Source organism: Odocoileus virginianus, chromosome 16 (genome assembly GCF_023699985.2).
Source record: "Odocoileus virginianus isolate 20LAN1187 ecotype Illinois chromosome 16, Ovbor_1.2, whole genome shotgun sequence".
NCBI classification, from domain to species: domain Eukaryota; kingdom Metazoa; phylum Chordata; class Mammalia; order Artiodactyla; family Cervidae; genus Odocoileus; species Odocoileus virginianus.
Window position 1 is genome coordinate 17,034,273 of NC_069689.1, and position 140,574 is coordinate 17,174,846.

Below are 140,574 nucleotides of genomic sequence, written 5' to 3' on the forward strand. Positions count from 1 at the left end.
CCAACACAATATAGTTTAATGATTACAAGCTATTTTACAGTTTCCTGATTTGAGGGTGGAAAAAAACATGGTTTACTCAGGCTTTGGGGACAAACCTGCTTGGAAAAAAATGCATGTATCAGCCTCTAGGGACCCCCCTCACCTGTGACCTTGGATCAGCATAGCTTGGGCTCAGGGAATTGATTTCTGTCAATCCATGAATCTCCTTGAAGGAGATTCAACCAGTCAATCCTAAAGGAAATCAGTCCTAAATATTCACTGGAAGGACTGATGCTGAAGCTGAAACTCCAATGCTTTGGCTATCTGATGCGAATAACAGGCTCATTGGAAAAGACCCTGATGCTGGGAAACATTGAAGGCGGAAGGAGAAGGGGATGATAGAGGATGAGATGGTTGGACGGCATCACCGATGTGATGGACATGAGTTTGAGTAGCCTCCAGAAGTTGGTGATGGACAGGGAAGCCTGGCATGCTGCAGTCCATGGGGTCACAACTGAGTGACTGAACTGAACTGAACTGAACTGAATCCATGAATGGATTTTTCTGTCTGGATGTTAGCCAACCTCAGGGGTGATCTCTAAAGACCTGGGTGTGGGTGAGGAGCTATATCGTGGTGGTGAGGGAACCGGGATTCAAAGGGCAGGACAAGGTCATGGGTCCTGAAGCACAGGAGAGGTGAGTCATAGTGGATGCCTTGAGAATAAGACTGAGTTTCCACGATCAAGGCTTCTCGGCGGAGAGTTCTGAGTCCCAGAACCTCTGGGTCAGGCTGCTTCCCCATTGTGCTCGAGAATTCCATTAACAATCTGAATACCATCAGCACAGGATGTTTTCTCCTTGGCTCTGCAACGTTTTATTTATTGTTCCACTTCCTGTGGAGTTTCTCTGCTGGCTGAATGTCAAGACCCAGCATCAAAGAAGAACTTGAAAATAGACGTTGCGTGCACACCAAGGTACTGCTTCAACAGAGTAGGCAGCTTTCCATAACTGTTTAGGATAAAAATGTCACATCATTTGTTTTTGGAAGTCATTTGACATTTTTACTCTACTTTAGAGGACCAGAAGGAGAGGGTAATAAACTGGGGGTCCTTTCTTGGAAATCACTGAAGTTTATTTGCAGAGGCAGCTCTTGTATGCTAGGTCATGGAGAGTGGCACACACATGAGACAACATTAATAAAAATTGTAGTTATAGCTTATGGCAGCTATTACGTGCCAGGCAGTATGTGAGACACTGTCCTTACGTGGTCTCATTTAGCACTCACTGAAACCCTTTAAGCCATGGTCCAGAAGATGGGAAGAAATTGAGACCATTTAATCCAAACCAGATATGAGCCAAAGAAACCAACAGACTAAGTCATCTCCAGAGTTTAAAAAGAGGCAAGGAAAAGGCGCCTGATAAATTGTATGTGTTGAATGGCATCAACACAATTACAGTACCAACCAGAATTTTAAGACCCAGGAGAGGGAGATGGAGCTTCTGGCAACATTCTACTTGATAGGAACTTGAGTATCTCCAAGTGCAGTTGATGGGAACTTGGTAATAGGGACTCCCGTTGAGATGGCATCTAAGGGCAAAAGGACAAGGATGAGAAAGTCAAGCCACACAGCAGAGAGTGTGCAGTTTAGGGTCCAGAGAAGAGAGAAAAAAGATGCATGTCAGCCATAACAGAGATTGTTCTCTCGCTTTCATGGTTAAAGGTTCTCATTGTTTCCTTGATGCCGAGGAGCTGGAAGCACCATGAGAAACCCTAGACAATATCCACAATGCTTATACTTGTCTTAAATTAGCTTGGTAAACTTCTTATTCCAAGACATGGAATCAACAACCCTCAATGAACTTTTCTTTTTCTTATATACAAAAGTTCTAGGCTGTCCTGGTGGCTCAGCAGTAAAGAATCTGTCTGCAGTGCAGGAGATGCAGGAGACCTGAGTTTGATCCCTGGGTTAGGAAGATCCCCTGGAGGAGGGCACGGCAACCCTCTCCAGTATTCTTGCTGGGAAAATCCTGTTGAGTCTTGCACCAGGCCACAGGTTCAAGGCCTGACATCACAGTCATAGAAGCAGAGCCCAGAACCAAGATCACCTCTGAAGCTAACTGAGACCCTTTGTAACTGTTGCCAAACGCCCCCTGATCATCACTAACAAGTTTCCTGACCCCAAATTAGGCAAAAATGTCCACTCCAGTAAACACCATATAGAGCCCTAACCAATCACCTAACCCCAACCTTCCAGCAGGAATTGTTTTTTGTCTTGTAGCTATAAAAATTGGCTTTTAATTCATGAAAGGCTGTGTGTCTGGAAATTCTTTTCCAACCTTTTGAACTGCCTCAACGAATCCCACAGACAGAGGAGCCTGGAAGGCTACAGTTCACGGGGTCGCAAAGAGTCAGACATGACTGAAGTGTGTGCATGCATGCACACAAAGTTCCAATTAAAGAAGCTTTCAAAATGTACTGAACTCACCTTACGTGATTAATTTAGTTGAGATTTGGGTGTTCAGAGTGGGCAAGTTAGATGATTCCTCTGGACAATCTTGGTCATCTATGGCTGCTAAAACTTCCATATACCAGCGTGGGTGGGACTAACCTAGATGGAGCAGAGTGTGGAGCTAAAGGGACAGTGTCTGGGGGCCAATAGAGGACCCGTAACTGAGCACAGATGTCATTTTGATCCAAAGGATCTGGGCAGAAAACAGAAGGCAGAGTCTGAGCAGTGGAGCCGCAGACAGAGACAGCTGCTCTTGAACAAGTAGGCTCAGGTTGGGGGAGTGAGATGATGCCTGAGAAAGCTCCACCACCCAGGGACACATACTTATGTGAGTCAACAGGTTGAGACACAAGAAAAGCAGCATCTCCTGCAAAATATTAACTTAGTGTATTCAGTCGCACAGTCGTGTCCAACTCTTGGGACCCATGGACTGTAGCTGCCAGCCTCTTCTGTCCATGGGATTCTCCAGGCAAGAATACTGGAGTGGGTTGCCATGCCCTCCTCCAGAGGATTTTTCCAACCCAGGAATCAAACCCAGGTCTCCCACATTGCAGGTGATTCTTTATCATCTGAGCCAAGAGGAAGCCCCCACTAACCTAATAGTGATAACAAAAATAAAAGTAGTAGATAATTATCTTATCCCACCAATTTAGGCATATGAGAAATGTTGTAGACTTTCTTCAAAAAAAAAAAAATGTAGATTCATCTAGCTCTGAGTCTCCACCCAGCTGATTGGAAATTCATTTCTAATCATTATCAGTAAGTAAATGTGGGTGGATATCCCTTCCCCTGCCCCCAGGTAACTGAAGACGAGGCTCCTGCGTGGACTATAGCCCACCAGGCTCCTCTGTCCATGGAATTCTCCAGGCAAGAATACTGGAGTGCATTGCCATTCCCTTCTCCAGGGGATCTTCCCAATCCAGGGATTGAACCCAGGCAATCAATGTGTCCTCCATTACAGGCAGATTCCATACCATCTGAGCCAACAGGCAAGTCCTATTAAATTGTACGCAGCTCTCAGTCCTCCTGCCCTAGTGGTGCTTCTGGGATGCTCATTGTCAGAAAATTTATTGTCACGGTCATGCTGCCTGATTCTCCAACATCCATTCTAACGTGAATCCGTTGTCATCTGAGCCTCTTTCCACATTCAGATGGTTTCCAAATATGAGGGATTCTGCATAAATATCTCAATGAAAGTGAAAGTCACTCAGTCTTGTCCAACTCTTTTCAACTCATGAACTGTATAGTCCATGGAATTCTCCAGGCCAGAATACTGGAGTGGGTAGCCTTTTTCTTCTCCAGGGGATCTTTCCAACCCAGGAATCGAACCAGAGTCTCTCATCTTGCAGGCGTATTCTTTACTGGCTAAGCCACAATGGAAGTCCAAGAATACTGGAGTGGGTAGCCTATCCCTTCTCCAGCAGATCTTCCTGCCCCAGGAATTGAACTGGCGTCTCCTGCATTGCAGGTGGATTCTTTACCAACTGAGCTATGAGGGAAGCTCAAGGAAGCATGGATTCGAATCTAGGTCTTTCTGATGTAACGCTCCTTCTCAGGCTAACTCTATGTACAATGTCCTTAGAGTGGGCAACGTAGAATTGGGGTGAACACTGGGTCGGAGACCCGATTTTGCCCTCCTGCTGACGCATCACAGATCTCTGATGTATCATCACCCCTCTGCCCAGGTGATCCAGGTCGGTATTTCACCTGAAATTAGTGGTTTAGATGGATAGAAAATTCTCTGTTTGGGCGAAGGCCTTTCATGGCCTCTGTTGAGAAGGAAGCTGTGAGTAACAATCTCCATGGGAGCTTTTGTTTAAGATAAGAAGATAAAAATACATTTGGTACTCTGGAGCAATTTGATCGCTTTAGTTAGAGAAGAAAATCTCTCAGCTGAAGCGGAATTAGAGTCGACCTTTTGAAAAATATTTGGCTTTAGCTTTTCTGAAGAAATGGCTTCCAATTCCGAAATATAGAAAGCTCAGTGCAGTGGGAAATTATGGTCAATTGCCTTGAACCTTCCTGGTATGAAATTTCAAACCCATCTAGGGTTACATAATTGTTTCCAATACTTGGAAACATATAAACTCTTAATTTCATTGTTTGATGGGCCCTAGTTGTGGTCTCATGCTGGCCAATTCTAGTTACACTATAACTAGTTACACTCAGAGAACTTTTGTTCTCCACATTATTTAAAGTTGCTTTTTGAAGAGGTAATTTTGACATCATTCAAAATTCAAAATGAATTCAAAATTCAAAATGACTACAGTCAAATCTTCCTCCAAACCTCCCCCAGACACCAATGTCCCCTTCCCAGAGGCAAGTGTGTTTTTAACAACTTGAACATTTTTTTTCCAGAAATGTTTTGCTCATATACAAATGGCAGTGTAATTTACTGTCGTGCACCTTGCTTTTTTAATGTACTTGGCAGTGTATTTTGGTGATCTTTCCCTATCAGTTCACAGAGTCACGATGAGTGTGTTCATTCTTTTTGTCTGTGTTAGATACCATTATATGCATGGACTGTTACTTATGCAAACTGTCGCTTATTGATGGAGTATTTATGTTGTTTCCTTTTCTTTTTTCTTTCCTTTTTGCAATTTCAATAAACCTACAATGAATAACTTTGTTTTACATATCTGTCACCATTGCAAGTATACCTATAGAATAAATTTATACAAATGGATTGCTGGGTTAAAAGATATGTATAAACTCACTCAGTCATGTCTGACTCTTTGTGACCCCATGAACTGTAGCTTGCCAGGTTCCTCTGTTCATGGAATTCTCCAGGCAAGAATACTGGAGTGGGTCGCCATGCCCTCCTCTAGAGGATCTTCCCAGCCCAGGGGTCGAACCTGGGTGTCCCGGATTGCAGGCATATGTACTTATAATTTTGAGAGATATTATCAGATGTCTATCCAGAGAGGCTGTTTTCAATTTAAATTTGCTGTAAGAATATATGAGTCCCTATCACTATTTCACAGTTTCCTACACTGTTATCAATACAGCATCAACTATTTTTCCCCTTTCTTGACTGTGCCAGGTCTTTGTTGCAGGATGCGGGATCTTAGTTCCCTGGCCAGGGATTGAACCCAGGCCCCCTGCATTGGGAGCAAGGCATCTTAGCCACTGGACCACCAGGGCAGTCCCAGCATCAACTTTGATCTTTGCCCAATCTGACAGATGAAGCAGAGCTTCTCATTTGTACTTTGAATTTACATTTCTCTTAATCTGAACAATATTTTTATAAGCTTAAGAGTCAAATTCGTTTGTCTTATTATGAACAATTATTATTTTTGTCAGCTGTTATACTGAGTCATTAGTCGTTTTCATATTGATTTATAAGAGCTCTTTAGATAAAAATGAAATTAGTCTTCTTTTCATGATATAAATTGTGTGTATTTCCCCTAGTTTTTTTCCTTTGTATTTTGACTCTGATTATGGTAGTTTTTGTCATGCAGAGACTTTAAAAATTTATATGTATCTAAAATTATTAATCTTTGAAAAACAGTTTTGAGGTTTTATTGCTTAGTTACAAAGGCATTCCCTTCTCCAAGGTTTTAAGTTCTTTTATGATTTCTTCTAGTACTTTTTGGGTTTCACTTTTTACATTTAAATCTTTCATGTCTATGAAATTCATCCTGGTATATGCTGTGACTGCAACAGTTAGGATAATCTCATGTATGCTGCAGTAACAACCAGAAGCCTCATTACTGAAAACAACAAAGGTTAACTTCCTCCTCCTACTACATGTTCGCTTTGGTTAGCTGGGGTCTCTGGGAACCAGGCTGACAGGGAACTTTGTTGGTCTCTGTGCCAGGAACGTAGAAGGGTGGTGGCTCACACCCTGGCTCTTAAAATTGTCCCTTGGAAGGAACACATTTATGCTCACATTTCATTGATCAAAGCAAATCACATGGTCAGAGAAAGAACTGGAATATTTGTGAACAGACTCAGTGATTACGGCCAGAATTATGATCCAACTTTTTTCCAGTTAACAACTTTTTTGACTCAGTTCTACTGACTAATCCACATTTTTCCCACTGATTTGAAATATCTTCTTCACTGTGATCTAAATTCCATTATGGATTTGGAATTATTCTATTTAGCTCCAATGATCAGTCTATTCATGCAGCATTTGGTTTTATTTATGTTTATAATTAATAAATTACAATTTCATAATTTATTATTGAGTCATATAATATGTTTTAATATGTTAGTCCTCTACCAATATTTTCTTTTTTCTTTATATTTTCAATTGTTTCAGAATCTTACTGGCTGTTCTTGCTTGTTTATTTCTTTCAAATGAATTGTAGAATCAGCTTGTTCAGTTACAATATCCTACTGATGACTGTACTGAGTTCCCATTAAATTTCTAATTTAACATGGAAAGAACTGACATTTTTATGATGCTGAGTCTTCCTCCCCAAGACCATGTTGTACCTTTCCTTTTGTTTGGAACTTCCTTTTGTTCTTCAGCAGCATTTAAAACTTTGCCTCTATTACCATTACATTTCCCAAGTTCGTTCTTGGCTGTTTTGGCATTGGTATTGCTGTTGTATAAAAAGAAGCTCTCCCTCCTTCCCTTCCTTCTTTCCTTTCTCCCATCTTTCCTTCTATCCTTCTTCTTCTCTTTCTTTCTCATTCTTTGTATGTGTGAAAGTTACTGATTGCTTCAAACTTTTTAAAAATTATTAAACTAGAGGTGAAGGCAGAGTGGATAGGCATGACTCAGTGTTGACTCAGGGTATGCTAGAGTTGCTCACAGATATTTCAATCCTGCCTTTAACCTGCAGAGATCATAGTACAATGAACTTGAGCCGTATGGTTGTTATTCATAAAGTTTGTTTATTTGAAAAATTGGCAAGAGGGAAGCAGGTTAATATCAAGGTGGAAAAGAACCTTATCTGAAAACTCCCAGCTTAAGCCACTCAGGCATTTCCTAAGCAGTGAAATAAATGAAACATAACTGGACCAAAGTCCTGACACAGTGCTTGAAACCTATTAGATGATTTATCAGATATTTCTGGAGTAAAGTTGAGTCCAGCGACAGAAGTTTAGAGCTTGAAGGGGGCTTGAGAATAGCTAGAATAATGACTTCTCAACTCTGGTTGTGTGTGAGAATCACTGGGAAAAAAAAAGCACTGATATCTGAACCCACTCCAGACCAGTGACATCAGAAACTGTAGGAGTGAGGCTGGGGGATGGTGGGGAGGAAGACCTTTTATGACTTCCCAGCCGATTTTATTTTACCACCAAAGTGGAAAACCAGGCCTTTAGACCAGTGTTCTTGCTGAGCAGGTGAGGAGAGAGTGGGGAAGTGGGAGGAGGTGTCTGTGGTCGAGTTGAGACCAGAACTGGGTCTCAGGCATCCAGCCCAGATGAGAGCAGCTGTGATCCCCAAGATTGCCCCTGGCAAGCTCCTGAGGGCAGTGGGGTGAACACGTCATTTCCCCATTGCAACGACCCCATGAAGGAGGGACTATACAGTCCCAGTTTTACCAGGGAGGGATGTGAAGCCAGTTCTGCAACTCACCCATGGTGATGCAGCTAAAAAGAATCAGAATTTGGCAGAGCACCCAGGGCTGCGTGACTCAGGGGTCCCTGTGCCCCAGGCTGGCCGCTTGTCCACTCCAGCCATGGGGCCTTGAGACGTTACCAACCACTTTCCCTTCCCTGGGGTAACAATCCATTATATCTTTCAGCGTCATTAGGAATTGCTTAGCCTTTAATAGTTTAAGCAGTGTGATCTCTTTCTCAGTTGAGATTTTACTTCAAGAACAGGGAGCATGGAACTTCCCTGGAGGCCTAGGGGTTAGGATTCCCAGCTGTCACTGCTGTGACCTGGGTTCAATCCCTGCTTGGGAGATCGAGATTCTGCAAGCTGCATAGAGACACCAAAAAAAAAAAAGAAAAAGGAAGAAACAGGGAAAGGAATGGCCAGCTTGGAGCAGAGAGGGGACACTCCCTCGTCCTGTCATCCTCACCTCGGAGGAACAGTGATTGAAAAGCACAGGGCTTAATGCTTGTGGGACATTTTTCTGCTCTGATTTTAGAAGGTAAAGACTGAAGACAGAAAGAAGGAAAGAACGAGAGGAATTTGTTATCCGTTCCGCCAACAATGGACATTTAAGGTGGCCTCCACTTCTGTTCCATTGTCAATAAGGCTGCGGTCAACGTGGGGGTGTGGATATCTCTTGCAGATCTTGATTTCAATTCTTTGGGGGTAAATATCCAGAAGTAGGCTTACCGGGTCACGTGGAAATTCCTTTTGAAATTTGTGGAGTATCCTCTATAGCAACTGTACCATTTACATTCCCACCAACAGTGCACAAGTGTTCAGGTTTCTCAACATCATCACCAACACTTTAACTTTCTGATAACAACCAGTCTAAAAAATGTGGTGATTTTTTGTGATTTTGATTTGCATTTCCCTGATGGTTAGTGACCTTGAACATCTTCTCTCCCTGTTGACCATTTGTATGTCTCCTTTGGAGAAATGTCTATTCAAACCCTATGTCCATTTTTTAGTAGAGTTATTTCTTTTTTTGCTATTGAGTCATAGAAATTCCTTATATATTTTGGATACTAACCTCTGATGAGATAATAGGGCTTACAAATATCCTCTCCCATTTTGTAGATTTTTTTTCACTGTATACCTATGGTGGGATATTATTCAACCTTAAAAATGAAGGGGATTGTGTAATTGGTAACAACACAGATGAAACTGGAGGATGTTGAGCTGAGTGAAATAGGCAGTCGGAGAAGGACAAGGCCTGTAAGATTCCACTAACATGAGGTCTCCAAAACAGCCACACTCATTTAGGAGCCAAGAGTAGGATGGTGGTTACCGGGGGCTGGGGGAAGGGGAGGTGGGAAATTGTTGTCCAGTGGATAAAAAGTTGAAGTTACGCCAGATGAAAATGTCCTAGAGATCTGTTGTACGATCTTGTGCCTGTCGTTAACCATACTGTGTTGCATACTCAAACATTTGTTAGAAGGGAGATCTCATGTGAAGTGTTCTCACTACAACAGAAGGGAAAAAAGAAGAAAAAGGGAGGAATTCAGCTGACCTCCTTCACTTCACACTGCATTTCCTCTCCAGCCGCACGTGAGATTTTTGGACTTTAGTTTTGCCAAGCCCCGATCCTGCTTAGCCCCCTGCTCAGTGAGGGCCTGGTTTTAAGGGCCACACCTTCGGGGCTCTCAGGTTACGCACCCACCGCTCCTAATGAACAGACGGGCATCTGGGCGGCGGGTGGGGACCAGCCATATTGGACCACTTTTCTCCGCCACCCGCCCCCCCCTCCGGCTCGGGGCAATCAGAGGCCTGGATGCCAAGCCTGGTTTGGGGAGATTTTCTCCAGCAGGCTCCCTCCACCCCTGCCCACCCCCTACCTCCTCCCGGCCCTGGCAGCTGCAAGCGGACCTCTAGACCCGCTAAGTGACAGGGCTGCAGGGGCCGGGGCAGGCAACTTCAAGCTACTTCTGGAAACAATTTCTTCTGCTCTGCTTTGGGAGTCTGCAATTTTCTCTCCTGTCTCCCTGCTGCCTTTCTCTGGAGCTATCCCTGGGGTTCTGCTCCCCCTGTTGCCCTATCCTGGCCCACATGTGTGTGTGTGTGTGAGGCAGAGGATGGCTCTGTGTTAACACTTCTCCCCTCACTCCTAGATTCCATCTCTCTTTCTCCTCTGCTCCTCACATGGGAACAGCGCAAATCTGCTGGAATTCCAGCCAGCCAGGGCCCCCTGATTGCCCACTCTGGCGTAGGCACTGCCTCGCAGCCCTGAAAGATCTGGAGATGGGCCAGATGTGGTCCAGTCTGTGGGCCACATCAGAGGTGGACACAAGCTAAATGCCCAGGGTGGGACTCAGGGCTCAGGAGAGATGTAGAGGCCTCTGAGGGAACTGGGGTGACATTGCTTCCATTTGGGGGGCTCAGAAGTGGGGCTTATTCAAGCCTTTCCATCCCTGGGCTTCCGCTGTCAAATGCGAAGGGCTCATCTCTCATGGGATTGGGGTGAGGGTGGATGAGGGGTGTCAAGTGTCACTAGGCCTCCGTGTTACAGATGGACTTGCTCCTGGTCACACAGCCAGTGGCTGGTGTCAAGCTGTCACCTGGGACCCCCGGCTCCCAAGGTCTTTCTAAATGGCCATCCTGCCTCCCTTGCCCAGTTAAACCCATCCTCAGTTTACCCTCTGTTATAACTGTGGCTGACATTTTGCCAGCTCCACTGGGAACTCCTGGAAGGCAGGGCCGGGCTCCCCCATGCGTGGAAGGATGATCTTTGCCAGTGTTACCTATACTGCCCACATGCTTGCCTGTCCCAGAAGGCTGACCAGTGTTTGAGCTTCACTGTTGCAGGATTTTGGGTCCTGGGACTAAGAACCGATAGGAGAGGGTCCCCATGCCTTTGCTATCATGGACGCCTGAACTCATGCAGGGCCTTGGACTAGATCATTCTTCAGGGTGTAGATGAGGGGTGGGCAGATTGGAGGGTTGAACAGGAAGGAGTCCCTTAAACCCAGAAGAGAGAAGACAGGGCACATGAACAGGGGCCCCAGCACTTCTGTCCCTAGCAAAGGCCTGGGGGTGACCAGACCTTGTACAGGGCCCCTCAGGATGAGTAAGAATGGTCGGAAACATGGACATCTGAATGCTGCTGCCACTAAGTCACTTCAGTTGTGTCGGACTCTGTGACCTAATGGACTGTAGCCCATCAGGCTTCTCTGTCCGTGGGATTTGCCAGGCAAGAATACTGGAGGGGGTTGTCATGCCCTCCTCCAGGGGATTGTCACGGCCCAGGAATCGAACCCACATCTCTTACATCTCCTGCATTGACAGGTGGGTTCTTCACCACTAGCACCAACTGGATACTGGCTGGCTTGAAAGGGCCCTTGCAGGCCTGGACGAGGAGTGACTCAGCAGGGCCTCTGAGAGCAGAGTAGCATGCAACAGGACCAGCAATCTCCCAGTCAAAGAAGGGCCTGGAAATGAGCCTCAAATGGCCAGAAAAGACTCTCTGCCAACCCCTAGGATGGAACCCAGAACAAATCTGACTCTTCTGGGAAACTCAAGGGACATGGCATTGTTGACCCAGAGGTAGGGATTAAAGCCACACCTGCCCAAAGTACAGCCCCACATGGTATTCATTCAATAAGCATTTCCACCCCCCTACAATACCGTTGCAGACCATAAGCTGGTACCAGCCAAACTTGATGGGTACCGTGCTCATGTTTCTAGGGCTGCTGGAACCAGTGACCTCAAACTGGGTGACTCAAACAAAAAACCCAGTATCATATGGTATCACTTATATGTAGAATCTAAAAAAAAATAAAGGTACAAATGAACTTATCTACAAAACAAAAATGAGTTGCAGATGTAGAAAATAAACTGATGGTTGCCAGGGTGTAAGAAGTGGAGGGAAAAACTGAGAGATTGGGATTGAAATACACAGACTGTTGTATACAGAATGGACTTGCCGTTGGCTCAGACGGTAAAGAATCTGCTGAAATGCGGGAGACCTGGGTTTGATCCCTGGGTTGGGAAGATCTCCTGGAGAAGGAAATGGCTACCCACTCCAGTATTCTTGCCTGGAGAATGCCCCTGGACAAAGGAGCCTGGCAGACTACAATTCAGGGGTCACAAAGAGTCAGACATGCGGAGCAGCTAACACTTTCACTGTCATATATAAAATAGATAATCAACCAGGTCCTACTGTAGAGCTCAGAGAACTCTACTCAGTACCCTGTGATGACCTATATGAGCAAAAATAAAAAAAAAATGAAGAGTGGACACCTGTGTGTGTATAACTGAATCATTTTGCTGTGCATCTGAATCTGACGCAACATTGTAAATCAGCTGTAGTCCAATAAAAACTTTGACAAAGAAGCATAGCCTCTCAAGGTTCTGGAGTCTGGAAGTCCCAAGTCGAAGTGTCAGCAGGGCTGTGCTTCCTCAGGAAACTCTAGGGGAGGGCCGTAACTTTTCCCACTCCCGTGGTTGTCAGACTTCCCTGTGGCTCCATCACTCCTTCAGTCTCTCTGCTTGTGTCTTCTCTTCTCCCGTCTCTCATAAAGACACTTGTCGTTGGATTTAATTCAGGATGTGATCATCTCCACATCCTTAACTTGATGACATCTGCCAAGACAGATACGCATGGGGCTTAGGACATAGGCATGGCTTCCAGGGGCCAGCACTCAGCTCACTCCAGGGATGATGACATAGACACGCTTTCTAGGGGGCACCACTCAGCTCACTCCAGGGATGATGACATAGACACGCTTTCTAGGGGGCACCACTCAGCTCACTCCGCGGATGATGACATAGACTCGCCTTCTAGGGGCCAGCACTCAGCTCACTCCAGGAGTGATGACAGCGGACACTTTCGTGGCAACTTCCTGGCCTGGTGACTCTGCCACGCATGTTCCACAGATTAACTCATTTCACCTTCACAACCCTGCAGGGTAGGGACTAGCAGAACCATATTTGCAGGTGAGAGAACTTCCAGCTTATAGAAGCAAGCCAAGGGACAAACACTACATAAACACTACTTGCCACAAAGTGTAAGTTTTAATCAGGCGGAATGTGAATCCAACTCCTAACCACTGGCATACCCTACCCTGGGACTCAAGTGGGTCACTGGGGAGACATCCAGATGGCCCTTCACTGTAGGCTCCCAGTACTCCTGTGTCTTTAGGGACTGTTGGGTGTAGCCCAACCGAGTCCACGCAGCAGAGGGACTCAGGTGGGGCTCTTGAATAGAGGCTGTATTCTCCCTGGTCACTGTCCACTGTCCCTCAATCCCTGTCCAGTGGGTTGAGATCAATATTGGTAGCCTCAGGCTTTGGTCATCCCTCCCAACACTCCATGTTGGTAATTCCCTTCCTCCTGAATCAGAAAAGCAGGCCTATCCCATGACATTCCTTATTGTAAGCCCAGAATCTCTGCCCAAGGAACTCTGGCCACCCTCAAAGGCCATCCAAGCAGGGAATGCTTATTCCCCTTCCTACTAAGACTTCCGTTGTCAAGGACCCTGTCCTCTCCGTGGGGTGTCCTGCAGGATGGGTTCCTGCTCCCTCTGCTCACCAACCATGTACATGTGAGTCATGCCCAGTGTTTGGTATGCAGTGGGTGCTCAATAGATGCTTGTGGAGTGAATGAAGGATAAACCATTCAGCTGGGCAGACCCATCCCTGCTCTATGACCTCCCCTTCCTCCAGGCCAACCCCTCTTTCTGGCCTTAGGAGCCCCGGCTTTGTCCACTCCCCATTCCTGCTGCCACACCTCCAGTGTTGTACCCCTTCCCAGAGGGAACAATAGGAGACCCCAATTACCCCCTAGCCAGGCCCTCCCAGCGCAAAGTACAAAAGAAAGCTAATTTCCATGAATCCAGAGATGGACAAGCTCTCAATCAAGCTAAAACAAACTGTTGAATAAAATGCATCCCTTGAAAACTCAAACCTTAAAACCATAGAATAAATTCTGCATTCAGAATAAAATTCTGCATCCAGCTGCCATTTTACAAGACTTCAAAAATCCACAATGACTGATTTGATTACTTGTTGTATATTTCTTAGGTGTCTGTTGATGGGCTCATAACATTTGAATGATAAATAAAATTACAGATAATTCACAAATCTTCATATCATTTTCATAACATTTATTAGCTTTGCCCTCATTTCAGCAAAATCACCAATCATGTTCTTATAATAATGATCTCCATATAAACTGGATATACTGACAGAAATAGTCTAAAAATGAATGTGGGTCATCTTTTGTAAAGTGTGGTCAATCATTTCTGAAACGTTGTTCTGTGATTTAAGCTGCTTTATAACTGCTACCTTCTCTCCCTGGAGAAAGTCTCATGTGTGCCTGGGCAATTCAAGGCAGGTCACACCCCAGGACTGGGTTCTAACTGAGCTCCTAACAGCAGGGCCTTGTAGTCCAGCCTTCGGCATCCTGCTGACTGCCTTCTAGCCTGCGTAGCTCCCTTTCAGACCCACTCTGTGCTTCAGTTACCTGACATACTGTTGGCTGGCTCAGAAGTCTTTAAATTGAATTAGTGGTCAGCATCAAAAATGGAAACGTTCTCACATAAAAACCTGGCTTTCTAGTTTCCCTTAAAATATTGAAAGACCAGCAACCCTGAGACAGCTTTCTGCAAGGTAATATACTAATTAGTCTGGCTAGAACTTAGGCAGAGGCTGTGTATATGTGGATGAAAGAGTAGCTCTGTCATGTCTGATTCTTTGCAACCCCTGCGGACTGTAGCCCACCAGAGTCCCCTGTCCATGGAATTCTCTAGGCAAGAATACTGGAGTGGGTAGCCATTCCCTTCTCTAGTGGATCTTCCCTACCCAGGGAACGAACCTGTGTCTCCTACATTGCAGGCAGATTCTTTACTGTCTGAGGCACCAGGGAAGCCCCATATGTGTGTGTGGGTCTCCAACAGCCAATCATCTCTTCTAAAATGAGACCCCTCAGTCTGTGGCTAGACACATGGTCACCCAAGACAGAAATGATACAGCTCTGCTTCTATTGCAGCTAGGTACACCATGTGACTAGGTTCTGGCTAATTGGAGATGAGCTAACTATACATGTGTAACTCATGCGTTGTAACTTTTCCCTTGTTCCTTTCCAGTGGGCTGGAAGGTGGAGGCACCAGTTTGTGGTCTTTAAGCTTGCAGGTGAGGACAATACCCTAGGCATGGCAGACCCACAATTTATAAGAAGCCTGGATAAAGCAGAACTACCATGCCAGCTCACTTTTATGTAAGGTCAAAATTGAAACTTGTCTTGTCTAAGCCACTATCATAGGCAGGCCAACTTCGAATGCCCCATTTAGATGAGATGCATTTTACCACAGTCCCACTCAAACTTATGCATTCCCAACATCACCTCAGTTGACACCCAACAATGAACTTGTGCTTTTATTTTTTTCCCCTAATCCCCCTTCGGCCCATCTAGCCCCATAGCCATTTGAGATTGTTGTCCCCGCTGTCAAAAAGCAGAAGAGGGAACACTCTTTTCCCCATACTTTTTGACTCCAGGGCGCCTTCTTCTGGTAGGCTTACAATATTGATTCATTGATGCTTGCTGGGCACATTCTCACTGCAGATAAGAAAAAAAAATCATACATCGGATCATGTCGATGTATGACAAAAACACTGCAATATTGTAAAGTAATTAGCTGCCAACTAATAAAAATAAATGAAAAAAAATAAAGTTATGCAAGAAATAGTATAAAAAAAAGAAAAAAATCAGTAATTTTTTTTTTTTTTTAAGCATTTGACAATTTCTTGATTGCAAAGAACAAAAGCCAAAGGCTAAATTCCTCTCTAATAAATTGCAAAAATACTTGGGGAAGTAACAATGCCACGAATTACCCACGTAGTGGCTCAGACAGTAAAGAATCTGCCAACAATGCAGGAGAACTGGGTTCTATCCCTGGGTCTGGAGGATCCCTTGGAGAAGGGAATGGAAACCCACTCCAGTATTCTTGCCTGGAGAATCTCATGGACAGAGGAGCCTGGCGGGCTACAGTCCATGGGGTCACAGAGTCAGATATGACTATCACTTTCATTTTCACTTTCATCACACCTCACAGGAAATCAACTAGGTGATTGAAATACATTTCTGGAACTGGAACAAGTACTAGGGGGGAATAAATCACAGTCCTGCCCACAAGGATTTTTTATTTCACATTTTTATAATGGAACAATTCAGGCATATACTAAGTCTCAGCAAGAATCAACAAAGTTACCTTGTGCTACTCTAAGCTATTAGTTCCTACACTGTGGCCATGGTGTGTTTTAAGAAAATAAAAATCAATTAATCTCTGATAGTAAATGTAAAATGTTAAGTGAGAGTGGGGCGGGATCGCATGTCACAGCCCCTTGACCAGCACTAAGCCTGGTCTTAGGGTTGTCTGACCGTCTCATCACTGCTCCAGGAGGGCATCTGGTGAGGCAAGGGGGGGGTTTGATCCCAGCTGTGTCTGTTCCCAGATCCTGTGTGATGCCCTTGTGTGCAGTTAGAGAACAGGGACGTGAGCCAGCTGACAGCCAAAGTCGCAGATTCTGTAACTGACATGAAATAGAGGCTACAGACAGTGACAAGCACCCACAGAAAGCTTAGAATGGGCAAAAAGCCTTTATTTAAGACACTATTTTCCCACAAAACTCTCATTACTACAACAATCTTTGTCTGCAGGCTTCAATGGAGAAGGCAATGGTAATCCACTCCAGTTTTCTTGCCTGGAGAATCCTGTGGACAGAGGAGCCTGGTGGGCTGCTGTCCATGGGGTCGCACAGAGTTAGACACAACTGAAGCGACTTAGCATGCATGCATGCATTGGAGAAGGAAATGGCAACCCACTCCAGTATTCTTGCCTGGAGAATCCCAGGGACAGAGGAGCCTGGCGGGCTGCCATCTATGGGGTCGCAGAGTCGGACGCGACTGAAGCAATTTAGCAGCAGCAGCAGCAGCAGCAGGCTTCAAAAAGGTATTGCTTCAATTTTGTTCATCCTCACACAAGCACTGAAGGGTCAGTGCCACACTAGGGCCCTGGTGACCACACCCACGTGACCCCTCCTGGGGTCACAGGGGCGGGAGCTTTTAGCACCTGCTACTTGGAGTGGGGTCACCTGGCCAGAAGCCAGACATCCTTGACCTCATGAGGAATGCCCGACCTCAGTTCCCAGCTCACACTTACTGAATCAAAATCAGCTTTTTAACAAGACCCTCAGAAAGGCTGTGCACACAAAGTTTGAAAATCACGCATCTAGAAAATGAGTGAGAATGGAAAGTCTAGCTTTGAAATAAAACACACCTGAATCCCTTCTCAGCTATTTTCTAGCTGAGTAAGCTAGGGCTTGTGTCTTTCAAGCTCTGAACCTCAGCTCAGAAAAGAGAGAAATCATGGAACCATATGCAATTGCCTTTTCTTCAGGTTAAAAAAAAGGCCAAATATAATCAATTTCATATGGTTCAACTTAAGAGTTGCTTGGATGTTGTGGGAATTAATTTTAATTAATTAATTACTCTTTGGCTGTGCTGGTTCTTTGTTGCTGCACATGGGCTTTGTCTAGCTGTGGCGAATGGGGGCTATTTTTCATTTGCGGTGCATGCTTCTCATTGCAGTGGTTTCTCTTGTTGCGGAGCACGGGCTCCATACCTGCACCAGGCAGGCCTAGTTGCTCTGGAGCATGTGGAACTTCCCGGACCAGGGATCGAACCTGTGTCCCCTGCAGTGGCAGGCAGAGATCCACCCACAGTGCCACCAGGGAAGTCCTGGGAATTAATTTTAAAACAAGATGAAATGTATAATGCACCTGGCACACAGGTGTGTTCTTAGAGGCACAGCCTTGACCTCCCTTGTTACCCTCACCCTGCAGGTTCCCATAGAAACCAGGCAAGGGAGCCAGGGTACATGGGATATCTCATTAAACCCAATTCTGCAACAGAATCTCCAGGCACATGGGCCAGCAATAATTTTCATGGTTGCATCAAGCTTGTACAAGAGTACCTGCCTTCATCCCTGCTTCAGAATATTTCCCGTTTCACATCTAGATGAAGAGGTGGAACCCCAGATGCTGGGTGATGTATCCAGGGCCACATGGAGACATGGAAGCTGACTGGGTCCCCAGAGTGGTCTCCTACTTTCTTCCTTCAGAGTCATCCAGTGCACCCACTGGGGCATGATGCCAGTGGGTTGACAATCTTCCTCGCTAAAAGCAGGGAAAATTTCTGTGTGCAAGGTCATCACCAGGAAAGGTTGGCTGAACTCAGCACCTGGGGGGGGGGGGTCTGGGGTCAACAAGAGGGTGAGGCCTGAGTGTGAGCTGGGGGCAGCAGGGGCTGCTAAGCTCTGCTTATCCAGAGTCATCACAGCCTGGTGAGTGGCCAGTAAGGAAAGTTCTGGAATCACTTGACCCCACAGGAGGAATTCACCAGGGTTCATTTCTAGGGAGTCCCTGAAAGGCATCTTGAGGAAGTGAGGACTGGAAGATGGAGCAGCAGAGAATCAGGAAAGGGATTTCCAGGCAAGAGAAGAGGGTGGTCGAGGTCACGAGGAGGGCACGCTGGCACCACACAGGCTGAGCCCACATGTGCTGCTCCTGGGGAATGACGGGGGCATGGAGCACATGTATGTCACGTGAGGAGGTGACCTGTGGCTGGCTCACCAAGCTGGCTGGGGCTGGGATTCCGGCCCCACCCATGGCCCCACACTCACCTGAAATAGAAATCTTCGCCTGAACCTTAGAGGAGCTGGGGACAGACAGCAGGTCTGCAGGTCCCTTGAGGCAGAAGCTCATCCCTGCAGGAGAATAGTGAGAGGCTGGCCTCCTGGGATAACATGGACTGTTCTGAGGCTCCCTCTCATTACCCTCCTTCCAGCATCACCCACAGTGAAGAGAACAACCCTCAGTGTGGGATGGGTGGGAATCCATGCATGGAGGAGACAGAGCTGTGAGCGTGGGAGGTGTTGGGACCTGGGCTGAGACTCAGGTGTTTGCAGCCGGACTCTCTGAGTCTCAGTGTCCTCCTTTGCCCCCATGACCGCTCAGGGTTGCCATGGAGCTGAAGCCAGAGATGCAGATGGCCATTCTTTATCCCTGGTGGCTCAGATGGTGAAGAATCTGCCTGCGCTGCTGGAGACCTGGGTATGATCCCCGGGAAGGGAAGATCCCCTGGAGAAGGAAATGGCAACCCACTCTAGTACTCTTGCCTGGGAAATCCCATGGACAGAAGAGGCTGGTGGGCTACAGTCCATGGGGTCGCAGAGAGTCGGATGTGACTCAGTGATTGACACTTAAGCCAAGGAAGGCTGAGCTCATGGAGCCAGGTTCTGGCCTCTCCTGGGACATTTTCTCCTGCCCCTCCTGCTGTGATGCTCTGTCCGTCACCGTAGTGTGGGCCAGCTTGTCAACCTTGCCTCCTAGGAGCCTCTTTTGTGACTCTTTCAAACGTCAAGGTGGCTTATTCATTTGGCTGGAGTGGTTTTTAAATGGTAAACATGAATCAATAGGACTGTCTACTTTACTGCAGCATTAACAGAAAAGTTAATATGTACTCAGCTGAAAGAGTGTTTGCAAAACTTTTGCAACTCCGAAGCCTTGTCCTTCCTGAGCTGGCTTGGTAGCAGGGGGAGCACACAGGTGGCCTCCAGTCTGAGTGCAGAAGCAGGGTGAACATGGGTTAATGGGTGTCAGCCAGACTTCATTTTCCTCCACATTTGTTTATTATGACTTTATTTTTAATCAGCTCATCCACTTTCTGGACGTAAACACACACAGGCTCACTTTTTCCCTTGACTTCTTGAGATCTTCAATTTTTTCTCTTGATGTTTACTAAAGGGAGGGCACAGCAGGTGGCTATTCATGGTTTCATTCATTTATTCTTTTATGGAGTGCCTCCTTCATACTGAGGATGCATTAAGTAGTGGGGAATAAGGCACAATCCTGATTTCAAGGACTTTTTTTTTGGTTTCATATTATTATTATGGAAAAATTCAAACATAGACAAAAATAGGATGGCATTGTGAACACCATATAGATACAATCTACTTCAATCACTGTTAACATGCAGGTGCTGCTGCTAAGTCACTTCAGTCGTGTCCGACTCTGTGTGACCCCGTAGACAGCAGCCCACCAGGCTCCCCCGTCCCTGGGATTCTCCAGGCAAGAACACTGGAGTGGGTTGCCATTTCCTTCTCCAATGCATGAAAGTGAAAAGTGAAAGTGAAGTCACTCAGTTGTGTCCGACTCTTCACGACCCTGTGGACTGCAGCCTACCAGGCTCCTCCATCCATGGGATTTTCCAGGCAAGAGTACTGGAGTGGGGTGCCGTTGCTGTCTCTGCTATCAACATGCGGCCAATGTAATTTTCCCCTACCTCTAATCCCTTTACCGTTTGGGTTGTTTGAAGGAAAACCTGCACAGAATTTTATTTTTTATTTATTTTATTTTGGCTGCATTGGCTCTTTGATATGGTGGATGGACTTTCCTAGTTGTGGTATGCACACTCTAGAGCGCAAGGGTTCAGGAGTTATGGTGTGTGGTCTTAGCTGCCCCGTGGCATGTGGGATCTTAGCTTCCTGACCAGGGATGGAACCCATGTCCCCTGCATTAGAGGGTGGATTCTTAACCACTGGACCATCAGGGAAGTCCCTTTGATAGTGTCTTTGGACTTGAAAAGCTCTAATTTTGATGAAGTCCAATTTGCCTCCTTTTATTGTCATTGCTCATGCTTTTGGTGTCAAATCTAAGAATCCATTGTCAAATCTAAGGTTGTGAAGATTTATCCTTTGTTCTAGGAGTTTTTATATGTTACAATTAGCTCTTTGATCCATTTTGAGTTAATTTTTTTTTGAGTTAATTTTTATACATGGTATGAGGTAGGAGTTCAACCTGACCCACTCTGTTATCAAAGAATATATCTCAACATATTTTCATTCAAGGTATTTATCTGTGTACGTTGCTAAACTTAAAGCTCCTTGAGAGCTGGAACTCTGACACTTCTGTACACCATTGTATTCCAATAAGACTGTAGTGATTAACAGATAGTAGGTACTCAATAAATATTCAGTGAATAAATGAATGAATGAGTGAATAAATTGCTATACTTTTTTTTGCTACAGAATGTGCATACTGATATGCTTAGGGCAGACTTCTAACTTTCTGTTTGTTTTCTATTTGATTCATCTATATTTTGTACTTTTTCTCTTGCCATGGTTTTGGGTTATTTGAAGAGTTTTTATGTTTCTGTTTTACCCAACTGTTGGCTTATCAGCTATATTTCTTTGTCTTACATTTTTTTCAGTAGATTAAAAATTGACAATAAATCTTTAACTTATCAATGTGTACCTTCAAATAACATTATACTTCTTTGAGTAAAATGTAAGAAATTTACATCAATATTTTTTATTTTTTCCTTTTGTACTTGGTGCTATTGTTATCTTTAATTTATATACATTATAAACTCCACAACATATTGCAACTTTTTGTTGTTGCTGCTATAAACAATCAACATCCATCAAAGAGTTCCAAAATGAGGAAAAAAACTCTACTTTTTCTATTTCTGGTATTCTTCATTCCTGGGTTTAGGTACCAATTTCTGACTGTGTATTTTCCTTCTGTTCCAAGAACTTTCTTTTCCATTTTTTGTAACGCAGGTCTGCTGACAATAAATTGTCCGATCTCTTGTTTGTCTAAAAAAAAATATCTGTACTTTACCTTCAATTTTGAAGATTATTTTTTTGTGTGTACAGAATGTTGGTAATAAGACAACAACCATTTCCTGTTACTAATTCTCACAGTTCTGGCATTCAAGTCTGACTAGGCAGTTAGAATCTTTCACTCTGGGTGTCTCCTGTGGTTACTTGCGGACAATGGCTGACTGAAACCATCAAAGGCTTCCTCACTCATGTACCTGGTGGCTGATGCTGACTGTGAGCAAAGACCTTAGCCAAGCTGTGGTCAGGACACCTACATGAGTCCCTTCCATGTGGCATGACCTTCCTCTCAGCACTGTGCTAGATCACAGGTCACACAGTCACTTGCATACCACCCACCATATTGGTCAAGTCATTATAAACTACCACCCAGGGAGTGCCAAGGTCACCCTGTGGGACAGAAAATATGGTTTTGGTTCTCTTTAGAAAATTTATTCTTCCATGTGTTATGGCTGTTCAGTCACTCAGTCATGTCTGACCCTTTGTGATCCCATGAACTGCAGCACACCAGGCTTCCCTGTCCTTCACTATCTCCCAGAGTTTGCTCAAACTCATGCCCATTGAATCAGTGATGCCATCCAACCATCTCATTCTCTGTCATCCCCTTCTTCTCCCTGTTTCAATCTTTCCCAGCATCAGGGTCTTTTCCAGTGAGTCGGCTCTTCACATGAGGTGGCCAAAGTGTTGGAGCTTTAGCATCAGTCCTTCCAATGAATACTCAGGATTGATTTCCTTTAGGATTGACTGGTTTGGTCTCCTTGCAGTCCAAGGGACTCTCAAGATCTTCTCCAGCACCAGAGTTTGAAATCATAATTTAGATTTATGAAAGTGAAGTCGCTTAGTCATGTCTGACTCTTTGTGACCCCGTGATCTGTAGCCCACCAGGCTCCTCCATCCATGGGATTTTCTAGGCAAGAGTACTGGAGTGGGTTGCCGTTTCCTTCTCCATTAGATTTAGAATGTAGTCCTTTTTCTTTTCTATATATTTCCTGCTTTGAATAAAATTCTATTCTTTTCTCTTTTTTTGCCTGTATCCATTTGTAGAATCAAATATACTTATATATATTTTTTATCTTCTTTTTCTCAATGATCATAATTGGATGTATGTCTCAATTATCTTTGGAAATTAGATACTAACTCTTTATTCTAATCAAAATGTACTGTTTTTTTCCCACCAATTGAAATTAACCTCCACCTGCCCCAAATTCCAAGGCTATTTCTCACCCCAATCAGATGAGACCATCAACAACACTTAACCCTATTTTTCTTTTTAAATCTCTCTCTCTCTGTGTCTCTCACTCTTCTTGCTCCTCCCTTTATGAAACATTTGAGAGTTCCTTATTTCAGTTGTTTTTCTTTGCGATCCCTGTGGTAGACTGAAAACTGGCTCATCAAAATATATCCAGATTTGAATCCTTTGAAATTTGTGAATGTTACCTCTAGGGCAGAAGAAAATAAAAGGTCTAAGGGTGGCAGGGTTATTGCAGATTTGATTAACTGAAGCATCTTGAGACGGAAGATAGGGAGTTTATCCTGGATTGTCCATGTGAAACTTAGGGGTTATCACAAGAGTCCTTGTAAGAGATTGGTCAGAAGGGAATAAACACGGAGAGAAGGAAAATCGATGTGACTATGGAGGAAGAGACGGGAGGGTAGCACCCACAAGTCAAGGGGTGTTGGCAGCCAGCAGCACATGAAAGAAGCAAGGAGCGGAGACGGCCCTTGGGGCTGTATTTCAAGTCACCCAATATGTGGCAGCTTGTATAAGCAGCCAAAGGAGCTTACACACCACTCAGGCCCTGGGTTTTCTGAGGTATAAAGATGAAAGGAGAAGCATTCTGTCTCTCTACACTGTTCTGCTGAGTGCCACCTCTCGGAGATTCTTGGGCAGTTCTTTGTTCTCTGGCTTCCTTGTTCTTGCTCAGCCCCAGGGACAACAGACTCAACCTAACTGTGTGCGTTCATCTGCTCAGTTGGGTCCAACTCTTTGCAATCCCATGCAAAGAGGCTTTCCGGTCCTTCATTATCTCCCAGAGTCTGCTCAAACTCATGTCCACTGAGTCAGTGATACTATCTAGCCATCTTGTCCTCTGCCTAGCTAGTCAGAGTCAAATCAACCCTCCCTCCAGGGATCTCCATGGACCAAGCTCTTCCCAGGATCCTCTATATCCTGGCATCTCCTAGGGCACTCAGACTCTGGTTTCCAGGTATTTACCCACCTGTGAGACAGAAAAACCTCACTCTGGTTGTCCTTGTAGTTACCCTGCAGCTCAAGGTCACGTTAATGCCCAACAGAAACATGGATTCATATCTTCCTTCCCTGAATTATCATTTTTTTTATCTCTAAGCTTCTAATCATCAACATTTAAACATGATCAAGTTTCATCTGTCATTAACTTTTTAAAATATATGTATGTGTGTGCATGCGTGTGTGTGTATGTATATCTTACTTGGTGATGACTGATGGAATTAGAGCTCCCATTTAGCAGAGACTCCCCCAGAATACTGGAGGGGGTTGCCATGCCCTCCTCCAGGGATCTTCTAGACCCTGGAAACCCACATCTCCTGCATCTCCTGCATTGGCAGGCAGACTCTTTACCATGGCACCACCTGGGAAGGATTGAAATTTTTCCCTCCTCCCAAATCCCTTCCCTGGAGATTGACACAGACAAAGATGTAATAATCAACATCACCAACATAAATAGGAACCATACCTAAACAAAGAGGCAGTCATTCGTGGCCCATAGGGGATTATCTAGTAGATATTCTGCCTGTGGAATAAGCAGCAGCCACGTGGCCCCACCCAGGAAGTCCCATCTGAAGCCTGGTGGGACCAAATGGATGATTGACAATCTGACTATCTGCTCAGGAGCTAGGAGAAGGGGGCTGGGAAAAAAGAAGGAAGCAGAGGATTTTTCAGGACCAAGAGGCATAGCAGAAGAGCGAGAAGGAGAGGAGAAAGCAGAGAATGAGAAAATTCCACTGGGGAAGGGTTCCCTGCAGTTGCAATGAGGGTGGGATGGAATGGGGAGCTGGGAGAGGGGCAAAGAAATATACCAAAACCCCAGACCACGTGTGGCTGAAAGCCCTGATGTGAGCCTGAACTACTGCAGGGAAAAGCTTCTTCATGTCTGTGGACTCTTTGGGCCTCTGACCACCTTCCAGGAAAAGCAGGTCCCTGGCCAAACCTCCCCACAGATTGTTCCTGTGTATCTCACAAGCTAAGAATTATATTTGCTATATTATAAATTATATTATGAAAATATTTAAAAGTTACATTTAACTTTCATTTGAAAATTTTGCTAAAACAAAAGGAGAAGGAAGAGGAAGCAGGGGAAGAGAGAAGGTGACTGAGTGTGGCCTTAAAATATAAAATAGTTGCTATCTGGTCTTTGACAGAACACATCTGGATTATGGACCCCAACTCCATTAAGCGTGATATTCCAGAACTAAAGAGATGACTCACCTTGAGAGCAGGATCTTCACCTGTTTTTGTCCATCCTGGATGCCCAGTTTCTAGGTGAAAGCCTGGCTCATGAAATCACCTTGTAAATATTTGTCAGATAAAAGAAGTGAGGTAGGAGATAGATGAGTCCTGGGCTACACAGCTGGGGTTTGTCAAGTGGAGTAAAATTTAAACTTTGTTCTAACCCAGACACTCCAAGGACAGAGCTGCTGGCAGAAGCTGAGCTCTGCCGAAGTAAAGAGATAAGGTGCCTACTCGGAGGTCCAGGAAGACTTCCCTGTCTGTATATAGAAAGACTTCTTGGAGGTCAAGAAGGGAGGGGCCCCACCCCATAATAAGTGTGGACATGCACCCAGAGGCCTTTTCAGTGGGATCCATCTAAGCAAAATGTCGAGCGCGAATCTTGGGGAGGGCCAAAGGACCCAGTTGGGTGTGAAAAAAGAAACAAAATAGCTGGCTAAATGTAAACAAAGACCCAAAAGGACTGTCCTTATAAGTGATTTAAATCACCTTTGTGAAGACTTGTACACCCATGGCTGATTCATGTCAATGTATGGCAAAACCACTACAATATTGTAAAGTAAGTAGCCTCCAATCAAAATAAATAAATTAAAAAAAATAATAATAAAGAAGGAAAAAAAATCACCGTTTTACTTCTCTTCTCATTCAGGATGCTGGCACTCCTTTCCGGGTGTATATTTCTGTCCTGCTTCTGACTTACAGAAACTGCTTGTCTGTGTCCTCCCCCATACACTGCACTATGACTTTAATAATAAACTTTGTACCTGTTGGGCAGTTTTTGCCTCCTTGAAACAGTTTTGCTTTCAAACAGGGTAAAAAAATCAGAGAATTTTGCTTCTAGCCTCTAACCCTTAATGGACTGGCAGTTAGGTTGAATGCCTGGACAGGGAAATAAGATCTGTCCCTCCCAGAACAGATGGAATAAAGGAATGAGTGATGTTACCAAAGTGTTTGTAACCTATACAGTCCGTGGGTAATGAGGACAAAAATGAGTATTTAAAAAAAAAAATCTGTGGAGCCTTCTTTCTATGGAGGGGAAGTTGGTCTCTGTCTCTCCCAGAGCATTCTGGGAGAGCAATGTTTCCATTCACTTTACACAGACGAAGAACCAATCTCAAATCTCTTCTGTATTGTAATTTCCTTATATTCTCATCAGGACCTAGAAAACATGATTCCATGACCATCCTTGCAAAAACAGTGCATGTGGAATTGAAGAAAAAGCCCAGTATAAAAAACCCTGCAAGTGGCAACTAAGACCCAGTGCAGCAAAGTAAATAAATATATATTTTTAAATATAAATTTTTTTTTTCTGAAACAAAGCAGATGAATAAGCTTGAATCAAGATTGCCAGGAGAAACATCAAAAACCTCAGATATGCAAATGACATCACCCTTATGGGAGAAAGTGAAGAACTAAAGAGCCTCTTGATGAAAATGAAAGAGGAGAGTGAAAATGTTGGCTTAAAACTCAACAATCAGAAAACTAATGTCATGGCATCCGGTCCCATCACTTCATGGCAAATAGATGGGGAAACAGTGACAGACTTAAATTTTTTGCGCTCGTAAATCACTGCAGATGGTGACTGCAGCCATGAAATTAAAAGATGCTTGCTCCTTACAAGAGAAACTATGACAAACTTAGACAGAATATTAAAAAGCAGAAACATTACTTTGCTAACAAAGGTCCATCTAGTCAAGGCTATGGTTTTACCAGTAGTCATGTATGGATGTAAGAGTTGGTCTATAAAGAAAGCAGGGTGCCAAAGAATTAATGCTTTTGAACTGGGGTGTTGGAGAAGACTCTTGAAAGTCCCTTGGATTGCCACTCAATCCTAAAGGAAATCAGTCCTGAATATTCATTCATTGGAAGGACTGATGATGAAGCTGAAACTCCAATACTTTGGCCAACTGATGCAAAGAACTGACTCATTGGAAAAGACCCTGATGCTGGGAAAGATTGAGGGCAAGAGGAGAAGGGGACGACAGAGGATGAGATGGTTGGATGGCATCACCAACTTGAGTTGGTGAAGGACAGGGAAGCCTGGCGTGCTGCAGTCCATGGGGTCGCAAAGTCAGACACAACTGAGTGACTGAACTGAATTGAGACCAATGAGGACTATAGGAGCTCAAGGAGAGGCTGAGACGTGGCCAGAGGAGCACAGAGCATGTGGCCACTAGTCTGGAGCATCAGTCTGGAACTCCAGGGGACAGAGGGCACCCAGGACAAGTCAGCCCCACACAAGCATTCTCAGCGGTACTCAGAAAAACGGTAAATTCTTTAGCTTTACATCAACTGGAGTTCAGACTAAGTCAGTTCAGTCTTAATGAAAATAATGGCTCTCCTGAGGCCAGAGAATTTGGGAACACGCGGGGAAAATAATGGGGCAATATTAGCACTGAGGCGCAATGTCCATTCTCATGATGTGCTCAGCGTATAGATTAAACGAACAGAGCAGACAGCCCTGTCATACTCCTTCATGAGGAGTGCCAGGCTGGATGAGTTACAAGCTGGAATCAAGACAGATGGGAGAAACATCAACAACCTCAGATATGTGGATGATACCGCCTTACTGGCTGAAAGAGAAGAGAAACTACAGAGCCTCTTGATGAGGGTGAAGGAGGAGAGTGAAAGAGCTGGCTTAAAGCTAAATATTAAAAAACCAAAGATCATGGCATCTAGCCTGATTACTTCATGGCAGATAGAGAGGGAAAAGGTGAAAGTAGTGTCAGATTTCCTCTTCTTGGGCTCGAAAATCACTGTGGACCGTGACCGCAGCCTTGCAATCAGAAGATATTTGCTTCTTGGCAGGAAAGCTGAGACAAACCTAGGTAGTGTGCTGAAAAGCAGAGACATACTCTACTGCTAAAGGTTCATACAGTCAAAGCAATGGTCTTCCCAGTGGTCATGTAGGGTTGTAAGAGCCAGACAGTTAAGAAAGCAGAATGCTGAAGAATTGATGCCTTCAAACTGGTGCTGGAGAAGACTCCCGAGTCCCTTGAACAGCAAGGAGATCAAACCAGTCAATCTTAAGGGAAATCAACCCTGAATACTCATTGGAAGGACTGATACTGAGGCTGGAACTCCAGTATTTTGGTCATCTGATACAAACAGTTGACTCACTGGAAAAGTCCCTGATGCTGGGAAAAATTGAGGGCAGAGGGAGAAGAGGGTATCAGAGAATGAGATGCCTGGATAGCATCATCAGTGCAATGGACATGAACTTGGGTAAACTTCAGGAGATGACACTGAACAGGGAGGCCTGGCGTGCTGCAGTCCATGGGGTCACAGAGTCAGACAGGTCTGGCCAAGTGAACAGCAACAACAAAAATGTCCATTCTCATTTTCTCTCAAAGTAGTGCAATCCTGCATGTTTAGCTGGGACATGGCTACACAATGTAGAATGTTGGCTGCACTGAACAGCCTCCCCTGCAGTTAGCTGTGGCCCTGTGACCAAGCAGTGGCCAATGGAACAGAAGTGGAAATAGCATAGGCAACATTTAGGACATTTCTTTCAAAGGAAAGGCTGAGCTTTTCCCTTCCCTGCTTCCCATTAACTGGAAGGTTGACACAGCGATAGGCCCCCTGGCAACAAACCTGAGTAATAGAGAGCAACAGGCTGGGAGGAGCCTGGGTCCCTGACAAGGTGAAACCACCATGTCCACATGCAGACACTGCCTGCGTCTGGACCTACATGAGAGGGAAGTACACTGTAGCCTCGTTTCAGCCACTGTTTCTTAGGGATTGTGTGTAACTTATGTTATCAACTCTGGAAATATGGAGCCTGAAAGGACGCATCATTTCAGACAGATGAGATCAAACTCTCCTGGGTCACCTCAGTGTCTCCATGAATGTTTATTAAGTTCTCTAAGGATGCAGCACAGCACAAAACAAGTGAAAAATCCTGTCTTAACAGAGTTTACATTTAGAATTATTTCACTTAACCTTTTCAGACACCCCTCCTTTCTCAGGGAAATGCATCTGCCTTTAGAGACAAGAAGATGAAGGTGGAAGGGTTTCCATAAAGGTTTTGAGGTCACAGAGCTGGTGAGTAGACTTTCAGGATTCAGGTTTATCTTCTGTCAAAGCCACATTCTTACCACTAACACAGTGATCTCCAAACTGAGTTCTGTGGAGTTCCTAGGAGTAACAGAGGTCTGTTTTGGTCTGTCATGGATGGATGGTTGTGAGTGTAGGAGATGAAGGGGCAGGTTTTTCCCCATGAGCACAAGGCCTGAGGTTAGTTTAGAGAGTATCTAAGGAGACCCCGAGGACAAGGATAAAGGACAGCCGGCTCTTGAAGTGAACCAATGGTGAAGGGCAACTTGACAAACGAAAGCACAGCAGGCCCCCAAAGACAGATGGTACCAGTCATCAGAGGTCCCAGACACTTGTACTTTTGAGACTCTAAGGGGACTCTTGGGCGGGACAGCCCTGTCTGGGAATGGGGGAGCGCCTCAATGTGCAAATCGAGCTATATGCACATAAAGGGTCCTGCGTTTCAATTTTGTCTGAGTTTGTGTTTGCCGGTCCTGATCACATACCCACACTTGCACACATACACGTCAAGACCAGTGATTCATAGAAGAAACACAGTGCTAGCTAGAGGTGTCCCAGAGTGACACAGCTCTGGGGGATATTTTCAAATATTCTCCTTTCTATTTACTGGGTTTTTACATGGTCTTTAATGAGGATATGACAAACAGTGGGGGCAAAATACTAAGAAGAGTCAATATATACATTTTTAAAAAGAACAAGAGTCAGAGATATTTTTCAACGTGAGCTTTCACACACTCCTCAATGAATTTTCTTAAATGGGAGAAATCACTCTCAAGGGAAATTTCTGTTTATTTTTAGTTTAGGTTTTCTGGTGGGGAGGGACAAAAAGTGAGTGGTTTCTATAACTAGGTTGTTCAAATAGATCTAATAAACCCTGTTACCGGAAATGGTAGGCTGTGAATTTCCAGTCAGAGGACAGAACACTGTGCTGTCCCCGCCTACATTTCACAAGCCTGGGAGGAGGGCTTTGCAGGATAAATACACAGCAGCACCCGGGAAACTCCAGCATCCGGGCAGGCGGTGGCCCTGGATCCACTGCCCACATCCCACACTCCCAGGCAGGTAATCCGTGATGCTCCCACACTGGGAGCCAAGGCACCCCTTTCCCAGGGTGGTTCTGGCCTCGGTCAGGGGTCGGTAGAACCTGAGGCAGGAGGGAGGCGGAGGGATGTGTGTCTGATCCTGGAGGGTTCTGAGCCCTCTGAAGGCCAGTCCTCCCTCTGGGTCTCAGTGTTCATCCTGCAAAGGGAGGGATGTGCCACCAGGGCTTCTGGGGGCATTTCTGCTTTTGAGTCTTCAGGGTTGTGATTCGAGCCAGCTGTGCACCCCATCCAGTTGTGCATCCAGCATCAGGTCAGAGCTCCTCCGAGGGTCCTGAGGTGCGTCTCCTTGCCTGGCACAGGGCACTGCTCTCAGAGAGCCTTGGGGACAGAATTAGTGCAGTGGATCCCTCTGGGCAGAGGCTGCAGGGTCTTCAGGGGGGTTTCCTGGGCTCCACTATCTCTCCACTGACCCCAGCAAGCAGACAGGAGCTGCATCTGCCCAGCACTGAATACAGACGACTCAGGAACAGAGCCAGCCCTCCAGCCCAGCCCAAAGCTGCTTTTGTTGCTTAGTCGCTAAGTCGTGACGGGCACTTTTGCGGCCCCATGGACTGTAGCATGTCAGGCTCCTTGGTCCATGAGATTCTCCAGGCAAGAATATTGGAGTGGGTTGACATTTCCTCCTCCAGGGTATCTTCCTGACCCAGGAATCAAACCCGCATTTGCATTCCTTGTGTTTCCCGCATTGGCAGGCAGGCTCTTTACCATCCGAGCCACCACCATCTGGCTAGCTATTTCTCCAGGAAGAATTTTGGAGGGAAATGTTTAATTCTTTGTGAAAGAAACCATTGCATCAGCTCTGCATAAACAAACTTTTGGGACAACTGGTCGCCTCTGTCCTCAGGCTTGTCCCAAGGCCTTTCCCCTGGGCTCCAAATGAGACTGAGCTCAGGCTCCTCCCTTCCGCCTCCTCCTCTCCTTCCCTCCACCCTTACCACCCCAGCAGCCCTCTCTCCTCTGAACCCTGAAATGAGGGGTCAGAGGCTACAGATAAACAGCCCTCTTTGCTGAGGTCACCAGCTTTGACTTCAGTCTCTCCTGAGGCTTCCAAGCTGTATCTCTGTCCCCAGGGATCACAGTCTGGCTTGTTGAGTCCTAGAAAGTGTCACTAGTGGACTGGGTGACACCTCTGGAACTCCTCTTAGGAGCTCAGAACCTTCATCCTGTATGTCACCTGAGCCGTTCCACATGTTGGATGGAGGTGGGAACTGAGGATCAGAGAGGTTCAGTCACTGCTCGTCACCATACAGCACTCACAAGTGGTCCAAATGAAATCCTCGACCAGGTCTGAGACTCTGAGCTCACCTGCTTCTCCTCACTGGGAGGCCTTTCCAGGTTCTTGATGGAAACACCCTCCATGTGTCCACCTGGCAGGGCTGAGCAGAACGCTCTGCCCTCCTCGTTCTTTGCACCAGCCCTGCTCAGGGCAGCCAGGCTCCAGCACAGCACCCGCTGCCTGCGCGGCCTCTCTCCTGAACCCTCACTGTGAGCAGGCACCTCGACGGGAGAGCCTCCCTGAGGTCACACCCTTGTCCTCAGAGGCGGGGAGAGGTGCCGTGTCCTCTGATGAGTGCAGGGCTCCTTCCTGGGGGGACAGAGAGGGGCACGGTGGGAAAGGAACCCGGCTTCCCAGGCCCCTCTGACAGTGTCAGCTCCCGGGAGGGAGATGGGTTCTCACTGGCCAGCACCTCACACCCATCAGCAGCTTCCCCACCCTGGAGCCAGGCACCCCAGGCTCCTCCCCCTCACTCCTCCACGGCTTGCCGTGAGACCTTGGAAAAGCCCCTTCCCCGCTCTGCCCAGTCTCTCCACTGGGGAAATTGGTACCAATCACAGTGCTTGGTCAAAGGGTGAGCGGGAGCCCAGAGCCCCCTCATGTGTGTGGGGAGCCCAGGAGGGTGCCTACCCCCGGGAGGTCACAGAGCAGCAGGTCCAAGAGAGCAGAGACCATGGGAGATAGCGGGTGGGGGATGGGGCGTCATCTAACACGCAGAGGCTTAAAGGAGCTTTGCTTTTCAGACCTGAGGGCAGAGAGAATGTCTACCCTCCTGGCTCTCGGGCTCTTCTTGGCTGGACTCTGCTCCAGTGTCCACTGCCTCCCAGAGAATGTGACCCCTGAAAAACAGCACAAAGGGGCATCTGTGGATGACCACTCATTAGCCTCCAGCAACACCGACTTTGCCTTCAGCCTCTATAAGAAGTTGGCTTTGGAGAACCCCAGTAAGAATGTCATCTTCTCCCCTCTGAGTGTCTCCATAGCCTTGGGCTTCCTGTCCTTGGGGGCCCGTGGCTCTACCCTGACGGAGATCCTGGAAGGTCTCAAGTTCAACCTCACAGAGACCCCGGAGACAGAAATCCACCAGGGCTTCCAGCACCTCCTGCAGACGCTCAATCGACCCAGCAATGAGCTGCAGCTGAGCGTGGGCAATGCCATGTTTGTGCAGGAGGAGCTGAAGCTGCTGGACAAGTTCAGGGAAGATGCCCAGGCGCTGTACACCTCCCAGGCCTTCTCGACCAACTTCGGGGATCCTGAAGCTGCCAAGAGTCTAATAAACGACTATGTGAAGAATAAAACCCAGGGGAAAATTGAGGAGCTGTTCAAGGACCTTGACCCACTCACGAAGATCATCCTGGTGAATTACATCTACTTTAAAGGTGGGTGGCCAGATTGCGGTGGGGGAAGATGCATATATAGTTCTCAGGCTTCATTTCTATCCTGGCTCAGCCAACTGTGTTGCCAGCAAACCCCTATAGAGAAGTCTCCTCGTGGCTTGGGGGGGGTCTTAAACACCAAGGCCCACCCCGACCATAGTCTTTGTCTATTTTCGCTTTTTCCAGATTGCTTTTCTCATTGTAGGGCAGTGAGTACATTATGTGAGGCAGAGGGATGCTTTTTTTAAAATTTATTTGTTTGACCACCTTAGTTCTTAGCTGCAGCACATGTGATCTTTCGTGGTAGTAGGCAGATTCTACAGTTGTGGCAGGCAGGTTCAGTACTTGTGGCATGCTGACTTTGCCTGGAGGCATGTGTCATCTTATTTCCTGACCAGGGGTTAAACCCATGTCCTCCACATTGTAAGATGGATTCTTATGCACTGGACTGCCAGGTAATTCCTAGAGGGAGGCTTTTTTATTCTGAGTTAAACTTGCCTGCCTGCCAAAAGAAGGAGAGCTTTCCTTTCAGATCTATCTGTGGGAGATGGGGACTCCAGTTTCCTCCCTGATGAGACAGTTTAGGACATGCTTAGGAAGGCCTCTGCTCTGGACACTGTGGGCTGTGTCAGACGAGGGCGCCCTCTAAACGGGCTGGTCTCTGGGGCTTGAAGTGGGGCTGGTGGCCAACTTCACAGTGTGACAGTCTCTGAGCAGCCTGGCCATCTCAAGATTCTTCAGTGGTGTGCTTCTGCTAGCCTGAGGCAAGACCACATATGGGGAAAGTCTCGGGGTTGGGCAATATCTGGGCCATGATATCTTCATTTTTTAAAAATTCATTTATTTTTTAATTGAAGGATAATTGCTTTACAGAGTTGGGTTGGTTTCTGCCAAACATCAGTATGAATCAGCCATAGGTATACACATGCTCCCTCCCTCTTGAAACTCCCTCTGGAGCACAATGTCTTCCCAGATTCTAGCTGGTCCAGTGCCCAGTCCCATTGATAGCAAGTTGCTATGATAAACCTCAGCCAGGAAATTCATAAGAGGCAGAGTGAAGGCAGAAAGATTTCACCTAGGGAGCCAACAGTGCAAAAGGGACTGAAAATAGATAAGGCACAAAAAATTACCTATGAATCATGAAATGGTCAGGTATCTAAGAGACCCTAGCTGTGGCGGACAAGTTAACCCAGAGTTGGGGGCTCCTGGCCAAGTCCAGGGCTACCCTTCCTTCATCTGTATTTTCATCTGTAAATAAAGGCACAGGATGGCATTTCCTTGGAGAAGGAATCCAGGCGTGACCTGCCATGTTTGGTATTTGTGTCCCTGGTGGCTCAGGCGGTAAAGTGTCTGCCTGCAATGCAGGAGACCTGGGTTCAATCCCTGGTTTGGGAAGATCCCCTGGAGAAGGAAATGGCAACCCATTCCAGTGCTCTTGCCTGGAAAATTTCATGGACAGAGGAGCCTTGTAAGCTACAGTCCATGGGGTCGCAAAGAGTTGGTCACGACTGAGTGACTTCATTTCACTTCACTTCGTGCTTTCTTCTCCTGCCAACCCACTCCATCTTGGGAATTTCTCCTCTAAAATCGCCTCCTCAGGGGCACCTGGCCAGCCCCACTCTCTGTCTGCTCCTGCCTCTCCCCGTGGGGACAGAGGCAGGGATGGAATCAAAGTAGGAGGTGGGGATGGATACACACTCCATGAAGCCCCAGGGCCCTATCTCCCCTAGAAGTCCGTGCCTCTGAGAGGGACCCATTCTCCTGGGTGGAGACTCGAGTTCTCGTGTCTGCTGACCCCGCCCTGCCCTCCAGGTCCCCGTGTGGCTCCTGCTCCAGCCGGGCTCAGGAGGCTGTGGGGACGTGTGTCCTCCCTACAAAGCCAACGACCAACCCCTGGTCACTAACATGCTCCCTTAAAGGACCAGGAGGTCCCATATCCCCCCAGGCCCAGTCTCATCCCCATCTCTCCCTTGTCCTCCACATTCCTGTTGACTTAGCCTTTAGCACAACTAACCCGCTTTGTTTCATATCCCGCTTCCCAATCCTGACCTGCAGGGCTCACCCCCGTCCCCTTGGACTTACCCACCTGCCCAGGTGTATGTGTACACCTAGCAGGCCCACATAGAGGTCCAGGATATGGGGGCTGCTGGCGTGGGGAGGGTCTTCCCTGCTTGAGAACAGGGCCAAGGATGGAGGGACCATAGCCCTTATACTCACAGACTCTTGACCTGCCCCCCGCCTCCAGCCCAATGGAAGACCCGCTTTGACCCCAAACACACTCAGCAGGCAAAGTTCCACGTGAGCGAGAACAAGACGGTGGAGGTGCCCATGATGAGCACTGGGGGCCTAGAGACCCCTTACCTCCGGGACGAGGAGCTGGGCTGCACGCTGGTGGAGCTCAGGTATACCAGCAACGACAGCGCCCTCTTCATCCTCCCTGACGAGGGCAAAATGCAGGACCTGGAAGCCAAGCTGAACCCGGAGACGCTGACGAGGTGGCGAGAATCACTGCAGCCCAGGTAACAGGACCCGGAGCTGTGGGTTCACCTGCCTTCTCGGTCCTTCCCCCTCTTCCTGGACTCCTGACCCCCAGCAACTGGGCCTTAGGAATGCGCAGGCCCGGGGGCAGAGGTGAGGGAGCCTGTACTGAGATACCCTTGCCCTGTGCTGCCTGTGTGGCTCTGAGCCTGATTCTTTCCTTCTGCAAGATGATGGCATCAGAGGGGACAGGGCCTTCCTCTCACACTAACACGTGCTGTGTCGTAAGGATCCACAACATGTGGGCTGTTGTCTCCCTCTTGGGTGGGGGAGCAGATGGAATTGTATCAGCTGAGGACTCAGGTGAGATAGACTCCAAGAATCAGCTTTGCACGGGCTACATATTACGTTCACTCATATTTTAGCCAAACTTTCAGCATTGGTTTCACAGGTTGATTGAGAAGCTGTTGTGTGCCAGGGACTAATTATGCTCTGAGGGTAGGTCAGCAGATAGAACAGTAAATTCTCTGCCCTTGTGAGCTTACTCCATGATTGAGAGAGACCTATGAGAAATAAATGTAATGAATAACTTGGTGTGTTGAATGGTTAGGAAGGGGGAGACAGGGATAGTAAAGCAAAAACAAATAAAGAAAATTGAACCCAGAGGTATTTTGTGATTGTAAGAAGGAGGGCCCTTAGGTGGTGTTTGAGATGAGGGACTGAGCCATGTGGATGTGCTGGGAAAAGCATTCCTGGCTGAGGGAACAGCCAGTGCAAAGCCTCTGAGGCAGGAGCGAGCCTGGCGTGGTTGAGGATTAGTGAGGCCAGAGCAGGAGAGCAGAGGGAGTGAGAGGGAAGCTGGGTGAGGTCGGGGTTCTCAGGGAGGACTAGGGTCACTAGGGCCTTGCAGACCCCTTGACTCCCCCACCGTCTAAGGGAAATGGAAACTCATCACCAGGTTTTGGGTCAAAGGGTGAAAGATCTGAGTGATGCTTTAGAAGAATCACCCAGGGCGCCTAGTGGAGATCAGACAGCACAGGACAAGCAGGGCGGCAGGGAGGCCAGCCAGGAGCCCAGTGGGGTCACCCGGGGGAGGGCGCTGGAGGCTGGACCAGGAGGAGCAGGAAGTGTGGGGATGGGTCGGGCTCTGGGTAAACCGAGGGTAGACACACAGGCCAGGAGGTGGGCTTCAGGAGACCGATCTCAGGGGGACAGGAGAGGGAGAGGCAGGGCTGCACCCAGGGTCTGCAGTGGGGGGGCTAGGAGGGGGTGTGGGCAGCATGGGGGGGCGGGGTGCCCCCCACCCAGAGTCCTGCTCCCAGGCTCACATTCCCCTGGCCACCCCCTGTGCTTCTCTGGGGCTCAGCTCCCTGCTGAGAGGGGAGGGGTGTCCTTGACCCTCTGTTCTGAGTGGAGGATCTGCAGACCCATGAGGGATGGGTGTGGGAGGCACTTTATAAACCACAGGGACTGGAGACCTGCCTGCACGTGACCTAGAGGCTGCAGCCCCTTCTCGACTCCTGTTCAGGGCACCTGAGGCCTTGGGGCTCCTGACTCCCAGCCCCTCCTTCCTGCAGATCCCAGGAGACCCCAGGACATGGGACCCCCTCCCCCTGGTTGTGCTCCTTCTCAACCCCTCCCCCTCCAACCCCAACAGCTACCACAGGGCAGGGGTGCAGTGAATAGTGGTAAACGGAAGGGATATCCACCAGACACCTTGATTTACAAGCCCTGAGGGGACATGGACCTACACACTCCTGGCCCATAAAGGATGCTCAGTAGGAATTTGTTGACTAATGCATAAGGAAGGGAGGAAGGATGAATGTGAGCAAGAAAGAAGGTAGGTCAGTGAAGAGGAACAACTACCTCCCTGCTACAAGGGAGCCAGAGTTTAAGGGGAGCCTCAGTCTCCTCACATTTGGCATCTGTCAGACCAGTCGCTATGGTCAGAGTCTTAACGGAAGAACAGACAGAGAGAAAGGGAGGGAGGGAACCTGGGGGTGGGGGACAGCTTCTCTTACTCCAAGAAACTGCTGGCGGCTCTGCTCAGAAGCAGCAACCCTGCCCGCAAGAAACTCACCGGGAAGGCAAGACAGAGACTCTGAATATTGGATGATTCAGGTCCCCCTAACCCTTGAGTGCAGCCCCCAGCTCTCCATGTCCCACTGCTGTCCCTGCCAAGCCCCTCCCCACCTTGCAGCAGCCCCTCTTTCCTGCAAGTGGCTCCACCTGCCTTGCGGCCTCCTCTTCACCCAGCCCACTCCTTCCCCTCCCCAGGGACTCAAACTGGAGGTCACCTCCTGCAAGAAGCCTTCCTGGTGACCCTGGTACATCCTTCCCGGTGCTCCCCCTCCCCCTACCCACAGCACAGTCTCCCAGCAGCTGTGGAATCTGTGTTGGAGAAGGGTGATTCCTGAGCCCTGCAGGATTGCAGGGGAGAAGCAGGGCCAGGTGGGGCAAGCCCACAGCCCCTGCCTTGGCACGCTGCCCTGAAGGTGAGACTGCTGCAGACAGGAATGCATAATTAAGGACTTAGAGAGAGTTAGCCCGAGGAATCTAGAAACTGAGGAAAGGAGTACTTCTTCCAGGGAGAATGGGGTGGATGGAGATGAAACCAAGGAAGACCTCGCTGAGACGTGGGAGAAAGGTGAGCACTGCGTTGAGTGAGCCATCACGTTTATTTTCTCACTTCCTAGTTTGATAGACACCCTCTACCTGCCCAAGTTCTCCATCTCCAGTGACTATAATCTGCCACACATCTTTTCTAAGCTGGGCATCCAGAAAGTCTTCACTGCTGAGGCTGACCTGTCAGGAATCACAGATGTCATGGACTTAGGAGTTTCCCAGGTGAGTTTTTAAACTTTGGACATTTCATCTTCCACGTAGGAGCTTGAAAGGTGACAGCTAGGCAGACCTTTGGGTAATCTTGAATTTGCAAAACAACTACCTTGCTCATTAGTCAGATGAGTTCAGTTCAGCTCAGTCACTCAGTCGTGTCCGACTCTTTGAGACCTCCATGGACTGCAGCACGCTAGGCCTCCCTGTCCATCACCAACTCCCAGAGTTTACTTGAACTCATGTCCATTGAGTCGGTGATGCCATCCAAACATCTCATCCTGTGTCATCCACTTCTCCTCCTGCCTTCAATCTTTCCCAATATCAGGATCTTTTCCAATGAGTCAGTTCTTCTCATCAGCTGGACAAAATATAAGAGCTTCAGCTTCAGCATCAGCATCAGTCCTTCCAATGATATTCAGGAGTGATTACATTTAGGATAGACCAGTTTGATCTCCCTGAAGTCCAAGGGACTCTCAAGAGTCTTCTCCAACACCACAGTTCAAAAGCATCAATTTGTCAAGCGAATGTATGCTCCTCGGTTCTTTGTCTTGTCACAACAAAAATTTGGAGTGACGGACATTAAAGCCCCCCTAGGTGGGTCACAGCTCTCGGGTCTTGGACAGACCGTGTTATAGCTCTTGGGTCTTGAACGGACCACGTTATAGCTCTTAAATAAATCAGTGTTACAGCTTAGTGTCACATCTCTATTTTATTCAGATAATAGCAGGAAAATCCATCTTCTAGGTGTGAGGGCACGTCGATCCATAGATGCGAGAAGAAGAGCGCCCCATCGCGTGGGAGAGAGAAGAGGGCTTCGGCTCCTCTTTTTATATGTTTCTCTGTCCCTGGGCCTGTCCTATATAAAATGGGCCAGCCAGGAGTGTTGTTTGTTTTACCCGAGATTCTCACTCTGGTCTCGGACCTTCCTTTGTTCTATTTTCTCGGGCTTTTCCCTTCCAGGTCTTTTAGCCACCGCCATTCTGGACTCCTTTTCCCTATTCTAACTACCTAACAAATTCTTCGGCGCTCAGCCTTCTTTAAGGTCCAATTCTCACACCCATACATGACTACTGGAAAAACCATAGCTTTGGCTACACAGACCTTTGTTGGTAAAGTGATGTCTTTGCTTTTTAATGTGAAGGGCATTCCTCAGTTACCCTGCCTGCAATCCTCTGGCCCAGGGGAGCCGGGTTATAACCATCTTGGGGGCTGGTTCTACCTTCTTTGTAATATATTTTGGGATGGACATCAGTCTTGGGAATGTGCCTGAGGTGGAATCAGCTGTAAACCCCCATCCCCTGATGTACCTTTTACTGCCTATGGGATGAATTATTAAAGCCCTTAGTCCCGAACCCTGTCATTTTTAAAAGACATGTGATAGTTCTTGGCTCCTGTGCAGTGCTTAGCAGAGCAGGTAAGAGGTAGTGGGTACTAACAGTGGCCCAGGGCCATCATAATCAATATACACGAGAGCAGGAGAGAAGAACACCAGGGGTCGTGGTACTGTGATCTGAGAAGCAGAGAGCTCAAGAGTGACTAGGGGTGGAGCTGGGCAGCCCTGCAGTCCCCCCTGCACCCCACCGGCCAGAGGACCTGGTGAAGGGGGCACAGGTGCTCTGGGGCCTCCTGGTCCAGGGACGGGAAGCCAATCCTCGGCAAGGTGGCTGAGGGCTCAGGGACACGTCAGCTGGGGCAGGAGAGGAGCAGAAAGCAGTGCTCGCCATCTGCTGCTTTGACGTGGAGGTACTGTGGACGGTTCCCTGCAAGAAAAATGCCTCTATCTGGCCCCTCCCCCTGCACTAGGGGGTGTTTGGGGGGGGACAGCACAGTCTCTGGACTCAGACAGAGGGGATTCATATCAGGGAGACTCTGCTCTATGCTTCTCTGACAGTGGGCCCAGGACTTACAGCCTTTGACTGCTTTGCATAGGGGGTCACGTCTATGTTGGGAAAAACAGGTTTGTTGGGAAAAACAAAGTTGAACAGGTAGATAAGCATAGTGACAGGCCAGCAGCAGAAGGTGGATGAATATCAGGCCCCCTTAGAGGCGCTCAGGCAGCTTCTCACCTCCTGCCCACCCCGTCTCCCGTCGGTAATACTCTGCTGTCTCCACAGGTGGTCCACAGCGCTGTGCTGGACGTGGATGAGGAGGGCACGGAAGGAGCTGCTGCTACGGGAGTGGAACTTTCTTCCAGGTCCACATTTATGACTATTGTGCGTTTCGACAGACCCTTCCTGGTTGCCATAGTTCTCAAAGACACCCAGAGCATCATCTTTTTGGGGAAGGTCACCAACCCCAGTCAAGCCTAGAGCTCCGCTCTGAGCTGTGGGTCCCCTCCCTAAGGAGTGGGTCTCTGGGTGCAGCCTGGCCTCTGGGCACTGAGGATCCACCCTGCCTGTCCCCACCTGCTCACCTCTGGGAAGGTGACAGTGAGTTTTCTGGGGGCTCTACATGCACAGGGAGTCTGTGTCCTGGTCTCCAGGAGGCCCCGAGACCTTTGACAGCAATAAACCACCTTACTTGGACAGCACTCTTTCCTGTGTGTCTCTGCCCTGATCCACCTGACTCCATGCCCTGCTGCTGCCTGGGCCTCGAGGCCAAGCGCCCAGACCTCCGCACCTCTGGGCCCCTCTTCTTCAGACTCATCAAATGGCCCAGGAGCTGGTTTTGTGCCTGTGACCAAGCCCACTGGAGCGCAGGCCCAGGACAGGAAGGGGCCTTTGCTGCCTGCTGCCCACTTGCAGGGGTTCTGGTTCCAGGTCAAGGCTCACTCCTTCCTCCCCAGGTCCTGGGATGTGTCCTTGTGCTCACCTGCAGGGGCTCCAGCCCTGATCTGGCACAGTCCCTGGACCCTGCCATCCTGCAGGTGAGCTGGACCTTTCTCCTTCCAGGATCTCTCCTTCTGACCCCCCAGCACCCCAACCTGGGAGACCAACTACTTGCAGGTTTCCAGCTGGGCTCCTCCACCCCCTGATGCGTTCCATGTCCTCCCCTGACAGGACCCCGGGGTTGGGGGTCCTGGTGACTAGAGTGGATGATATCAACGTGCATTGGTTAATCAGAGTCAGACAGAGAGCCACAGCTGTGAGCACAGTGGCCAGCCCCATTCCCGAGGGGTCTCCATCCTCTGGGGTCCTTGGTATGGAAGCAGGGGCAGGAAAGGACGGTGACAATGACAAAAGTCACTGTGATCAGTGAGCCAAGCCACAGAGCATGTCCTCTGTGCCAATCACTGTGCAAATGCCTGAAGATCCCGCCCCCCTTTCAGCATCACACAGTCCCATCCCGGGGGAGGGGCAGTTTACAGATTCCCACCTGACCAAGATGGAAACGGAGGCTCAGGAAGGTGAGGGAGCTGCCTGAGGCCCAGCAGCTGATAGGTGCTGGAATCAGGACTGAGCCCAGAGTCTGGTGGGGAGCGATTCCTGATCAGATGAGAGGATCATGGAGCAGACAGCCTGTCTGACAGAAGGCCAGGTGCCTTGTGCACCTGCTGGAGTGCCCTGACCTCCCCCCTATGCACATGGGGCTCTCTTTGCACCCTCCACCCCTGGGGTGGGGATCTGGCTTCCTGCACACCAGTCCCTGGAATCCAGAGGCATCATAGGTCTCAAATTAGCTGGGTCTTCTCCAGCTGCATCCCCTCTGCCCTCTCTAAGTGGCACCCAAGTTCCATCCTCCTCTTCCCTCTCCCCTCCCTACCCCGTTACTTCCTAGGCTCACAACAGAGGGTCAGTCTCATCAGACACCCTCATAGCCGCTCCCCCACCTCCAGCTGACCCCTCCTCAAATCCTCTTATCTCAGAGCCTGACCTTGGGTGATTGACTTAGCCCATCTGAGCCCCGTTTCTCATCCCTGGTCTTGCACTTGCAGGGAGCTCCCAAGGGGGTGCAGGTGTGGGAAGACCTCCTGTGCAGGGGGTCCTGGAGATCTGGGCTCAGCTCCAGGCTCCGCCGCTGCACAGGGGCCCCGCCCCCTTCCTCAGGTCTCCCGACCTCTCTGGGCCGCTCCCTCCTCTCCGTGGGGTTGTGTGAGAATCCCTCGTCCCAGCGCATGTGTGCTAAGTCGCTTCAGTCATGTCCAGCTCTGCGAGGCTCCTCCCTCCATGGGATTCTCCAGGCAAGAATACTGGAGTGGGTTGCCATGCCCTTCTCCAGGGGATCTTCCTGACCCAGGGATTGAAACAGCGTCTCTAATGTCTCCTGCCTTGGCAGGTGGGTTCTTTACCTCATCCCAGGGTTGTAGGAAATCACAGTGATCATGGGCCAGGGGGACCCTGCCCAGGACCTGGCTCAGGGCAGACCCCCAGGAGGCAGCCAGTTTTATTCCCCTGGTGGACCTGAGGCTGTGTCCTGCCTAGCAATTCTGACTCAGAAAGTCTCAGAGGGACCCAGAATCTATGTTAGTAAGGGTCTGAGCTGACCCTTGGATCCACAAAGCCAGCCACTGTTACCCTTTTAAAGGGAAATTCACATTCTTTCTCTTCCTGCTAGAGACCCTTGATGGCTCCCAGCCACAACCTCCTCCTCTCCTCCCCACAACCTCAGTGCCCCATTTGATCTGTTCTTGCCAACTTCCTGACCTCTCCTGTGACCATCCTTGCCCACACTCTGCTGCAGTGACCCTGGCTTTCCTGCTGTTCTAGAATCTAGAAAGCTGTTTCCTGCCTCAGGACAGTTGGACTTGCTGTTAGCTGCTTGAGCAGCCACCCTTCCGTGGCACACTCCCTCACTTCACTCATTCTCGCTAGAAGGTCACCGCCTCAGAGAGGCCCCACTTCCATCCTCACCACTCTCTACCCTGCGTTGGTTTTCTTCTGCCCATCTGAAAGGACATAATACATTGGCTTAGTTTCTTCTCCAGAATGTAAGCTCCAATTTTCCAGGTGACCTTGGGTAGTCCTGGACTTTTCTGTACTTGAAGTCTCTTGTCAATGAATGGAAGAATCACCTGAAATTCAGCCTCCAAGAAATCTTCATCTGTAATGTTTGCTCCTTATCAGTCACAGGCAAAGAACAGACAGCTCTCTGTCTGTCTATTTGCTTAGTAATCTGCTTTTTGAACATCTCAAGTTGGTTAAAATATTTATCAATTTCCAGCATTTTAACATTCATTCATTTGTTCATTCACTCATTCACCAAACATCAGCCACAAGTCTTCCATCTCCTGGGACTTGAGCTACCTGCTGGGGATGCAGGAGAGAGGAGACGCAGCTGTTTCCTGGGGGAACTTGGGGCCAGTGGGGACCGACACGGAGAATTCACACAGAGCAGTGTGTCCTGGACAGCCAGGGCCCTAAAACCACACACTTCTGAGTTGACAGGACATTGAAGACTCTTGAGAGTCCATTGGACAGCAAGGAAATCAGACCAGTCAGTCATAAAGGAAATCAGTCCTGAATATTCATTGGAAGGACTGATGCTGAAGCTGAAGCTCTAATACTTGATGCGAAGTATTGACTTCGCACCTGATGCAAAGAACTGACTGCAAAGACTGCCACCTGATGAGAAGAACTGACTCACTGGAAAAGACCCTGATGCTGGGAAAGATTGAGGGCAGGAGGAGAAGCAGGCAACTGAGGATGAGATGGCTGGGTGGCATCACTGACTCAATGGACATGAATTTGAGCACAGTCTGGGAGATAGTGAAGAACAGGGAAGCCTGGCATGTTGCAGTCCGAAGAACAGGGAAGCCTGGCATGTTGCAGTCCATGGGGTAGCAAAGAGTTGACATGACTGAGCGACTGAACAACATGATGCAATGTGAAGGTGGTTCAATGAGTAAATCAGTCCCAGAGATAAGCTCCTTTATTCTCTGTTGACTTCATCCTTGAACAAATATTCAGTCTTCAGCATATGAAGGACGGGCAGCCTGGGCCCTGTTTGGGAGGAAGTGGCCCTGTTTTTCAAGAGATGGAACTGTAGAGCCCTGATTACAGTCAGGAGCAATGGCAGCCAGATGAGGCCTAGACAGGGGAGCCTGAAAGAGGCAGGGAGGGCAGTTAGTTCCTGGAAGGCTTCCTGGAAGAGGTGGCCCCTGTGCTGAGATGGGGTGATGGATCAGGAGAGAGCCAAAAAGGGATTTCAGCAGAAAGAGGAACACGGTCAAGCTCATGGAGGTAGGATGAGCTGGCACCCCACGGCTTGTTGCCCACGTGTGCAGCTCTTGGAACTTGAGGGGCAGAAGTGTGTTTTGGGAGGAGGTGACCTGTGGCCGGCTCACCAAGCTGGCTGGGGCCTGAGACTCCAGCCCCACCCATGGCCCCACATTCACCTGAAATTGAAATCTTCACCTGAACCTTAGAGGAGCTGGGGACAGACAGCAGGTCTGCAGGGTGCTTGACACAGAAGCTCATCCCTGGAGGAGGAGTTGTGACAGGCTGGTCTCCTGGGATGACCAGGACTGTTCTGAGGCTCCCCTGGCCCATCACCCACCCTCAGCACCAGCAGCAGTGAGGAGCACAACTACCCCCTCGGTGCAGGGTGTGTGGGAATCCATGGGTGGAGGAGACAGAGCTGTGAGCATGGGAGGTGCTGGGACTGGGGCTGGGGTCCTGGGCTGAGGCTCAGGGGTTTGCAGCCCGACTCCCTGAGTCTCAGTTCCCTCCTTTGCTCCCTTGACCACTCAAGGTGGCCATGGAGCTGAAACCAGAGATGCACATGGACCTTCTTTGCACCAGGGAAGGCTGAGCTCATGGGAGCCATGCTCCAGCCTCTCCTGGGTCATTCTCTCCTCTGGGACACTGCCTGCTGTGACGTTGTAGCCCAGGTCATCAAACTGGCCTCCTAGGAGCTTCTCTTACGACTCTTTCAAATATCATCTTGGCCTGATTACTTTCTTGGAGTGGTTTTCAAATGGCAAGTACGAATCAATAGAACTTTCCACTTTTATGTAGCACGAACAGAAAAGTTAATATGTACTCAGAAAAGTTAATATGTACTCAACAGAAAGAGTGTTTGCAAAGCTTTTGCAACTCAAAAACCTTGTCCTTTGTGAGCCGGCTTGGTGGCAGACATGGCACAGAGTGATCTGCAGACTAAGAACAGAGACAGGGTGTACATTCGTTAATAGGTTTATGCCAGACTTCATTATCTCTGAGTTTAATGTCCGGGCATTTTACATAAATGGAACCACACAGCATGAAATCCTGTGGGTCTGCCTTCTTTCACTTAGCATGATGTCTTCAAGGTTCATCCACATTGTTTACGTGTCAGCAGATGTGTATACATGTCACTTCATTCTTTTATATGGCTGAACAGTATTCCATTGTCTGAGAATACCACACTTTGTTTATTCATTCATTAGCTGATGGACAGTTGCCTGTTTCATTTTGGGGGATATTATGAATATGCTAATATAGCCATTCTTGTTCAGGTATTTTTGTGGACATTATGTTTTCATTTTGCTGGGGTGTACACCTAGGAATGGAATTGCTGGGTCATGTGGTAACTCTACCTTTAGCCCTTTGAGGAAACACCAAGCTGATTTCCACAGCAGCTGCACCATTTTTACATTCCATCAACAATTTATAAGGGTTTAAATATCTCCATATTCTTGACAACACTGGTTATTTCTATTATTGCTAGTTATTTTTACCATTATGGTAGATGCAAGGTGGTATCTCATTGTGGTTTTGATTTACATTTCCATGAGGATGAATGATGGTTTAGTGCTTAGTGGACTTTTGTGTATCTTTCTTGGAAAAATGTTTATTCAAGTCCAGTTTTTTATTGGATTATTTGTCTTTTTATTATTGAGTTGTAAATAATCTTTAAATTTTCTAGATATACTTCCCTCATCAGATATGTGATTTGCAAATATTTTCTCTCATTCTGTAGGTTGTCTTTTCACTCTCTTGAAAGTGTCTTTTGATGCACAAAAGTTTCTAACTTGGGTGGCATCCAGCTTATGTTTTTTTGTTGGTAGTGATCATGATTTTGGTGTCAGATCTAAGAATCCACTGCCAAATCCAATCATGAATATTTTATTCTATGTTTTCTCCTATGAATTTTATAGGTTTAGCTGTTATTCTTAGGTTTTTGATCCATTTGGAGATCATTTTTATACATGGTTTGAGGAGAAGGTCTAAAATGACCCACTCTATTTTCAAAGAATATATTGCAATGTCTTTTAATTGAAATTGAATTGAATTTTTTTGCTATACTCAAAGTTTCTTGAGGACAAGGGGACTTTGACACTTTTTATTGTGTTCTCAATAAGACTATAGTGATTAACAGATAGTAGGTACTCAATAAATATTTGGTGAATAAATGAATGAATAACTTACTATAATATTTGTTACTGACTATGATCATTGATATAGTTAGGGTAAATCTTCTAACTTTCTATTTGTTTTCTCTTTGATCTAGCTGTATTTTGTGTTTTTCCTCTTGCTATATTTTTGGGGTTATTTGAGGAATTTTTATGTGTTTTTGTTTTACACAACTGTTGGCCTATAAGCTATACTTCTTTGTTGTACTTTTTTTTCCAGTTGATTGAGAATCTGTGATAAACCTCCTGGGGCAGACCTTAGCTCTCTAATTTTTCTGTTCTTGCTCTGCCTTGTTAGTTACTCAGTCGTGTCTGACTCTTTGCGACCCCATGGACTGTAGCCCCCCAGGCTCCTCTGTCCATGGGATTCTCCAGGCAAGAATACTGGAGTGGCTTGTCATTTCCTTCCCCAGGGGATCTTCCCAACCCAGGGATCAAACCCAGGTCTCCCTCATTGCAGACATGTTTTTTATCATCTGAGCCTCCTGGGAAGCCCAGGGACAGGCAGACTCAGCTTGGCTAGCCGAGTCAGTGTCAACCCTCCCTGCACGATCTCTGTAGGCCTGGATCTTCCCAGGATTCTCTATTTCCCAGCATCTCCCAGGACACTGGGACCAGGGTCTCCAGGTGATTGTCTACCCACGAGACAGGAAACCTCACACTCGTTGTCTCTGCAGGTCCCCTGCAGCTCAAGACCTCATTAATGCCTAAATCAACTTGACTGATATCTATGGATTAATATCTTCCTTCTGTGACTTGTCAACCATTTTTTCTTTCTAGGCTTCTTATCATCAGCATTTAAATGTGCTCACTTTTCACTTAACTTTTAATTTTTAAAAATATGTCTTCCATTGCTTTCCCCCCCCCCCCCCTGCCCCCGCCCCTGCTTCCCTTTTGGCTGAGACAGTAAAGAATCTGTTGGCAATGTGGGAGAGCTGGGTTCGATCCCTGGGTTGGGAAGATGCGCTGGAGAAGGAAATGGAAACTCACTCCAGTATTCTTGCCTGGAAAATCCTAGGGACAGAGGAGCCTGGTTGGCTATACTTCTTTGGGTGGCAAACAGTCGGACACAACTGAGTGACTAACACTTTACCTACAGCTTTTTTAAGGAAAAAATATTTCTTCTATGTAGATTTTTAACACTGAAGTATATCTGATGTATGTACATAGTTTTTATACCATCATTTTGAGGGAATAAAGGTCAGAGAGGAGTAAATATACACTGTATTTTATTTTATTTAAATAACTTTATTTTGGCTGTGCTGTGAGCCTTGTGGATCTTGGTTCCCTGACCAAGGATTGAACTTGGGCCCCAGAAGTGAAACCTCTGAGTCCTAACCACTGGACGACCAGGGAATTCCCCTCACCTTATTTTAAAGACGTTCATTTTCCTGAATGTTTATAACCCAAATGATTTGATTTTAGAGTAGAAAGTCCTCAAGGAGAAAAATAATCATTTAAAAACCTTTGAATCTCAAAACAATGTCTTCCTTTATACTTCTTCTAGCTCCCCCTTCACTGTCACTTTCTTTGATGCAAAATTGCTGGAGAGAAATGTCTCCCCTTGCTGTACCCCTTGCGCACTGCTCATCCTCTCTAAACTCTACAATCTGCTTTCTCCTCCCACATCTCAACTGTCACTGCTCCTGCAAGTCACAAAGACCCCCACGTGGTAGGTCCAGCCTGTCCTGCGAGCCCTCTGTCCTTTTCCTCTCTCCCAAAGTGTCCCTGTGACCCTCCTCATCTTTTTCTGTCTCTTTGGGTGCCCTCTTTTCCTTTTTCTTGTCCCTGAAGTGTGGTCATTCCTGATCAGGGGTCCCAGGCTCCCTTCTGTTCACGCTGTCACCAGGAGGGCATCCTCACCAGGACGTCTCATCTCTCCCACGCGCTAGCAGGTTTCCAGACCCCGCTCAGATTTCCTTACTCAAAGAAGCAAATGCTGACTGTTCTTGCCGTCATGGATGCAGGCCGCGCTGCCAGGCATCTCATGTCTATTTATAGGAGCTCATCCTCTTCCCCCCATATCCTCCTCCGCCTGTGTTACCATTTCTCCAAGTGGCTCCCTCCAGTTTCCTAAGCTCCCAAGCTGACAACGCGAGGGTCACCTTTACTGAAGACTGTTCTTACTTCTTCACGAAGAATTGATGCCAACAATCTATGCTATCTCCTAACTGTGTCTCAAAAGGTCCCTTTCCCTCTATTTTCAGATCTATATCCCCTGATCTATACCCCTTGACCAACTGCCCTCTTCACCTTAATTCCTCCTGTTGTCTTCTAACTGTGTGCCATTGCATTTAGGCAGAGCAGTGTTGAACTGTGTGAAGACAGCCCTGGGTTTGAGGAAGTGGGAACATTGCATCCAAGGAGACTCAACGTTAACCATTTTACTGGTGATCATGATTTTACAGAGCTTCACACACAGATCATGGAGGTTCAAGGAGCGCAAGGAAGCTCCCCAGGATCAGCTGGGTTTAGAGTCCAAACATCCTGAATCTCCTCTTTATTACACCTTTGCTGGGGACCACCAGCCTCAGCCTGGACGTCGACCTTCTTGACGTTGCAGTACCTCACTTAGACCACCAGAGGACCCCCTGGATCACACAAATCTGGTCTTAAAACTTGCTGAGTGGGAGGGACCATCGCTTCGACAGCATCTCAGTAATGTTTCAAACGGGGAAGTTAGGAGAAATACGGGGTTTCATTGGTTGGAGTTAGTTCATAGTGCCTTTAGGGTGATAGAAAGCGTGATCAGAGTTTATAAACTGCATGAGAGGTCTGTGGTCTTAGCTTTGCAGCCCACGAGTCTCTGCTGTTAGTCTTAAAACAGTTTGCTGTGGCCTTATCTGGGAACACAGGGGGCTTAACAAGCTGCAGTTAATCCATTCTGGACTTAGAGAGTACCTGTCGGGTATGGCATATCTTTTTGGCAAGTCCTAGTACAGTTTTCTTTGCAAATGGTGATTTTATTTCTATTGCTTATTGGGATTGACAACTTTGCCCAGAAAGAGGATGCTCTGGTTGTCCTGGAAGTTGGTGACCATCAGGAAGGGACTGTTGAAATGCAAAATGGTGGATTAGGTGCTCCTGGCAGAGAAATGAATCTTGATGCCCATGGTGGCAGCTGCTTCAGTGCACTCCTCAGTCATCTAAACCACAGCCCTTATGCAGCACCATGGGGCCAATAGGACTTCATACACTTAGATACAAGAGCAAGTGTCTGGTTTGGCTGCAAGGGTAGGCAGTGGGGTGGGTCTGTGGAATCCATCCTTTGAGATGTGTGGCCTGTGAGTTACAGTCCATAGGGTCGAAAAGGGTCGAACATGACTTACCAACAGAACAACTATAACAACAAAAGCAGCAGTAGTAACAGTAATCGTTAACCGTTGGTCTTTCAGAGAAGATGCTCTCTGCCATTTAAGGGCAGTGGTAGTTCACAATGTCAGGTCATTTGGCCAAGGCTGTGTTACTATTACATGTCAAACCAAGATTTCAGCTGAAACCTGCTGATCCCAAAGTCACCATGGATAACTGCAGGCAGGGGGAAATACAGCCATATACAAGTCATCCTATGTATTCAAGCTCAAGGTACCATTGCCTATTCAAACTCAAAGTGCCATCTTGTTTCCAGATTACTCTTTCTTTCCCCATTAGACTCTCCTATCATCCCTCCTGATTTCCCCAGTCTGAAACATAAAATCCCCTCATTTGAAAAACTCTCTGGTCATTAGTTTCAACTGAATTATTTCTCCTTTGTGCCAGCCACTCATACTTCCTCCATCCCTGTAACCAGGGGGAACTGTGACTTCCAGAGCATCCTCTGCCCTCTTTATGTCCGTGTCTGCACTGCTGAGATACTGGAAATCACATCCCTACACAGGTCAGTGACCTGACCTGTGAGAGTTGGACATAAAGAAGGAGAAATACTGAAGAATTTATTATTTTGAACTGTGGAGCTGGAGAAAACTCCCACTCCTGCCTGCTAGAACTTTGAGGTTTCCTGATGTCTCCTTGTCTCCTTGTCCCAGACTTCTGGTCCATTTGCATCTCCAGGAAGGATTCAGTAAGTAGATAACATCTCTCTGCAGCACAGGGGAAGCAGGAGTCATTTGAGGGGGGCTCCTTCACCTTCTGGCCACGTGATTAGAGCCACATGCTCACCCTCTTGTCCTCTCTCTAGGATGGAAGGTGTGCCATGCCTCTGGGCAAAGAGCTCCTCTCTAATGCTTGGCATCCCATCCATCCCCACCTCATCACCTCTGATTAACTTCTTCCATCTTCTGTGGGATCACTCGTCTAGAGCCGAATATCCTGGAGTGTGAAGTCAAGTGGGCCTGAGGAAGCATTACTATGAACAAAGTTAGAGGGGGTGACAGAATTCTAGTTGAGCTATTTGAAATCCTAAAAGTCGATGCTGTTAAAGTGCTGCACTCACACTGTTTATAATAGCCAGGACATGGAAGCAACCCAGATGCCCATCAGCGGATGAATGGATGAGGAAGCTGTGGTACATATACACCATGGAATACTACTCAGCCATTAAAAAGAATTCATTTGAATCAGTTCTAATGAGATGGATGAAACTGGAGCCCATTATACAGAGCGAAGTAAGCCAGAAAGATAAAGACCATTACAGTATACTAACACATATATATGGACTTTAGAAAGATGGTAACGATAACCCTATATGCAAAACAGAAAAAGAGACTCAGATGTATGGAACAGACTTGTGGACTCTGGGAGAAGGAGAGGGTGGGATGTTTCAGGAGAACAGCATTGAAACATGTATATTATCTAGGGTGAAACGGATAACCAGCTCAGGTTGGGGACATGAGACAAGTGCTCGGGCCTGGTGCACTGGGAAGACCCAGAGGGATCGGGTGGAGAGGGAGGTGGGGGGGGGACTGGGATGGGGAATACATGTAAATCCATGGCTAATTCATATCAATGTATAACAAAAACTACTGTAATGATGTAAAGTAATTAGCCTCCAACTAATAAAAATTTAAAAAAAAAAAAAAAAGAAAAAAAAAAGTGCTGCACTCAATATGTCAGCAAATTTGGAAAACTCAGCAGTGGCCACAAGACTGGAAAAAGTCAGTTTTCATTCCAACCCCAAAGAAGGGCCATGCCAAAGAAGGTTCAAACTGCTGTACAGTTTCGGTCATTTCACATGTCAGTAAGGTTATGCTCAAAAACCTTCAAGCTAGGCTTCAGCTGTAAGTGAACTGAGACCTTCCAGATATACAGGCTGGTTTTAGTAAGAACAGAGGAACAGAGATCCAACTGCCAATACTCGTTGGATCATGGAGAAAGCAGGGGAATTCCAGAAAAGCCTCTAATTCTGCTTCACTGACTATGCGAAAGCCTTTGACTGTATTGTTGCTATTGTTGTTCAGTTGCTCAGTCATGTTTGCCTCTTTGCGACCCCATGGACTGCAGCACGTGAGGCTTCCCTGTCCTTCACTGTTTCCCGAAGTTTTCTCAAACTCACGTCCATTGAGTCGGTGATGCCATTTAACCATTGCATCCTCTGTCGTCCCCTTCTCCTCCCGCCTTCAATCTTTCCCAGCATCAGGGTCTTTTCCAATGAGTCAGTTCTTCACATCAAGTGGCCAAAGTATTGGAGCTTCAGAATCAGCCCTTCCAATGAATAGTCAGGGTTGATTTCCTTTAGGATTGACTGGTTTGATCTCCTTGCAGTCCAGAGGACTCTTAAGAGTTTTCTCCAGCCCCACAGTTTGAAATAGTCAATTCTTCAGTATTTCTCCTTCTTTATGTCTAACTCTCACATACACACACGACTCCTGGAGAAACCACAGCTTTGCCTACACAGACCTTTCTGGGTAAAGTGATGTCTCTTTCCTGACCTGATACTGTCCCACTCATTTTTTTTTTTTTTTTTCTCGCTTGCTGGGAACACTCTCCACTCCATTTACCCTCAACCTTCTACTTTTTCTCTACTGGCAGAATCGAGATCCCTTCCTCCAGGAAGCCTTCCCTGACTTCCCCCTGAGTTTGGTTCTCCCCTTTCAGCCTTCTTTGTTCATCACCCACCTTCCTCATTATATCCTAAGTTCCATGAGGACCATAGCTGAAAAATCTTTATGGGAAAAATGGCTTTGTGGTTTAGAGTGTTCCTCTGACATCCATCTGGTTAGCATAACATCCTACCTGCAATAATCTCTAGCAGTATGTCCTTTAGGGAATTACAGAGGCTCTCTGCTCCTCTATTTCCTTATTGGTAAAACAGGACGAGGAACAGCAAGTATCTCGTGTGAAGAGCTCAAGGACTAAATAGGTGATTTCAGGTAGAGGTCTGAGCAGGCTGCCTGGCAGGAGACCTCAACCGGTCATTTGCGGGTGATGTCATTACTGCCCGGAGCTCTTCTCCCTGGAGATCACAGAGCCCCTGATCACAGCAAGGGGAGGCAGGGCTGGGTGTTGCTCTTACTACACGCGTGTGTTTACTGCTATTTCACTCCCAGGACATCTCTTCTGCCTGCTGATGGGGATCCTCTGTCAGGGGAAGAGGTGGAACTGGTCAGGAGGTGGAGGAGCTCAGCTGGGAACCTGGAAGTAGCTGGTCTCCCAGGCTGGGGTGCTGGGGGGCAGAGCGGTGATCCTGGGCCGAGGAAGGCCCAGCTCAGCTGCAGGAAGGAGGGGTGCTCCAGGGGCTGTGCCAGAAGAGGTCAGGGTAGGAGCCCCCTGCAAGCGAGCATGAGGGGACAGCCCAGGTCCTGGGGAGGGAGGCGTGAACCTGGACCTGGAATCAGAGCCCCTGGAAGTGGGCTTTGGGCAGCCAGGTCTCTCCCAGTCCTGGGCCTGCGGTCCAGTAGGCTTGGTCACAGGCCCTAAACTGGCTCTTGGGCCGGCTGGTGAGGCTGAAGCAGAGGGTCTCAGAAGTAGGGTGGGCCTAGTGAGTGTAGGATGTCAGAGGGGCTTGTCCCTGGGGCCCAGCAGCAGCAGCACGTGGAGTCAGGCAGATCAGGGCGGAGACACACAGGAAAGAGTCCAGTCCGAGGAAGGGGCTTTACTGCTGGTGTCGGGCTCAGCGCCTCCTCCTGAGTAGGGCACAGGGTCCTGGGCACAGGGCCCCCGGCTTTGTCACTGTCACCTTCCCAAGGGTGAGCGGGTGGAGTTAGATAAGGGGCTGCTCCTTGGTGCACCGAGGTCAGGCTGCTCCGAGGGACCACGGCACCCTGCTCCTTCTTCATTGGACCCACCATTCCGAGGGGAGCTCTAGGCTTGACTGGGGTTGGTGACTTTCCCCAGAAAGATGATGCTCTGGGTGTCTTTGAGAACTATGGCGATCAGGAAGGGCCTGTTGAAGCTCAAGGGGATCTCGTTTATGGACGTGATTCCCACCTTGATTCCCGTGGCGGCAGCTCCTTCCGTGCCCTCCTCGCCCACGTCGAGCACGGCCTTGTGGACCACCTGTGGGGACGCGGGAACATTACCCACTGGAGACGGGGAGGCAGGGTGTGAGCAGGGGCCCGAGCGCCTGTGAGGCTGACACGCATCCACCTGCTCCTGGTCTGTCACTGCGCTGTCAACCTGTTCAGTTTGTCTTCCCATCAGCCTGTCAGCTGGTTTGCCGTCGTGATGCCCAGGTGTGCAAAGTGAGGTTATCAGTGATGGGTTAGAGAGGCACAGAGCCGGGACTCCCTGATTCTGGAGCCCTCTCTGAGTCCCGAGACTCCCAAATTCCCCCTCGTGTAGTGGCGGGGGCCAAGTCAAGGCATTATTTTTTTTTTTCCTTGCAGGGAACTGTCACAGTCCTCCAGGCCCAAGCAGCAGATTTGGGTGGAAACAACTCTCCTCCTCTCCTGTCCCAGCTGACATGTCCCTGAGGCCTTGGCTACTTTGCCTAGGGCGTGATTCCCCATCCCTGAACCCCTCTGGTCTCTCAGCACCTGTGTCTCCTTCACCAGGTCCTCGGGCAGGTGGGGTGCTGGGGATGCTGCAGGACTGTCTAGCACCGCCCCCCCTCATTCACTCTGACTTCTGTGCTTCTCAGATCGCAGTACCAGGACCCCCGGAGTTCTCCTCTCCTGCTCCTAGTGTATATTCATCACGATGGCCCTGAGCCACTGTTAGTACCTATTACTTCTTACCTGTTCTGCTAGACTCTGCATGCTGGATAAGAACTATCACCTCCTTTTACAGATAAAAAAAAAAACAACACAAAACAAAACTGAGGACTATAGGATTTGTCTCTATGAGTGAAAAGTAGAGCTTGGGATGGGGTCCACTGCTGACATCACCCCAGGTCTTTCCCAGGAATGGAATCCTGGTCACTTATTTCAGGGAATGTGGGGACAACCCCCAATATGATGGTAACTCAGCTCTCCTAGGCTTGGGGAGTCCTGGGAAGGGCTACTGAATTATAGAAATTTAAGGAATTTCTAAATTTGAAATTAGCCAAGCATCTGCCTGTCTGTCCCTATTCAAGCTCGTAGAAGAAGGATGAATTGTCCAAAATTCGGACTCACCTGGGAAACCTCTAGCTTGTGGTCATCTGTGATTCCTGACAGGTCTGCCTCCTGGGTGAAGACTTTCTTAATTTCCAGCTGGGAAAGTATGTCTTCCAGCTTATCGTAGTCACTGGAGATGGAAAACCTTGGCAGGTTGAGTTCATGTATCCGTCTAGGAAATATGAAAAATGAGCTCATGCTTGACTCAGTGTCCACCTTCTTCCCAACTCACAGCTTGATCTTCTGTGGTTTACTCTCCAACCACCACCTTACCCCTGGGGGTGGAAAAGTACTCCTTTCCTCAAGTTTCTAGACCCATCTGGCTAACTCTTTCTAATTCTTTAATGATCCTTTCCTTTCTGCAGGAGTCTAACCTAGAGACAGTACACAGAGGTTGGGACCTGGCCCTGCTCCTCCCCTGCAGGCCTGCAAGGCACAAGAAACACCCTCCTCCAGCATGGATTCCACAGCTGCTGGGAGATTGTGCCAGGGAGGCTGCTCCACAGGCACCAGGAAGGCTTCCTGCAGGAGGTGGCATGGAGCCTGAGTCCCAGGGGAGGGGATGGAGCTGACTGGTGAAGAAGAGCCTAGGAGGAGGTGGATCCACTTGCAGGAATGTGGGAAGCCAGAGGGGCTGCTCCACAGCACAAGGGCGGCCTGAGTGTGGGCGGCAGGGAAGGAAGGAGCTGAAAGGGGCTTGGAGGGGACATGGAGGGCTGGGGGCTGCAATCAAGGGACTTGGGGGGCTGAATCATCCTATTCAGAGTCTCTGTCTTGCCTTCCCTGTGAGTTCCATTGGGGTAGGGCTTTAGCTTCTGAGCAGAGCCACCAGCATGTTCTTGGAGCAAGAGATGCTGTCTCCCACCCCGAAGCCGCCCTCCCTCTCTCTGTTTGTATTTCCCTTAAGACTCTTGTCAGAGTGTCTGGTCTTAAAAATGCCAAATACGAGGAGGCTGAGACTCCCCTCAAACTCTGGGTCATTTTGGAATACAGGGGTAATGATTCTCCTCATTGTCATCCCTCATTTATTCATTCATCCTTTATCCATTTATTCAATAAGATATTACTGAACATCCTCCATGGGCCAGGAGTGTGTAGGTCCATGTCCCCTCAGGGCTTGTAAATCAAGGTGTCTGGTGGATATCCCCTCCGTTTACCACTATTCACTGGGCCCCTGACCTGTGGTAGCTGTTGGGGTTGGAGGGGGAGGGGTTGGGAAGGAGCACAACCAGGGGGAGGGGGTCCCGTGTCCTGGGGTCTCCTGGGATCTGCAGGGAGGAGGGGCTGGGAGTCAGGAGCCCCAAGGCCTCAGGTCCCCTGGACAGGAGTCGGGAAGGGGCTGCAGCCTCTAGGTCACGTGCAGGCAGGTCTCCAGTCCCTGTGGTTTATAAAGTGCCTCCCACACCCATCCCTCCTGGGTCTGCAGATCCTCCACTCAGAACAGAGGGTCAAGGACATCCCTCCCCTCTCAGCAGGGAGCTGAGCCCCAGAGAAGCACAGGGGGTGGCCGGGGGAATATGAGCCTGGGAGCGGGACTCTGGGTGGGGGGCACCCCGCCCCCCCATGCTGCCCACACCCCCTCCTAGCCTCCCCACTGCAGACCCTGGGTGCAGCCCTGCCTCTCCCTCTCCTGTCCCCCTGAGATCGGTCTCCTGAAGCCCACCTCCTGGCCTGTGTGTCTACCCTCGGTTTACCCAGAGCCCGACCCATCCCCACACTTCCCGGCTCCTCCTGGTCCAGCCCCCAGTGACTCCTCTGGGTGACCCCACTGGGCTCCGGATTGGCCTCCCTGCCTCCCTGCTTGTCCTGTGCTGTCTGATCTCCACTAGGCGCCCTGGACGATCCTTTTAAAACACAGACTCAGCTGCTCAGGGTGGCGCCATGGAGAGAATGTGCATGAGTGTTGGGGGCTGTGTTGAGGGTCCTCATGACTCAGCACATGTTAGAGGCAGAGGAAACCTCAGCCACTGGCCCCTCTGAGGTCATCATCTTGTAGAAGGAGAAATTAATTCAAACCCAGAGTCACACAGGCAGCAAAGAGCAAGGTCATCCTTGGATGGGTTCTCCCAGCAGTTCCCACACTCCTGGACATTCCTGAGGCCCTGTTGCTGGGGGTCAGGAGTCTAGGAAGAGGGGGAAGGACTGAGAAGGCAGGTGGGCTCACAGCCCTGGGTCCTGGGGACAGTCACCTGGGGTACAGTGATTCTCGCCACCTCGTCAGCGTCTCCGGGATCAGCTTGGCTTCCAGGTCCTGCATTTTGCCCTCGTCGGGGAGGATGAAGAGGGCGCTGTCGTTGCTGGTGTATGTGAGCGCCACCAGCGTGCAGCCCAGCTCCTCGTCCCGGAGGTAAGGGGTCACTAGGCCCCCAGTGCTCATCATGGGCACCTCCACCGTCTTGTTCTCGCTCACGTGGAAATATGACTTGTAAGTCTGTTTGGGATCAAAGGGCGTCCTCCACTGGGCTGGAGGCGGAGGGATAGGTGAGGCATCTGTGGGTGCAAAGACTGTGCCCTCTCCCTCCCCCGCCCCCTGGTCCTTGAGAGGGAAGACCCTCCCCAGAGCAGCAGCCCCCATTCCACACGCCTCTAGGGATGGCTCTGCTGGGTGTGCACACACACCTGGGAAGGAAGGTAAGCACTGGGGATGGAAGTGAACACAGATCAGGATGGAAAGAGGAACACAAAGCAAAGCTGGTTAATTGCTCTCCATGAGCAATCAACGGGAATGTGGAGGGCATGGGAGAGACAGAGGTGAGGCTGGGCCTGGGGAGAAATGGGACCTCCTGGTCCTTCAAGGGAACAAGTGACCAGGGCTTAGTCGTTCGCTTTTCAGGGTGGACACACCTCCCTGCAACCTTGTGAGCTCGGCTAGAGCAGGAGCCACACGGGGACCCGGAGGGCAGGGCAGGGTCAGCAGAGGAGAGGACTCGGGTCTCCACCCAGGAGGATGGATCCTCGAGGAGGCTGGGGCATCTAGGGGAGCTCAGGGCTCTGGGCTTCATGGGGTGAGTATCCACCCCACCTCCTGCTTTGTCTCCACCTCTGCTTCCATCCTCATGGTGAGAGGCAGGGGCAGAGGGAAATTAGGGCTGCCTGGGGTGCCCCTGGGAAGGACATTTTGGAGGAAAAAGTCTCAGGATGGGATGCTAGGAGAAGAAAGCACAGGAGATACAAAGAACAATCCAGGGAAAGTCAGCCCTGAATTCATACTTCAGAGCAATTCAGTTCTCAGCCTTCATTTACAGATGAAAACAGTGGCCCCAGAGGGCCATTCTGGGCTCTGCCAGGAACTCCTAGCTCAGGGCAATTTTGTGCTCCACATCTGGTGGGTCTTAGACACCTGACCACTTCTGACTCAGTGATCCTCTCTGGGTCCCTATTTGCACAGTTGGCTCCCTGTGCAAAATCCATCTGCCTCTACTCCGCCCCTTGTGAATATCCAGCTGAGGTTTGCCATGCTGACCTCCTGACACTGGGACCGGGCGTCAGACTGGCTCGAAGCTGGGAGAGGAGCCTGTCTAGGGGGCTCCCTTCTGCAGAGGCTGCTCCCGGATGGTGGCCTGGCCTGTTCCACCCTCAGCTGATAGAGGAGCACGGATGAAGACCCTGGGGATGCGCAGGCTCCTCAGAGTCTGTCTCACCGTGAAGACCACTGGCCTCACCGGGAGCCTCCAGAGACCAAGTCCCCCAGCAGGTCAGAACCAGCCCATGGTGGGCACAGCTGAGGGTTCCCGCGCGCTCCACCACCACCTCATCAGGAAGGAAACACGCACGAGTGATGGGAATGGGAAGATCCTTCCTCTAGCAGCCGGGTAAGAGTAAGTCAAAACAAAACTCTCCCTCTGCCTCAGACAAAGGGTTAGCAGCTTCCCTGCACTAACTTCCTGTAATGAGCGTTGGAGTTTGGGAAATCCCTAGACAGTCAAATCCAGTGGCTGGGGCAGGGTCTTGGTGCCCCAGCATCCTGAACTGAGGGTTCATGTGCAATCACTAAGTCCTGTCTGACTCTGTGACCCCATGGACTCTAGCCCACCATGCTCTTCTGGTCACGGGATTTTCCAGGCGAGAATACTGGAGTGGGTTGCCATTTCCTTCTCCTGGGAATTTCCCAACCTGGGAATCGATCTCATGTCTCCTGCATTGTCAGGCAGGTTCTTTACCACTGAGCCACCAGGAAGTCCACCCCTATATAGTATTTTGCCTAACAACATAGTTGGCTGACCCAGAACAGAAATAGTCTGAAGTCACCAAAAAAAAAAAAAAAAGTTAATTTCCTTCTGAATACCAATCCGGGCACCCACCTTTAAAGTAGATGTAATTCACCAGAATCACCTTTGTGAGTGGGTCAAGGTCGTTGAACAAGTCCTCAATTTTCCCCTGGGTTTTATTCTTCACATAGTCGTTTATTAGACTCTTGGCAGCTTCAGGATCCCCGAAGTTGGTCGAGAAGGCCGAGGAGGAGTACAGAACCCGGGCATCTTCCCTGAACTTGTCCAGCAGCTCCAGCTCCTCCTGCACAAACATGGCGTTGCCCACGCTCAGCTGCAGCTCATTGCTGGGTTGATTGAATGTCTGCAGGAGGTGCTGGAAACCCTGGTGGATTTCTTTCTCTGGGGTCTCTGTGAGGTTGAACTTGAGACCTTCCAGGATCTCTGTCAGGGTGGAGCCACGAGCCCCCAGGGACAGGAAGGCCAAGGCTATGGAGATGCTCAGAGGGGAGAAGATGATGTTCTTATTGGGGTTCTTCAAAGCCAACTGCTTATAGAGGCTGAAGGCAAAGTCGGTGTTGCTGGAGGCTAATGTGTGGTCATCCACATATGCCACTTTGTGCAGTTCTTCCGGGGTCACATTCTCTGGGAAGCAGTGGACACTGGAGCAGAGTCCAGCCACCAGGAGTCCCAGAGCCAGGAGTGGGGACATTCTCTCTGCCCTCATGTCTGAAAAACAAAGCTCCTTTAAGTCTCCACATGTCAGATGACGTCCCAACCCCCACCCCATCTCCCATGGTCTCTGCTCTCTTGGACCTGCTGCTCTGTGACCTCCCAGGGGTAGGCACCCTCCTGGGCTCCCAACACACACGAGGAGGCTCTGGGCTCCCGCTCACCCTTTGACCAAGTGCTGTGATTGGTACCAATTTCCCCAGTGGAGAGACTGGGCACAGAGGGGAAGGGGCTTTTCCAAGGTCTCACAGCAAGCCGTGGAGGAGTGAGGGGGAGGAGCCTGGGGTGCCTGGCTCCAGGGTGGGGAAGCAGGTGATGGGTGTGAGGTGCTGGCCAGTGAGAAACCATCTCCCTCCCGGGAGCAGACACCGTCAGAGAGGCCTGGGAAGCCGGGCTCCTTTCCCACCGTGTCCCCTCTCTGTCCCCCCAGGAAGGAGCCCTGCACTCATCAGAGGACACTGCGCCTCTCCCTGCCTCTGAGGACAAGGGTGTGACCTCAGGGAGGCTCTCCCGTCGAGGTGCCTGCTCACAGTGAGGGTTCAGGAGAGAGGCCGCGCAGGCAGCGGGCGCCGTGCTGGAGCCTGGCTGCCCTGAGCAGGGCTGGTGCAAAGAACGAGGAAGCTAGAGTGTTCTTCTCAGCCTGTGCTATGTGGCCACATTGAAGGTGTTTCCATCAAGAACCTGGAAAGGCCTCCTAGTGGGGAGAAGCAGGTGAGCTCAGAGTCTCAGACCTGGTCGAGGATTTCGTTTGGACCACTTGTGAGTGCTGTGTGGTGACAAGCAGTGACTGAACCTCTCTGATCCTCAGTTCCCACCTCCGTCCAACATGTGGAACGGCTCAGGTGATGGACAGGATGAAGGTGCTGGGCTCCTAAGAGGAGTTCCAGACGTGTCACCCCCTCCACTTTTCTAGGACTTGTTCTAGGCTTGTTCTAGGACTCAACAAGTCAGACTGTGATTCCCAGGGGACAGAGGACCAAGCTACTGCCCAGAAGCCTCAGGAGAGACTGAGGTCAAAGCTGGTGACCTAAGCCAAGAGGGCTGTTTCCCTTCAGCCTCTGCCCCTCGTCTCAGAAGAGAGAGAGCTGCTGGGGTGGGAGGGGGGACGGGGAGAGACACAAGAGGCAGAGGAGGGGAGGAGACTGGAGGGGAGAGGAGGAGGGGGTGTAGGGGGGGAAGTCTTGTCCAGGGACGGGGGGAAAAGGCCTTCACAGAAGCCTGGGGAGAGAGGTGGTCAATTGCCTAAACTCTCAGCTTACTCAGGAGTGATACAAGGGTTTTTTCCAAATGAGTTAACCGTTTTCTTCCAAAACTATCCCTGGAGTATTCATTTGTTCTGGTTGCAGGGTTGTCTCTGCTTCTGAGCGGTTTGTCTTTTCAGTGCTGGACAGACTCAGCTCCTGTCTGCTTGCCAGGGTCCCTGGAGGGACCCTGGAGCCCAGGAAACCCCCCGGAGACTCCGCAGCCTCTGCCCAGAGGGACCCACTTCTCCGATTCCGTCCGCAGGGCTCTCTGATTGCAGCGCCCTGTGCCAGACAAGGAGACGCACCTCAGGGCCTTGGCGCAGCTCTGACCTGACGCTGCATGCACAGCTGGCTCGAATCACAACCCCAAAAACTCAAAAGCAGAAATGCCCCCAGAAGCCCTGGTGGCACGTCCCTCCCTTTGCAGGATGAGCACTGAGACCCTGAGAGAGGACTGACCTTCAGAGGGCTCAGAACCCTCCAGGATCGGACACACATCCTCCCGCCTCCCTCCTGCCTCACGTTCTACCAACCCCTGACCAAGGCCAGAACCACCCTGGGAAAGGGGTCCCTTGGCTCCCAGTGTGGGAGCATCACGGATTACCTGCCTGTGAGAGCGGGATGTGGACAGTGAATCCAGAGCCTGCCCAGATAATGGAGTTTCATGACTTTGTTTGTCTATTTATCCTGCAAAGACCTCTTCTCTGGCTTGCGAAATGTAGCAGGGAACAAGACCTCAGACTGGAAATGGACAGATGAACATTTCTGGTAACAGGATTTACTAGGTCAACACAAACAATCTAGTTACCGAAATAGGTTGTTTTTTCCCTTAAAAATTAGCCAGTAAATAAACCCACAAAAAAAATCTTTCCCATGTTAGAATTTTCTTCTGTTTATGAAATACTCACTGAGGAACATGTGACAACTCAGCAAACATCAAATAGATCACTGATAACTACTCCAAATTATTGTTCTTTTTAAAGAGTTATTGACTCTTATTAGTGCTTTATTCTCAGTCTGATATCCTCTTTAAGGACCATGGAGAAACCCCGAAAATGTAGAGAAGTGCCTGTAAAATATTTCCCAGAATGCTATCACCCAGGGAAATCCAAGTTAATATTGTGTTGTGTTTACTAGTCACTTTTCTTTGAAGTGTGTGTGTGTGTGTGTGTGCCCACGCATGCACGCGCATTTGCTTATGTGATAGGACATGATTTTAAAATGTGATACACTATTTGTTTAGAGCTTGAATTGCAAGTTCACGCACTCCTCCCCCATTCCCACAGAAGCAGTGTGAGCCTGAGGTCCCCAGAGAGTGTCAGGAGTACAAGTGTCTGGGGCCTCTGGTCTCCAGCACCATCTGTTTGGGGGACCTGCAGTGACTTGGACATCGCCCTGCTGTCCTTCACTGTTGGTTCACCCTAGGAGCTAATTGTCCTCCCTTCTTGCCCTTGAGGTCTGCTTAGCTGTCTCAATGAGAAAATTTCAGGTATTTCCTGGGATCAGGGGAAAAACTTGTCACTTCATCCATCATAGTCACATCCCTCCAGCCATGACAATCCCTGGCAATCCCTGCCAGACTTCTGGGGACCGCTGGGGTTCTACCAAGCAGTTTGCACACCACTGACTTAGTGATGTTGGGCTTCCCCGATGGTTCAGCAGGAATAGAATTTGCCTTTGATGCAGGACACCAGGGTTCGACCCCTAGGTCGGGAAGGATCCCTGGAGCAGGAAATGGCACCCCATTCCAGTATTCTTGCCTGGAAAATCCCATGAACAAAAGAACACAGCAGGCAAAGGTCCAGTGAGATTGCAAAGAGTTGGACATGACTGAGCATGACGATGGCTTTGAGGTGAAGGTATGGCTTTGGCATGAGGTAAGCTTCGATCCAGAAAGTACTGCTTACCAGCTGTGTGATCCCATGATATTTATTGAAAATCTGTGGACTTTAATCTCTTTATCTCTAAAATGCAGATAAGAAAGTTTCCCTGACTGGAAAGAGGAGGGGGAGGTGTGTCTATGAAGAGTTAGTCAAATAACACTAGGTGTAAGCTCTCAGTTCAGTTCAGTTCAGTTGCTCAGTTGTGTCCGACTCTTTGAGACCCCATGGACTGCAGCATGCCAGGCCTTCCTGTCCATCACCAACTCCCAGAATTTACTCAAACTCGTGTGCCTTGAGTTGATGATGCCATCCAACCATTTCATCCTCTGTCGTCCCCTTCTCCTCTCGCCATTAATCTTTCCCAGCATCAGGGGTTTTTCAAATGAGTCAGCTCTTTGCATCAGGTGGACAAAGTATTGGAGTTTCAGCTTCAACATCAGTCCTTCCCATGAACATTCAGGACTGATCTCCTCTAGGATGGACTGCTTGGATCTCTTTGCAGTCCAAGGGACTCTCAAGAGTCTTCTCCAACACCACAGTTCAGAAGCATCAAATCTTCAGCACTCGGCTTTCTTTATAGTCCAACTCTCACATCCATACATGACTACTGGAAAAACCATAGCCTTGACTAGACGGACCTTTGCTGGCAAGTAATGTCTCTGCTTTTTAATATGCTGTCTAGGTTGGTCATAACTTTTCTTTTCAGTCTTTTCAGTCCTTTTCCTTCCATGTCCTTTCAGTCTCCACTGATTTCCAGAATTGACTGTATATTTTGAAGTTACAGAGAATACCAAAGGAAAGAGTGGCAAAAACAAGACTGCAGCTTATTTTTCTCTTGAAAGTCCTGATATTTGAAGCAGTGGGTTGAAATGTTGATTGCAATTTGTCAGGGACTCAGGCTGCTTGTATTCTTCATGATTTTTGCCAGGTTCTGGAGGGCTCATTGGCACATCCACCTTCCATTTAATGGGAGTCAAGAGGGGAAGCTGACTTGAAACTCAACATTCAAAAAACTTAGATCACAGCATCCAGTCTCATCACTTCATGGAAAATAGAAGGAGAAATAGTCACAGAAGCAATGACAGATATGATTTTCTTGGCCTCCAAATCACTGTGGACAGTGACTGGTGGTGGTTTATTCAGAAGTTGTGTCCGACTCTTGTGAGCCCAAAGATTGTAGCCTGCCAGGCTCCTCTGCCCATGGGGTTGTCCTGGAAGAATACTGGAGTGGATTGCTATTTCCATCATCAGGGTGTCAACTAAAAAAGATGTATAACTTGAGAGTTGTGAGCTAAGTTTTATTTGGGACAAAATGAGGCCTGCACCCCTGGAGGCAGCATCTCAGACAGTTCTGAAAAGTCAATATATAAGGTTTTGGTGAAGGGGGAGTTCAACACCATGAAGCATTCAATTTACAAAAGGTTTTTGTTAGTCATGAGGGTGTGATGTCAACTTGAAGGGATTTAGTGCTTCTCTAGATATGAGGAGATTCAAGGATTGAGATAGTAAAATCTATTCCTAAAAACAGTTCAGTTCAGTTCATTCGCTCAGTCATGTCCGACTCTTTGTGACCCCATGAATTGCAGCACGCCAGGCCTCCCTGTCCATCACCAACTCCCAGAGTTTACTCAAACTCAAGACCATCGAGTTGATGGTGCAACCCAGTCATTACATCCTCTGTCGTCCCCTTCTCCTCCTATCCCCAATCCTTCCCAGCATCAGGGTCTTTTCCAATGAGTCAACTCTTCGCATGAGGTGGCCAAAGTATTGGAGTTTCAGCTTCAGCATCAGTCCTTCCAATAAACACCCAGGACTGATCTCCTTTAGGATGGACTGGTTGGATCTCCTTGCAGTCAAAGGGACTCTCAAGAGTCTTTTCCAACATCACAGTTCAAAAGCATCAATTTTTCGGCGCTCAGCTTTCTTCCAGTCCAACTCTCACATCCATATATGACCACTGGAAAAACCATAGCCTTGACCAGATGGACCTTTGTTGGCAGAGTAATGGCTCTGCTTTTTAATATGCTATCTAGGTTGGTCATAACTTTCCTTCCAAGAAGTAATCGTCTTTTAATTTCATGGCTGCAATCACCATCTGCAGTGATTTTGGAGCCAAAAAAAAAAAAAAAATAATAAAGTCAGACACTGTTTCCACTGTTTCCCCATCTATTTCTCATGAAGTGATGGGACCAGATGCCATGATCTTAGTTTTCTGAATGTTAGACTTTAAGCCAACTTTTTCACTCTCCTCTTTCACTTTCATCAAGAGGCTCTTTAGTTCCTCTTCACTTTCTGCCATAAGGGTGGTGTCATCTGCATATCTGAGGCTATTGATATTTCTCCAGGCAATCTTGATTCCAGCTTGTGCTTCTTCCAGCCCAGCATTTCTCATGATGCACTCTGCATATAAGTTAAATAAGCAGAGTGACAATATACAGCCTTGACATACTCCTTTTCCTATTTGGAACCAGTCGGTTGTTCCATCTCCAGTTCTAACTGTTGCTTCCTGACCTGCATATAGATTTTTCAAGAGGCAGGTCAGGTGGTCTGGTATGCCCATCTCTTGAAGAATTTTCCACAGTTTATTGTGATGCATACAGTCAAAGGCTTTGGCATAATCAATAAAGCAGAAATAGATGTTTTTCTGGAACTCTCTTGCTTTTTCGATGATTCAGCGGATGTTGGCAATTTGATCTCTGGTTCCTCTGCTTTTTCTAAAGCCAGCTTGAACATCTGGAAGTTCACAGTTCATGTATTGCTGAAGCCTAGCTTGGAGAATTTTGAGCATTACTTAACTGGAGTGTGAGATGAGTACAATCGTGTGGTAGTTTGAGCATTCTTTGGGATTGGAATGAAAACTGACCTTTTCCAGTCCTGTGGCCACTGCTGAGTTTTCAAAATTTGCTGGCATATTGAGTGAAGCACTTTCATAGCATCATCTTTCAGGATTCGAAATAGCTCAACTGGAATTCAATCACCTCCACTAGCTTTGTTCGTAGTGATGCTTTCTAAGGCCCACTTGACTTCACATTCCAGGATGTCTGGCTCTAGGTGAGTGGTCACACCATCATGATTATCTGGGTCATGAAGAACTTTTTTGTACAGTTCTTCTGTGTATTCTTGCCACCTCTTCTTAATATCTCTGCTTCTGTTAGGTCCATACCATTTCTGTCCTTTATCTAACCCATCTTTGCACGAAATGTTCCCTTGGTATCTCTAATTTTCTTGAAGATATCTCTAGTCTTTCCCATTCTGTTGTTTTCCTCCATTTCTTTGCACTGATCACTGAAGAAGGCTTTCTCATCTCTCCTGGCTATTCTTTGGAACGCTGCATTCAAATGGGAATATCTTTCCATTTCTCCTTTGCTTTTCACAAAACAAATGTTTTTATCCTAAAAACATCCAACTATCTAAAGACCGGTCCCACCAGAGTCCCTGGAGCACAGAGTGCCTCACTCCACCCTGAACTCCCTCTGGGGTTGTTGAAGGTCAACAGCTACAGCAGCGTGGAGTTCAATCCCCCAAGGGGCGGATGGCAAATGTCCTTGTTGTTCAGTCATTGGCAATGATTTTGTTAATGCCAATTTGTAGTTGACAAGGGGAATCTTCCCAACCCAGGAATCAAACCCGTGTCTCCTGCCTTGCAGGCAGATTCTTTTCCAACTGAACTATGAGTGCACCCATGAAGTTAAAAGATGCTTGCTCCTTGAAAGGAAAGCTTTGACAAAACAAGAGAGCATACTAAAAAGCAGAGACATCACTTTGTTCACAAAGCTCTGCATGGTCAAAGATTGGTATTTCCAGTAGTCATGTACACATGTGAGAATTGAACCATAAAGAAGGCTGAACTGTGAAGAATTGATGCTTTTGAATTGTGGAACTAGAGAAGACTCTTGAGAGTTCCTTGGACTGCAAGGACATCAAAACAGTCAATCCTAAAGGAAATCAACCTTGAATGTTCATTGGAAGGACTGACGCTGAAATTCCAAATACTTTGGCCACCTGATTCAAAGAGCCAGCTTATTGGAAAAGGCCCTGATGCTGGGAAAGAATGAGGGCAGGAGGAGAAGTGAACAGCAGAGGATGAGATGGTGGGATGGCATCATTGACTCAAGGCACACGAGTTTGAGCAAATTCAAGGAAATAGTGCAGGACAGAGGAGGCTGGCAAGCTGCAGCCCATGGGGTTGCAATGAGTTGGACATGACCATAAAACAATTTTTGATAGTCTCATCTTATTAGGTTGGGAAACAAACCCTATATATAAGGCAGGGAGAAGATAATATTCTATCTTGGTGGAGGGAAAAAAAAAGTACACTTTGATTGGATAAAAGACTTGGTATCTAATTTCCAAGAATATTTGTACCCAACACCCAATTTAAACCATAGAGAAAAAGAAGGATATACTAAGCAAATAAATTAGACTACATATATATATATATATACACGTATGGCAAAAACATAAATTAATACAATTTTAGTCACAGTAGGGATCCTAGGGAGAAGAAAAAGGAGTAAAAGGAAAACAAAACATCATAAATCTAAATGACAATATAGGGAATACTTGGGAGGAAATATTTTGCAAAATGAGCCAAAGCAATATTTCCCACCCACGTGTGTGATCTTGGCAGTTCTGCCTGGGCCTTTATGACTGTCAACCATTATGCTGGAGGACAAGTGATGCCTGTGATTTCTGAGTTTAGAACAGCACTGTGTGGAAAGCCAAGCCACACGGAAGCAACCCATGTAGGTGTCCTGACCACAGGTCAGCTGGGATCTTTGCTCACAGCCAGCTCAACCACCAGACATGTGTGTGAGGAAGTGTTCAGTCGCTTCAGTGAGCCGTGGTCTGCGAGTAGGCACTGAAGACACCCAGAGTGTCTTACTAAGCCTACTGAGCCCCGTCAGAATGGAATTCCAAAATTGTGAGAGACAATAACAAGAAATGATTGTTGTTTTATAAGATGACATCTGTATACCCTGCAAATTTTTTAATTGAAGGAAAAATATTGATTTTTTTGACAAACAAAATCTTAGACAATTCATTACGAGTAGACCAGCATTACAGAATGTGTTAAAGCAACGCTTAGGACAGAAAGTAAATAGACAAATAAAAATTGGTACAGAGGAATAAAGAGTTCCAAAAATAATAAAAAGTGTTTTTTTTTCCTTTTTGTGAAACTCTTTGATGGGCAATTAACTGTGTGTAGCAAATTATGTTGCAATATATTATGGAATTATAGGAAAAAAACAAGGGCGCATGGGACAGAAGGATGAAAAAAGCAAGAATATTGAGGTCAGGTTTTATACTTTACTTGAAGTGATACAGTATTGTCAGAAGATACATATTGAGGAGTTAAAGATTTATTGTACACTATCAATACACTGAAAAAATACACAAATAAGAAGTATAGGTTTTAATTCAATAGTTGAGTAAAATGAAAACATGAAAACTCCTCAAATAATCCAAAAATACAGCAAGAGAAAATTAAAAAAACAAAATACAGATTGATCAAATATAAGACCAATAGAAAGTTAGAAGATCTATGCCAGTCATATCAATAATACCTTTCTGTGACTAATATTATAGTGATTTCCTCACTCACTCATTCTCTCATTTATTTACCAAATATTCATTGAGTCCGCACTATGTGTGTAATCCCTGTAGTCCTGCTGAGAATTCAGTGGTGTACAAATATCAGGATACCAGCTTTCAAGAAGCTTTAAATACTGTAATGGACACTGATATTAAAGTGTCAATTAAAATACAGTGTAATATATTTCTTTAAAAATAGAGTGGGTCACGGTGATGGTTCACACCATATATAAAACCAATCAAAATGGATCAAAGATCTAAGTGAAGTGATAAACATATAACACTCTTAGAACATCATAGGAGTAAATTTTTGTGGTCTTGGATTTGCGATAAATTCTTAGATCTGATGCCAAAAGCATGGGCAGTAACAACAAAAATAGGCAAATTGGACTGCATCAAACTTAAAATATTTTGTGCATCTCAAGTCAACTATCAAGAGAGTGAAAAGAAAACCTATGGAATGAGAGAAAATATTTGCAAATCATACATCTGATGTAGAAATTGTATTTAGAATATTTAAGGAATATTTACAGCTCAATAATAAAAGACAACCAATCCAATGAAAAAGTGGAAAAAAGACTTTAATAGACATTTTTTCAAAGAAGATACACAAGTGACTACTAAGCACTGAACACATGCTCACTATCATTCATCCTCCGGGAATCAAAACCGCAGTAAGACATTAACTCAAATCTAAGAAGGCTATATTCATAATACTAATAGAAAATCAACAGCATATGTTTCAAGAATAAGGAGAAATTGGACCCCTTGTACATTGCTGGTGAAGAAGTAAAATGGTACAGTTGCTCTGGAATTAGGTTTGGAGGTTCTTCAAAAAGGTAAATGTGGAATGACCTTGCATGCATGCCTGCTAAACTGCTTCACTGTTTCCGACTCTTTGCAACCCCATGGACTGAAACCCACCAGTCTCCCTCTGTCCGTGGGATTCTCCAGGCAAGAATACTGCAGTGGGTTGCCATGCCCTCCTCCTCCAGGAGACTGTCCCAACCCAGGGATCAAACCCAGGTGTCCCACACTGCAGGCAGATTATTTGCCATCTGAGCCACCAGATGAAAAAGGAATGAAATACCGAAACACAGGCAGTGTGGACGAATCTTGAAAGTATCATGCTAAGGGAAAGAAGCCAGTCACCAAAGGTCGCACATTGTATCATTCCCTTTATATAGAATACTGAGATGTTAAATCCAGAGATACAAAAATTTCTATTAGGAGTTACCAGGTCCTGGGGAAAGGTTGTAATGGGCAGTGAGAGCTTAATGGATATGGGGTTTCCTTTGGGGGTGATTAAAACAGTCAGAAACTAAAAGGAAGTGATAGTTGTACAGCATGTAAATGTGCTAATCACCGCTGAGTTTTACATGTTAAAGTGGCTACTTTTGTTCTATAAATTTCCCTTCAATACAGAGAGAGAGAGACTTAGAGGTAAAGTAATTAAATGCCACGCATAGATATTGTCTCTACAATGCATCCTAATTCAGAAGAAAAAAAAATTAAGTTTAGTCACCACATAGAGGAGTAATAACTTGGTATTGGATAATATTAAAGAATTATGTTTATTTTTAAGTGTGATATGCCATTTTAAGTATTTTTAAAAATTCTTACAGTTTGAATAACAGGATGTGTAAGATTTGCTGCAAAACAAACCCAAAAGAGGAAAGGGGCTAGGAGGTAAGGAATAATTATATTGGCGCCATGTTGATAATGACTGAAGCTGCTGATATGTACGTGAGGTTATATCATCCTCTCTGTTTTTCTAATGTCTGAATTTTGCCATGAAAACAAAAAAGTCTTTGAGGGAGAGACTGTGCTTTGTTACCCAATTCATAATGCATCCTCAGCGTGAAGTGGATGCTCCACAGTGAACATTTTGCAAATATTCTATCTGCTGAGCACATATTAACTTTTCTGTTCATGCTGCATTAAAGTGGAGAGTTAAGTTAATTTATATTATTAAACAGATTTATCATTTAAAACTACTCTAGCCATAGTGAAGCAGCCATCATGACATCTGAAATGTCATAAGCCAAGTTCCCATGATGGGTATAGCTTCACAGCAGAGGTGACCCAGAGGACACAGACTCCCTGTGCATGTAGAGCCCCCAGAAGACTCACTGTCACCTCCCCAGAGATGAGCAGGTGGGGACAGGTAGGGTGGATCCTCAGTGCCCAGGGCCCAGGCTGCACCCAGGGACCTGGGCACCTCACTCCTTAGGGAGGGTGCCCAGAGCTCATAGCGGAGCTCTAGGCTTGACTGGGGTTGGTGACTTTTCCCAAAAAGATGATGCTCTGGGTGTCTTTGAGAACTATGGCAATCAGGAAGGGCCTGTCGAAACGCACAACGGTTTTCTGAAAGGCGAAATATACCATGCCGATTCCCGTGGCAGCAGCTCCTTCCGTGCCCTCCTCGTCCACGTCCAGCGCAGCGCTGTGGACCACCTGTGGGGACACCAGAACATTACCCACCAGAGACAGAGTGGGCGGAGGTGAGCAGCCACCTAGGGCCTCGAAGGGGGCTGACATTCACCCCCCTGCCGCTGGCCTGCACTCTGCTGTCCTCCCAACAAACTGCCCACTGTTCGCATAGTTGTGATATGCAGACATGCAAACTGAAGGCAAGGTCTGTGAGTGATGTGCCCAACATCAGAGGCAAAGAACAGGACTCACTCTCCTAACCCAGAGACTGTGCTGCCTTCGAAGACCCCCTAGTGCAGGGGGAGGGGCCAGGTTAAGGCATTTTTCTTACAGGCAACTGTCCACAGTCCCTCCAAGTCGAAGCAACTGATGGGCGAGCACTGCTTTCTGCTTCTGTCTGCCCCAGCTGACGTGTCCCTGAGCCCTCAGCCACCTTGCCGAGGACTGGCTTCTCATCCCTGGACCACCAGGCCCCAGAGCCCCTGTGTCTCCTTCACCAGGTCCTCTGACAGGTGGGGTGCAGGGGAGACTGTGGGGGTGCCCGCCACCCCCCCCAACCATTCACTCTAACTTCTCTGCCTCTAGGACCACAGGACCAGGACACTGGGTGTTCCACTCATGGACTCTTAGTGTATTTTCACCATGATTCTTCATAGACTTTGTTAGTACCTATAACCTCTTACCTGCTCCGCTAGGCACCAAACAGGAACCAAGAACTATATGCTCCCTTTAAAGATGAAAAGATGGGGCATGGAGAAATGTGATCATTCCCCTCTATACGCAGTGAAAGATGGAGCCTGACATGGGCTCCACTGCTGTTTCTACTCTGGGTCCTTCCCAATGACGGGCTTCTGTGTCATTTTATAATTCAGGGAAGGTGGGACCTGATGTCACCATGATTGCATCCCAGCTCTCCTGGGCTTGGGGAGTCCCAGGGAAGGAGACTGAGTCACAGGGAAAGCATTTATTTTACAAATTCCAGATGACCTGCCATCTGCCTGGGCTCCACGTTTTGCGCTCTGATAGGAGGATGAATTGTCCACACTTTACAGACTCACCTGGGAGACTACCAGGTCACTAGTCCCTGTGATTCCCGACAAGTCAGCATCGGTGAATATTTTCTTAATACCCAGCTGGGAGAGGATGTCATTTAGCTCATAGTCACTCTTGATGGAAAATTTTGGCAGGTAGAGTTCATCTATTTTTCTAGGAAATGAGGAAAATAAATTTGAACACCCACTTGAAAAGATGTCTGCCTTTTCCCACCTCACAGCATGGTCTTCCAAGGATTCCTCTTACCATCCCCCTTCTCCCTGGAATAAGGACTCTTTTTCTCAGTTTCTAGACCCCTCGGGCTGAATCTGCTTATTTTGTTACTTATCCATTTCAATCTGCAGGAGTCTAACATGCCAGCAGGCACCAGGGCAGGGGGAGCTTAAGGAGTCTGCAAGGCCCCATGTGGCCTGAGTCCACCGTCGGGGGACCCTGCCCTCGGCCAGCATCCCCTCTCGCCCCTCTGCCCTCCTGCTCTGGCCTCACTCATCCTCAGCCACACCAGGCTTGCTCCTGCCTCAGGCTTTGCCCTGCTTACTCCCTTGGCCAGAAACAACTTTTCCCAACACACCCAGAAGGCTTGGTCTCTGACTGCAACATCACCTAAGGGCCACCCTATTTCTGATCACAAACTACCTCTGGATACAGTTTTCTTCACCCTTTTACTGTGCTTTACTCTCCCCACCTCCCCATTTCTCCCCTCTCAATGTACTGAAGAATTTACATTTCTTTCCAGTCTGTCTCCCACAATTATGGAATGCCATGAGGGCAGAGAATTTAGTGTTTTATTTGCTGACCTACCACAGGGTCTAAGTCCCTGAGGTATAGTATGTCCTCAATTAACCTATTCAACCACTGCTGACTGGATGAATGAATAAATGAGTGAATATAAAGGAAAGAGTGCAAATATTGTCCTCAGAAGCCATCACTCCTGAGCCCTCACCTAATTCTATCTGATCCTTCTGAAGAGGGAAAATTAAAATTTTTCATGATTTCCTGCTCATTCTGCCTCTGTAACTCAGCTTGCTTCTTGCAAAACCTGGATCATGTAGGTCTCGTAGTCTCAGAAAGTGGAGACTATCATTACTAGGAACTGGAGCTTATCTCACTCTTCGTTGTTCAGCTCTTTGCAATTGCCCAGCCCCTGCAAACCTGCTTAATCATGCCTGTCCACGTAAAGGCCAGGCATCCTCCTCCCCGTCTTGACTGCTCTTCCACGGCCATGAAACCCCTTGGATTAAACCAGCCTATTAACAGCTAGTGTTATCCACTGTATTCTGCTATAGTCTGTCTATAAAAACTCTGTAACCCCTTTGCTCAGGGCTCAGAGCTTAGAGGGTTAACTCCTTGGGCCGTCCGGTGTAATAAACCTGAGTTCTCCAACTCTCTGGGTATGGTGCTCGGTTTCTTGAATATTGGTTTCTGCAACACTTCCTCCTTCAAAACGAGGAGTCGTGGGGAGAACATGAGTGCTGGGGTCATGTTGAGTCCTCGTGACTCAGCCCTTCTTAGTGTGAGGCACACTTTCAGCTCCCACCCCCTCAGATGTTATAATTTTACAGAAGGATTCAAGCACTGAGCCAGGCAGGCAGCAAAGGGCAAGGTCATCGGGGACGGACTCTCCCGCCTCTGCCCCCGGACCTGCACATTCCTGAGGCCCTGATGCTGGGGGTCAGGAGTCCAGGAAGAGGGGGAAGGACCGAGAAGGCAGGTGAACCCACAGCTCCGGGTCCAGGGGAGTCACCTGGGGTGCAGTGATTCTCGCCACCTCATCAGCGTCTCCGGGTTCAGCTTGGCTTCCAGGTCCTGCATTTTGCCCTCGTCGGGGAGGATGAGGAGGGCGCTGTCGTTGCTGGTGTATGTGAGCTCCACCAGCGTGCAGCCCAGCTCCTTGTCCCGGAAGTAAGGGGTTTCCAGGCCAAGGGTCATCATGGGCACCTCCACCGTCTTGTTCTCGCTCACGTGGAACTCTGCCTGCTGAGTGTGTTTGGGGTCAAAGCGGGTCTTCCAGTGGGCTGGAGGCGGGGGGACAGGTCAAGAGTCTGTGAGTGCAAGAGCTGAAGTCACTCCCTCCTTGGCCCTGGTCCCTGAGCGGGGAAGACCCTCCCCATGCCAGCAGCCCCCATATCCTGGACCTCTATGTGTGCCTGCTAGGTGTGCACATACACCTGGGCAGGTGGGTAAGTCCAAGGGGACGGGGGTGAGCCCTGCAGGTCAGGATTGGGAAGCAGAATATGAAACAAAGCGGGTTAGTTGTGCTAAAGGCGAAGTCAACAGGAATGTGGAGGACAAGGGAGAGATGGGGATGAGACTGGGCCTGGGGGGATATGGGACCTCCTGGTCCTTCATGGGGACATGTTAGTGACCAGGGGTTGGTCGTTGGCTTTGTAGGGAGGACACACGTCCCCACAGCCTCCTGAGCCTGGCTGGAGCAGGAGCCACACGGGGACCTGGAGGGCAGGGCGGGGTCAGCAGAGGAGGGGGTGGGTGTCCCCCAAGGAAGATGGAGACCTTAGTGCCAGAGGGTCGGCTTCTTGGGGAGAATGGAGCCCTGGGGCTTCATGGAGGATTTATCCACCCTGCTGCCTGTTTGTTTCCAGCCCTGCCTGTGTCCCCGTGGTTAGAGACAGGAGCAGAGGGAAAGCTGGGCTGGTGGGGGTGCCCCTCGGAGGACAGAGCCCTGGGACAGGTCAGGGTGGTAGGAAATGAGAGCACCGAGAAGGAAGGAACAATCACAGTAGATCTGGCCTGGATTATTAACAATTTTCCAGAGAACTGGGAATCTACGCCTTCATTTACAGAGAAAAACACAGATCCAGGAGGGCTCCCCAGGGCTCTGCCAGGAGTCCCCAGTTCAGGGCGCACATGTCCCCTCCAGCTGGTGTCCCTTAGGCACCTGGCCACCCCCTCGCTCAGTGACCATGCTTTGTGTCTTTATTCCGTGTCCCTCTCGCACCGCGGGCTCCGCGTGTGAAATCTTTCTGCCTTCACTCTGCCCCTTACGAGTTTCCAGGATCAGGTTTGCAGTGCTGGGTTTCTACCAGTGGGGCTGGGCCCTGGACCAGCTAGAATCTGGAAGAGTCTGTCCCGGGTATTGTCCTTCCCTGAGGCTTCCCTCTGGGGTTGGCATTGCCAATGCTACCCTCATAGCTATAATGGAGCACAACTGAAGTCCCTTGAGTTGGCCAGGCTGCTCAGAGGCTGTCACAGCATGAAGGCGGCCAACAGCGCCGCCTCCACCCGCTGAGACCAGGTCCCCTTAGAGGGAGCTCAGGTCAGACACAGCCCACAGAGTGCGGAGCAGTGGCCTTCCCCGCATGTGTTAAAAGAAGCTGGGGTTCCCGGCCACTCCAGAGTGACCTGAGAGGAAAGCCCCTTCCTACGGGCAGCCTGGCAAGTTTGAAAATATAAAGACTCCCTGTTGCTCAGATGGTAAAGAATCTGCCTGCAATGCATGAGACCTGAGTTCGATCCCTGGGTTGGGAAGATCGCCTGGAGAAGGGAACAGCTATCCACTCCAGTATTCTGACCTAGGGAATTCCCATGGACAGAGGAGCCTGACAGACTACAGTCCACAGGGTTGCAAAGAGTCGACTGAACGACTGTTTCACTGCTGCTCAGACAAAGGGCAGACGGCTGCCCCGCCCTTGTGTGCTGCAGTGGCAGCTGTGATGTAGAAAAACCCCCAAATAGACAAAGACTATGATGGGGACAGGGTCTTAGTGCCCAAGCTGTCCTCACTGATGACAGCTCCCTCTGTAATGCCCAGCAACAGTTGGCTGAGCTGAAATAGAAATAGCCCTGAAGACACAAAACTAAAGGTGCATTTCCTTCCGACTCAACAGGGCACCCACCTTTAAAGTAGATGTAGTTCACTAGGACCAACACTGTGTTTGGAGAAAGGAACTTGAACAGCTCCTCAATTTTCCCCTGGGTTTTATTCTTCACATAGCCGTTTATTAGACTCTTGGCAGCTTCAGGATCCCTGAAATTGGTCGAGAAGGCCTGGGAGGCATACAGCACCTGGGCATCTTCCCTGAACTTGTCCAGCAGCTCCAGCTCCTCCTGCACAAACATGGCATTGCCCACGCTCAGCTGCAGCTGGTTGCTGGGTTTATTGAGTGTCTGCAGGAGGTGCTGGAAGCCCTGGTGGATCTCTTTCTCCTGGATCTCCGTGAGGTTGAACTTGAGTCCTTCCAGGATCTCTGTCAGGGTGGAACCACGGGCCCCCAGAGACAGGAAGGCCAAGGCTATGGAGATGCTCAGTGGGGAGAAGATGACATTCTTACTGGGGTTCTCCAAAGCCAACTTCTTGTAGAGGCTGAAGGCAAAGTCGGTGTTGCTGGAGGCTAATGTGTGGTCATCCACTCTTCTGCGTTGGTCCTTCACCATCACATTCTCCGGGAGGCAGTGGACACTGCAGATCCCAGCCAGCAGGAGCCCCAGAGCCAGAAAGGGAGACATTCTCTCTGCCCTCATGTCTGAAAAGCAAAGCTCCTTTAAGTCTCTGCGTGTTAGATGATGCCCCAACCCCCACCTACTGTCCCTCGTGGTCTCTCTCTCTCGGACCTGCTGCTCTGTGACCTCCCAGGGGTAGGCACCTTCCTGGGCTCCCAACACCCTTGAGGAGGCTCTGGGCTCCCGCTCACCTTTGACCAAGTGCTGTGATTGGTACCAATTTCCCCAGTAGAGAGACTGGGCACAGAGGGAAAGAGCCATTTCCAAGGTCTCACGGCAAGCCGTGGAGGAGTGAGGGGGAGGAGCCTGGGGTGCCTGGCTCCAGGGTGGGGAAGCTGGTGATGGGTGTGAGGTGCTGGCCAGTGAGAACCCATCTCCCTCCTGGGAGCAGACACCGTCAGAGGGGCCTAGGAAGCCGGGCTCCTTTCCCACCGTGCCCCTCTCTGTTCCCCCAGGAAGGAGCCCTGCACTCATCAGAGGACACAGCACCTCTCCCTGCCTCTGAGGACAAGGGTGTGACCTCAGGGAGGCTCTCCCGTCGAGGTGCCTGCTCACAGTGAGGGTTCAGGAGAGAGGCCGCGCAGGCAGCGGGCGCTGTGCCAGAGCCTGGCTACCCTGAGCAGGGCTGGTGCAAAGAAGAAGGAGGGCAGAGCGTTCTGCCCACTGCTGCCAGGTGGACACGTGGAGGGTGTTTCCAAGAAGAGCCTGGAAAGGCCTCCCAGTGGGGAGAAGCAGGTGAGCTCAGAGTCTCAGACCTGGTCGAGGATTTCGTTTGGACCACTTGTGAGTGCTGTGTGGTGACGAGCAGTGACTGAACCTCTCTGATCCTCAGTTCCCACCTCCGTCCAACATGTGGAACGGCTCAGGTGACATACAGGATGAAGGTGCTGGGCTCCTAAGAGGAGTTCCAGACGTGTCACCCCCTCCACTTTTCTAGGACTTGTTCTAGGCTTGTTCTAGGACTCAACAAGTCAGACTGTGATTCCCAGGGGACAGAGGACCAAGCTACTGCCCAGAAGCCTCAAGAGAAACTGAGGTCAAAGCTGGAGACCTCAGCAAAGAGGGCTGTTTTCCTGCAGCCTCTGTCCCTCATCTCAGAAGAGAGAGGGCTACTGGTGTGGTGAGTGGGGAAGGGGAGAGAGACAAGAGGCAGAGAAGGGCTGGAGACGGGAGGGGAGAGGAGGAGGGCATGTAGGGCAAGAAGCTGAGCTGAGTCTTGTCCAGAGACAGGGAAAAGACCTCACCCAAGCCTCTGGAGAGAGGCGATCAATTGCCTAAATAGTTTACTCAGGAGTGATAAAATGGTTTTTTTCCAAACAAGTTAACCGTTTACTCCCAAAACTTATTCCTGGAGGAATAGTGCTTTTTCATCTGTTCTGGTTGGAGGGTTGCCTCTACCTCTGAGAAGCCTGTCTTTCCAATGCCAAACAGATGCAGCTGACAGTTGGCTTGGCCGAGGGTCCTGGCAGGACAGTGAAGTGCAGGAAATGCCCCTGGAGACCCCTCTGCCCAGAGGGACCCGGTGCACTAATTCCGTCCCCAGGGCTCTCTGAGAGCAGCGCCCTGTGCCAGGCAAGAAGACACACCCCAGGGCCCTCGGGGAACCTCTGACCTGATGGTGGATGAACAGCTGGATGGAACACAGCTGGCTTGAATCACAACCCCAGATGCAAAAGCAGAAATGCCCCCAAAAGCCCTGGTGGCACATCCCTCCTTTTGCAGGATGAACACTGAGACCAGAGGGAGGAGTGGTCTTCAGAGGGCTCAGAACCCTCCCAGGATCAGACACACATCCCTCCGCCTCCCTCCTGCCTCAGGTTCTACCAACCCCTGACCAAGGCCAGAACCACCCTGCGAAAGGGGTCCTTTGGCTCCCAGTGTGGGAGCATCACGGATTACCTGCCTGTGAGAGCGGGATGTGGACAGTGGATCCAGAGCCTGCCCAGATAATGGAGTTTCGTGACTTTGTTTGTCTATTTATCCTGCAAAGACCTCTTCTCTGGCTTGCGAAATGTAGGAGGGAACAAAACCTCAGACTGGAAATGAGCAGGTGAACATTTCTGGTAAGAGGATTCATTACACTATGCAAACAATCTAGTTAGGTAAATAGGTTTTTTTTTTTCCCCTTAAAAAATAGCCAGTAAATAAACCCACACAAAAATCTTTCCCATGTTAGACTTTTGTTCTGTTTATGAAATACTCACTGGGGAGCATGTGACAACTCAGAAAACATCAAATAGATCTTTGAAAACCACTTGAAATTATTGTTCTCTTTAAAGAGTATTGACTCTGTCTTATTAGTGTTTTATTCCCGGTCTGATATCCTCTTTAAGGATCATGGAGAAACCCCGAAAATGTAGAGAAGGGCTTGTAAAATATTTTCCAGAACACTATTGGCCAGGGAAATCCCGAGTTAACATTGTGTTGTGATTCTTCATTAGTCACTTTTCTTTGAAGTGTGTGTGTGAGTGTGCAATACACTATTTGTTTACAGCTTGATTTGTAAGTTGAAGCACTCCTCCCCCATTCCCACAGAAGTGGTGTGAGCCTGAGGTTACCGAAGAGTGTCAGGAATACAAGTGTCTGGGGCCTGCGGTCTCCAGCACCATCTGTTTGGGGGACCTGTTGTGACTTGGACATCGCCCTGGGGGACCTGTTGTGACTTGGACATCGCCCTGCTGTCCTTCACTGTTGGTTCACTCTAAGAGCTGATTGTCCTCCCTTCTTGCCCTTGAGGTCTCCTTAGCTGTCTCAGTGAGATAATTTCAGGTATTTTCTGTGCTCCTGGGAAAAACCTGTCCCTTTATCCATCATAGTCACATCTCTCCAGCCATGACAATCCCTGCTAGACTTCTGGGGACCGCTGGGGTTCTACCAAGCATAGTTTGCAAACAACTGACTTAATGATGTCAGGCTTCCCCGATGGCTTAGCAGAAAAAAATCTGCCAGTAATACAGGACACCCGGGTTTAACCCCTGGGTCAGGAAGGATCCCTGGAGTAGGAAATGGCAACCCGTTCTGGCATTCTTGCCTGGAAAATCTCATGAATGAAGGAGCACAGCAAGCTAAGGTCCGAAGAGGTTGCAAAGAGTTGGACATGACTGCAGATGAAGCACCACAGTGATGGCTTAGAGGTGAGGGTATGGCTTTAGAATGAGGTAAGCGTCAATACAAATAGTACTGCTTACCAACTGTGTGATCCCACAATATTGATTGAAAATCATGGACTTTAATCTCTTTCTCTCTAAAATGCAGATAAGAACACGTCCCTTACTGGAAAGAGGTGGGGGAGGCATATCTATGAAGAGTTAATCAAATAACACTAGGTGTAAACAACAGTAGGACAGAATTTTGTTTCTTTTTCATAGTACTGAATGCTTACTGAATTTCATAGATATTCATTGGCAGTAAGACACTGAGAGGGTAAAGAAGAGTCTGGCCTCATCCGTCCTGAATTCATGATCTGTGTCCTTTGAGTCTCCAGTAATTTCCAGAATTGACTGTATATTTTGAAGTTGCAGGGAACCCCAGAGAAAATAGTAGCTAAAACAAGACTACAGTTTATTCTCTCTTGTCCTGATTTAAGCAGTGGCGGGTTGAAATGGTGATTCCAATTTGTCAGGGACCCAGTCTGCTTGTATTCTTCATGTTTTTTGCCAGGTCCCAGAGGTCTCATTGCCACATTCACCTTCCATTTAATGGGAGTAAAGAGGGGAAGCTGGCTTGAAACTCAACATTCAAAAAGATCGTAGCATCCAGTCTCATCATGTTATAGCCATGCTCTCTGGGAAACAAACTCACTCAGAAGGACAATGCAGATAGTGGAGTGCAGTTTATTACAATGGCGGGCCCAAGGCAGTCTCCTCTTAGCCAAGGACCCGGACCAGCATTTGTGAAAATCTTTTATACCCAATGTGTACGTGTCCAAACCCACCAGCCCAAATCCCTTGAGGCTTACAAAGGAAGGGTAAATACAATCACAATAACCCCGTCATTCACGTGTTATGTGTTCAAACAGTTAGTAATCAATAAGCCGATAGACACTGTCCGGAGGCAGGGGTGATTAGTGTCTGTTTTCTCTTAGGCAATGAGTAACCTGGATGTGATCTTCAAGATTCCCCTGCCCAGAGGGGGTCTTATCCTTCCGTTGTCTTTCCCATGGTGCTAAGCACAGAGTTCAGAGTCCACTGGAGAAGTGGCCGAGCCCGATCAGCATGGACAGGCCTCAGATGGAGTCCAGGCCCTATGAGTTCCTTCTTCAATCACTTCATGGCAAATAGAAGGAGAAATAGTGGAAACAACAACATATTATTTTCTTGGGCTCCAAATCACTGTGAACAGTGACTGCATCCATGAAATTAAAAGATACTTGTTCCTTGGAAGGAAAGCTATGATGAACCTAGACAGCATATTAAAAACAGACATCACTTTGTTCACAAAGGTGTGTATAGTCAATGCCATGGTTTTTCCAGTAGTCATGTACAGATGTGAGAGTTGGACCATAAAGAAGCTGAATGCTGAAGAATTAATACTTTTGAATTGTGGTGCTAAAGAAGACTCTTGAGAGTTCCTTGGACTGCAAGGAGATCAAAACAGTCAATCCTAAAGGAAATCAAGCCTGAATATTCATTTGAAGGAATGATGCTGAAGTTGAAGCTCCAAATACTTTGGTCACCTGATACAAAGAGCCAACTCACTTGAAAAGACCCCAATCCTGGGAAAGATTGAGGACAGAAGGAGAAGTGAGAGGCAGAGGATGAGATGATTAGATGGCATCACCGACTCAATGGACATGAGTTTAAGCAAACTTGGGGAGATGGTGAAGGACAGGGAAGCCTGGCGATCTGCAGTCCATGGGGTCACAAAGAGTCAGACTTTACTTAGAGACTGACAACAATTTTTGATGGTTTCATCTTATTAGGCTGGAAACAAACCTTAGATGTAAAGCAGGGGGAAGATAATATTCTATCTTGGTGGGGGGAAAAAAAGTACACTTTGGAGGGCAGTCCCGAGATGGCAGAGGAATAGGACAGGGAGACCACTTTCTCCCCCACAAATTCATCTAAAGATCATTTGAACGCTGAGCGACTTCCACAAAACAACTTCTGAATGCTGGCAGAGAACACCAGGCACCCAGAAAGACAGCCCATTCTCTTCCAAAGGAGGTAGGACAATTTTTAAAAGACATAAAGAGAGTAAAAGAGTTAGGGATGATGGAGACCCATCCTGGGGAGGGAATCTTGAAGGAGGAGAAGTTTCCACACAGCAGGAAACTCTTTCACCGGCAGATCTGTGGGGAGTTTTGGAATCTCAGAGGGCAACATAACCGGGAGGAAAAAACAAAACAAAACACAGAGTATGCTCCTAACCACAACTGCAAGCAGAGAAGTAGCCCAGATGTTCGCCTCTGCCACCAGCAAGTGGGGGCTAGACAGGGAGGTGCGGGCTGCATGCTTAGGATAAGGACTGGGCCTGAATGCCCTGAGGACAACCTGAGGGAGCTTAGGTGAGATAGCAACCCAAACTGTGAGATAGCCAGAGAGAAAAAAAAAAGACAGAACTTTCCAGCAAAAGGCTCTAACCTGATGTGCAACCTGGCCCTCTCACAGAACAAAGGATTGAGGGAACACCAAAGGAAAGCTAGCCACCAGCATACAGGTCCCTCCCCCACCACTGGAGGCAGAGGCGCAGACGAGCCACAGCCAGAGTTGGAAGGCAAGGGGCAATCTTGGCCCCAGCGATGGCACCTTCCACCAAACTGTGAGCAGGCTCCCAGCTGCTAACCATGTCTTCCTGGGATCCTGGATGGTTGACATCCACCAGGAGGGCCGTAGCCTGAGATCAGCTCTCCAGAGCAGACACAGGGCACATCTGAGACAGTGTTCCCCGGGGGGTGGGGAGCCGGCAGAGTGTCTGGGACCGGGGAGGTGATTAAGATGCCCGGCCCACCTAGGACAGTGCACTCACCAAGCACCTGGTTCGCTGAGCTGCTTGGACCTGGGAAGGGCACAAAACGCATGCTCAGCTGAATCTGTGCCCTTGTGGAGTACCCAAGAAACTAAACCTGAGCAGCTTAGACCCGGAAAGTGCACGAAATGCAGGCCTGCTTTGGACAGCTCCCCTGCAGAGCAACCTGGAACCTGGGCAGTGGTGTAGACCCAGAAAACACATGCCGCTGTGAGCTGGGGCACACTCATGTGTGGTCCATACACTGCAGGCACTCCCAACACATGCCAGCTCTATTTGTTTGTAGTGTTCATCCCTCCCCACAACACAACTGAAAAAGTAAGCCTAAACAAAGTGACCACCTTCGTCCCCTTGTGTCCGGGCAGAAATTAGGCACTGAAGGGACTTGCAAAGAGAGGAAGCCAAAATAAACTGTCACGCGAGTGTATGCTCCTCGGGTCTTTGTCTTGTCACAACAAAAATTTGGAGTGACAGACATTGAAGCTCTTTGGTGGGTCACAGCTCTCGGAGGACAGACCGTGTTATAGCTCTTAAATAAATCAGTGTTACACCTCTATTTATTTAGATAATAGCAGGAAAATCCATCTTTGAGGCATGAGGGCACGTCGATCCAAAGACGCAAAGAAAAGAGTGCCCCATCGCACGGGGGTGGGGGGAGAGAGAGAGAGAGAGAGAGAAGAGAGAGAAGAGAGAGAGAGAGAGCGAGAGAAGAGGGCTTTGACTTCTCTTTTTATGTTTTTTTGTTCCCCCTGGGCCTGTCCTATGCAAATTGGGCTTAGGCAGAAGCGTTGTTTGTTTTACCTGAAGTTCTCACTCCGGTCCTTGGGCCTTTCTTTGTTCTATTTTCGAGGTCTTTTAGCCACCGCCATTTTGGATTCCTTATCCCTATTCTAACTACCTAACATTGCCCCCTCAAGAGATGGGAGGCCCAATCCTTTGGGGATAGGGGCATCAAGGTCTCTCTGGCTACTTCCTGCTGAACTGGGACGGCGAGGGGCATTGGGCCTCCCCCTCTTGCTAATCTCAGGCCTCAGAGTCCTTACAGTGGTGTCCGTCTAAGGGTGACTGATGTTTTCCGTGGTTGGCTGTAGTTTTATATCTTTGTTGAACTGGCACTGCATGTCGTAGCTTGGCCTGGGCAGAGACAAGACAAGTTAGACAACTGACAGTATATGGAACAGTCATTAGCAGCATCAGTATGGCATAACAAGGACTAGTAGGGGCATTAGCCAATTTTAAATTTACATCACCAGGATGGCTCAAGTCCCTCCTTGTCCGGAGATCAGAAGATCTACTCCCTGTCTGTTTTGGAGTATTATCCCTGCCAAGCTGTGTTGGCTCTTTAGAGCTGTCTTGAGAAATATTATCCCCAGAGACCAGATTTTGGGGTTGTTTATTAGAAGGGCACTCATTTGTAGTTCTGAATAGGTATCTGAGGTCTCCCAGGGGCTCACAGGTGTATTGAGTGTCCTTTTCTGTTTTCTTCCATGGCTTGACTCGTGAGTAGTGAACCCAGGAGTCATGTCCTGGCACATTGACCGCTGTGGGAATAGAAAGTATTACAGGGTAGGGGCCCTTCTGTGTGGGCTGGAGTTGAGCCTTTGGGGACCCATCTTTCCAGACTTTAATTAGGACTTCAGTCCCTGGAGCATATAGTGGTGACTCCTTGGAGTCTTTTGGGTCCTGGCTCATACCCCACAAATATATATCCTGTTGGAATTGTCCAATGGCCATGGTATAAGACTGGAGAGTCTGAGCCTCTGGATCTAGGAAGAGGTCATTGACATAAACAAAAGGTATCCCATATAGCATCTCATAGGGACTAAAACCAACCTGTTCCTTAGGGGCAGTACGGGTATGGAGGAGAGCTATTGGTAAAGCCTCCTTCCATCCCAGGGAGGTCTCTTGGGTTATCTTTTTTATCGCTGATTTTAAGAATTGGTTGGCTCTTTCTACTTTTCCTGAAGACTGAGGCCTCCAGGCACAATGGAGATATTAAGTAATGCCCAATTCTTTACAGACTCCTTGAACCATCTTAGAGGTAAATGATGTCCCATTGTCACTTTGTAATGACCTGGGCAGACCAAACCTTGGAATGATTTCATGGAGCAGTTTTTTTTACTACCTCCTCAGTCTTCTCAGTTTGGGTGGGAAAGCCTTCAATCCACCCTGTGAATGTATCTATCATGACTAATAGGTATTTACACCCTTGAGAAACTGGCATCTGGGTGAAGTCCATCTGCCAGTCCTCTCCTGGATAGGCCCCATGTTGTTGGACGGGCTGGGCCAGCTGGGGTCTTTGAGCTCCTTGGGGGTTGTTTAATTGGCAAGTGGGACAAGAGGAGACCACTTGTCTTATAGTTGTTTGGAAGCCTGTTCCTCTGAAAGACCTTTCTAGTAATCTTTGGAGGGCATTTTCTCCTAAATGAGTGGTGGCGTGTAAGGAGTTAACCAACTTCCATTGGAGGTTCCCAGGCAGAAAAAGGAGCCCCTTCTTTTGGAACCACCCCATATGATCTTCTTGAAAGCCCTCACTCTTAGCTTTAAGAGTTTCACCTTCAGTATATGAAGGAGTTTCTGGCAAGTTAGTCTGTGGAACTAGGGTGGCAACCCCTATTAGGTCATGGTTCTGTAACGCTGCTCTCTTAGCTGCCTGATTGGCTGCTTGGTTCCCTCGTGCCACTTCAGTGCTCCCTTTTTGGTGTCCTTTACAGTGGGAGACTGAAACCTCAGTGGGCAGATGGACTGCCTCTAAGAGTCTAAGGATTTGATCACCATATTTGATTGGGGACCCTTGGGTGGTCAAGTGGCCCCTTTCTTTCCAAATAGCTGCATGTGCATGTAGCACCAGAAAGGCATACTTGGAGTCAGTGTAAATGGCTATTCTTTTTCCTTTTCCCAGCTCTAGAGCTCGAGTCAGGGCTATGAGCTCAGCTAATTGGGCTGAAGTACCTGGTGGCAGAGGCTTAGCCTCTATGATCTCAAAATTGGAGACTACTGCTTATCTGGCTCTTCTTTTTCCATCTAAGACAAAGATGCTTCCATCAGTGTACCAGATTTCTTCAGGACTGATCAGAGGATCTTCTGACAATCCCTCTCGGGGTTTTGTCCAGTGGTCCAAGGTTTCTAGACAGGAGTGAAAGGGGAGAGAGCCCTCAGGGGTAGGCAGGAGGGTGGCTGGGTTAAGAATCTCACAAGAGGATATAGTGAGGCCTGGATTTTCCATCAGTATTACTTGATATCTGAGGATTCTTTGATCAGACATCCATAAATGGACTCTCCCATTTAGGAGTTGTTTTACTTGGTGGCTGGTAAAAATAGTTAGTTTGCCTCCAACGGAGAGTTTTAAAGCATCTTCTATCATGATTGCAATAGCTGCAAGATTTTGAAGGCGGCGGGGGGGGGGGGGGGCAGCCTTGGGCGGTTGGATCAAGTCTCTTGGATAAGTAAGCTACAGGCTGGGGCTCAGATCCCAACCTTTGAGTTAACACTCCCAAGGCTATTCCCTCTCTTTCATGGACATAAAGTTGGAATGCTTTTTTGGGATCTGGCAACCTCAAAGCAGGTGCCTGAGTTAAGGCCTGTTTTAGTGTAGCCTCTGCCTTCTTTTGAGGAGTTCCCCACATTAGTGGGATTGAATCATCTCGTCCTTTTAAGCTTTTATATAAGGCTGGGCAATTAGACCATACTTGGGTATCCAGATTCTACAGTACCCAGTCAGCCCCAGGAAAGCTCGCAATTGTTTTTGAGTTGTGGGGGAGGGCAACTGGAGGATTCCTTGTACCCGGTCAGAGGACAGCCTCCTGGACCCATGTGAAATCTGAACTCCCAGGTAAGTGACATATGTCTCGACGATCTGTGCCTTAGCACGGGAGACTTTATATCCCCTTTCTGCCAAAAAGTTTAGAATCTGAATTGCATGTTGTTGGGCACTTTTCTCACCTGGAGAGCAGATTAGTAGGTCATCTACATATTGTAATATTTTCCCATTAGATCCCAGGTCCAGATCTAGGAGATCCCAGCTAAGGGCCTGTCCAAACAAGTGGGGACTATCTCTGAACCCCTGAGGTAATACTGTCCAAGTCATCTGTTGGTGCTTTTCTCCTGGGGCTTCCCACTCAAAAGCAAAAAGATATTGGGATTCTTTAGCCAGTGGTATGCAAAAAAATTCATCTTTGAGATCCAAGACTGTAAACCACTTGGCACTGGGTGGGATTTCTCCCAAGATTACATAGGGATTGGGTACTGTGGGATGAAGGGGGACTACAGTTTCATTTATGATCTGGAGATCTTGAACCATTTACCAGGTTCCATCCTCTTTCTTTACTGAGAGGATTGGTGTGTTACATGGCGAACTGGTGGGGACCAATAGCCCACAAGCAAGGAACTTACTTATTAAAGGCTGTAGTCCCTCCCGAGCCTCTCTTTTGAGGGGATATTGTTTCCGGTTAGGAAACCGAGTGGGGTCTCGGAGGACAGTGATGACCAGTTCAGCTTGGTGGGCTCGTCCAGGAGTCCCCTGGTCCCATACCTGGGGGTTAATTTTGTCCTCCCATAGTCTTTGTTCTCTCTCTATTGGAGGTGTAATGGGTTCCTCAGTAGTAACCAGGAGCTGTAGGGCCCTAGGGGCTGAAAAGCTTCCCATCACAAGGGTGGTCCCCAGTTTAGTGAGTATGTCTCTTCCCATTAAGGGAGTAGGACACTCAGGGACCACCAGAAACTGGTGGGAGATTATCTGTCCATCCCAGCAACAAAGAAGTGCTTGGGTGAATCTTCTAGTAGTTGCTTTTCCTATAGCATCCAAAATGGTACAGGTTTGGGAGGAGAAGGCTCTGGAGTAGGAGATCAGGACAGAGTAGGTAGCCCCTGTGTCAACCAAGAAATTCTTGGACCTACCTGCCACATCCAGTTGCACCCTTGGCTCCAGCCCCGTGATGGTTATCTGTGACAGGCGGGCTGGCTGGAGCAGGCCGCTTCAGTCTTCTTGAACCATCGTGAAGGAAGGTTTGGCACTTGACCTTGAGGCTCTTGGGTCCCGAGGGCAGAGTGCCGCCCAGTGTCCCAGTTGATGGCATTTGTGGCAAGCTGTTCTAGGAGGTTGTCACGGTTAGGACACTCTTTGGCCCAATGCCCCGCCTATCTACAGATTAGGCATTTGCCTCATGCCTTGTCATTCAAGGACTCGGGAGTGTGCCATAGGGCTTCCCTGGAGGGCGGCCAGCATCTGGGCATGCCTTGTCTCTTTCCTTCTCTCCCTCTCCTGGGCCTTGGCCTCCTTCTCCTGTTCTCTGTTATAAAAGGTATTGGTGGCTGTCTGGATCATCTCATCTAGCGAGGCAGAAGCAGAGTCCTGCTGCTGTAGCTGTTGTAACTTAATTCTGGTATCTGATGCACATCGGGACAGGAATTTGTCCTTTAAAATCACCTGTCCTTCGTAAGAGTCTAAGTCCAAATTGGTAAACTTTTGGAGGGCCTCTTTCAGCCTTTCCAGAAAGGCAATGGGGTTCTCATTGGACTCCTGAGTTATTGCTGAGACCTGGGCATAGCAGATTACTTTTTGCTGGGCTGCTTTCAGTCCTGCCTTTATACAGATTAGAAAATGATCTCTTTCCCAGATGTGCTCAGGGTCATTATAATTCCAGTTAGGATCGGAGGAGGGGACTGCAGTTTCCCCTACTGGGTATCTATCGCTTGACATGTGAAGCCCTGTTGCATACCTCCGGGCTTCCTTTAAGACCCTAGTATGTTCAGGGTCAGATAAAGTTTGACTAAATATGACCATGGTGTCCTTCCATGTCAAGTCAAAGGCCAAGGTAATATGTTGGAACATATCTATGTATTTGCCTGGGTCATCTGTATAGCTTCCCAGGTCTTGTTTGATCTGTCTTAGTTCTAAGAGGGAGAAGGGTTTATGGACTCGGGTTGGTCCGAATTCTCCTCCAGTTTCAACTAAGGGACATACTCGAGCTGGCTTTTGTGGAGGGGGTGCTCCCGGATATGGGGGCACGCTTGGATACAAGGAAGAAGCACCAGGCAACTCGGGAGCTGTGGGAGGTGAGCCTTCATGGGGGGCTTCCTTCTCTTGGTTGCCTGTGCCTAACACCATTGCCTAGTGGGCTCCCTGTTAGGGCGTACAACAATCCCATACTTAAGACAGAGATCCTTCATATCTCTCAGTCTGAAGAAAATTTGGACATAGGGGATCTCTGTCCATTTCCCTTGTCTTTTGCAGAATAATTCTAATTGCAGGATGGTATTGTAATATAAAGTCCCATCCTCGGGCCAGTGTTCCTCGTCCCCCAGTGAATACCGTGGCCACACAGTGGCACAAAAGAATTTTAAACAACTCCTCCTCAGAGTTAGAGGATCGAACAGCTTCCAGTTATCAAGGATGCATCTCAAGGGCATCTGCCAGGAAGTGGATTGGTTATTTCCCATCTGAAAGACAGTCATGACAGGGACGAAAAGGAAAAGGAAAAAGATGAATAGGCTTTTTGAAGCTTATCCTACCCAGTACTGTCGCAACCTGAGAGCCAGGCGTCCCCGGGTCCGGATGCAGATCTCCAGGCAGGCCGAGGCGTGACATAGATCCCCGGGCAGGTCAAGGCATGACGGCCTCCCAAGGATTGGGCCCCGGGCAGGTCGAGGAGTGATGACCTCCTGGGACCCTTGAGACTAGTGGATCCCCAAGCAGGTTGAGGTGTGACAACCTTTCGAGGACCAGATCCCTAGGCAGGTCAAGGCGTGATGAACTCCTGGGACCCCCGGGCTGGAGTTTGGGCATCCCCAAGGTCTCCAGCGTGACCAGTGCTAGGTAGGACTAAGGGGTTGGATATTATACAGTACTTCCCTCCCAAGGCCAGCTATTTTTTGGTTATCCCTCTAGAAGATTGTAGAGGCAACATTGTGGGCCTGGATGGGGCTGAGGAAAGGAGCATGAAACAGGAAGGAAGGAGGGCAGAGCACAACCTTTGGAAGAATGACATAGCACATGGGCATAACGTAAACCGATTAAAGCCAATTGGGTCCATCAGGACAAGTCAAATTCGGGCAAACTTTAATCCCCAATCTGTAAACCAAAAGACACACCCAGAGGTGGCAGAACAGCCCTAAGTCACTGTCAACAGAGGGAGGAGTGGGTGGTTCCCCAATGGCTGGGATGATCTTCCCACTCATTAGCATATGAATTCGCCCCACTCGCAAAACTTAGTTAGGTCACATTCCCTGGCCGGTACCCTTTAGAATGGGCGCTTTTCTCTGAATCCTAGCAAATCCACCTCCCACTTATGGCTTTGTCCATCACTGAATTTTTGTAATAAGACCTCAGAGCCTGAGCCGGTCATCCTGGGTTTTGGTCGGGCTCAAGTCCCGGGAGAAAGAGCTGAAGGAAAAGAGGGAAAAGCAGTGGGAAAGATGTGCCAAGGAATCCCCTTCATAGCCTACTAGAAAATTTGCTAGATATCTGACCGGTGCTCACAGTTTTTATTGGCCTGATTCTTGGAACAGAGAGTAGGGACAGAAGAACCCCCACCGGCTTGGGTAACCGCTCCTGGGGCTAAGCAGATAGTGCCTTTGGGACATACTGAAGAATAGCCTCTCTAGAGTCCCTCAATTGCGCCCACTGCCGCCTGCCTGTTCGCGGGGAGTTCAAGGAAACGAGAAACGAGAGATTGTAATCGTTAGGCATGTCCTTCCAGCCGTAGGAGCGAGGACCTCCTACCTTAACCGGAGGTCTTCTGGAATCTGAGGCTGAGCCGCATAGGCTTTCTGCTGAGTTCATTTTTCGCTGAGCCGGTTTCCAGCACGACGGGCCTTCCCCTGCACTGGGTTTTCTTCGTGTTCCGCTTCTACCGCAGGAGCTTCGGAGCTGGGCTCCTGCTGCGGTTGGCCTCTTCCGCGTGGAGGTTGTTTCAGCCAGGTTAAATCTGAGTCACGGCACCATAGATGTCCTATGTATGCTCCTCGGTTCTTTGGCTCGTCACAACAAAAATTTGGCGTGACGGACATTGACGCCCCTTGGTGGGTCACAGCTCTCGGAGGACAGACCGTGTTATAGCTCTTAAATAAATCAGTGTTACACCTCTATTTATTTAGATAATAGCAGGAAAATCCATCTTTGAGGCGTGAGGGCACGTCGACCCAAAGACGCAAAGAGAAGAGCGCCCCATCGTGCAGGAGAGAGAGAGGGGAGAGAGAGAGAGAGAGAGAGAAGAGCGCTTTGGCTCCTCTTTTTATATGTTTCTTTTGTTCCCCCTGGGCCTGTCCTATGCAAATTGGGCTTAGGCAGGAGCATTGTTTTTTTACCTGAAGTTCTCACTCTGGTCCTCGGACCTTCCTTTGTTCTATTTTCTCGGGCTTTTCCCTTCCAGGTCTTTTAGCCACCGCCATTTTGGACTCCTTATCCCTATTCTAACTACCTAACAAAAAAAGAGGAGGGAACTGCTCTGGAAGTGACAGAGCAACAGATGAAAACACCCTAGTTAACATTGACTAACCATTGGAAGGGGCCTACACACGTTGAGAAGGACAAGCTGGAACAAGGAACTATCTGAAACTGAACTGACTGCACACTGCCCACAAAAGCTCCAGAGGAATTCCTAGACATATTTTTACTATTATGACTTTTTAATTTTTAAGTTATTACTCCTTTAATTTTCATTTTTATAACCTACTGAAGTGAAGTGAAGTCACTCAGTCGTGTCTAACTCTTTGTGACCCCATGGACTATAGCCTACCAGGCTCCTTCCTCTATGGGATTCTCCAGGCAAGAATACTGGAGTGGGTTGCCATTTCCTTCTCCAGGAGATCTTCCTGGCTCAGGGATTGAACCCAGGCCTCCTGCATTGCAGGCAGATGCTTTAACCTCTGAGGCACCAGGGAAGCCCTATAACCTACTATTACCTTCCTGGTCACCTCTATCTCCTCCTCCCTCTTCTGTTCTCCATGTAACTCTGTGAACCTCTCTCAATGTCCCTCACTGTGGAGAATTGTTTCACCATTAACCTAGATGTTTTATCATTAGTGCTGTATGGATGGAGAAGTCTTAAGGCTACTGTAAGAATAAGATTGAAAGCCAGAGGCAGGAGGCTTAACTCCAAAACTTGATAACACCAGAGAGCTCCTGATTCCAGGGAACATTAATAAACAAGAGCTCATCCAAAAGCCTCCATACCTACACTGACACTAAGCTCCACCCAAGAGCCAATAAGTTCCAGAGCAAGACATACCATGCTAATTCTCCAGCAAAGCAGGAACACAGCCCTGAGCACTAAAAGAGGGTGCCCAAAGCCATGCCAAACCCACAGTTAACTCAAAACTCACTGCTGGACTCTTCATTGCACTCCAGAGAGAAGACATCCAGCTCCACCCACCAGAACATAGATGCACACTCCCCTAGCCAGGAAACCTTGACAAGCCACTAGTCCAACCCCACTGACAGGGAGCTAGCTCCACAATAAAGAGGAACCACAAACTTCCAGCCTACAGAAAAGCCACCTCAAATACAGCAATCTAAACAAAATAAAAAGGCAGAGAAATATTCAGCAGGTAAAGGAACATGATAAATGCCCACCAAACCAAACAAAAGAGGAGGAGATAGGGAGTCTACTTGGAAAAGAATTCAGAATAATGATAGTAAAGATGACCCAAAATCTTGAAAACAAAATGGAGTTACAGATAAATAGACTAGAGACAAGGATTGAGGAGATGCAAGGAATGTTTAACAAGGACCTAGAAGAAATAAAAAAGAGTCATCAGTAATGAATAATGCAATAACTGGGATCAAAAGAACTCTGGAGGGAAGCAACAGTAGAATAACTGAGTCAGAAGAGAGGGTAAGTGAGGTGGAAGATAGAACGGTGACAATAAATGAAGCAGAGAGAGAAAAAAAATTAAAAGAAATGAGGACAGCCTCAGAGACATCTGAGATAATGTTAAATGCCCCAACATTTTAATCATAAGAGCCCCAAAGAAGACGAGAAGAAAGGGCATGAGAAAATACTTCAGGAGATAATAGTTGAAAACTTCCCCAAAATGGGTAAGAAAATAGCCACCCAAGTCCAAAAAACTCAGAGTCCAAAACAGGATAAACCCAAGATGAAACACCCCAAGACACATATTAATCAAATTAATGAAGATCAAACACAAAGAGCAAATATTAAAAGCAACAAGGGGAAAGCAACAAATAATACACAAGGGGATTCCCATAAGGATAACAGCTGATCTTGCAATAGAAACTCTTCTATTGCAGAAGAGAATAGCAGGACATAATTATAGTGATTAAAGAGAAAAACTGACAACCCAGATTACTAAACTCAGCAAGGATCTTGTTCAAATATGAAAGAGAAAGCAAAAACTTTACAGACAAGCAAAAGCTGAGCGAATTCAGCACCACCAAACCAGCTCTTCAACAAATGCTAAAGGATCTTCTCTAGACAGGAAACTCAGAAAAGGTTTATAAACTTGAACCCCAAACAACAAAGTAAATGGCAGTGGGATCATACTTATCAGTAATTACCTTAAATGTAAATGGGTTGAATGTCCTAACCAAAAGACAAAGACTGGCTGCATGGGTACAAAAACGAGACCCCTATACATGCTGTCTACAAGAGACCCACCTCAAACCAAGGGACACATACAGACTGAAAGTGAAGGGCCCGAAAAAGATATTTCATGCAAATGGATACCAAAAGAAGGCAGGAGTAGCAATACTCATATCAGATAAAATAGACTTTGAAATAAAGGCCATGAAAAGAGACAAAGAAGGACACTACATAATGTTCGAAGAATCAATCCAAGATGTTCAGTTCAGTTCAGTTCAGTTCAGTCGTTCAGTCGTGTCCAACTCTTCGTGACCCCATGAACCGCAATACACCAGGCCTCTCTCCATCACTAACTCCCAGAGTCCACTCAAACCCATGTGCATTGAGTCAATGATGTCATCCAATCATCTCATCCTCTGTTGTCCCCTTCTCCTGCCCACGATCTTTCCCAGCATCAGGGTCTTTTCCAATGAGTCAGCTCTTCACATCAGGTGGCCAAAGTACTGGAGTTTCAGCTTCAACATCAGTCCTTTCAGTGAACACCCAGGACTGATCTCCTTTAGGATGGATGGGTTGGATCTCCCTGCAGTCCAGGGGACTCTCAAGAGTCTTCTCCAACACCATAGTTCAAAAACATCAATTCTTCGGTGCTCAGATTTCTTTACAGTCCAGCTCTCACATCCATACATGACCACTGGAAAAACCATAGCCTTGATTAGATGGACCTTTGTTGGCAAATAATGTCTCTTCTTTTAAAAATACTGTCTAGGTTGATCATAACTTTCCTTCCAAGGAGTAAGGGTTTTTTAAATTTCATGGCTGCAATCACCATCTGCAGTGATTTTGGAGCCCCCCAAAATAAAGTCAGCCACTATTTCCACTGTTTCCCCATCTATCTGCCATGAAATGATGGGACTGGATGCCACAATCTTAGTTTTCTGAATGTTGGGCTATAAGCCAACATTTTCACTCTCCTCTTTCACTTTCATCAAGAGGCTCTTTAGTTGTACTTCATTTTCTGCCTTAAGGGTGGTGTCATCTGCATATCTGAGGTTATTGATATTTCTCCCGGCAATCTCGATTGCAGCTTGTGCTTCTTCTAGCCCAGCGTTTCTCATGATGTACTCTGCACATAAGTTAAATAAGCAGGGTGACAATATACAGCCTTGACGTACTCCTTTTCCTACTTGGAACCAGTCTGTTGTTCCATGTCCAGTTCTAACTGTTGCTTCCTGACCTGCGTATAGGTTTCTCAAGAGGCAGGTCAGATGGTCTGTTATGCCCAGCTCTTTCAGAATTTTCCACAGTTTTTCCACAGTTTATTGGACCATTCAATTTTATAGGCCATTTATAGTCACATTCTTATAGACCATTCTGGTATGACCTAAAACAAATCCCTTATGACTATACAGTGGAAGTGAGAAATAGATTTAAGGGACTAGATCTGATAGACAGAGTGCCTGATGAACTATGAAGGGAGGTTTGTGATATTGTACAGGAGACAGGAATCAAGACCATCCCCAAGAAAAAGAAATGCAAAAAAGCAAAATGGCTGTCTGAGGAGGCCTTACAAATAGCTGTGAAAAGACGGGAAGCAGAAAGCAAAAAAGAAAAGGAAAGATATACCCATTTGAATGCAGAATTCCAAAGAATAGCAAGGAGAGATAAGAAAACCTTCCTCAGTGATCAATAAAAAGAAATAGAGAAAAATAATAGAATGGGAAAGACTAGAGATGTCTTCAAGAAAATTAGAGATACTAAGGGAACGTTTTGTGCAAAGATGGGCTCAATAAAGGACAGAAATTGTAGGGACCTAACAGAAGCAGAAGATATTAAGAAGAGGTGGCAAGAATACACAGAACTGTACAAAAAAGATCTTCATGACCCAGATAATCACAATGGTGTGATTACTCACCTAGAGCCAGACATCCTGGAATGTGAAGTCAAGTGGGCCTTAGGAAGCATCACTACGAACAAAGCTAGTGGAGATGATGGAATTCCAGTTGAGCTATTTCAAATCCTGAAAGATGATGCTGTGAAAGTGCTTCACTCAATATGCCAGCAAATTTGGAAAACTCAGCAGTGGCCACAGGACTGGAAAAGGTCAGTTTTCATTCCAATCCCAAAGAAAGGCAATGCCAAAGAATGCTCAAACTACTGCACAGTTGCACTCATCTCACTAGTAAAGTAAAGTAAAGTAAAGTAAACTAGCTAGTAAAGTAATGCTTAAAATTCTCCAAGCCAGGCTTCAGCAATACGTGAACTGTGAACTTCCAGATGTACAAGCTGGTTTTAGAAAAGGCAGAGGAACCAGAGATCAAATTGCCAACATCTGCTGGATCATCAAAAAAGCAAGAGAGTTCCAAAAGAATATCTATTTCTGCTTTGTTGACTATGCCAAACCCTTTGACTGTGTGGGTCACAATCCAAGAAGAAGATATAACAATTTTAAATATATATGCTCCCAACATAGGAGCACCGCAATTTGTAAGGCAAATACTAACAAATATGAAGGGGGAAATTATCAGTAACACAATAATAGTGGGAGACTTTAATACCCCACTCACACTTATGGATAGATCAACCAAACAGAAAAATTAGCAAGGAAACACAAATTTTAAATGATAAAATGAACCAGTTAGACCTAATTGATATCTCTAGATATCAAATGAATTTGATAAATTCATTTGAATTTATGAATTTCACCCTTTTCTCAAGTGCCCACAGAACATTCTCCAGGATAGATCACATCCTGCACCATAAATCTAGCCTTGGTAAATTCAAAAAAATTTGAAATCATTTCAAGCATCTTTTCTGATCACAATGAGGTAAGATTAGATGTCAACAATAGGAAGAAAACTATTAAAAATACAAACATATGGAGGCTAAACAACACGCTTCTGAATAACCAACAAATCAGGGGAGAAATCAAAAAAGAAATCAGAATATGCATAGAAACAAATCAAGATGGAAACACAACAACCCAGACTATGGGATTCAGTAAAAGCAGTGCAAAGGCAAAGGTTCATAGCAATACAAGCTTACTTCAAGAAACAAGAGAAAAATCAAATAAATAATCCAACTTTACACCTAAAACAACTAGAAAAAGAAGAAATAAACAATTCCAGGGTTAGTAGAAGGAAAGAAATCATAAAAATTATGGCAGAAATAAATGAAAGGAAACAAAAGAGATTATAGCAAAAAATCTACAAAACTAAAAGCTGGTTCTTTGAAAAGATAAATAAAATAGAGAGACCATCAGCCAAACTCATCAAGAAAAAAAAGGGAGAAGAATCAAATCAACAAAATTGGAAATGGAAATGGAGAAATCACAACAGATAACAGAAATACAAAGGATCATGAGACTACTATCAGCAACTATATGACAATAAAATGGACAACTTGGAAGAAATGGACGAATTCTTAGAAAAGTATAACCTTCCAAAACTGAACCAGGAAGAAAGAGACAACCTTAAGAGACCCATCACAAGCATGGAAATTGAAACTGTAATAAAAAATCTTCCAACAAACAAAAACCCAGGACCAGATGGCTTCACAGGTGAATTCTACCAAAAATTTAGAGAAGAGCTAATACCTAACCTACTCAAACTGTCCCAGAAAATTGCAGAGGAAGGTAAACTGCCAAACTCATTCTATGAGGCCACCATCACCCTAATACCAAAACCAGACAAAGATGCCACAAAAAAAGAAAACTACAGGCTAATATCACTGATGAACATTGTTGCAAAAATTCTCAACAAAATTCTAGCAAACAGAATCCAACAATATATTAAAAAGATCATACATCATGACCAAGTGGGCTTTATCCCAGGGATGCAAGGATTCTTCAATATTCACAAATCAACCAATGTGATACACCACATTAACAAACTGAAAGGTAAAACCCATATGATTATCTCAATAGATGCAGAGAAAGCCTTTGAAATTCAACATCCATTTATGATAAAAACCCTCCAGAAAGCAGGCATAGAAGTAGCATACCTCAACATAAGAAAAGCCATATACAATAAACCCACAGCAAACATTATCCTCAAAGGTGAAAAATTGAAAACATTTTCCCTAAAGTCAGGAACAAGACAAGGGTGCCCTCTCTTACCATTACTATTCAAAATAATTTTGGAAGTTTTAGCCACAGTAGTCAGAGAAGAAAAATGAAATAAAAGGAATCCAGATTGGAAAAGAAGAATTAAAATTCTCACTGTTTGCAGATGCCATGATCCTCTACATAGAAAACCCTAAAGACACTACCAGAAAATTACTAGAGCTAATCAATGAATATAGTAAATTTGCAGGATATAAAATTAACACACAGAAATCCCTTGCATTCCTATAAACTAACAATGAGAAAGCAGAAAGAGAAATTAAGGAAACAATTCCATTCACCATTGTGATGAAAAGAATAAAATACTTAGGAAATCTACCTAAAGAAACAAAAGACCTGTATATAGAAAACTGTAAAATACTGATGAAAGAAATCAATGATGACACAAATAGATGAAGAAATATACCATGTTCGTGGATCAGAAGAAATCAATATAGTGAAAATGAGTATGCAACCCAAAGCAATCTATAGATTCAGTACAATCCCTATCAAGCTACTAGTGGTATTTTTCACAGAACTAAAACAAATAATTTCACAATTTGTATGGAAATACAAAAAGCCTTGAATAGCCAAAACAATCTTGAGAAAAAAGAATGGAACTGGAGGAATCAACCTTCCTGACTTCAGACTATACTACAAAGCTACAGTCATCTAGATAGTATGGTACTGGCACAAAAATAGAAATATAGATCAATGGAACAAAATAGAAAGCCCAGAGAAAAATCCATACACCTATGGACTCCTTATCTTTGACAAAGGAGGCAAGAATATACAATGGAGAAAAGAATCTCTTTAACAAGTGGTGCTGGGAAAACTGGTCAACCACTTATAAAAGAATGAAACTAGAACACTTTCTAATGCCATACACAAAAATTAACTCAAAATGGATTAAAGATCTAAATGTAAGACCAGAAACTATAAAACTAGAGGAAAACATAGGCAAAACCCTATCTGACATAAATCACAGCAGGATCCTCTATGACCCACCTCCCAGAGTAATGGAAATAAAAGCAAAAATAAACAAATGGGACCTAATGAAACTTAAAAGCTTTGCAAAATGAAGGAAACTATAAACAAGGTGAAAAGACAGCCTTCAGAATGGGAGAAAATAATAGCAAATGAAGCAACTGACAAAGAATTAATCTCAAAAATATACAAGCAGCTCATACAGCACAATACCAGAAAAATAAATGACCCAATCAAAAAAGAACTGAACAGACATTTCTCCAAAGAAGACATACAGATGGCTAACAAACACATGAAAAGATGCTCAACATCACTCATTATCAGAGAAATGCAAATCAAAACCACAATGAGGTACTATCTCATGCCAGTCAGAATGGCTGCTATCAAAAAGTCTACAAACAAGAAAGGGTAGAGAGGTTAGAGAGGGTGTGGAGAAAAGGGAACCCTCCCACACTGTTGGTGGGATTGCAAACTAGTACAGCCGCTATGGAGAACAGTGTGGAGATTCCCGAAAAAACTGGAAATAGAATTGCCATATGTCCCAGCAATCCCACTGCTCGGCAGACACACTGAGGAAACCAGAATTGAAAGCAACACATGTAACCCAATGTTCATTGCAGCACTGTTTACAGTAGCTAGAAAATGGAAGCAACTTAGATGTCTATCAGCAGGTGAAAGGATAAGAAAGCTGTGGTACATATACACAATGTAATATTACTCAGCTATTAAAAAGAATGCATTTTAATCTGTTCTAATGAGGTGGATGAAACTGGAGCCTATAATACGGAGGGAAGTAAGTCAGAAATAAAAATACAAATCCACCATATTAACACATACATATGGAATTTAGAAAGATGGTAATGATGACCCTATATGTGAGACAGCAAAAGAGACACAGATATAAAGAACAGACTTTTGGACTCTGTGGGAGAAGGCAAGGGTCGGATGATTTGAGAGAATAGCATTGAAACATGTGTATTACCATATGTGACATAGATCACCAGTCCAAGTTTGATGCATGAAGCAGGGCACTCAAAGCTTAGGACAACCCAGAGGGATGGGATGAGGAGGGAGGTGAGGGTGTGGTTCAGGATGGGGGGATGCTTGTACACCTATGGCTGATTCATGCCAATGTATGGTAAAACCACCACAGTATTGTAAAGAAATTAACCTCCCATTAAAATAAATAAATTAACTTTTGAAAAAGTACACTTTGATTGGATAAAAGACTTAGTATGTAATTTCCAAGAACATTTGTACCCAACACCCAATTTAGACCATAGAGAAAGGAAAGCCCATAGAGAAAAGAAGGACATACTAAACAAATAAATTAACTATATATACATATATATGTATATACATATATATATATGGCAAAAAAGAAGTTAATATTATTTTAGTCACAGTAGGAAACATAAGGAGAAAAAGGAGTAAAAAGAAAACAAAACATGAATCTAAATGATACTATAGGGAATACTTGAGAAGAAATATTTTGCAAGGAGAACCAAAGCAATATTTCCCACCCACGTACATGATCTTGGCAGTTCCTGGCTGGGCCTTTATGATCGTCAACGTTATGGTGGAGGACAAGCGATGCCTGTGATTTCTGAGTTTAGAACAGCACTGTGAGGAAGGCCAAACCACACAGAAGCAACCCATGTAGGTGTCCTGACCACAGCTCAGCTCAGATCTTTGACTCATAGCCAGTATTAACCACCAGACATGTGAGTGAGGAAGCATTCGATGGCTTCAGTTAGCCATGGTCTGCGAGTAAGCACAGGAGACACCCAGAGTGAAAACAGCCTTACTGAGCCCAATCAGAACTGAATGTCAAAATTGGCAGATTTATTGAGACAATTTATTATTGAGAGACAATAACAAGAAATGATTGTTGTTTTATAAGATGACATTTGTATAACCAGAGAAAATATTTTTTTAATTGAAGGCAAAGTATTGATTTTTTTTGACAAACAAAATATAAGACAATTCATTACCAGTATACCTGCATTATAAAAAGTGTTAAAGCAAGTTCTTGGGACAGAATGTAAATAAGCAGATAAAAGTTTGTACAGAGGAATGAAGAGTGCCAAAAATAATAAAAGTTTTTTTTTTTCCTGACTGTGAATCTCTATGACAGGCAATTAACTGTGTGTAGCAAATAAAAGTTGCAATGTATTATGGAATTTAACACAAGTAAATTATAGAAAAGAGAACAAGAGCACATCGGACAAAAGGGAGAAAAAAACAAGAATACTGAGATAAGGTTTTATACTTTACTTGAAGTGATATAGTATTATCAGATACATATTGATGAGTTAAAGATTTATTGTACATTCTCAATACACTGAAAAAATACACAAACTAAGAAGTATAGGTTTTAATCCAACAGTTTAGCAAAACGAAAAGATGAAAACTCCTCAAAGAATCTAAAAATATGGCGAGAGGAAAAACAAAACAAAATACAGGTGGATCAAATATAAAACAAATAGAAAGTTAGAAGATCTACCCCAGTCATATCACTAATCCCTTTTTGTGACTAAAACTATAGCTAACCTATAACCTACCAAGCTCCTGCGTCCATGGGATTCTCCAGGCAAGAATACTGGAGTGGGTTGCCACGCCCTCCTCCAGTGGATCTTCCCGACCCAGGGATCAAACTCACTTCTTTTAGGTCTCCTGCATTGACCATTCACCACTAGCACTACCTGAGAAGCCCATCACTCACCTTTACAGAAATTCAAATCAAAACCACAATAGATACTACCTCAAATATAAGAGGGATATATTAATAATAATAATAGATACTAAACAACACATGTTGTCAAGGATATGGAGAAATGAACCCATCGTACATTGCTGGTGAAAAAGTAAAATGGTGCAGTTGCTCTAGAAATGGGTTTGCTGGTTCTTCAAAGAGCTAAATGTAGAATGAGCACATGAGCCGGCAATTCCATGCCTATGTACACACCCAGGGAAAATGAAAACATGTGTCCACACAACAATGTGCACATGAATGTCTAGAGCAGCATATTTATAATACCCCAGAAACCTAAAACAGCAAAACGATCAGCAAAGTGACAAATGGATAAACACAGTACTGCATACTCAGACAATGGAACACTATTCAGCCACAGAAAGGAATGAAATACTGATACACATGCAGTGTGGATGAAAACATTATGATACATGAAAGAAGCTGGTCACCAAAGGTCACATATTGTATTATTCCCTTTATATAAAATATCCAGATGTTAAATCCAGAGATATCAAAATCATATTAGTAGTTACCAGGCCCTGGGGAAAGGATGTAATGGGGAGTGAGAGCTTAAAAGGTATGGGGTTTCCTTAGGGGGTGATTAAAATTGTTAGAAACTAAAAAGAAATGATAGTTGTACAGCATTGTGAATGTGATAATCATCATTAAATTTTATACTTTAAAATGGTTAATTTTATGTTATGCAAATTTCACTTCAGGACAGAGAGACTTAGAGTAATTAAATGCCTTGGGTAGACATTGCTTAGATCCTAATTTAAAAAGAATTTGTTTTTTAAGTTTAGGCACCCATCAGGGGAGTGATAACTTGGTATTTGACAATATTAAGGATTTATGCTTATTTTTAAGCATGATATGCCATTTTAAGTAATTTTTAAATTCTTATGATTAAAATAACAAGATGTGTAAGATTTGCTACAAAACAAATCCCAAAGAGGAAAGGGTTAGGAGGTAGGGAATAATTATATTAGCCCCATGTTAATGACTGAAGCTGCTGATATGTATGTGAGTTTATGTCATCCTCTCTATTTTTGCAATGCCTGAATTTTTCCATGAAAACCAAAAAGCCCTTGAGGGAGACACTGTGCTTTGTTTCCCAGTACTTAATGCAACCTCAGCGTGAAATGGGTGCTCAAGAGTGAATGAAGGAAAGAGGGAAGGAGTGGATACCGTGCATATCATCATAACCCTTGTGTTCCTTCCCTTTACAACATCAAGTGACCATCAAGAGAAAGAATTGAAGATCCTGACAAGTCAAGGAAAACTGAGACTGTGTGTGTGTGTATGTCCAGGCAGTAGATGAGCAGAATAAAAATAAGTCATAGTAAACAAGACTCTTAAGAGTCCCTTGAACTGCAAGGAGATCAAACCAGTCAATCCTAAAGGAAATCAGTCCTGAATGGTCATTGGAAGCACTGATGCTGAAGCTGAAACTGCAATACTTTAGCCAACTGATGCAAAGAACTGACTCCTTGAAAAAGACCCTGGTGCTGGGAAAGATTGAAGGCCAGAGGAGAAGGGGACAACAGAGGATGAGTTGGTCGGATGGCATCACTGACTCGATGGACCTGAGTTTGAGCAAAGTCCGGGAGTTGGTAATGGACAGGGAAACCTGACATGCTGCAGTCCATGGGGTCTCAAAGCACAAAACATGACTGAGCGACTGAACTGAACTGATAGTAAACAAAACTGGGAGCAAATGAAGTCTGGCTCACGCCCATTAACCCATGTTCACCCTGCTTCTGCACTCAGTCTGGAGGCCACCTGTGTGCCACCCCTGCCACCAGGCCAGCTCAGGAAGCACAAGCCTTTCAAGCTGTAAAAGTTTTGCAAACATCTCTCTGTTGAGTACATACTAACTTTTCTGCTGCATTAAAAAAAAAAAAAGCTGCTCACCTCCCTCTAGCAACACCCAGACCTGGATGCAGATGCACCCTGGGCTGTGTACCAGGTCCTTGCACACCTGGACCCAGGACAGGAGGGTCGCATCCTCTTGGGGCAGCTCACAGTCTTCTCCAGGGCAATGCCAGGTGCATCAGCATTCAGGCAGGAGAGGAGTTAATTCTCAAGAGAAAGACTCTTGGGATATTAGTATTGCCTCTGGAGCCATCCGACTTGGGGAGAACCATTTCAGTGACCTGTGTGGTGAGCAGAAGTAATGCCATGGCAGGCAGCTTAGATTAGGAGTAGGCCTTCCTACTTCTGGGTGGTAAGATTATCAGGCCACCTGGATCAGCTTTTGCTTAACACTGACCACTGTTTGCCAATTAGGAACGGGGCGGAAACCCCCAGGAAAGTCCCGCGTGTGTGAAAGTTTTGACCAATGAAATTGTTTTGCAATCCGCTTAAACCAACTACCAATGGCGTGTGCTCACCCTATAAATTTGTGTAACAGCTTGGGCTCGGAGCTCTCTGACCTCGCACCACTGCGTTGGATGCAGCAGGAGCCCTGACTCGAGTCAGCAATAAACTTCCCTTTTTGCGAGTTGCATTGTCTTGTAGGCCTTCTCTCTTCCCGCTCGGGGATTCGGACATCAGGCATAATATTTGGGGGCTCATCCGGGATCCCTTGACCAGGGGAAGAGAACACTTCCAGGACAGAGGGGAAGGATAGATAATAGCACCGGTGCTCAGGCAGAACAGGAAAAGTCCAGTGTAAATCCAAGGCCCTGCTGTGAAGCAGGAAGGTATCTGGCACAGGAGAAAGCTTTCTATAGAGGGCTGGAACAGACTGGACGTTCCAGCCGGTGCAAGACCGAGGCCAGTGAGCGCGCTGGAAGGCAGCCGGCTCTGCAGGAAGGAGAGTTCCTCTCCTGATCCCGAGTCTGGTGAGCAGTGGATGCCATTCGGTAAGGTGAACCTAGTACCGGGAGGCAAGAAAACTCAGGGGGCCTGAAAACCCAGCGCTGTGTTGTCAGCCGACGTTTGTCTGTCCGTGTGTTTGTCTTCGGCTCTCCGTGTTTGTGTATATGCTGGCATTGTCTACCATTTTTCGGATGTCAGGGCCAGGGCCCATAACTTGTCTTTGCTAGTCAAGAAAAGTAAATTAATAACCTTTTGCTCTGCAGAGTGGCCCACCTTCCAGGTTGGATGGCCTCCGGAAGGCACCTTTCAACCGTCCATCATACAGGCTGTGAAGGAGAAGATTATGGCTCCGGATCCCTGGGGCCATCCGGATCAGGTCCCCTATGTCGTGGTTTGGCAGAATCTAGTGGAAGATCTGCCTAAGTGGTTAAAACCTTTCGTTCACAAACCTCCCAGCTCTTCTAATTAACAGGTCCTGGTGATGAAGACCCCCACAGAGAAAACCAAAAAGAAAGAGGACCCAAAACTAGTCTCTCAGGAATCATCTTATCCAAACCTGATAGACCTAGAAATGGAGATGAGGCCTCCGCCATATGTGTCCCCCTTGCAATCCCCTCCGAGGAGAGAAGCTCCCACGGGTGAACCGAGAGGATTAAGAGGGCCAACGGGAACCTACCATGAGGGGGGACCGGCATTGGGGACCCGGGGGAGAACTATGGGAGATAGGGGTGGGCAAGACCCTGGGGACCCAGAGTTACCTTCATCCACTGTTCAGGCGCTCCCTGTCTGAGTGGGACCAGCTAACCTGGGCGGAGAGCGAACATATCAGTACTGGCCCTTTTCCACGAGTGACCTGTACAATTGGAAAACCCAGAACCCTCCTTTCTCAGAGAAGCCCCAAGGCCTCATTGACCTCTTAGATTCCATTTTGTTCACTCACAACCCCACCTGGGACGATTGTCAGCAGCTGTTGCAGGTGCTCTTCACCACAGAAGAACGGGAGCGAATTCTGGCAGAGGCACGGAAACGGGTCCCGGGGGCCGACGGGAGACCAACTGCCCAGCCTCATCTTGTGGACGAGGGGTTTCCTCTGTTGCGGCCTAACTGGGATTTTGAGCGAACGGAAGGTAGGGAGCGTCTCCGAGTGTACCGCCAGACTCTGATGGCAGGCCTGCGGGCCGCAGCTAGGAAGCCAACAAATCTGGCAAAGGTAAATTTAGTAAGGCAAGAGCCCACTGAGAGCCTGGCAGCCTTCCTAGAGAGGCTGATGGAAGCCTTTAGACAATATACACCTATGGACCCCCAGGCTGAAGAATCACGCGCTGCAGTTCTACCAGTGTTTGTGAATCAGGCAGCCCCAGATATTAGGAGGAAATTACAAAAGATAGAGGGATTGGGAGAACAGACAAGACAGGATTTACTGAAAGCAGCTGAAACCGTATTTAATAATAGGGAGACCCCAGAAGAAAGGGAAGAACGAATTTGACGGGAGGAAAGGGAATTAGCTGAGAAGATCAGGAAGGAAGATAGAGGATATAGAGCGAGGGAAAACCAGAAGAACCAGACGGAGCTAGCCCAGATTCTTTTCGCAGGGATAAAGGCCAGAACAGAATTGAGGGAACCTCGAGACCCCCGGATGAGAGAAAAAGAGAAACCAAAAAGGCAGGCCCTAAAGAAAGATCAGTGCACCTACCACAAAGAACAGGGGCACTGGAAAAACAAGTGCCCTAAGAGGGACCCGAGGAGAGGAACGACCCAGAGAGAGAGAATCTCCCCTGGAACTCGAGTTCTATATGTGGGGGAAGACAGTGACTAGAGGTGTCAAGACTCGGCACCCCTCCCCGAGTCCTGGGTAGCCGTACAAGTGGAGGGGAAACCCATTGGCTTTATGGTGGATACTGGCGCCCAACACTCTGTTTTAAATAAAAAACTGGGATCAATGTCTAAGAAAACCAGCGTGGTGCAAGGAGCCACGGGGACAAAAAGATATTGTTGGACCACAGAACGAAAAGTAAATCTGGGGACCCACCAGGTGTCCCATTCGTTTTTGGTGATACCAGAATGCCCAGCCCCTCTACTTGGAAGAGACTTGTTGACTAAAGTTAATGCTCAGATCCATTCTGACCCTGGGGGAATGTCAGTCACGGATGGACTTGGACAGCCGATACATGTCTTATCCCTAGCCTTAAGAGATGAATACAGACTTTTTGCGCCTAAGCCCGCAGAGACCATAGCACCAGATGTACAACCGTGGGTCCGTAAATGCCCGTTGGCCTGGGCTGAAACAGCAGGGATGGGGCTGGCCAAACAGAGACATCCGGTCGTCGTCGAGCTAAAGGCCAGGGCAACTCCTGTGAGGGTGAGACAGTACCCCATGAGCCAGGAGGCTAGGCGGGGGATCATTCCCCACTTTCGATGTCTCATGGCTCCAACAGGGTGGGGTCTGCGCGGCTCTGGGAAAAGAATGTTGTTTACAGATACCGGAGCCCAAGACCCCCCGCCAGGTGAGAGAGTTTCTGGGGACTGTTGGATATTGCAGACTGTAGATCATGGGGTCTGCTGAGAAGGCCCGGCCCTTGTATGAGGGAAGTAAAGAGACCCCAAACTGGCACCTGGATCAACGAGGATACCACCGTCCAGAAGGATGACAAAGATGGATGGTACTGAGATCAAAACAACAACCTGATATTGCCTGCCACCCTGGGTCGTCACCTGTGTGAACACCTGCACACAACTACACACTTGAGAGAAAGAAAGACCCTAACACTTCTCCAGACGGCCTGCCTGAGGTTCCCTCGACAAAATGCAACTGGACGAGAGATAATCCAGGCTTGCAAAGCATGCCAGCTGATGAGGACAGGGAAAAAGCAGCACACGGGAATGAGGTACCGAGGGGGAAGAGCCAGGGCAACACTGGGAGATAGATTTCACTGAGGTAAGGCCAGGCAACGGGTATGTGTTGGTTCTGGTAGATACCTTCTCGGGGTGAGTGGAGGCCTTCCCCACTAAAGGAGAGACAGCAATAGTGGTTGCTAAAAAGATCTTAGAGGAGATAGTGCCTAGGTACGGGCTGCCAGTGACTATGGGCTCTGATAACGGACCTGCCTTTGTGAGCCAGATTGTACAAGGGCTGGCCCAAGCCCTGGGGACGAAATGGAAGTTAAATTGTGAATGTAATCCCCAGAGCTCAGGACAGGTTGAGAGAATGAATCGGACCCTAAAAGAAACTTCGACAAAGTTGGCAATAGAGACTTGCGGGGACTGGGTGACCCTCCTTCCCTTCACACTCTTTCAGGCACGCAACATCCGTTATAAGCTGAATCTTACCCCTTTTGAGATTCTGTATGGAAGACCCCCTCCTGTGTGTCCTATTTTCGAAGGAAAATGCCTGCCACCCCCTCTGTGTCTTGATTGCTGTAATGCCAAAAATCTTAAACCACTCTGAAGAGATTATGTACTCACATTGGGACCGGGAAATGCTAAGACAAAAGAGAGAGCCAATCAGTGCAATCACCATAGCAACCTTGTTCAGTCTAGGGCTGGCAGGAGCAGGACTTTGGGACAATTCCAGCAAACTCTGATGGCATTAAGTAAGGTGCATAACCATGTTTGGAAATTGATTCGAGAGATACACGAGGGTCAAAATAAGGGGGCCATCCCCTCACATAATATTGGCCCAGGTGATTGGGTTTGGGTAAAACGGCACCAATCTAAAGTATTAGAACCTAGATGGAAAGGCCCTTATGTTGTTCTCCTTACCACTCCTACCGCTGTCAAGGTCGACGGGATTGGACCCTGGGTTCACTGCAATCACGTGCGGATCTGAGGGGAGTCTTCCCCGGGGAAGGACCCCTGGGGAAATACCCACAATTCGGGCCATGGGGGGGCCATAGGGACCGGGAGAAAACTCGGCGAAGAAGGGTTCCTCGCTTGCCCAGGCAACATAAGAAATAACTGGAAAACCTGTGGTGGCATGGAAAGCTATTATTACAGGAGCTGGAGCTGTGTAACCTCTTGTGATGGGCCCCGGGAATGGGACATAGGAAACAGATTTGGTAGCCCCGACTGTGGTGCAATCCCCAGGGCCAAGTACCTCAGATACAGGTGCAATTTAACCAAGCTTCACTCTCTGCAAGGCCAAGGGCTTTCCTCCTTACGAGCTGCTGTAGATGCTATGCAGACCATACAAGAGTGGTAAGAGAATCTATGTCAAAAGTGAGAGAGGGACTGGCGCAATGAAAGAGAGAACGGGAAGCCCAGCAGAGATGGTTTGAGTCTTGGTTTCAATGGTCCCCCTGGCTGACTACCTTAATTTCCACCTTCCTGGGTCCACTTATAGTGTCAGTGACCCAAGATGGAAAAGAGGAAGATTCCTCTACTTGAAAAACAGACAGGGGGGAATGTGAGGTGAGCAGAAGTAATGCCATGGCAGGCAGCTTAGATTAGGAGTAGGCCTTCCTACTTCTGGGTGGTAAGATTATCAGGCCACCTGGATCAGCTTTCGATTAACACTGACCGCTGTTTGCCAATTAGGAACGGGGCGGAAACCCCCGGGAAAGTCCCGTGCACGTGAAAGTTTTGACCGATGAAATTGCTTTGCAATCCGCTTAAACCAACTACCAATGGCGTGTGCTCACCCTATAAATTTGTGTAACAGCTTGGGCTCGGGGCTCTCTGACCCCGCACCACTGCGTTGGATGCGGCAGGAGTCCTGACTCGAGTCAGCAATAAACTTCCTTTTGTGTGAGTTGCATTGTCTTGGAGGCCTTCTCTCTTCCTGCTCGGGGATTCCGACAACGGGCATAACAGACCTCCTGTCTTCTCATACGTGTTCATACATGTACACATGCACACACTCACACACACACACTCTACCGTTTATCCCACTGTCAATGATAAAACTGAGGGCCAAGGAGGCCCACCCCTGTGCCAGGGGGCAGAGTGGGCTTTCTCCGTCTAACCAACACCCAACAGGCTGTTTATGCCCATTCCGGTGACCCCAGGCCTCTCACCCTCAACTCTTTCTGCCCTAGGCTGTGTCCTCCCACGCTAAGTCTCAGACCCATGACTACATGTCTCTCTGGGCCCTGTTTTCAGGCCTCTCCACCTCCATCCTCAGCCCTGCAGATGGCATCTCAAACTCCACAAGGAGACTGCCAAGGAGGGAGACGGAGAACCCACAACTCGGAAGGGCGAGAACCAGGAATTCCTGGAATCAGATGTCAGGGAACCCCTTGCAGAGCCTGGCAGATCTACATGACACCATGGTCCCCTCTGTCCCATCTCAGGCTTCCCCCTACCCCACCCGCAGGGCAAATACCACTCAGCAAGGACGTTGGCTCCTACTCTGGAAATCAGCAGAGGCCTTGGAACTAAGGAGAACCCACAGCATCCTGTCAGGAAGCCCACCTGTCCCTCACGGGGGACGTCTTGACCTTAACTCTCATGCTCCACTGGTCAGGATCCCCTCCCACCTCCTCCATCCCAGGCACTCTGCTCTCTCCAGGGATTCTGGGCGCCAGCCCCCTGGGTTCTTCCTGTGTAGCCCCGGGTTAAGGGTGCGGTCAAGTCACATCTATTAACTTTCCCTTAGGACTGTGCCATGCTTCAGACTTGCTGCTGGTCATCCCACCTCCTGAATCTCTCCTAAGTTCACACAAACAGACCCAAGGAACTAGCAGCATCTTTATAACACACAAGCCAACTCCAGCCCAGCTCTTGCCAGGCTGAAGGCTAACCTCTAGAAAAGCTGACAGCACCCCCTCTTGGCTCGCCTTCTCTCACCTTCCAGCCATGGCGGGGCTTCCCTCATTCTGCTCACCTTGTCCTTGCCCCGCCCCCCTGTGGCTTTAGATCACTGCATCCCAGGAACCACTCATTCTCCCCTTACCCCTAAGTCCCCTTCCTCGTCTCCTGTCTGCCTCTCCCGTGGTCCTGGAGTGATGGCTTTCCTCCCGGGCTCCCTGCCCCTCCCTACTGTTCCTCTCCCTGGTGCCTTGCCCTTTTGGGTGTCCTCCTCTTTACACCCCTTGGTACTCAGCTTAGGGGACCTCCTTCCACCCGTGCTCAAATGCCCATCCTGGGAGGATGAATCCTGATGCTTCCCGCCTGTCTGATTCTCTCCTGAACTTCCCCTGAGCAGATCCTTAACCTGCCTCCTGGAAACCATGCAAGTCTCATATCAACCCTCTGTTTAAATCCCTTTAAAGCTGCCTAGGACACTATGGAACTTTCCCAGAACCCTCGCTGAGCCCCAGGCCCCCGGTTCTCCAGCGGCTCCATCATGGCCCCATGCTCTCTGCAGCTCCTCACTGTCTGCTCCAGTTGTGCCAATTTCTTTCCCTTTCTTGAAAATGCTCCCCTCACTTTTTCTCTTGCTGGGAACACTCTGCTCTCTGTTTACCCACAACCTTCTACCTTTCCTTTGTTGGCAGCACTGCAATCCCCTCCTCCAGGAAGCCTTCCCTGACTTCCCGCTGAGTCTGGTCCTCCCCTCTCAGCCTCCAATTCCTTTGTTCATCACCCATCTTCCCCATTATATTCTAAGTCCCATGAGGGCCATTGCTGCAAAAATCGTTATGGCTTGAGTGGCTTTGTGGTTTAGAGTGTTCCTCTGACATCCATCTGGTTGGGATCACATCTTGCTGGCAGTAATTTCTAGCTGTGTGGCCTTGGGGGAATTACCGAGCCTCTCTGTTCCTCAGTTTCCCCATTGGTAAAATGGGATGAGTAACAGCAAGTGTCTCATGTGACACAAGGACTAAATGGGTTATTCCAGGTAGAGGTCTTAGCAGCTTGCTTGGAGGAGAGATCTCTTCCAAGAGACGTCAGTTGTGGGTGATGTCGTCATTACTGTGTGCTCTTCCTAGAGATCTCACAGCCCCTGTACATCAGGGGGATGAAGGGCTGTGTGTTGCTCTTATTACACGATGTGTGTTCACTGCTCTTTCACTCCTAGGACCACCGTAGTGGCAGCTGATGGAGATCCTCTGTCAGGGGAGGAGGTAGGACTGGCCGGGCAGTGGAGGAGCTCAGCTGGGAACCTGGAAGTCGCTGGTCTCCCAGGTTGGGGAGCTGGTGGGCAGAGGGGTGATCCTGGGGGAGGAGGCCCAGCTCAGCCGCAGGAAGGAGGGGTCCAGGGGCTGTGCCCGCAGAGGGCAGGGTCAGAGCCCCTGCATGTAGGCACGAGGGGACAGCCCAGGTCCTGGGGAGGGAGGAGTGAACCTTGACCTGGACCCAGAGCCCCCGGAAGTGGTCATCGGCAGCAAGGGCCCCACCCAGTCCTAGTCCTGAGGTCCAGTGGGCCTGGTCACAGGCTCAAAGCCTGCTCCTGGGCTTGCTGGTGAGGCTGAGGCAGAGGGGCCCAGAGGTGGGGTGGGCTGAACGTATGTGGCAGGTCAAGGGGCTTGGCCTTGGGGCCCAGCAGCAGGGTGGAGACACACAGGTAAGCATCCAGTCCAAGGAAGGTGCTTTATTGTTGTTCCGTGGCTCAGAGCCTCCTTGTCACCAGGCATACAGCCCCTGGGCACACGGAGCCCCTAGCATTGTCGCTGTCACCTTTCAAGGATGAGCAGGTGGGGCCAGGCAGTTGCAGGGGGCGGGGCCTGCCTCGGTGCACAGGGGCCAGGCTGCTCCCAGGGACCTGGGCACCCAGCTTCTTAGGGAGGAGGGGAGCTCTAGGCTTCCTTGGGGTTGGTGACTTTGCCCAAAAAGATGATGCTCTGAGTGTCTTTGTGCAATATGGAAATCAGAAATGGCCTGTTGAAACTGATAGTTAACTCGTTAGGTATCAAGGATGAACCCAACACTAGGACAGCTGTGGCAGCAGCTCCTTCCGTGCCCTCCTCGCCCACGTCGAGCACGGCCTTGTGGACCACCTGTGGGGACACCAAACATTACCCACTGGAGTCGGGGGAGGCAGGGTGTGAGCAGGGGCCTGAGTGCCTCTGGAGACCGACATTCATCCACCTGCTCCTGGTCTGTCACTGCGCTGTCAACCTGTTCAATCTGTCTGTCCTCCCATCCAACTGTCAGCTGGTTTGTTGCTGTGATGCATGGATGTGGAAAGTGAAGCTGAGAGTCCTGCGCCCAGGGTCAGAGAGGCAAACAGCAGGGGCTCCTGGATCTGGATCCCTCTCTGAGTCCACAGACTCTGCTGTCCCCCAAGAACCCCCTAGTGTAGGGGAAGGGGCCAGATCGACGCGTTTTTCTTTCAGGGAACTGTCCACAGTCCTTCCATGCTGAAGTTGCACATGAGTGGCACTGCTTTCTGCACCACTGTGGCCCCAGCTGACGTGTCCCTGAGCCCTCAGCTATCTTGCCTAGGATTGGCTTCCCAGCCCTGGACCACGAGGCCCCATGGCCCTGTATCTCCTTTACCAAGCCCTCTGGCAGGTGGGGTGCAGCGGAGATTGCAGGGCTATTCAGCCACCCCCATTCATTCTAACCTCTGCTTCTAGGATGGCAGTGCCAGGACCCCTGGTGTCCTTCTCTCTTGCTCTTAGTATATATTCATCACGCTGACCCTGAGCCATTGTTAGTACCTCTTACCTGCTCTGCCAGTTTCTTCATGCTGGGTAAGAACTATCACCATATTTTATAAATGGAAAAACTGAGGGCCACAGGACTTTAACAATTTGCCTCTTTAGGCGTGAAAAGCAGAGCTTGGCACAGGGTCCACTGATTCCACTCCAGGGGAATTCTTTCCCAGTGATGGACTCCTGGTCACATTATATTTCAGGGAAGGTGGGCATAACTCCCAGTATGATTGCAACCCAGTCCTGGGGAGGGTGATTGATTTATAGGAAATTCAATGAATTTGCAAATTCAGAATTAGCCAAACATCTGCCTGTCTGTCCCTGTTCAAGCTCCTCTAAGAAGGATGAATTGTCCAAAGTTTAGACTTACCTGGGAAACTGCCAGCTTGTGTTCATTTGTGATTCCTGAGAAGTTCGCATTGCTGGTGAAAATTTTCTTCATACCCAGCTGGGAAAGGATGTCTTTCAGCTTATAGTCGCTGGAGATGGAAAACCTTGGCAGCCTGAGTTTATGTATATATCTAGGAAATGAGAAAGATAAACTTGAACTCATGCTGGACACAGTGTCTGCCTTTCTTCCACCTCACAGTTTGATCTGTGGTTTCATTTCCAACCACCTCCTTGACACTGGAAAGATGAACTTCCTTCCTCAGTGTCTAGACCCCTCAGGCTAACTCTCCTTAATTCCTAATTATGCATTTCTGACCGCAGGAGTCTAATGTCCCAGGGATCTAATGCAGGATCCCTGGGTCAGGAGGATCCTCTGGAGAAGGAAATGGCAACCCACTCCAGTAATCTTGCCTGGAGAATTCCATGAACAGAGGAGCCTGGCAGGCTACAGTCGGTGGGGTTGCAAAGAGTCAGGCATGACTGAGCAACTACCACTCACTCAATGTCCCTAGGGCTGGGCTGTGGTATTGCCCACAAAGGTCCCACCTTAAGGCTGCAGGGCAAGGAAAATACCCTCCTCCAACAGGGATTTCACAGTTGCTGGGAGATTGTGCAGGGGAGGCTGCTCCACAGGCACCAGGAAGGCTTCCTGCAGGAGGTGGCATGGAGCCTGAGTCTCAGGGGAGGGGATGGAGCTGACTGGTGAAGAAGAGCCTAGGAGGAGGTGGATCCACTTGCAGGAATGTGGGAAGCCAGAGGGGCTGCTCCACAGCACAAGGGCGGCCTGAGTGTGGGCGGCAGGGAAGGAAGGAGCTGAAAGGGGCTTTGAGGGCACATGGGGGCTGGGGGCTGCAGTCAAGGGACTTGGGGACTTGAATAATCCAATTCAGAGTCTCCATCTGGCCTTCCCAGTTGAGGACAGGACAGCTACAGCTTCTGAGCCAAGCCGCCAGCAGGTTCTTGGAGCAAGAGATGCTGTCTCCCACCCCGAGGCTTCCCTCCCTCTCTGTCAGTCTGTATTTCCTTAAAGACTCTTGTCAGGGTGTCTGGTCTTAGATGCCAAATATGAGGAGGTTGAGACTCCCCTTAAACTGTGGGGTGCCCCCGCACAGCTGCCCACACCCCCTCCCTATCTGCCCCCTTCAGACCCTGGCACAGCACTGCCTCTCCCTCTCCTGTCCCCCTGAGATCGGTCTCCTGAAGCCCACCTCCTGGCCTGTGTGTCTACCCTCGGTTTACCCAGAGCCCGACCCCTCCCCACACTTCCCGGCTCCTCCTGGTCCAGCCCCCAGCGCCCTCTCCCGGGTGACCCCACTGGGCTCCTGGCTGGCCTCCCTGCCTCCTTGCTTGTCCTGTGCTGTCTGCTGTCCACTCAGCACCTTGGGTGATTCTTCTAAAGCATCACTCAGATCTTTTACTCTTTGACTCAAAACCTTGTGATGAATTTCCATTTCCCTTCGACAGTGGGGGAGTCAAGGGGTCTGCAAGGCCCTAGTGACCGTAGTCCTCCCTGAGAACCCCGACCTCACCCAGCTTCCCTCTCACTCCCTCTGCTCTCCTGCTCTGGCCTCACTAATCCTCAACCACGCCAGGCTCGCTCCTGCCTCAGAGGCTTTGCACTGGCTGTTCCTTTGGCCAGCGATGCTTTTCCCGCGACATCCACATGACTCAGTCTCTCACCTCAAACATCACCTAAGGGCTATCCTAATTATAATTACAAACCACCCCTGGGTCCAATTTTCTTTCTCTTTTTCCTTTATTTCCCCTCACCTCACCATTTCCCATCTCTCTGAATACAAAAATTATTTAGTTATTTATTTTTTATCTGTCTCCCCCAATTACAAATTAAGTGCGGTGAAGGTGGGGAATTTAGTGCTTTATTTGCCGACTCAGGATCTAAATTATTCCCTTAGACATTGCATGACCTTCATTAACTAATTCAACAAGTGCTAAGTGGATGAGTGAATAAATGAGTGACTAGGATGGAAAGACAGCTTGTCCTCAGGGCCTGTCTCACCTGAGCCCTCATCTGATCCCGATTCTCTCTCTTCCTCTCCACTGTTAGAAGGTGGAGCCAAAGAAAGAACCGCATCAGCGGTGGGTGATGTGTTGAGAATCCTCCTGGCTCAATACATGTTGATGTAAGAGGGACCCTCAGTCCTCTTGCCCTCCCCTCCTCTGATGTCATCATCCCATGGAAGGAAAAATTTTGGCTTAAAGTCCCTAAGGTAGCAAAAGGCAAAGTTATCTCAGTATGGGTTCTCCCACCACTGTCCCGCCCCCGGACATTCCTGAGGCCCTGATGCTGGGGGTCAGGAGTCCAGGAAGAGGGGGAAGGACCGAGAAGGCAGGTGAACCCACAACTCCGGGTCCAGGGGAGTTACCTGGGGTGCAGGGATTTTCGCCACCTCATCAGCGTCTCCGGGTCCAGCTTGGCTTCCAGGTCCTGCATTTTGCCCTCGTCGGGGAGGATGAGGAGGGCACTGTCGTTACTGGTGTATGTGAGCTCTACCAGCGTGCAGCCCAGCTCCTCGTCCCGGAAGTAAGGGGTTTCCAGGCCAAGGGTCATCATGGGCACCTTCACCCTCGTGTCCTCGCTCACGAGGAAATCTGAGTCATATGTACGGTCAGGATCAAATGGCGTCTTCCACTGGGCTGGAGGAGAAGGAGTAGATGAGGACTCTGAGTACAGGGCTGTGTCCTCTCCCTCTTCTGCCCTGGGCCCTCAGTGGGGAAGACCCTTCCCGCACCAGCTGTGCCCCCTACCACGTGCCTCTAGGGCTGGGCCTGCCAGGGGTGCACATACTCCTGGGAAGATGGGTAAGCCCTTGGGGATGGCGGTGAACCCCACCAGTCAGGATTGAGAAGGGGGGGCGTGAAATAAACCTGGTTAGTTGTACTCCACAGGAAATCAACAGGAATGTGGAAGGAAAGGAGAGACGGGGGTATCTGAGTCTGGGGACAAATGGGACCTCCTGGTCCTTCAAGGGAGTAGGTTAGTGACCAGGGGTTAGTAGTTGACTTTTCAGGGCAGACACACCTCCCTGCAGCCTTGGGAGCCCAGCTGGAACAGGAACCACATGGGGACCCGGAGGGCAGGGCAGGGTCAATAGAGGAGAGGACTCGGGTCTCCACCCAGGAGGATGCATCCTCGCTGAGGCTGGGATTTCTAGAGGAGTTTAGAGCTCTGGGGCTTCATGGAATGTGTATCTACCTCCACCTCCTGCTCTGTTTCCAGCCCTGCCTGTGCCCTCAAGGTTAGAGGCAGGGGTAGACAGAAAGGGAGGCTACTTTGGGTGCCCCTGGGGAAGAGACTTGTAAGGAGAAAGTCCGAAGGTGGAATAGGAAAGGGAAGCACAGAAAACTCAAAAAACAAACATAGCAGGACAGACATGGATGCGTTGCTAAGAATAATTCAGTTCTAAGCTTTCATTTACAGACAACCACTGTGGCCCAAGAGGCCTGCTCTGGACTCTGCCAGGAGTCCGCAGCTCTGGACTAACTTGTCTCCAAGAGTTGGTGTCTCTCTTACACAGCTGACCACATCCTGACTTGATAATCCACCTCTGGGTCCCTATTTGCACAGATGGCTCCCTGTGCAAAATCCATCTGCCTCTACTCCGCCCCTTGTGAATATCCAGCCGAGGTTTGCCATGCTGACCTCCTGACACTGGGACCGGGCATCAGACCAGCTCGAAGCTGGGAGAGGAGCCTGTCTAGGGGGCTCCCTTCTGCAGAGGCTGCTCCCGGATGGTGGCCTGGCCTGTTCCACCCTCAGCTGATAGAGGAGCACGGATGAAGACCCTGGGGATGCGCAGGCTCCTCAGAGTCTGTCTCACCGTGAAGACCACCGGCCTCACCGGGAGGCTCCAGAGACCAAGTCCCCCAGCAGGTCAGAACCAGCCCATGGTGGGCAGAGCTGAGGGTTCCCGCGCGCTCCACCACCACCTTATCAGGAAGGGCACACGCATGAGTGATGGGAATGGGAAGATCCTTCCTCTAGCAGCCGGGTAAGAGTAAGTCAAAACAAGACTCTCCCTCTGCGTCAGACGAAGGGTTAGCAGCTTCCCTGCACTAACGTCCTGTAAAGACCATTGAGTTTGGGAAATCCTTAGACACTCAAATCCAGTGGTTGGGGCAGGGCCTTAGTGCCCGAGCCTCTTAAGCTGAGGGCTGCTGCTGCTGCTGCTGCTAAGTCGCTTCAGTCGTGTCCGACTCTGTGCGACCCCATCCCTGGGATTCTCCAGGCAAGAACACCGGAGTGGGTTGCCACTTCCTTCTCCAATGCATAAAAGTGAAAAGTGAAAGTGAAGTCACTCAGTCATGTCCGACTCTTCGAGACCCCATGGACTGCAGCCTACCAGGCTCCTCCGTCCATGGGATTTTCCAGGCAAGAGTACTAAAGCCTCATAAAATAAGTGTCTGTTCCTCTGAACCCCAAACTAGGCACCCACCTTTAAAGAAGATATAATTCAACAAGATTAAATCTGTGAGCTGGTCATGATCATTGAAGAGCTTCTCAATTTTTCCATGAGTTTTATTCTTCACATATTCATTGATAAGCTTTATGGCAGCTTCGGAATCCTTGAAGTTGATGGGTAAAACCTCAGAGGCGTAAAAAGCCTCAGCATCTTTCCTGAACTTGTCCAGCAGATTTAGCTCCTCTGGCATGAACATGGCATTGCCCACGCTCAGCTGCAGCTCATTGCTGGGCCGACTGAATGTCTGCAGGAGGTGCTGGAAGCCCTGGTGGATTTCTGTCTCCGGGGTCTCTGTAAGGTTGAACTTGAGACCTTCCAGGATCTCCGTCACAGTGGAGCCACGAGCCCCCAGGGACAGGAAGGCCAAGGCTATAGAGATGCTCAGAGGGGAGAAGATGACATTCTTATTGGGGTTCTCCAAAGCCAACTTCTTATAGAGGCTGAAGGCGAAGTCGGTGTTGCTGGAGGCTAATGAGTGGTCATCCACAGATGCCCCTTTGTGCTGTTTTTCAGGGGTCACATTCTCTGGGAGGGAGTGGACACTGGAGCAGAGTCCAGCCACCAGGAGCCCAAGAGCCAGGAGGGTAGACATTCTCTCTGCCCTCATGTCTGAAAAGCAAAGCTCCTTTAAGTCTCTGAGTGTCAGATGACGCCCCATCCCCCACCCGCTATCTCCCATGGTCTCTGCTCTCTTGGACCTGCTGCTTTGTGACCTCCCGGGGGTAGGCACCCTCCTGGGCTCCCAACACCCATGAGGGGGCTCTGGGCTCCCTCTTACCTTTGACCAAGTGCTGTGATTGGTACCAATTTCCCCGGTGGAGAGAGTGGGCAGAGCGGGGAAGGGGCTTTTCCAAGGTCTCACGGCAAGCCGGCAAGCCGTGGAGGAGTGAGGGGGAGGAGCCTGGGGTGCCCGGCTCCAGGGTGGGGAAGCTGCTGATGGGTGTGAGGTGCTGGCCGGTGAGAACCCATCTCCCTTCCGGGAGCAGACACCGTCAGAGAGGCCTGGGAAGCCGGGCCCTTTCCCACCGTGTCCCCTCTCTGTCCCCCCAGGAAGGAGCCCTGCACTCATCAGAGGACACTGCACCTCTCCCCGCCTCTGAGGACAAGGGTGTGACCTCAGGGAGGCGCTCCCGTCGAGGTGCCTGCTCACAGTGAGGGTTCAGGAGAGAGGCCGCGCAGGCAGCGGGCGCCGTGCTGGAGCCTGGCTGCCCTGAGCAGGGCTGGTGCAAAGAACGAGGAGGGCAGAGCATTCTGCTCAGCCCTGCCAGGTGGGCACGTGGGGGGTGTTTCCAACAAGAACCTGGAAAGGCCTCCTAGTGAGGAGAAGCAGGTGAGCTCAGAGTCTCAAGGACCTGGTCGAGGATTTCATTTGGACCACTTGTGAGTGCTGTGTGGTTACGAGCAGTGACTGAACCTCTCTGATCCTCAGTTCCCACCTCCGTCCATCATATGGAATGGCTCAGGTGACATACAGGATGAAGGTGTTGGGCTCCTTAGAGGAGTTCCAGACATGTCACCACCTCCACAAGCGGCACTTTCTAGGACTCAACAAGCCAGACTTGTGATCCCTGGGGACAGAGGAGAGAGCTACTGCCTGGGAAATCTCCAGGAGAGACTGAGGTCAAACTGGTGACCTCAGCAAAGAGGGCTGTTTCCCTTCAGGCTCTGCCCCCTCATCTCAGGATTCAGAGGACAGAGCACTGCTGGGGTGGTGAGGGGGGAAGTGGGGAGACTGAGGAGGGGAGGAGCCTGAGCTGCATCTCAGCCAGAGCCCAGGGGAAAGGCCTTCGGACAAGCCTGAGGACAGAGGCGATCAACTGCCCCAGCTATGTAGTTTGCTCAGGGCTGATGCAATGGTTTCTTTCAAGAAGAGTTAAATATTTTCTTCCAAAATTATCCGGAAGAAAGGGTGCTTTTTTATTTGGCCAGGTTACGGCTCTATTTCTAAGCAGACTCACCTCCCTTCTGCTTGGCCAGGGCCCCTAAAGGCACAGTGGAGCCCAGGAAACCCCCTGGAGAGCCCTCTGTCCAGAGGGATCCACTGCATTAATTCTGTCCCCAGAGCTCTCTGAGAGCAGCGCCCTGTGCCAGGCAAGGAGACGCACCTTAGTGCCCTCGGGAGAGCTCTGACCTGACGGCGGATGCACAGCTGGATGCAGTGCACAGCTGGCTCGAATCACAACCCCAAAGAGTCAGAAGCAGAAACACCCCCGGAAGCCCTGTTGGCATGTCCCTCCCTTTGCAGGATGAACACTGAGACTCAGAAGGACTGGCCTTCAGAGGGCTCAGAAGCCCCCAGCATCGGACACATGTCCTCTCGCCTCCCTCCTGCCTCAGGTTCTACCGACTCCTGACTGAGGCCAGAACCACCCTGGGAAAGGGGTCCCTTGGCTCCCAGTGTGGGAGCATCACGGATTACCTGCCTGGGAGAGCAGGATGTGGGCAGTGGATCCAGGGCCGCCGCCTGCCCGGATGCTGGAGTTTCCCGGGTGTTGCTGTGTATTTATCCTGCAAAGCCCTCCTCCCAGGCTTGTGAAATGTAGGCGGGGACAGCACAGTGTTCTGTCCTCTGACTGGAAATGGGCAGATGACTATTCCTGGTAACAGGTTTCATTAGATCTACTCAAACAATCTCATTTCCGAAATAGCTAACCACAAAATAAGCATACACAAAAAGCCTATCCTGTGTTAGAGTTTTCTTCTGTTTATAAAATACTGATTGAGGAACATGTGACAACTCAGAAAACATCAAATGGGCCATTGAAAATTTCTCCAAATTATTGTTCTTTTTAAAGAATTATTGACTCTTATTAGTGTTTTATTCCTGTTTCTGATATCCTCATTGAGGATCACATAGAAACCCTGAAAATGTGAAGAAGAACTTGGAAAATATCCCCTAGAACTCTATCCCCCAGGAAAATCCCAAGTTAGCATTGTATTGTGTGTCTTTATTGGTCAATTTTCTTTGAAGTGTGTATGTGTGCACGTGTCTTTATGTGATAGGAATCTCCAAACACAAACTCACACTTGTTTTTCTTTGTTTTGTTTTTCATTTGGCCGTGCTGTGTCTTAGTTGAGGCAGGTGGGATCTTTAATTTTGGCATGTGGGATCCCTAACCAGGGATCAAACCCAGGCCCTCTGCATCGGGGTGCTGAGTCTTAGCCACCAGACCACCAGGGAAGGTCCTCACACATGGTTGTTAATATGCTATAAGCTACTTGTATGCAGCTTGATTTGCAAGTTGAGGCACTCGTTTCTCATTCCCACAGGGCTGATGTGAGCCTGAGGACCCCAGAGAATGTCAGGAGCTCAAGTGTCTGGGGCCAATGGTCTCAGCCTTGACCTTCACCCTTCTGTCCATCACTATTGGTTCAGTGTAAGAGCCAGTTGTCCTCCACCCCTGATATTGATGTCTTAGATGCCTCATTGAGCCAATCTCAGCTATTTTCCGGGCTCAGGGTACAAACCTACCCGCTCATCCCTCATAGTCGCCACCCTTGAGCCATGACAACCCTTGACAGACCCCTGGGGACTGCTAGGGGTTCCATCAAGCACAGTTTGCAAACTGCTGGCTTCATGGTGCGGTTATGGCTTTTATATGAAGTAACCTTCAATTCTGAAAGTACTATTTGCCAGCTGTTTGAACCCAAGCAATTTACTGGAAATCGATCAACCTTAAACTCTTCAACTCTAAAATGCAGATAACAACACTTCCCTGACTGGAAAGGGGTGGGAGGACATCTCTGTGAAGATTTAGTCAGATAATACTGAATGTGCGCTCTAATAAAATAACATTTTTGTTGTTGTTGTGCATAGTGTGGCATCGTTTGTTGTTCAGACGCTAAGTTGCATCCAGCTCTTTGTGACACCATGGACTGCAGCATGCCAGAATTCCCTGTCCTTCACTATCTCCCAGAGTTTGCTCAAATTCATGTCCATCAGGTTGGTGATGCCATCCAACCATCTCATCCTCTGTTGTCCCCTTCTCCTCCTGCCCACAGTCTTTCCAAGCATCAGGGTCTTTTCCAATGAATCTGCTCTTCTCATCAAGTGAGAGGGACTGGAGGGACTGAGTTTCAACATCAGTCCCTCCAGTGAATATTCAGGGTTAATTTCCTTTAGGATTGAAGGTTTGATCTCCATGATGTCCAACGGGCCTCTGCATCCTTACAGAACTTAAAAAATATTCAGTGACTGAAAGGCACTGAGATGATCAAGAAGAGTTTGGTCTTACCTTTCCTGAAATCATGATCTATGCCCTTTCAGTCTCCAAATATTTCCAGAATTGACTGTATATTTTTAAGTTACAGAAAATCACAAAGAAAATAGACATGAAAACAAAGCTGCAGTCTATTTTTCTCTTGTAAGTCCAGATGTAAATAGCGGGTTGACAAGGTAATTCCCTGTTGTAAGGGATTCAGGGTGCTTCTATTCCTCATGATCTCTACCAGGTCCCAGATGGCTCATTGCCACATCCACCTTCTGTTCCACGGGAGGGCGAGAAATAGGGCTTCTCTCATAGCTCAGTTGGTAGAGAATCCGCCTGCAATGCAAAAGACCCCGGTTTGATTCCTGGATTGGAATGATCCTCTGGAGAAAGGATAGGTCACCCATTCCAGTATTTTTGGACTTCTCTTGTAGTTCAGTTGGTAAAGAATCTGCCTGCGTTTGGGAGATCTGGGTTCAATCCCTGGGTTAGGAAAATCTGGAGAAGGGAAAGGCTACCCACTCAAGTATTCTGGCCTGGAGAATTTCATGGACTGTATACCTCATGGGGTTGCAAAGAGTCAGACATGACTGAATGACTTCCACTATCACTTTAGGGCTTCCATTATAGCTCAGCTGGTTAAGAATCTGCCTGCTATTCAGGAGACCTGGGTTTGATTCCTAGGTCAGGAAGATCTTCTGGAGAGGGAAATGGCAACCTATTCCAGTATTCTTGCCTGGAGGATCCCATGGACAAAGGAGCGTGGCAGACTACAGTCCATGGGGTCATAAGAGTTGGACACAGCTTAGTGACTAAACCAAGGGATAAAAGGAAAGGCACCCTACTCTTTGAGAGAAATTATCTAAATACCACCTGCCTTATTTCCACTTCTGTTCCATTGACCATAGCTTGATCCTAGGGCTATATCTAACTGCAAGGAGGCTGTGCTGTGAGGTCAATATTCTACATTGGATAACCCATGTCACAGCTGAAAATGGGAGGTTTATTTCTCAAGAGAAAATGAGAATGGACATACATCATGACTTCTAATCTTGCCACCACATTTTACCTGAGGGTTCTCTAGTCCTTTGGCCCCAGGGAAGCCATCATTTTTCTTGATGCTCTCATTAGGCTGTGGAGAGGACCATCCTACATGAATGGTGGATGCTGGATTCCAAAAATGTCCTGGACCAATTGGTCTGCTGCTCCCAAATATTTGTACAGGATATTTTTGCAGTTCAACAACCACTGTTCATGTAGGATGGTCATGTCGAGGTCTTGTCTATAGCCTGATGAGAGGATAATTGGTAATGATCCAGAATCCATTGGCTCCTCGTCTTTGAAGTGAGCCCCTCCAGATAATCTCTCAATAGCCACTAAGACTACAGGACCACTGGAGCCTGTTTACTGACTCAGTCTTTAATCCTTTTTCAATATTCCGTCCTCTAAGTCCAAGGGACCCCAAGCATATTTCTGAACCCCACAAAAGGAGTTAAAAAGGAAATTAGGGACTTACTGTTATGTTAAAAGATAATCTTGCTCTCTTGTGGTATACCATTCCAATCTCTCCTTCCATCATATCAATTTTCCTTTTCTAACAATCTCTTATCAGGACTCTTGGCACTTAGAGTTCACATGAATAACTCAGAATTAACTCCCAATCTTCCATTTCAATATCCTTCAGTTAATCAAAAGTGTTAATCAATAATCTTACCATCCTCTGACCTTTATTTTCAGCATAAAGGTAACATTCATAAGTTTTAAGGAATTTGAACATGGATATATTTTGATGACCTATTTTTCACCTTATCACCAAAAAAATGGAAATAAAGAACTCTCAAATGTTTTATAAAGAGAGGAAGTGTGTGTGGGGAAAAAAAGCGTTTTTAATAGCTTTGTCTTATTAGGCTGGGAAATAAACACTGGATTTAACGCAGCAGGGAGAATAATATCCCATCCTGGTAGGAAAAAAATAAGTACATTTTGATTGGAAGAAAAGAGTTAGTATCTAATTTCCAAGGACATTTGAAACTACACCTCATTTAGACCTTTGGGAAAAGGAAGATGAATATTAAGGGAAACAAATTTGAAAAAATGGCACAAAAGAAATTAATACAATTTTAGTCACAGTAGGAAATAGAAGGAGAAGAAAAAGGAGTAAACACAAAAGCATTTCATCCAAAATCTAAATTATGTTATCAAGAATACTTGGTAGAATATATTTTAGAAAGAGAACTAAAACATTTTTCATCTCATGATATGACCTTGGCAATTCCTGACTGTACTTTTATGACCATCTCAACTGCTGTAGTGGAGGAAAAGTGACCCTTTTTGATTTCTGGTCAAACACTTGGTGACTGCAGCCATGAACTTAAAACATGCTAGCTTCTTGGAAGGAAAGCTGTAACGAACCTAGACAGTGTATTAAAAAGCAGAAACATCTCTTTGCTGACAAAGGTCAGTATAGGCAAAACTATGTTTTTTCCAATAGGCATGTGTGGATGTGAGTTGGAACATAAAGAAGGCTGAGGGCCAAAAAATTGATGCTTTTGAACTCTGTGCTGGATGAGACTTTTGAGAAACCCTTGGACTGAAAGAAGATCAAAGCAGTCAATCCTAAAGGAAATAAACCCTGAATATTCATTGGAAGGACTGATGCTTAAGCTCCAATACTTTGACCACCTGATGCAAAGAGTCAGTTCTTTGGAAAAGGCTCTGATGCTGGGAAAGATTGAGAGTAGGAGGATAAAGGGGTAACAGAGGATGAGACGATTGGATGGCACCACTGACTTAGAGAAAATTCTGGGAGATAGTGAAGGACAACAAGACCCAAGAAAAAGAAATACAAAAAGGCAAAATGGTTGTCCAAGGAGGGCTTACAAATAACTGAGAAAAGAAATGACGTGAAAGGCAAAAGAGAAAAGGAAAGATACACCCATTCGAATGCAGAGTTCCAAAGAATGGCAAGGAGAGATAAGAAAGCCTTCCTCAGTGATCAATGCAAAGAAATAGAGAAAAACAATAGAATGGGAAAGACTAGAGATGTCTTCAAGAAAATTAGAGATATCAAGGGAACATTTCATGTCAAGATGGGCTCAATAAAGGACAAAAATGGTATGGGCCTAACAGAAGCAAACGATATTAAGAATATGTGGCTACAATACACAGAAGAGATCTTCATGACCCAGATAACCACGATGGTGTGATCACTCACCTAGAGCCAGACATCCTGGAATGTGAAGTCAAGTGGACCTTAGGAAGCATCACTACAAACAAAGCTAGTGGAGGTGATGGAATTCCAGTTGAGCTATTTCAAATCCTGAAAGATGATGCTGTGAAAGTGCTTCACTCAATATGCCAGCAAATTTGGAAAACTCAGCAATGGCCACAGGACTGGGAAAGGTCAACTTTCATTCCAATCCCAAAGAAAGGCAATGCCAAAAAATGCTCAAACTACCACACAATTGCACTCATCTCACATGCTAGTAAAGTAATGCTCATAATTCTCCAAGCCAGGCTTCAACAGTATGTGAAGCATGAAATTACAGGTGTTCAAGCTGGATTTAGAAAAGGCAGAGGAACCAGAGATCAAACTGCCAATATCCGTGGGATCATCGAAAAAGCAAGAGTTCCAGAAAAACATCTACTTCTGCTTTATTGACTATGCCAAAGCCTTTGTGTGGATCACAATAAACTGCAGAAAATTCTTCAATAGATGGGAATACCAGACCAACTTACCTGCCTCCTGAGAAATCTGTATGCAGGTCAAGAAGCAACAGTTAGAACTGGACATGGAACAACAGTTAGTATTGGACATGGAACAACAGACTGGTTCCAAATTGGGAAAGGAGTACATCAAGGCTGTATATTGTCACCCTGCTTATTTAACTTACATGCAGAGTGCATCATGAGAAATGCCAGGCTGGATGAAGCACAAGCTGGAGTCAAGATTGTCAGGAGAAATATCAATAGCCTCAGATATGCAGATGACACCACCCTTATGGCAGAAAGTGAAGAAGAACTAAAGAGCCTCTTGATGAAAGTAAAAGAAGAGAGTCAAAGTGAGTGAGTGACTGAGTGAAGTCGCTCAGTCGTGTCCAACTCTTTGCGACCCCATGGACTGTAGCCCACCAGGCTTCTCCATCCATGGGATTTTCCAGTAAGGGTACTGGAGTGGGTTGCCATTTCCTTCTCCAGGGGATCTTCCTGACTCAGGAATCGAACCCAGGTCTCCTGCATTGCAGGTAGACACTTTACCCTCTGAGCCATCAGAGAAGCAAAAAACTGGCTTAAAACTCAACATTCACAAAACTAAGATCGTGGCATCTGGTTCCATCACTTCATGGCAAGTAGATGGGGAAACAATGGAAACAGTGACAGACTTTCTTTTCTTGGGCTCCAAAATGACTGCAGGTAGTGACTGCAGCCATGAAATTAAAAGACACTTGCTTCTTGGAAGAAAAGTTATGACCAACCTGGACAGCATATTAAAAAGCAGAGACATTACCTTGGCAACAAAGGTTTGTCTAGTCAAAGCTATGGCTTTTCCAGTAGTCATGTATTGATGTGATAGTTGTACTATAAAGAAAGCTGAACACTGAAGAATTGATGCTTTTGAACTATGGTGTTGGAGAAGACTCTTGAGAGTCCATTGGACTGCAAGGAGATCAAACCAGTTCATCCTAAAGGAAATCAGTCCTGAATATTCATTGGAAGGACTGATGCTGAAGCTGAAACTCCAATACTTTGGCCACCTTGTGAGAAGAACTGACTCATTGGAAAAGACCCTGATGCTGGGAAAGATTGAGGGCAGGAGGAGAAGGGGATGACAGAGGATGAGATGGTTGGATGGCATCTCCGACTTGATGGACATGAGTTTGAGTAAACTCGGGGAGTTGGTGATGGACAGGGAGGTCTGGTATGCTGCAGTTCATGGGATCTCAAAGAATTGAACATGTCTGAACAACTGAACAACAACAAAATAACAAAGTATATACAATTTTCTTCAGACAACCCAAAAGAGGAAAAGGTTTGAGAGGCAGGAAAAATTACATTGGCCCAGGTTGATAACGACTGAAGCTGCTGACATGTATGTGAGATTCATTACATCATCCTCTCTATTTTTATATGTATCTGAATTTCTCCATAATAAAAATGTGAAGCAAAAAAATCCTTGAGGGAGAGACTGTGCTTTGTTTCTCAGCATCCTCAGCATGAAGTGGGTGCTCAATATTGAACAGATGAAGGATGAAAGAGGGAAGGAATGAAGCCATACACCTCATCACAGCCCCTGCTGTGTCCTCCCTTTAGTGAACATCAGGAGAAAAAATTGAAGGTTCCTGAGAAGTCAAGGAAAAGTGAGACTTTGGGTGTTTATGTCCAGACAGTAGATGAGAAGTCAGAATAAAGCTGGGAGAAAATGAAGTCTGGTGCAAATGCATTAACCCATGTTCACGCTGACTCTGCGCTCAGTCTGGAGGCCACCTGTATGCCATCCCTGCCATCAAGCCAGCTCAGAAAGGACAAGGCTTTTGGGCTGCAAAAGTTTTGCAAACATGCTTTCTGCTGAGTACATGTTAACTTTTCTGTCCGTGCTGCATTAAAGTTGAAAGTTCTATTGATTTGTATTTACCATGGAAAACCACTCCAGCCAAAACAAATAAACTATTGTGACATCTGAAAGAGTCATAACTCAAGCTTCTTGGAGGCGAGATTGTTGACCTGGGCTGTGCTCCTGTGACAGGCACAGTGTCACAGCAGGAGGTGCCCCAGAGGAGAGAATGACCCAGGAGAGGCTGGAGCTTGGCTCCAATGAGCTCAGCCTTCCCTGGTGTAACGAATGTCTATCATCATCTCTGGTTTCAGCTTCATGATATCGACTTGAAGGGGGTGTCAGGTTATATGGAAGTTTGCAGCAAAAGGCAAGTATTCTGAACATCAAAAATATTTTGGCAGTTTTGTGAATTAAAGAAAACCAGATATCCCAAGTTAAGGCATCTAGCACTTTTCTATGTATGGGAAGAGACACGAGTCTGGGTTCACTTTCCCATACGTATCTCAGCTATATGAGGCCAATATCCTGTGTTTGCACATCCTCAGCTCCCTTGTGGCTCACCATAGGGAGTGGCTGCATCTGCATCTGATGACTGCCATATCCTGCAGGGGTTCTTCTTCCTGAGTGCCCTTGGGGCTCATATTGGAGCGCTGTAGTCACTGATGACTGTGACATCCTTGTTTACTGATATGGCAGGAAATACTCTGTTTCTTGGAGAAGGCAATGGCACCCCACTCCAGTACTCTTGCCTGGAAAATCCCATGGATGGAGGAGCCTGGTAGGCTGCAGTCCATGGGGTCACGAAGAGTCGGAAATGACTGAGCAACTTCACTTTCACTTTTCACTTTTATGCATTGGAGAAGGAAATGGCAACAACTCCAGTGTCCTTGCCTGGAGAATCCCAGGGGTGGGGTTGCACAGAGTCGGACACGACTGAAGTGACTTAGCAGCAGCAGCAACTCCGTTTCTCAGGGGCAACCTTGAGTAGCCAGGGGGCAAAGGAGGAAACTGAGACTCAGAGAGTCAAGCTGCAAACATCTGAGCTGCAGCCCAGGACCTCAACCCCAGGCACAGCGCCTCCCACGCCCACAACTCTTTCTCCTCCATGGGTGCATACCCACACACTCCTCTCTTAGGTTTGTTCTCCTCACTGATGGTGGTTCTGAGGGCGGGTGATGGGCTAAAGGAGCCTCGGAACAGTCCGTATCATCTCAGGAGACTAGCCTGTCACTATCTCCCCACAGGGACAAGCTTCTGTGCCAAGGGCCCGGCTGATCTGCTGTTTATTCCCAGCTCCTCTAAGATTCAAGCAAAGATTTCAACTTCAGGTGAGTGTGGAACTGCAGGTGGGGCAGGAGTCCTGGCCCCCACTTAGCTTGGTGAGTTGGCCACGGGTCATGTCCTCACAAGAACACGTGTTCCCTCATGCTCCAGGAGCTGCACATGTGGGCAACAAGTTGTGTGATCCCAGCTTATGCTACCTCCATGACCTTGACCATGCTCTTCTTTCTGACTATATCCCTCTCTGGTGTGCTCCAGATCCATCTCCCCATCTCAACTCAGAGGCCACTTCCTCCAGGAAGCCTTCCAGAAACTCCCTTGCTGCTTGCTTTATGCACACTCTCCTGTCTAGGCCTCCTCTGACTGCCATTGCTTATGGAGCTGTAGTCAGGGCGCCACATTTCCATCACAGGTAGAAGCTGGTGAACTCTTTCCAGGCTGGGTCTAGGCTGTCAGTCCCCCATGTCCTGATTACCAAGTATTTGTTGAAGGAGTGAGTCACCAGGGGAATGGACAAGCATCTCTCCAGGCTCAGAGAGCTCTGTGGCTTGGGGGCCCTAGGCATGCTGACACACTCAGTTCAGTTCAGTTGCTTAGACATGTCTGACTCTTTGCGACCCCATGGACCGCAGCACGCCAGGCCTCCCTGTCCATCACCAACTCCCAGAGTCCACCCAAACCCATGTCTGTTGAATCAGTGATGCCATCCAACCAACTCATCCTCTGTCGTCCCCTTCTCCTCCTGCTGTCAATCTTTCCCAGCATCAGGGTCTTTTTCAATGAGTCAGCTCTTCGCATCAGGTGGCCAAAGTATTGGAGTTTCAACTTCAACATCAGTCCTTCCAATGAACACCCCAGGACTGCTCTCCTTTAGGATGGACTGATTGGATCTTCGCAGTCCAAGGGACTGCTTAAGACACACTGTTTAGTGTGAATTCTGCCTGTCAGTCCCCACTGGCCCTGAGCACCCCCAGGAAGCAATTACATCTCACTGATTCTCCATTCCTAGCAGGTAGCTCAAGTCCCCACACATGGTAGATTTTTGGTCTGTGTTTAGTGAATGAATGAATGAATTTTATATAAGAGTATTCAGTTCAGTTGCTCAGTCATGTCCAACTCTTCACGACCCTATGGACTACAACACACCAGGCTGCCCTGTCCATCACCAGCTCCCAGAGCTTGCTCAAACTCATGTTCATCGAGTCCATGTTGCCATCAAACCATTTCATCCTCTGGCATCCACTTCTCCTGCCTTCAATCTTTCCCAGCATCATGGTCTTTTCTTCGCATCAAGTGGCCAAAGTATTGGAGTTTCAGCTTCAGCATCAGTCCTTCCAATGAATATTCAGGACTGATTTCCTTTAGGATGGATGCACTGGTTGGATCTCCTTTCTGTCTAAGGGACTCTCAAGAGTCTTCTCCAACACCACAGTTCAAAAGCATCAATTCTTCAGCATTCAGCTTTCTTTAGAGTCCAACTCTCACATCCATACTGGAGAAACCATAGCTTTGACTAGACAGAAATTTGTCAGCAAAGTAATGTCTCCGCTTTTTAATATGCTATCTAGGTTTGTCATAGCTTTTCTTCCAAGGAGTAAGTGCTTTTTAATTTCATGGCTATAGTCACCATCTGCAGTGATCTTGGAGCCCTAGATAATAAAGTTTGTCACTGTTTCCATTGTTTCCACATCTATTTGCCATGAAGTGATGGGACCAGATGCCATGATCTTAGTTTTTTGAATGTTGAGTTTTAAGCCAACTTTTTCACTCTCCTCTTTCACTTTCATCAAGAGACTCTTCAGTTCTTCTTTGCTTTCTGCCATAAGGGTGGTGTCATCTGCATATCTGAGGTTATTGATACTTCTCCCGGCAATCTTGATTCCAGCTGTGCTTCATCCAGCCCGGCATTTCATATGGTATATTCTGAATATAAATTAAGTAAGCAGGGTGACAATACACAGCCTTGTATGTACTCCTTTCCCAATTTGGAACCAGTCTATTGATCCATGTCCTGTTCTAACTGTTGCTTCTTGACTTGCATACAGATTTCTCAGGAGGCAGAAAAGAGAATAACATAATAAAATTTTCAATCTGGCTACGATATTCAACAAAGCAGATTATCAGACAAATGGGCATATAGAGACCGGTGTCATCTCTGCCCATAAAAATCTGATAGGGAGCAAACATTGACAGAAAAGACTTTCCTAGAGGCTGAGTTTTAGTTGTTTCTTCTTTTTAAAGACAAGAGAACTCCACTTTAGAAAAGTTAAGGATTGGCCAAGGACACCTGGGAAACCAGAGGCACAGTGGGGAGGTGTGATCATGATCAATTCTGTCAATAATTAATCCAATTCCAGAGGGGCCAGGCAGGACTGTGAGAGGGGAGCCAGGATGGTCAGGGGTTGGGGAGGGGTCTCAAAGGAGCAGGGAAGTCCTTGTGCTGAGACCCTAGAATGGAGTTTTCCAAAGGATGCCCGTGGACCACTAGTTCTTTGAACAGATCGTGTTTGAATGTCCACTCCATGCAGAGCACTAGGAACGAAACCGTGAAGGACACAGGCAGGCCTCTGCCCTCAGACAGCGTACCCTCTAGTGAGGAAGCCATATGGCATATGGTGTCAGATGGGCCAAAGAAAACTGAAGCAGGATAGAGAGTGGTGGGGACAGAGGCAGTGAGGATAGACGTGGGACCTCTCTGAGAAGGTGACCTGTGAGCAGAGAATGAGTGGAGTGAGGGAGTGTGTCATGCAATGGGCTGGGGAAAGGCAGCTCTAGCAGCTAACAGCAAGTGCAAGGTCCTGAGGCAGGAAGCCACTTACATTCTAGAACAGCAGGAAAGCCAGGGTGGTTTGAGTAAAGGGAGGGAGGGGAAGGATGGTCAGAGGAGAGGGCAGAAGGTTGGCAAGAGCAGATCACGTGGGGCCTCGAGGTTGTGGTGAGGAGTGTGGATTTTTTTCTCAGAGATCTGGGGGCCATCAGGAGTCTCCAGCAAGAAATAAACAAATCTGATTTGTGATAGAGGCTGACACACCAGAAGGTATCACCAGAGGGTGACAAAGGCTGGTTCCATGGACCGAAGGGTCAGCTAAGGCCCTAACTGACATAGATTCTGGTTCCCCCTGAGACCTGCTGAGTCAGAATCCCTGGGCAGGACGTGGCGTCAGGTCCACCAGCGGAATAAAGCCTGCTGCCGCCTGGGGGCCTGCCCTGAGCTGGGTCCTGGGCAGGGACCCCGGTGCATGATCACTGTGATTTCCTATAGCCGTGGGATGAGGGATTCTGACGTCACCCTACAGAAAGGACCAAGCAGCCCAGAGAGGTCGGGTGACCTGAGGAAGGGGGCGGGGCCCCGTGCAGCAGCAGAGCCTGGAGCTGAGCCCAGGTCCCCAGGACCCCCCTGCACAGGAGGCTCTTCCCACACCTGCACCCCCTCAGCAGCTCCCTGCAAGTGCAAGACCAGGGATGAGAAACGGGGCTCAGATGGGCTAAGTCAATCACCCAAGGTCAGGCTCTGGGATAAGAGGATCTGATGAAGGGTCAGCTGGAGGAGAGGCTCTGAAGGTATCTGATGAGACTGATGCTCTGTGTGTGAGCCTAGTAGGCAGTGGGGTGGGGAGGGGGCTTGTGCACCGTCTGGAGAGGCAGAAGGCCCCTTCCAGGCCAGGGGAGGCAGCTGGAGGAGACCCAGCTGACTTGAGACCTATGATGCCTCTGGATTCCAGGGACTGGTGTGGAGGAAGTCCGATCCCACCCTGGGGTGGCGAAAGAGAGCTTCCATGCACAGGGAGGTCAGGGCACTCCAGCAGGTACACAAGGTCCCTGGCCTTCTTTTTAGACCAGCTGTCTGCTCCATGATCCTCTCATCTGGTCAGGAATAGGCCCCTGCTAGACTCTGGTCTCAGTCCTTACTCTACCACCTACCAGCTGCTGGGCCTCGGGCAGCTCCCTCACCTTTCTGAGACTCCCCTTTTTTCTCTACTAAATGATGGTGTGAAAATAGTGCTCACCGCCAATGACTGGTAAAAATGAAAAGAGGTGGGGTTCATGCAGCATTTGCACAGTGCCTGGCACAGGGCAGACGTTCCAGGAATATCACTGATGACCATTACTGCTGTGTCCTTTCCTGCTTCTGCTTCCAGATCAAGGACCCCTGAGCATGAAGGGCCCTCAGTGGCCACTGATCACTGTGCTCTTGGCTGTGGTTCACTGTCTGGCCCTGGTTAACCAAGAAAATTCTGATCATATCAATCTCAACCCCCAGGACACCCTGGGAAGCCACAAAATCTCCAAGAGCAGCATAGGCTTTGCCTTCAGCCTCTACAGATGGTTGACCGTGGACGCCTCTGGATAGAACATTCCCTTCTCCCCAGTAATCATCTCTTTGGTCTTGGGCATGTTCTTTCTTGGGGTCCAGCACTCAGCAGTGCCTACCTCCTGGAGCGCCTGGTTCAACCTCATCGTGGTGGCGAGCCCAGGATGCAGGAGGGCTTCCAGGATCTATCACTCAGTCTCCCTGAGCAGGAGCCCCAGCTCCTTCTGATCATGGGCAGTAGAAGATCAGTGGCCGGAGCCCGGGGGCCAGCCAGGAACCGCCGAGACCCTGAATGGACATGAATTTGAGTAAACTCCGGGAGACAGTGGAGGACAGAGGAGCCTGGCATGCTGCAAGCCATGGGGTCACGAGTGTGTAGAAAAACGGGCTCAGGGGAAGCTTGAGGCCTGGGTGGAAGAGCTCAGGGTGACACTACCGCAGTCTTGAGAATCACATGCTCCTTGGAGGAAGGGTATATCCAGTGTGGAATCTCCATCTGGGAATCACGGCTTCAGTCACTCCCCAGGCCCACTCTGCTCAGCATCTGGGTAGCCTCTCCTGCTGACTTAAACAGAGGAGGCACTCAGTCAGCGTCTGCCCTCTGAAGCCTGGATGCTTCTGCTTGAATACCTCCAGTGATGGAGAACTCATTGTCTCTCCTGTTTTAATGCTACTTGTTGAAACTAAAAGTGTTAGTCATTTCATATGCCTGACTCTTTGTGACACCATGGACTATAGCCCACCAAGCTCCTCTGTTGATGGAATTCTCCAGGCAACATTACTGGAGTGAGTTGCCAATCCCTTCTCCAGGGGATCTTCCCTACCCAGGGATTGAATCCAGGCCTCCTGCGTTGCAGGCAGACTCTTTACCGTCTGAGCTACTTGTTGAGTTTCTTTCAAAGAAGCGTTTTCTAGCTTCACTGCCCATGACAAATTCCTGGGGACTTTGCTTAACATGCAGGTGCCCTGCACTCACCCCAGGAGATCCTGATTTAGGGCAAAAGTAAGTCAGGGACTCTGCATTTCAGAACCCCTCCTTTCTTCCCCCAGCAAGTGATTCTTCTGCAAGAGGACTGTGAGGACTGCAAGAGGACCATGGAGGAACCCTGGAGGCAAGTACTAAATTAAGGAACATGAGTTCCTTCCCTCTGGCAGGTCCCCAAAGCATGGGTTAATGTAAGAAGAATGCCATCACAAGGAAGTCTTTTTTTTTTTCCAAAAGAACCAGTGAAGTTATATGCCTCCCTCTTAATTACGCTCCTAATTTAGCAAATGAATTCAGTCTTCCTCATATTTGTACAGTACTCTCTGGGTCTCCAGGGGTATTCACATCCATTATCTCCTTTGACCTGCTCACCTGGATGAAGCTGATGGGGCTAAGACTGATGGCCCCATTTTATAGATGAAGAGACTGATATTTTAAAAGAAAAATAGTTGTTATTCTGAGGTATCATGGCATTATTCATATACACATCTATGGATTGTCATCATGTGTTATATGTAAGTGTTTTATACACATGCACATATGAAATCTAAATATGAAATCCTTATCATAATGCCAGGCATTGTGCATAATTAGTTTTTGTTGAAATCTCTTTGCATCTCAGCAAGGTAGATAGTATCATGTCCACTTGAGAGACTGGAAAACTGAGGCACAAATGTTAGGTATTTGCCCCAGATCTCAAAGCCAGGCAGACCCTCACCTTCAGATTCACACCTACCTCAGAGCAGTTGGTACCACAGGATACATTTTTTTTCTCTAAAATTAACCAATTTCTGGAGAGGTTAAAGAGACTAGGAAGAGCAATCCTATTTATATAGCGTTATACTCTTATGCTAAGGTAACAGTATTCACCTCCATTTTACAAGCAAGGAAACAGAAGCTCAGTGTGGTGAGGGGCCTCGCCCCCCAGGATCACACGGGTAATAAGGGACAGCCCAGATACTTTGGCCACCTGAAGTGAAGAGATAATTCATTGGAAAAAACTCTGATTCTGGAAAAGATTGAAGGCAAAAGGAGAAGGGCATGGCCGAAGATGAGATGGCTAGATAGCCTCACAGACTCAATGGACATGAATTTGAGTAAACTCCGGGAGACAGCGGAGGACAGAGGAGCCTGGCATGCTGCAAGCCATGGGGTCATAGATTTGGACACAACTTAGTGACTGAACAACAACAACAAATCACCTGTTATCTTCCGCTTAGGACTGTGCCATGCTGCAGCCCTGGTGCTGGTCACCCCAGCTCCTGAATCTTTCCTGAGGTCATACAAATGGGCCCAAGGCTCCAGCATCTTTAAAGCACATAAGCCAACTCCAGCCTAGCTCTTGCTAAGCTGGAGACTAAACTCTAGAAAGGTCGTCTGCCCCCCTCCACCTCTACCTCTTTCCCCCTCCAGCCAGGGCAGGGCTCCTCTCACTAGGCTGGCCCTGCTTTCGCCCTGCCTCCTGTGGCTTTAGATCACTGCATCCCATGGACCACTCATCCTTCCCTTACCCCTAAGGCCCCTCTCGTCCCCTGAGTACCTCTCCCGTGGTCCTGGAGTGACAGCTTTTCTCCAATGCGCCCCCTCCTTGGTGCTCCGCCCTTTCAGGATTTCTCCTCTTCACATCCTATGGTACCCAGCTTAGGGGGCCTCCACACATCACTACTCACCTGCTTGTCCTGGGGACATGAATCCTCATGCTTCCCTCCAGCCTGATTCTTTCCTGAACTCCCCTGAGCTGATCCCTTGGTTGCCTCCAGGGAATCACACACCTGGGGTTCAAACCCAGAGGGGTCCCCTCCCCCACAACCTGCTCCTCCTGCTGGAGGTCCTTCCTCGGGAGTTGCTTTGTCATCACCCAGGAGCCAAACTGACAGTGGGTTGTTTTTCCTTCTTCTACTCACATCCACCCACAGTCATATAATGCTCTCTTCACAGGCTTCCAATCTTCCCATTCTCCCTCTCAAGCCTGGACCCATTTTGGCCCCAATTCCTGCCATAATTTGTTGAATACTAAGAAGTGGAGTATTTCCTGCCATATCAGTAAACAAGGATGTCACAGTTCAGTTCAGTTCAGTCGCTCAGTTGTGTCCGACTCTTTGCCACCCCATGAACTGCAGCACGCCAGGCCTCCCTGTCCATCACCAACTCCTGGAGTTCATCCAAACCCATATCCATTGAGTCGATGATGCCATCCAGCCATCTCATCCTCTGTCATCCCCTTCTCCTCCTCCCCTCAATCTTTCCCAGTATCAGGGTCTTTTCAAATGAGTCAACTCTTCTCATGAGGTGGCCAAAGTATTGGAGTTTCAGCTTCAGCATCAGTCCTTCCAATGAACACCCAAGACTAATCTCCTTCAGGATGGACTGGTTGGATCTCCTTGCAGTCCAAGGGACTCTCAAGAGTCTTCTCCAACACCACAGTTCAAAAGCATCAATTCTTTGGTGCTCAATTTTCTTTACAGTCCAACTCTCACATCCATACATGACCACTGGAAAAACCAGAGCCTTGGCTAGACGGACATTTGCTGACAAAGTAATGTCTCTGCTTTTCAATATGCTGTCTAGGTTGGTCATAACTTTCCTTCCAAGGAGTAAGCATCTTTTAATTTCATGACTGCAATCACCATCTGCAGTGATTTTGGAGCCCAGAAAATAAAGTCAGCCACTGTTTCCACTGTTTCCCCATCTATTTGCCATGAAGTGATGGGACCAGATGCCATGATCTTAGTTTTCTGAATGTTGAGCTTTAAGCCAACTTTCTCACTCTCCCCTTTCACTTTCATCAAGAGGCTCTTTAGTTCTTCTTCACTTTCTGCCATAAGGGTGGTGTCATCTGCATATCTGAGATTACTGATATTTCTCCTGGCAATCTTGATTCCAGCTTGTGCTTCCTCCAGCCCAGCGTTTCTCATGGTGTACTCTACATATAAGTTAAATAAGCACAGTGACAATATACAACCTTGACATACTCCTTTTCCTATTTGGAACCAGTCTGTTGTTCCATGTCCAGTCATCAGCAATTCTGGCCCCCCAAAAGTGAATTCCTGAGCCCTAAGGGAACTCAGAAAGAAGAATACCTGCTCCCTCTGGCAGTATTCAGGCTGCAGTCACTCCCTATGGTGAGCATTGATGAACTCTGGATGTGAAAAACACAGGATACTGGCCCCAGATAGCTGAGACGCATGAGAAAGGAGTGATTGCAGTGAGCCCAGACTCCCCCATCTTCCCCTATATAGAAAAGCTCTAGATTCCTTAACTTGGGATATCTGGTTTTCTTTAATTCACAAAAAAACTTTTGATGTTCAGGTGACATGCCCTTTGTTTCAGACTTCTATATAACTTGACTCCTCTCCCTACCTTCTGGGAACGGATTTCTCAGAGTTACTAGAGATGCTGTCTCTCAGGTTTGAAATCCTAAAAATTTCCACCAAATAAAACATAACTCTCAACTTTTAGGTTGTGACTATTTTTTATTTTGCCAATACCCAGCCTGTATCCCTGACCTGGATCCTGAATCACTTCTCTACATAGCAGCCAGAGTCATTTCTCTACCATGCACATCCGCTCACATCAATGCTCTGTTTAAATTCCTTTAAAGCTGCCTAGGACTCTATGGAATCCTAGAGTATCCTTACTGAATGCCAGGCCACTTGAGGTCCAGTGGCTCCATCATGGCCCCACCCTCTGTGTAAGCACTTCAATTCCTACTCCAGATCTGCCCACATTTTTCCAGTTTCTTGAAAATGTCACCCTCACTCTTACTCCTGCTCAGAACATTCTCCTCTCTCTTAACTCCATGACATTCTTATTCTCCCTCTGATGACATCACAGAAATCACCTCCTCCAGGAAGCCTTTCCTGACCTCCTGAACTAAGTTTGGCCTTCTGCTCTCAGTTTCCAGGGCCTTGCTTCCTCATACATCCTGCCTATCAGATCTGAAGTTCCTAGAGGACCATCACTGTGGAAACATTTATGGGACAGAATGGCTCTGCGGCTCAGAGTATTCTGATGGAGGAGGTTGGGATAACATTCTGCCAGCCATAATTAGTAGCTGTGTGAACTTGAGGGAAATTACAGAGGCTCTCTGTTCCTCGGTTTCCGTATCTGAAAAGTAGGGTGAGTAATAGGATGTATCTCCTATGATCATCACGAGGACTAAAAATGGGTTATTCCAGGTAGAGTTCTTAGCAGGCTACCTGAGAGAATTCGACCCTTCAGTTATGGATGACACTATCATTACCACTTGGAGCTGTCCTCCCTGGAGACCACACAGCCATCCATACATCAGTAGGATGCAGGGCTGGGTGCTGCTCTTATCAGAGGTGTATATTTGCTGCTCTTTCCCTCCTAGGACACCTCTTCTGCCTGCTGATGGGGATTGACTGTTCGGGGAGGAGGTGGAACTGGTCAGGAGGTGGAGGTGCTCAGCTGGGATCCTGGAAAGAGTTAGTCTCCCAGGTTTGCTGCTGGGAGGCAGAGGGGAGGTTCTGGGGGAGGAAGACCCAGCTCAGCTGCAGGATCAAGGAGTCCAGGGGCTGTGCCAGAAAAGGGCACAGTGTGGGCCCTGGGGAGGGAGGGGTGAACCTGGACCTGGAATCAGAGCCCCTGAAAGTGGGCATCAGGTAGCAGGACCCATTTCAGCCCTGGACCTGTGGTCCAGCAGGCTTGGTCACAGGTGCGAAGCCTGCTCCTGGGCCAGCTGGTGAGGCTGGGGCAGAGGAAGGGGCTCGGAGTCTGGGGTGGGCTGAATAGATGTGGTAAGTCGGGGTCGGGGGGTTGGCCTCAGGGCTCAGGCAGCAGCAGGGTGGAGACACACAGGAAAGAGGCCAGTCCAAGGAAGGTGCTTTATTGCTGTCAGAGGTTTCAGAGCCTCCTTGTGACCCGGGCACAGACTCCCTGTGCATGTAGAGCCCTGAGCAGAGTCACTGTCACCTCCCCAGAGGTGAGCAGGTGGGGACAGGCAGGGTGGATCTTCAGTGCACAGGGGCCAGTCTGCACCCAGGGACCTGGGCACCCTGCTCCTTAGGAAGGGGACCCACAACTCAGAGGGGAACTCTAGGCTTGACTGGGGTTGGTGACTTTCCCCAAAAAGATGATGCTCTGGGTGTCTTTGAGAACTATGGCAATCAGGAAGGGCCTGTTGAAACGCACAGTGATTCTCAGGAACGTTCTTTCCATGCTGATTCCCGTGGCAGCAGCTCCTTCTGTGCCCTCCTCGTCCACGTCCAGCGCAGCGCTGTGGACCACCTGTGGGGACACCAGAGCAGTACCCACCAGAGACGGAGTGGGTGGAGGTGAGCACTCACCTAGCACCTCTAAGGGGACTGACATTCACCCACCTGCGGCTGGCCTGTCGCTCTGCTGTCTGTCTGTTCTATTTATTTGTCCTCCCAACAAACTGCCCACTGTTCGCATAGTTGTGATATGCAGACATGCAAACTGAAGGCAAGGTCTGTGAGTGATGTTCCCAATAATCAGAGGCAAAGAACAGGACTCACTCTCCTAACCCAGAGACTGTGCTGCCTCCGAAGACCCCCTAGTGCAGGGGGAGGGGCCAGGTCAAGGCATTTTTCTTGCAGGCAACTGTCCACAGTCCCTCCAAGTCGAAGCAACTGATGGGCGAGCACTGCTTTCTGCTCCTCTCCGCCCCAGCTGACGTGTCCCCGAGCCCTCAGCCACCTTGCCGAGGATTGGCTTCCCATCCCTGGACCACGAAGCCCCAGAGCCCCTGTGTCTCCTTCACCAGGTCCTCTGACAGGTGGGGTGCAGGGGAGACTGTGGGGGTGCTCTCCCCTCCCCCCACCCCACCATTCACTCTGACTTCTCTGCCTCTAGGACCACAGGACCAGGACACTGGGTGTTCCACTCACGGGCTCTTAGTGTATTTTCACCATGATTCTTCATAGACTTTGTTAGCACCTATAACCTCTTACCTGATCTGCTAGGCACCAAACAGGAACCAAGAACTATATGCTCACTTTAAAGATGAAAAGTTGGGGGATGCAGAAATGTTATCATTCCCCTCGATAGGCAGTGAAAGATGGAGCCTGACATGGGCTCCACTGCTGTTTCCACTCTGGGACCTTCCCAATGACGGGCTTCTGTGTCATTTTTTAATTCAGGGAAGGTGGGACCTGATGTCACCATGATTGCATCCCAGCTCTCCTGGGCTTGGGGAGTCCCAGGGAAGGAGACTGAGTCACAGGGAAAGCATTTATTTTACAAATTCCAGATGACCTGCCATCTGCCTGGGCTCCATGTTTCGCGCTCTGATAGGAGGATGAATTGTCCACACTTTACAGACTCACCTGGGAGACTACCAGGTCACTAGTCCCTGTGATTCCCGACAAGTCAGCATCGCTGAATATTTTCTTAATACCCATCTGGGAGAGGATGTTATTCAGCACATAGTCGCTTTTGATGGAAAATTTTGGCAGGTAGAGTTCATGTATTCGTCTAGGAAAATAGGAAAATACATTTGAACACCTGCTTGAAAAGATGTCCGCCTTTTTCCACCTCACAGCATGGTCTTCCAAGGATTCCTCTTAACCATCCCCCCTTCTCCCTGGAATAAGGACTCTTTTTCTCAATTTCTAGACCTCTCAGGCGAAATCTCCTTATTTTGTTAATTTTCCATTCCAACCTGCAGGAGTCTTACATGCTAGCAGGCACCAGAGCAGGGGGAGGTTAAGGAGTCTCCAAGGCCCCACGTGGCCTGAGTCCACCGGCGGGGGACCCTGCCCTCGGCCAGCATCCCCTCTCGCCCCTCTGCCCTCCTGCTCTGGCCTCACTCATCCTCAGCCACACCAGGCTTGCTCCTGCCTCAGGCTTTGCCCTGATTATTCCCTTGGCCAGAAATGCTTTTCCCAACACACCCAGAAGGCTCAGTCTCTGACACCTAAGGGCCACCCTATTTCCGATCACAAACTACCTCCGGATACAGTTTTCTTCATCA

At 47.9% G+C, this 140,574-nt stretch overlaps 5 protein-coding genes and 3 long non-coding RNA genes across 18 annotated transcripts in view; 3 read left to right on the forward strand and 5 right to left on the reverse strand.

Moving 5' to 3' along the window:
- The first annotated feature begins 30,227 nt into the window (after positions 1-30,227).
- LOC110140619 (serpin A3-6-like) lies at positions 30,228-40,871 on the forward strand. Of its 3 annotated transcripts, none has more exons than XM_020899143.2 (5): positions 30,228-30,332; positions 32,393-33,028; positions 35,271-35,544; positions 38,200-38,350; positions 40,456-40,871. In XM_020899143.2, the coding sequence occupies exons 2-5, from the start codon at positions 32,410-32,412 to the stop codon at positions 40,648-40,650; spliced, it is 1,239 nt and encodes a 412-aa protein (XP_020754802.2). In that variant the 5' UTR covers positions 30,228-30,332; positions 32,393-32,409; the 3' UTR covers positions 40,651-40,871. The 3 variants fall into 3 exon arrangements, with proteins under 3 accessions (XP_020754802.2, XP_070333993.1, XP_070333992.1); XM_070477892.1 differs by having other exon boundaries at positions 30,231-30,328; XM_070477891.1 differs by lacking the exon at positions 30,228-30,332 and adding an exon at positions 30,384-30,649.
- An 8,111-nt stretch (positions 40,872-48,982) lies between these two features.
- Positions 48,983-61,993, reverse strand: LOC139029568 (serpin A3-8). 3 transcript variants are annotated; one of them, XM_020899147.2, is made up of 5 exons: positions 61,880-61,993; positions 59,389-60,024; positions 57,277-57,550; positions 55,106-55,259; positions 48,983-54,047 (listed from the first exon to the last, which is right to left on the reverse strand). In XM_020899147.2, exons 1-5 carry the CDS (start codon positions 61,935-61,937, stop codon positions 53,853-53,855), a joined length of 1,317 nt encoding a protein of 438 aa, XP_020754806.2. In that variant the 5' UTR covers positions 61,938-61,993; the 3' UTR covers positions 48,983-53,852. The 3 variants fall into 3 exon arrangements, with proteins under 3 accessions (XP_020754806.2, XP_020754809.2, XP_070333994.1); XM_020899150.2 differs by having other exon boundaries at positions 61,876-61,993; XM_070477893.1 differs by lacking the exon at positions 61,880-61,993 and adding an exon at positions 61,287-61,420.
- On the forward strand, positions 56,345-61,926 carry LOC139038697 (uncharacterized). 2 transcript variants are annotated; one of them, XR_011491766.1, is made up of 2 exons: positions 56,345-58,899; positions 61,374-61,926. It is a non-coding gene; the product is annotated as an uncharacterized lncRNA (long non-coding RNA). The 2 variants fall into 2 exon arrangements; XR_011491767.1 differs by lacking the exon at positions 56,345-58,899 and adding an exon at positions 58,908-60,738.
- Positions 61,994-69,309: 7,316 nt separating the features above from the next.
- On the reverse strand, positions 69,310-78,704 carry LOC110140622 (serpin A3-5). Of its 2 annotated transcripts, none has more exons than XM_020899152.2 (5): positions 78,597-78,704; positions 76,090-76,716; positions 73,980-74,250; positions 72,241-72,388; positions 69,310-71,206 (listed from the first exon to the last, which is right to left on the reverse strand). In XM_020899152.2, the coding sequence occupies exons 2-5, from the start codon at positions 76,712-76,714 to the stop codon at positions 71,012-71,014; spliced, it is 1,239 nt and encodes a 412-aa protein (XP_020754811.2). In that variant the 5' UTR covers positions 76,715-76,716; positions 78,597-78,704; the 3' UTR covers positions 69,310-71,011. The 2 variants fall into 2 exon arrangements, with proteins under 2 accessions (XP_020754811.2, XP_020754810.2); XM_020899151.2 differs by having other exon boundaries at positions 78,593-78,702.
- On the forward strand, positions 73,832-78,799 carry LOC139038698 (uncharacterized). The gene is made up of 3 exons (XR_011491772.1): positions 73,832-74,415; positions 77,149-77,428; positions 78,125-78,799. It is a non-coding gene; the product is annotated as an uncharacterized lncRNA (long non-coding RNA).
- A 1,711-nt stretch (positions 78,800-80,510) lies between these two features.
- On the reverse strand, positions 80,511-106,804 carry LOC110140621 (uncharacterized). 4 transcript variants are annotated; one of them, XR_011491771.1, is made up of 5 exons: positions 104,627-106,804; positions 90,381-103,201; positions 87,557-87,745; positions 85,613-85,786; positions 80,511-83,794 (listed from the first exon to the last, which is right to left on the reverse strand). It is a non-coding gene; the product is annotated as an uncharacterized lncRNA (long non-coding RNA). The 4 variants fall into 4 exon arrangements; XR_011491769.1 differs by having other exon boundaries at positions 90,381-104,194; XR_011491770.1 differs by lacking the exon at positions 104,627-106,804 and having other exon boundaries at positions 90,381-93,895; positions 102,960-104,620.
- Positions 106,805-111,319: 4,515 nt separating this feature from the next.
- LOC110140624 (serpin A3-7-like) lies at positions 111,320-119,802 on the reverse strand. Of its 2 annotated transcripts, none has more exons than XM_020899153.2 (5): positions 119,696-119,802; positions 117,250-117,885; positions 115,180-115,450; positions 112,776-112,926; positions 111,320-111,745 (listed from the first exon to the last, which is right to left on the reverse strand). In XM_020899153.2, exons 2-5 carry the CDS (start codon positions 117,881-117,883, stop codon positions 111,545-111,547), a joined length of 1,257 nt encoding a protein of 418 aa, XP_020754812.2. In that variant the 5' UTR covers positions 117,884-117,885; positions 119,696-119,802; the 3' UTR covers positions 111,320-111,544. The 2 variants fall into 2 exon arrangements, with proteins under 2 accessions (XP_020754812.2, XP_020754813.2); XM_020899154.2 differs by having other exon boundaries at positions 119,700-119,793.
- An 18,647-nt stretch (positions 119,803-138,449) lies between these two features.
- LOC110140620 (serpin A3-3) overlaps positions 138,450-140,574 on the reverse strand; it is an 8,195-nt gene continuing 6,070 nt past the window's right edge. The window contains exons 4-5 of the mRNA XM_020899144.2: positions 139,928-140,075; positions 138,450-138,866 (exon numbers count right to left, since the gene is read on the reverse strand). Coding sequence (XP_020754803.2) covers positions 138,675-138,866; positions 139,928-140,075 — 340 coding nt within the window. The 3' untranslated portion in view covers positions 138,450-138,674. The remainder of the gene's footprint in view (positions 138,867-139,927; positions 140,076-140,574) is intronic.

What these genes read in the sequence shown, in the direction of transcription:
- LOC110140619 (XM_020899143.2), top strand. Translation starts at nt 32,410, where the DNA reads ATGTCTACCCTCCTGGCTCTCGGGCTCTTCTTGGCTGGACTCTGCTCC. An exon ending in GAATTACATCTACTTTAAAG is followed by an intron (nt 33,029 to 35,270) that starts GTGGGTGGCCAG and finishes CCCCGCCTCCAG; the next exon opens with CCCAATGGAAGACCCGCTTT. An exon ending in CGAGAATCACTGCAGCCCAG is followed by an intron (nt 35,545 to 38,199) that starts GTAACAGGACCC and finishes CTCACTTCCTAG; the next exon opens with TTTGATAGACACCCTCTACC.
- LOC139029568 (XM_020899147.2), bottom strand. Translation starts at nt 61,937, where the DNA reads ATGAAACTCCATTATCTGGGCAGGCTCTGGATTCACTGTCCACATCCC. An exon ending in TCCACATCCCGCTCTCACAG is followed by an intron (nt 60,025 to 61,879) that starts GCAGGTAATCCG and finishes TTTGTTTTTCAG; the next exon opens with ACATGAGGGCAGAGAGAATG. An exon ending in CGAGAATCACTGTACCCCAG is followed by an intron (nt 55,260 to 57,276) that starts GTGACTGTCCCC and finishes CATATTTCCTAG; the next exon opens with ACGGATACATGAACTCAACC.
- LOC110140622 (XM_020899152.2), bottom strand. Translation starts at nt 76,714, where the DNA reads ATGAGGGCAGAGAGAATGTCTCCCTTTCTGGCTCTGGGGCTCCTGCTG. An exon ending in CGAGAATCACTGCACCCCAG is followed by an intron (nt 72,389 to 73,979) that starts GTGACTCCCCTG and finishes CTCATTTCCTAG; the next exon opens with AAAAATAGATGAACTCTACC. An exon ending in GTGACCTGGTAGTCTCCCAG is followed by an intron (nt 71,207 to 72,240) that starts GTGAGTCTGTAA and finishes GTGTCCCCACAG; the next exon opens with GTGGTCCACAGCGCTGCGCT.
- LOC110140624 (XM_020899153.2), bottom strand. Translation starts at nt 117,883, where the DNA reads ATGAGGGCAGAGAGAATGTCTACCCTCCTGGCTCTTGGGCTCCTGGTG. An exon ending in CGAAAATCCCTGCACCCCAG is followed by an intron (nt 112,927 to 115,179) that starts GTAACTCCCCTG and finishes CTCATTTCCTAG; the next exon opens with ATATATACATAAACTCAGGC. An exon ending in ACAAGCTGGCAGTTTCCCAG is followed by an intron (nt 111,746 to 112,775) that starts GTAAGTCTAAAC and finishes GTGTCCCCACAG; the next exon opens with GTGGTCCACAAGGCCGTGCT.